General features: G+C 48.4%; 1 protein-coding gene across 1 annotated transcript; it reads left to right on the top strand.

The window, feature by feature from the left end:
- Positions 1-5,239: 5,239 nt before the first annotated feature.
- Positions 5,240-59,087, top strand: LOC144768111 (uncharacterized). The gene is made up of 3 exons (XM_078651523.1): positions 5,240-5,279; positions 18,268-19,925; positions 56,084-59,087. Exons 2-3 carry the CDS (start codon positions 18,299-18,301, stop codon positions 56,818-56,820), a joined length of 2,364 nt encoding a protein of 787 aa, XP_078507649.1. The 5' UTR covers positions 5,240-5,279; positions 18,268-18,298; the 3' UTR covers positions 56,821-59,087.
- Positions 59,088-144,179: the final 85,092 nt, after the last annotated feature.

Consider the following 144,179-nt stretch of genomic DNA (forward strand, 5'->3'; position numbering starts at 1 on the left):
GGTACTTCCTTATATGGCCACTCAGGCAATATAGGCTTACCTGGCAAGGCTAGCCTTATCTCCTTTCGTTTGGGGGTGGGGGGTTATGTAGGAAGGTAGATCCCTGACTATGGTTGCCCCCAACTTTTTGCCTGGTGTTTTGCTGGTTTTCTGACTTAGTTGACCTGGGACCCTGCTATTCAGGGCCCCAGGCCTACTGCTCTCTCTGTAAAATGGATTCCATGTACCTTAGGTACATATCTAATTGGATACTGAGTCACCTTATCAGTCCCTGTACAGTGTACCTTAGGTACCCAGGGCATAGGTGTACCCAGGGCCTACCAGGGGCTGCAGCATGTATTATGCCACCCCTGGCTGGCCATCCAAATCTGACACAACTGGCTGCACGACAGCTGGGGCAAGGTGGTGTAATCACCCTTTGCTTTAGATATAGTATACCTATATCTAAACCTAAATGGGCACACAGATCTCCTATCAGTCACTCCTATGGCAGGCCTTGACAATCCTGAAGGCAGAGTGCTTGGAATCGTGTGAGATGGTGCTCTGGCATGATCTGAGCCTGTCTGCGGCTTTCGGGATCTATCCCTTAGCCGTTTCCATGATATCGCATACCATATACTCTTAAGTGCATTATAATCCTCGCGGTTATATGCCAACTCTGGGATCGCTTTATCAAAACATGTCGAGTAAGGTGTCATACGAATTGGAATACTAACCCCTCGCCAATTCTGGCGACGGGGTTAGCATTCCACCCTTCTAGAGGGACACGACATGTATGTAGCCTATAACCCCGGTTAAAGTCAAACAGAGCCTTAGCTCCACAAAATGGATGCTGCCACCGAGACACAAGTCTGCCCTCCTGCTGCTGGGAGTCCTCCCAGAGCAGGAGGCAAGGACAAAGGGTTTCCTGCCAGGGGCGGTGCCAGCACCGTCCCAGACAGGGTTTTGTGTATTCTAGGTAGGCAGGGCTTTAGAGGAAGGTGACTGCAAGTGGCACCCCGGTGCTCACTGTGCATAGGCCGGCTTGAACCAGTTCCAGGGGCACACCAGACCCTGAGCTGGGGAAAGCCCGCCAAAGGAGAGGGGTGTAACCACCCCCCTCCTGGTCCCACCCATAGGGCAGGACTTAGTCGCATGCCAGCCCCCTTTTCCAAGATAAAGGTAGGAGCAGGCCCCCTTCCAAATTAGATCATCTTTGGAATCAAGACACGACTTTCTACGAAAGGACTTCAAGATTTCTTCTTTAAGATTCTCCCTTGTGACTAAGGAGTAGTCACCCTGCATCCGCAGGCACCATCTTAAGAACACTGCGGTCTGCAGCAAGTCCTTCCTCCGGAATCCGACTGCCCAGCTCGACGAGAACCGGCTCCCCTGGCACCTCTGACCTCTACCCACCTCTACAGCCAAGCTGAGAACCGTGGGTGCGACGAGACCTCGAGGGACCGGCCATCTTCACGACTGCACGACTTCTTTCCAGCACGACCGCCGAGGAATCCTCTGGTGAGTGCTTGGGGTCCGAGAAGCCCCGACCCTGAGCAGCCCCAGCACCGAAGTTCAGCCTCCCAGCATCTCCACGATCTGCGTGGGGCCCTTCTGCTTTTTGGCTGCTCACCGCGTTGTTTGGCTACTAGCCCGCTGGCTTGTGGCCTTCTTAACGATGCCCAACGACATCACTGCTGCTGGTCTGGTTGCTCCAGACTGGCCCTTGCTTCCCTCCATCGGAGAAGTACCCTGGACCCTCCTGGTCCACTCAAGACGCCATTTTAGGTCCACCGCGTGGTCCTTGCATTTGCCAAGACTTGTTGCCCCAATCCTGGGTCCAGCGACGTCGACAGCAAGAACCTTCGTGGGACAGCTCGCACCTCCATCCTGGTCGCCGACAATGCCTCCTGGTCCGAGAGACTGCAGAGCCCAGCAGCGCCCACTCACCTGACTGCGGTGACTTCGCCCGGTGCCATCCTGGTGCCCACTTAATCACTGGCTAGTGATTCAAGAACTTGGTCCCCTCTGCTTTCAGGTTTTCCTCTTCCCTGATCCAGGCTTGGATCTCTTCGAACTTTTCTTCACTGGCCGCCTGCCAGCAACTTCTTCTTCAGGCTCCTGGTTCGTCAACGAAGAATCCCGACGTCTTTTCAGACCTATGCAGCCGCAGCCCCTGGGCTAGGTAAACTCGGCATTTCGGTGCCTCAGCATAGCCTCACTATCCAAGGGTCCAGATCCACTTTCGTTTTTGACCTACCTAGTCGGGTTCGCCCGAGAACACTAACTTTGTGAATTCTAGCTTCCATAGGCTTTTTCCCGCCTTACGCGTGAGAGTTCCCACTCTGCACGTGGTGTCCCTAGGCCTCCTGCTCCTAACCTGAGTGTTCAGTATTGTAGGCCTAGCGTTTCTAAAGCCTCTGAGAATCGTTACTTACCTGCTAGTAATTCGCATTCCACTTTTGTAGTATATGGTTTTTCGTGCCCCTCGGGCATTTGTGTAAATTGTGCAACTTAAAGTATTTTCGTAAGAGTTTTGTTGTGTGCTTAGCTCCCTGTCTCATAAAGAGCCAGGGTAGTCTTGTTATAAATAAATACACTGTTTATTTTCATAACAACTTGTGTGGTGTCCTTTCACTGGGTGTTCAAGGGGTAATGTGATGGTAAAACAGCTGGCTTAACACGCCCTCTAGAGTCTTAGCCTTAGACTGCTCGTATCCATGCTACTAGGATAGCTGGTCTATAAGGTTGACTTACAACCAATCATCAATAAGGGTTGTTTGGACTGATATATAGTGATCACTAGAATAGTGAACACTGCACATCAGGCCAACTTCTCACAGAACAAACAAGGGAGTTTATTGTTATTAGGTCGGCTGCTGTTCGCTTTGACCTTGGTGACCTTTAACCTGTGAGTTCAGGGCCTCCATTTGTACAAACCATGCCGTCTATCACCGCAGGGCTTGGGAGGGTGCTGGGCTCAGAGCCCTCCACAGGTGCGTGCCGCTCAGGGCCACACATTCTTCGGTGATGGCCCCCACAAGCTATATCAGAGGTCTCCACAAAGCTGTCCTTTTTTTTTTTACACGCATTTATACTGCTGACAGGCTGGTCAGAGGTTGGCGTGTACACGGCTGTTTTCTGACATACGTCAGACCTGTCTCCGCGGGCGCACCGCGGAGGGCTCCAGAGGGGGCGCTGCACTTGTGAGTGATTTATGGCCGCTGTCGGGAAGGTTTGTTTCACGGAGCATGCGCTGTCTTTCCTACCGGTCCTAGACCGAGTCAACAGCCTCTGGGGAACCGACTTCCCTGGCTTTGTCATATACCAGATTTTCTACATTATGTTATCGTTCTAAATAATGGACCTATACCTCCCTACACACAGTCAGCCCACTGCCTCCTGGTTTAAAGTACATATTAAAGAGCAGAGACTCATGAAACAAGCGGCAGGGAAAGCGTTTGCTTACACTTCAGCTTGGAAAACAAAGAAGCCCGCGAGTGGTGTGTGCGCGCGCCACTGTGAGACGTGCTTTCAAATATCGCGCCCATGTCAGGGCATAATAATGGAAACCACATGGCCTATTGGTAAAAAGACGCACGCATAGGCCAATGGGGTAGCACAAAAGGAATCGTACACGCACGAGCGCGTGCAATTCCTAGGTCAGTGTTAAAAATCCCCGTTTTTCATGTCCACAATGTCTCGCGCTGCGTGAGCAAAGCTGCGCAGTGCAACGCTAGGCGCGAGACCTAAAAAAGTATTACAAACGTACTTTAGTGCAGGAATTCGGTGAGATGCACTACAATGTGTTACACTAACCCCTGATGCGTGGCACTTGGCACGGCTGATACTTGGAAAATGCCTCCGCCCAGGCAGAGCATCATGAAAACTCTTGCACCTAAATTCAGAATCAACAAAGAACAGCTTTCACCTAGTCTAAATACAGAAAGGCAGACTCTTTGATCCCTAGAAGATAAGTGGAAGAAGCCATCAGCACCCTCTCCCTGTAACGTACAGCAGCCTAGGAAAAAGAAACACCAGTAACATTAAATACAGAAGCTGTTTCCCCTCAAGATTAAATAAAAGCACCTAAAAGTGATTGAATTCAGCAAACTCCTCCTTTACTCAAGCATGTCCCTAAATTGCAGATTTGTAAAGTGCGACTCATCACCCCTAAGTGTATCCAGGCGCTGGGGCCGTCGGGGCGATGAAGTGAGCTGTTGCCCAGAGTCACATGATGCTGAGCTGCGGCCAATGCTGGGGCTCGAGCAGTGAGCCCTGTGCTCCAGAGTCAGCTGCTCTGGTGGCTACGCCACACCTGTCCCCAGAGCCTCTGCCCCGGGGTCAGCTGCTCTGGCCGCTGCGCCACACCTGTCCCCAGAGCCCTGTGCCCCGGAGTCAGCTGCTCTGGCCGCTGTGCCACACCTGTCCCCGGAGCCTTGTGCTCCGGAGTCAGCTGCTCTGGCTGCTATGCCACACCTGCCCCGGAGCCCTGTGCTCTGGAGTCAGCTGCTCTGGCCGCTGTGCCACACCTATCCCCAGAGCCCTGTGCTCTGGAGTCAGATGCTCTGGCCGCTGCGCCAAACCTGATCCTCAATACTGATGCTGACTTGGGAAACTGACGGGTTTATTAAGTGGATGGAAAGTTGGATCCCGTCTTAAAACTGTGGCTGTCACTCCTCATATTTACATTTATAAATGAACTGACTCTCTTTGGTTTCTCTTTCATATTTACATTTACATTTATAAATGAACTGACGCTCTTTAGTTTCTCTTTCATATTTACATTTATAAATGAACTGACGCTCTTTGGTTTCTCTTTCATATTTACATTTATAAATGAACTGCTGCTCTTTAGTTTCTCTTTCATATTTACATTTATAAATGAACTGACGCTCTTTAGTTTCTTTTGCTCTTTTTCTTGTCTGGGGTGAAATGTTTAAACATTTAATTCAAAGATACATTTATAAACCTCTGCTTTGGAGTCAGTGGAGGCTGGGCCTGGAAAGACTCACTGCTGGTGCTGACTCTGCCACCAATGACCCGGAGACTATTCACACTCACAGGAAGAGAAGAGCTCCGCAGCCTCCTCTGTTTGTTCTGACTCTGCCACCAATGACCCGGACGTTATTACCTACAAAGGCCCGGGAGAGGCTCAGTCTGCTGCTGCTGGCGCTAACCCGGAAGTGACTCTGACTCTACTATTATTACTCTCACAGGTCAGGGAAAAGCAGCACGTGCTGACCCGGAAGTGAAACAGTTCAGTTTATTACGGAAGAGAAAGAAGAGGAGGAGAGAGGGTGAGACTGAGAAGGGGCAGAGGAGGGAAGGAGGGAGGGAGGGAGGGGGCAGAGGAGGGAGGGAGGGTGAGACTGAGAAGGGGCAGAGGAGGGAGGGAGGGGGCAGAGGAGGGAGGGAGGGAGGGGGGCAGAGGAGGGAGGGAGGGAGGGGGGCAGAGGAGGGAGGGAGGGAGGGGGGCAGAGGAGGGAAGGAGGGAGGGAGGGAGGGGGGCAGAGGAGGGAGGGAGGGGGGCAGAGGAGGGAGGGAGGGAGGGGGGCAGAGGAGGGAGGGAGGAGGGGCAGAGGAGGGAGGGAGGAGGGCAGAGGAGGGAGGGAGGGGGGCAGAGGAGGGAGGGAGGAGGGGCAGAGGAGGGAGGAGGGCAGAGGAGGGAGGGAGGGGGGCAGAGGAGGGAGGGAGGAGGGGCAGAGGAGGGAGGGAGGAGGGCAGAGGAGTAGGGAGGGGGCAGAGGAGGGAGGGGGGGCAAAGGAGGGAGGGAGGGAAGGGGGCAGAGGAGGGAGGGAGGGGTGCGGAGGGAGGGGGCAGAGGGAGGGGGCAGAGGAGGAAGGGAGGGGGGCAGTGGGAGGGAGGGAGGGGGGCAGAGGGAGTGAGGAGGGGGCAGAGGGGGATGAGGGCCCGGGGCAGTTCTACATGGCCCCTGTTTTATATGACTCCCTTCAGTTAGCCATGGGTCATTAACAGCACATTGCATTATGATATTTTAGAATCCATACTAACAGTGCTTAAACCTAAACTACATGTCCCAGAATGCTATGTTTCCTTGTTGAAATGTAAGACTTCATGGTGCACTGTGCAATGGGGTCACTGTGTGACCTTGTTATAGTACATCAAAGATTCAATCTGGTCTCAGTGTGTGGGTTTAAACTCCTTTATATTGGGAAAGGGTCCAGAATGGGTCCATTTGGGGTTCTTACTCATTTTCACAAATACACCCTTGTTTTTTTTATTTGGTTAGATTAACACACTAATGGATTAACAGTTGTGCTAGAAGGAAACAAAAGCGTATTTTTACAGAGAAATATTAGTTTAATCTTTTTAATACATTTTAAGCGCTTTTGCTCACAGTTCTATACATTGAACTCTTTGAATCCTAACTTTGTTCCCTAAAGTATTGTGAGTGTTTTATTAACCCCTTGGCTGCGGGCCGATTCACCCTCTGTGCTGGGGGGAGGAGGGGGCGCCACAGCGCCCCGGTGCCCATGACGAGCTCTCGTCATGAGCCATGTTTCTCGTGTGTGACCACGCCCATTCCTTAGAATGCCCAGCACAGCAGGGGAATTATCCCCGTGTCTGAGCGTTCTAACGGTCATGACGAGCTCAGCTCGTCATGAGCACACGAGAACTGTGGCTCATGACGAGCTCAGCTCGTCACGAGCGTGGGAGCGGTTAAAGCAGATTTATAAAGTCCAGCTAATTACCCACCGAAGTATCCAGGCCCTGGTAGCCATGCTGCTTCGGTGAATCAGTTCAACAACAAGGTCTTGAGTCCCTCCCTGAAGGGAGGTTGAGGCTGGAGGGGGAGGGGGAGGCTGTTCCAGGACTTTGCTGCAAGGTAGGAGAAGGAGCGTCCTCTATTGTTGCTTTGGCGGATGCAGAACGGTGTGAAACAGGGAGGTGAAGCGCAGATGTCTGAAGCGTTGGTGGAACCTTAGGTGGTGGTTGACGCATGCTGGTCCTTGGTTATGCAGGGCTTTGTAGTTGTGGGTCAGCGTCCTGAATTGACACCTTTTGTGGACGAGGAACCAGTGGAGTTTCTTGAGGTGTGGGGTAATGTGGGTATGTCTGGGGAGGTCGACTCTGAGCTTGGCTGCTGGGTTCTGTATGGTCTGGAGTCTCTTCAGGGTGTGTGTGATAATTCCTGCATAGGGTGTTGCTGTAGTCCAGGCGGCTAGTAACGAGGGCTTGAGTGATGGTGCTTCTGGTGCTGATTGTGAGACATTTGAAGATCTCTCGGAGCGTGCAAAGAGTGACGTAGCAGGTGCTGGAGACTGCGTTGATGGGTTTTTTTTCAGTGAGTTTGTCCAGGAGGATGTAGAGGTTCCGGGCATGGCCTGTAGGAGTGAGTGAGGATCCTAGTTTGGCAAACCACCAAGAGTCGGTGTTCCCGAAGATCAGTTCTTCTGTTTTTTCTGTGTTGAGTTTGAGGCAGTTGTTTTGCATTCAGTTGGTGACGCTTGTTCAAACTAGCTTATAAAACTATAACTTACAGTTCATTGAGATATTAAGGGTTCGTAGAACCCAGAGCAACATATATTTGGAGCTCCCTATTTAGAATACATTGGAATGTATTACCACTTTTAGGCTCAATTGAAGTCCCTGTGATGCCAAAAAAAGACTGAATCATGTTAAACCTTCAGAACCCGGGCCGGCAAAATCATCTAAAGGTCCAAGCTGGCTATAGTCCACCAGCCAAGTACTATCAAAAGAAAATTGCAAAAACATTGATAAAGATATTTATTTTAGAGTTTGGGTCTAGATCTTTTACTTGCAAAAACATTTTATGTGGATATCCAGCCAGCTTGTTATACCTATTTCCTAGAAACCTGCTACGTTTAGTGGACTAGTGCATAATATTACAAGAAAAAGGCCTATGCATATAGCACATTAAATTGTAGCTTTAGTTGCTGAAAATTTGTTACCGTCAATATAGCCCCTTTCACCATTGGCATTCCTTCTATAGCAACGAAAAATCAAAGCACTGCTCTGAAGATTTTCATAACTCCCCTTTATTTCTCTTCTCCTGCCTTGTATGTCTTCACTTCTATATGTGTGTAAACCTCTCCAGCTAGGCAGTTACCTGTGACCCTGCTGAGTAAGATAATGGGACCGGCCAGGATACAGGAAATGCACTGAGACTTAAAGAGAACAGTAGAGCGAGAGACATTAAGAACAGGTGGAAGGGAGAGACCGAAATAATGTAGAAAGATATGAGAGGCGGAGAGAGGAAAAGTATATAGAAAAATGTGAGGTAGCCAGATGGAAAGATGAAGAGTCTTAGATAGAGGAAGATGTGAAAGAGAGGTAGAGAAATAGGTAGAGTTTATGGAGAAGGTAATGTAGAGAGGCAGAAGAGGACAGTTTTCCAAGGGGGAAGGTGAAGAGAGAGAGGCAATGTAGATAAAAGGTGAATTAGAGGGAGGTAAAAGCAGCAAGAAGTGGACGATGCACGATAGAGAGTGCAAAATGGGAAGAGGTAGAGCACAACATTTCAGGTAACGAGAGTACAGAGAGGTGAAGTGTAGAAAGAGGAATCCGATGAAGAGCGAAACAAGGTATTTGAAAACCTATATGAACTAGAGAAAGAGAGGTGATGTTAATATGGAGATATCAAGTTGTGGGAAAATTAAAGAGGAAGAGACAGTTAGGTAGCGCGATCCGTACAGATAAAGTTTGAGAGAGATAGTTGAGATGGAGGGGGTGAGGTGAAGTGGAGAAGGAGTTCCAGAGAATGATGTGTGTTTGAGTGAAAGAGCGAGTGAGACAGAAAGAAAGAGAGAACAGTTCATGGTTGAGGTAGAGCAATAGAGGTAGCCAGAAAGTAGTAATATATTTAGAGAGGTGAAGGAAAGAGAACAGAGGTAGAGGGTGAGAAAGAGAGGTGGAGAGATTAGGCAGTAAACTAATAATGAGTTAAATCTAAAATGTATGTAGTGAGTGAGGGGTTGGTGGGGCAGAGAGAGGTGAGGCAGAGAGAAATTAGCTAGAAAGGAGAGGAGAATGGTGAGGCACAGAAAGGGAGGAGAGAGATGGTGAGAGAGGTTAGGTAGAAGCACGTGAAGAGAGGATGGAGGTGAGGTACAGCTAGAGATGAGTTTGTGCGAGAAGTGAAATGGAAGAACGAGAGATACAGGGATGTAATAGAGAAACAAAATAAGTGTGGTACAGAGATAGGGATACGGTAGAGAGAGTTGAGTAAGAGAGCTGGGATTAAGAGTGATAGATAAAGGTGTAGGTACAGACACTGAAAGAGAGGCAAGGGCATGAGAGAGAGGTATAGAAAGGTGGAGCAGAGAGAGGTATATTGGATGAGAGGTGAGGTAGACAAAGTTGAGGTAAAGAGATCAGAGATAAAAGGAGGGTGGAGGTACATATAGAAGTAGTGATAGGTTAAGCGGGCTGTGAGGTGAAGTACTGAGAGAGTGATGAAACACACTAATTTCACTGTAATTGCCACCAGCTGACGGAGAATGTGAGGGTTAAGACTGGGCAGACCAAGCGTGCACAAGAGAATGTGAGGTTTAAAACTGGGCAGACCAAGCATGTACAAGAGAATGTGAGGGTTAATTCTGGGCACACCAAACATGCACAAGAGAATGTGAGGGTTAAGTCTGGGCAGACCACGCATGCACACTACGGAGCAGATTTATTATTTTTTAGTGCAACACAGTGCACCAATTAGTTGGAGCGCGTTGGTGTGCGAGGAGGAGAAAGAAGCGCTGAGCCCGATTTATGAAATCTCCAGATTACGTACAGATGGCTTGGAAAGGGGGCACATGCCTAGTTCCGAGGGCCACCAATCCGGCGACCAAAATTCCACAGCCCTTTCAAACAAGATAATTTCAGATTTACTACTATTTAATTGTAACTTGTTTGTACTCATCCATTTGTTGATTTGGACCATACAGCTCTTGAAGCGAGCTTGGGTGCCGATGTGGTCAGAGTCACAGGTGACCAACAATTGGGTATCGTCAGCATAGGACACGGTCTGAAAGCTGTGTGCTCTGATGATTCCAGCTAAAGGAGTAAGGTAAAGGTTAAACAACATAGGACTGAGTGTTGAACCCTGAGGAACCCCGACAGTTACCGGGTAACTACAGGAGGTCATTGAATCGGCAACCACGATGGTAGACCTGTCGGCCAAATAGCTCTCAAACCAGGCATAGGCTTTCCTCTGATACCCACCTCTCACTGCCGATGTTTCAGAATGCTGTGGGAGATGGTATCGATGGCGGCAGACAGTTCTAAGAGAACCAGGACAGCCGATTCCTTTTTCTCCAGGGTAAGCCTTTATATTGTCAACAATCTCGACAACAGTAGTCTCCGTACTATGGGAGGCCCGAAAGCCACATTGTGAGAGGTCAAGTAGACCGTGTTTCTCCAGATGGACAGTTAGCCGTTTATTTATAAGGTGGTCTAGCACCTTCCCAAAGTAAGGCAAGAGGGAGATTGGGCAATAGTTGGCCGGAAGGTTGGGGTCTGCTGAAGGTTTCTTAAGAATGGGTTTGATATGAGCTTATACCTGTATCAGAGGAACCTTAGCTTGCTGTAGCGACATGTTAAAGATTAGGGTTAGATCATTGGCAATTAGAGGCATGAGCTTTGTACAGGGTAGAGGGGGGAAAGGGTCTCCAGGGGATTTTTGTCAGGCCTTCTGTTACTTCGGAAGTGGTTATGGATTCAAATTTCTTAAGCACAGGGACATTTATTGTTTCCGAAGGTATGGCCAACATGGACAAGTCGTTGACTGAATAATGAGAATCTGTATCGTCAAGGCGGAAAGAAGAATAGATGGTTTTAATTTAATTATTGAAGAAAAATTAAATGGAGTCTACCCACACTTGGGATGGAGAGAAGGAGGACTGTTCCACAGAAGGAGAGGTGAATTCTTGTAGTATTTTATAAAGTTCCTTGCTTGAGTGAGCAGCATTATTTATTCTTTGCGTTAGGTAGGACTTTTTTGCTAATTTAATATTTTTTATGTAGTTACAGTGAAAATGCCTGTAGGTCTTCTGATTTTCCTCAGTTTTAGTTATTCTCCACTGGCGTTCAGCTGCTCTACTTAATTGTGATGGACGGAGCATCTGAACCAATCAAACACTCACACTCAGTCAACAGATCTGGGTTTAATCCATCACCGTTCTTTAGCCCACTCTGCCACCCCAGTTCAGACATGGCCATATGCAAATCAGTCTGACCCTGTGCCTCATGGGAACAGTCCAGCCCGAACTGCCAAGCCATGCTTTCCCTGGACCGGATTCAAGCTTCCTAGGACCGGTTTCTGGCATTACAGCCGTCTTTAGCCAGACTTGCTTGAATCCAGTGGCAAAGTGAGCAAGGGACTCACTTCTGAGCATACCCTGCCAACTTATGGCGAACAAAGTGGTACAAAAGGGGGTGGTGATGGACGGAGCATCTGAACCAATCAAACACTCACACCCAGTCCACAGATCTGGGTTTAATCCATCACCGTTCTTTAGCCCACTCTGCCACCCCAGTTCAGACATGGCCATATGCAAATCAGTCTGACCCTGTGCCTCATGGGAACAGTCCAGCTCGAACTGCCAAGCCATGCCTTCCCTATGCCTGCTCGGGTTTAAATGGCAGGAGGGGGAGGGGCCAATGTTGTGATACACTCTGCCCAGACCGAGTGAAAATTCCAGTCAGATGCAGCTGGCAGATCGCCTTAAGTCCCTCCGCTCAACCGGCACTTGCCGTGGCGGCCCGGTAAACACTTAAACACTCCAAAGGTTGTGTTAGTGGTGTGAAGTGCAGTGCACATGCAATGTGTGGAGTTTGAAGAAGTTACACCGTTTCTCCGTGTTATCAACTACTTCAATGGCTTTTTTGACATAAAATTAACATACCCACAGTACTCTCACAATTCGATATTGAAGCCTTGCACATTTTCCCATATTTCCACCTGTCGCTAATATATGAAGTATCGCGTGTCTGTGGTGGTGATAGAAAGGAGGAGTTTATTTCTTACAGAATGCTCCACCCACAGATCTGCTTCCTCCTCATATACTGACACCTTCCAACTCCCTCAACAGCATTCCACATTGGGCGTTGCCTCAGAGACTCTGGGATGTTACAGCTCTGTTGAAGAGGCTGCAAGAACTTTGTGTGAAGAGTGAGCCGTGATTATTTGGGGTGTTACATGTGATTGTGCAGATCTGTGCCCGCCCTGTGTGTTGGTCTCTGGGTGTAGGGGGTGGCTGTGAATGGCTTGGACGAAGCCTAACCTTTCAATACAAAATGTATGGAAGTGATTTGTGTGTGCGAGACAGTGTGTATGTGCTAGTTTGTGTTTGGGCCTCTCGGGTGGATTAAATCTATATTAGTGTGTAAGCGACTGATCTGTCTGATTACTTATTTCCAGTGTGTCGGTCTTTGTGCCTGGAGATGAATTGTGTTTCACTTGTGTGTGTGCACGACAGAGCACAATGCCTGTGTACATGTGCAGCATTGCAGTTGTGGTTAAGAGATATTTGTTACATTAATCCATTTATAAATGAGGTGTGAGAGTTGGAGTTTGTGTCACGTCTGTAAGTCTATAAGTAAATTGAGTTTTTAAAGAGCAATGTGTATTTGTGCGTATGTGCTGCAAACATTTTGCGTGTGTGTTGCAAGCAGTTTGCCAAAGACAATATTTCTCATATTCAGCATAAGATCTATTGTCTTTCAGGTACACAGATTTCAGTATCTCCCCCATGCTTATCTCAACTTTAGAAGCAAATGGCGTGCATGCCAGCCACACATATAGAGTAATCTGGTACTCAACAGCCCTCACTTTAGACCAACAAACAATAAGACTCTTCTACATCCTTAGATTGAGCAGTCGTTAAAAGCGGGTTTACTAAACCCACCCACCCTAGGCAAAGATAAGGTGGAAATACTCCAATTATTAGAATCTCCTAAGCCGGATATCCTGTTCTTAACTGAAACCTGGTTGTCTGAGGAATCTACTCCAGATCTCCAGAAGCCATACCCGAAGATAACCAAAAGAGAACACGCTCAGAGAAAGGAGTGAGATAGCAGCAATTATTCACCAGTGGATTCACACATCTCTGAAACAAATTACTCAAACTGAAGGGGTAGATCAACTTCTCTTTCTCAATTGTCGAATTGATGACTTTAACTCAGACCCTAAAGATAATGAATTTGCTGAGTTAATGGTGTTGAGTTTACACCAACGCATTACATGCTCAGCTCACATAAAACGAAATCCTTTAGATCTGGTCTTGGCGTATAATTCAAATTGACCTAATATAATTGTTGTAGAGTAGGGTCTGCAATCCTATGATCACCCAGATTTTTGCTTTTTGCTTCACTGGTTTACGACTTCCCTGGCTGTGGGCCTGCTAATCAGACCCACAGCCTAGCTGTTCTCTCTACTCCAAATTGTACCCAGGTACTGAATTGGCACTGGGCCCTCTCTGAGTCCCTGTACCCAGGGCTGAGGTGCACCCAGAAGTCTCCCAGGGGCTGCAGAATGTATTATGCCACCCCTGGGCTGACTAACTAAACAGACACAACTGGCTGCTTGACAGCTGGGGGCAAGGTGGTGTAATCACCCTTTGCTTTAGATATAGTATACCTATATCTAAACCTATATGGACACACAGATCTCCTATCAGTCACTCCTATGGCAGGCCTTAACAATCCTGAAGGCAGAGTGCTTGGAATCGTGTGAGATGGTGCTCTGGCATGAGCTGAGCCTGTCTGCGGCTTTCGGGATCTATCCCTTAGCCGTTTTCATGATAGCGTCAGACCATATACTCTTAAGTGCCTTATAATCCTCGCGGTTATGGTAACTTTGGTCTGACATTATCTAAACATGTCTTGTAAGGTGTCATACGCTTTGGAATACTACCCCCTCGCCAGTTCTGGCGACGGGGGTAGCATTCCACCCCTCTAGAGGGAGAAGACATGTTGGTAACCTGTAACCCCGGTTAAAGTCGAACATAGCCTCAGCTCCACAAGATGGATGCTGCCACTGAGACACAAGTCTGCCCTCCTGCTGCTGGGAGTCCTCCCAGCGCGGGAGGCAAGGACAAAGGGTTTCCTGCCAGGGGCGGTGCCAGCACCATCCCAGACAGGGTTTTGTGTATCCCAGGTAGGCAGGGCTATAGAGGAAGGTGACTGCAAGTGGCACCCCGGTGCTCACTGTGCATATGCCGGCTAGAACCAGTTCCAGGGGCACACCAGCCCCTGAGCTGGGGAAAGCCCGGCATGGGAGAGGGGTGTAACCACCCCCTTCCTAGTCCCACCCATAGGGCAGGACTTAGTCGCGTGCCAGCCCCCTTTTGCAGGATAAAGGTAGGAGCAGGCCCCCTTCCAAACTAGATCAATCTTTGAATCCTGAACCGACTTTCTACGAGAGGAACTCAAGACTCTTCCCAAGATTTCTCCCTTGTGACTAAGGAGTAGTCACCCTGCAGCAGCAGGCACCAACCAAGCATCGCGGTTTGCTGTAAGTCTCTCCTCCGGATCAAGACTGCCCAGCTCGACGAGAACCGGCTTCCCTGGCACCTCTGACCTCAACCTGCATCATCAGCCCAGCTGTGATCCGTGGGTGTGACGAGACCTCGAGGGACCGGCCATCTTCGGAACTGCACGACGCTTGTCCAGCACGACCACCGAGTGACCCTCGACTGAGTGCTTTGGGGTAAGAGAAGCCCCGACCCTGAGCAGCTCCAGCACCGAAGTACAGCCCCCTTGCATCCACGAGATCTGCGTGGGGCCCTTCTGCTCTTTGCTGCTCACCGCGTTGTCCAGGTCACTTGCCCGTTGGCTAGTGGCCCTCTTACGACGCTTCACGACGACAAACACCGCTGGTCTGGTTGCTCCAGACAGGCCCTTGCTCCCCTCCAACAGAGGAGCACCCCGGACCCTCCTGGTCCACTCCAGACTCCATTTTAAGTCTACCGCGTGGGCATGCGTTTGCCAAGACTTGTTGCCCCAATCCTGGGTCCAGCGACGTCGACAGCAGATACCTTCGTGGGACAGCTCGCACCTCCATCCTGGTCGCCGACAACGCCTCCTGGTCCGAGAGACTCCAGAGCCCAGCAGCGCCCACTCACCTGGTCGAGGTGACTTCGCCCAGTGCCACTCTGGTGCCCACTTAATCACTGGCTAGTGATTCAGAACTTGGTCCCCTCTGCTTACAGGTCTTCTTCTTCCCTGATCCAGGCTTGGATCTCCACGAACTTCTTCACTGGCCGCCTGCCAGCAACTTCTTTTCTTCAGGCTCCTGGTTCATCAACGAGGGTTTCCGACGAAACTTGAACCCTATGCAGCCGCAGCCCCTGGGCTAGGTAAACCGAGTACTCCGGTGCTCCAGCATAGTCCAACACCCTAAGTGTTCGGATCCACTCTTGTTTTCGACCCACCTAGTCGGGTTCGCCCGAGAACAGTAACTTTGTGATTGCTAGTATTCATAGACTTGTTCCCGCATTACGCGTGAGAGTTCCCACTCTGCACACGGCGTCCCTAGGCCTCCTGCTTACAATCCAAGGGTTCAACATTGTAGGCCTAGCGTTTCTACAGTCTAGAAAAGTATTACTTACCTGCTAGTAACTCCGCATTCCACTTCTTGTGTATATGGTTTTTCGTGCCCCTCGGGCATTTGTGTAAATTGTGCGACTTTCAGTATTTCTTTAAGAGTTTTGTTGTGTGCTTAGCTCCCTGTCTCATAAAGAGCCAGGGTAGTCTTGTTATAAATAAATATACTTTATTTTTGATAACAACTTGTGTGGGGTCCTTTCACTTGGTGTTCAAGGGGTAATGTGATGGTAAAACAGCTGGCTTAACACGCCCTCTAGAGTTTAGCCTTAGACTGCTCGTATCCATGCTACTAGGATAGCTGGTCTATAAGGTTGACTTACAACCAAACATCAATAAGGGTTGTTTGGACTGATACATAGTGATCACTAGAATAGTGAGCACTGCATATCAGGCCAACTTCCCACAATAATGATCCATCCTTGCATATGGTCCAATCATTATTTGATCAATGTTTTTGTTCCGGTAGATTTTTCTAACTTGATCCACAAGCAGGAAATTAAAACAATATGCACATAGTGACACACTAATACAGAGCCAGTGTTATCAACACTTTCAACCCCCCCTCTTCCCATCAATTGAAGACATTCTCTCAAAAGAAAAGTAATCCACTCTGTGGTTCAGACGTGCTAGTGGCCCACACCCCTCAAATCCAACAGCGTGTTATAAACCGCACCAGACCAGTGCCCTGGTACAAGCCAGAGTTAAAGGAGGCAAAACCTGCATTGCGTCGACACTGGCAGGAGAGGGATGATGAAGAGAGCAAAATCTAATTTAAAAGTGAACTTGCAGAATGTGAAGGCAAAACCGCACATGCAAAGCCCTTTTAATAGACAAATAATAAAAATAGTTTTGTGATATCCTGAATGATTAGTCACCCCAGATGAAATGAGAACTTCCCTGACTCCTATCGAGACATTCTGTGACAATCTAAATACTTAACAAAAACATTCTTTAAAGATAGTATAAACAAATACAGCAGCAGTAGTTCTGAAGTCGAGTCTCCTTATCCTTGTTTGAGGAAATAAACAGGCTTCATGAATTTATGATCAAGGTCAAATCCGGGTCTCCAACTGACCCTTGCCCTCCAGCAGCCATGGAATCTCTGAGCTCATCAATCAATCAATCAGCATTTATAAAGTGAACCCCCAAGGATATCTGGGCGCTGAGGGTGCTGCGTCTCTGTCGAAAAGCGAGGTCTTGAGCAATCCCCTGCAGAGCGTTTTCATCAATTCAGCAGCTCAAGCTGTTGCTCCAAGCGCGTTTCAAAAGGCTGTAGAGCTTAGGTCACTGAAAAACCAGGGAGAAGTCCCGGATATAACCAAGAATTATAGGGTAATACCTCTGCTCCCTTAACCTGCAAAAACTATTGGTCAGAGAACTGTCTTCAAGAGCTTCCAGGCTTTATAACTATACCTACTCTCAGTTGTTGATTTGTGTGGGCAGAATGTCCGCCTCACCACTCCAGTTTCAAAATATGATGCAATTTAATGATTACTTGATGAGGTTGAATCAGCTAAAACTGAATACTGACAAAACTGAGATTGTAATTTGAAAGAATAATACCAATCTTTGGAACCAACTTTACTCTCCAACAAAAATTAGATTGTTACCGGAGCCTAAATCCACAGCTAAAAGCCTCTGAGTGATAATCGATAGCAATCTTAGCAAGACCCAGCTGCTGAAGCAGTAGGATCTAAATACAGATTTGTGCTGAAACTGCTTGAGAAAATAACCCCCCTTCTCCCGCTTTAGACAAGAAAAGCAATAGTGGTGGCCGCAGTCCTATCTAGATCTCATCATGCCAACCGAGTATTTGTAAGAATGCCCAGTATCACCATTCATAGCCTACAAGTAATTCACAGCGACACAGATTGTTTACTACATCATCTTCAGAGGTCGGCACGCGCCACACCTATATTGAAATAACAAATCCACTCCGAGACCCTCTGCCTCACCTCTAAAGGGTCGAGAGGTCTAGCCCCTCACTTCATTACACGCTAGGTGGAAATGCACACACCCGTACAAAACCAGAGATCACCTCACTTGAATTTACTTTCTATTCCAAAATTACAGAGGATCAGATCAGGTGGACGCAGCTTTGTGGTACAAGCTCCTTCCATTCGGATCTCTCTCCCAGCGAAATCCATTTTGAATCTAACTTCAAGTGTTGTCCCAGAAATCTGACAGCCCACAAGCCTATTCATGCTAGATTCTTCCCTGGCCTGATTGGTTGTCTCCTCTTTTATGTATTTCTGATTCAGTGCCAAGAAACCCCCAGGTTGAACATGCTCTCTTTATATGCAATGACATGACAAGCATTTTGTAGATCCTGTAGAGGTTTAGTATGTTGGCGCGTGCTTCAGTCACTGAACTGAATATTGCAAAAGAGAGCTGTACAGTGCAAGTGAGGATGATAGCGCAGTCTTGTCTGCTAGGGTTTTATAAACCTTTCATTGCTGCAAGGCTGTTACAGTATTCATTTTTTTTCATAAAAGTGTGCAATTTGAGCAGACCAAGGAACAGACATAGTGTTGAAAATGCAATGTTATAGATATTGTTAAATTTTAATGATTGAATTTTTTTCTGGTTTTAGAAATTCGCAATTTCCTCTGATCACACTGTGTTGGTGAGACGGGAAGGAGTATTTTGACCTAGTTGTCCTGTGATAACGTGTTGTCTTTTCTCTTTTACTCTCCTCTGCAGACACTTGAGACTTGAAAATAAAAATACCGGAATGGGGAGAAGACGGGCTCCAGGAAAGAAAGTGACAGCGCAGTGTTCATGTGAATCCATAAGAGCCACAGTCCCGTCTTTACCTCTCCATGACGTCTCAACTTCAAGATCCCGAAATGATGCTCAAAGGGACCCGGACCTGGAACTGCTTTCGGAGAACCTGCCCCACATTATCCTTTTATCCATGCTGGAGGAGTTGGAAGCCAAACTGGAGAACCTGATGAATACTGTGAAGGACGTACCTTCTAGAGTCGCTGGGCTGATAAAGAAAATCTGGATAGAAAAGGATCAAGGTTCCCTCGATAATGCTGGAGTGACTTTGAAGGTGGTCTGTCCAGTGAGCATTAGAGATTGTGCTGTTAGCGGTTCTCCTGCGACACCTCAACTGGACGGGCCAGGGGAACCGAGCTTGTGTCTTCAGCCAGTGTTCTCTGACGGGCATACACCAAAGCAGGACTGTACGATCTCCTCGCCAACCTATCTTCAAGGGCGTCCAGAGGAGCCAAACCTTTATGTACAGCCAATGTTTCCATATCGATGTGACCCACAGCAGGACCAGTGCGTGCAACCTGGGTTTCCAGATGTACATAAGTCGCAGCAGGACGAGTACATGCATCCTGGGTTTCCAGATAAAAATGGAGTACAGCAGGATTGTACTTTATCCAGTTGCCCTCAGACAGATCCTCCAGGCAGATCATTGGAGGCAAAGCGGTGTCTTCACTCGGAATGTGTTGATGGCCAGGCACCAGAGCAAGACCAGAGCGTACGGTCAGCGTTCCCACAAAAGAGGGAACCAGATGGGCACCTGAAGCAAGAACCATCCCCATTGTCTGCTAATAGCTGGGACCAGCAACAAAACCTTTGCCCACACCCACTATTTCCTGAAGGACACGAACCACAGCAAAACCACCGTATACAACCCACGCTACCAGATGGGACCGGACCTGATGATCCCTTGGAGGAAGAATTGATGTGTTTTGATTTCCAAGATCCCCAGGAGAACCGCAGCCTACAACCCCTGTCACCTGATGGGATTTCACCAGACGAACACTTAGAGTCTGTTCTGTTGTCCTTTGATGATTTGGGGTCACAACAAACCCAGCGCCTACAGCAACACCTATGCTTAAAGCAGGAACTTCCTTATGCGCAGGATTCAAACGTGAACTACGAGCTAGAATCAATGCGTCCTGAAGCACAGGAATCAGATAAAAATGACAATCTAGAATCGGCCTTTACTGATGCACACGGTTCAGATCAGAAGTACAATCTAGAACCACTGCACACTGCAGCACAGGACCGAGAGCTAGAGTCAGTGCTTCCTGAAGCACAGGAACCAGATCAGAACAACACGGTGGAACCACTGCACCCTGAGGAGCAGGATTCAAATCGGAACTACAAGCTAGAAACTCCCTGTACTGATGCACAGGGCTCAGATCAGAACAACAAGTTACTGCACTCTGAATCACAGGATCAACATCAGAACTGCAAGCCAGAACGGCTCTGTCCAGAGGAGCGGGGTCAGTCTGTGCCTCCATCATTCCTAGAACTTGATACAAATACTGCAGATGAAGACTCATTGGAGAGAGGAAATACAAAATCACATTTATTGCCGTCCAAAGCCACCCCAGGTATGTGTTTCGCTATACATGGACACGCGGAGTGCACTAACACATGTAACCTCTTTAAAATGCATATGGGCAGATTTTAGAAAGTCTCCAAGGGGATCATTTTGGCTTGGATGGAACCCCCTGAGCGATACTGACCAGAGTACGAGTACACAGGGTGCAGATGTGTCCCTGCATTCTCCTCCTCTGGTTCCACACAGGATTACATCCTTCCTGTGCAGGAACAGGCCTGGTTATGGGACTCTGCATGAGACAAGTAGGCCAGTAGCTCTCGTCCTTCCTTGTCCGTCCCGGTTCCAGGCTGAGGAACTGGAAATAGCGCTATTCATGGGAGGAATTACTGGCCGGAATCACACTTAATAGTCAGATGCAAGTGATGTGGTGTTCATTGAGAATAGTTAAGTATCAACAAGAGAGAGAGGGCATGAGTAGGCACTCCTGTACCCCAGACAAAATTGCAAATAACAACAGAGGAGTGACTCAGTGCAAAGAAAGAAAAAAGTGCTACCTTAGCTCAAAAAGAGAAACTTGCTTGTTCACTCAGTACTGTCAATGCGGTCGTTACTCCCACAATCACACGTACATGGTGTCCAATCTCTGTCCCCCTGATAATACCCACCGAGGTACCTTACCAGGAAGTAACCATCGGGTACAACACTCACCTACACATAACATAAGAGCAAGAAAGAAAAGACTCTTCTCTTTAAGAAGGACCCTCACTCACCGCTAGTTGGTGACATGCTTCATCATCGGGTCCCCGCTAGGGTGACCGAATGTCACCCCAGCGTGCTACAACGCCTGGTTACAGCGGAGCGGGATGTGGTGAGTGTAACAGTGCCCAAATTAGGAGTGACTATAAGTGAGTGTGCCAGTGTGATTAAAAAATGCGAAGGTTGTAACCTTTACAAAAATCTTTAATAATGGCCAACCCGCATTGGATTAAAAACAAAGTGAACGGACTTCGCAAGGTTCTGAATTAGGGAACCGGAGTCCTATAAAGTATCAAAAATGGTCAACATGTTTCTGCTGTATTTAGTTGCAATTTGCTCAGCATTCGTCAGGACCTAGCAAAAAGTCCTCCGGTGGTATGTGCGCGCTAAGGCGCACCCTCCCGTGAGGCTCTATATGTGATTTTTTTTTTTTAAAAAAGGTGTGAAAATTCACACGACAGTATCCATTATTATTCGCTGCTATTTGCAGGAATAATCATTGAAACTGCGCAAGAGACGATGACACGCCCCTTCACGCGGTGACTATTTCAGCACTCTCGGCTCCCCGCAATCAACCTGCACTCTTGGCTGCTGCCTACCGTTCATTGAGAATAGCAGACATGCGCAGTCCAGAGAGGGAACTGTGTTTCCAGTTGCACAGTTACATTGGGTAAGATGCAGTCATCTCCAGTTCCTGATAGAAAAATCCTAGTCTGTATTCGGCCTCAACAGCAGGGCCGACCAGGGATGTTGTTGTCACTGCAGGGTTCTCCTGAAGTGCACACGGCCTCATGATAGACAGATACACAAACCAACCTCTAGCTCAGTAAAGAGTGTTCATTGTTTTATGGGCAGAAAAAAGTAGCCATGATCTCCCTACAGCAGCATCCTGCCTTTAGGAAACTCACTAACTGTGTAAAATGTCATCGGATCATCACACGTAACATACTGAGTTGGGGTTTGCACACCCGTAGTGTGACTGACGGATTGTGGTTCTAACCATAACTTGCACATGTCAGGAGTTTGTTCAGCTTTAAGTCTTAACCATATATACACTTTACCCTTGTTTGTAAGTGAATTTCTGATTTTTTTAAAGACCCATTAAGGTATTTCAACAAAGCCATCTACAACTTCACTTTAACCATATTCAGTGAAAATATATTAGGGATAAAGTACCCCCTGCCGCACCTTCTAAGATATTGCAAGTCAACAAGTTGTTCCATAACCATATAGAGGAACGAGGAAGGCAGAATTCCTTTATAAGGTTATGGAACTCTGAGGTGACTTGCAATAATCTTATAATATGCACCAGGTGATACTTTATCCCGTATAATACATGGTCACACCGTATAATACATGGTCACACAATCACCTTTCCCACAAAGCTTGGTGTGTAGCTCCTACATATGCACCAGCTAACATGTTTGCAAACATGAAGCATGAACATAAAACCTCTTGTGCAAAAGTAAACATTAAAAAACTGTTAGATATTTGTTGCAAAAAGATATTAGAAACAGTTCAATAAAAGTCCCTTTAAAAAAGCTGCACTAGCTTGGAACGTGTAGAAACATGCAGAAAGATTCCACCTTTCCTTCATCTAAGGAAACTGATAAACATATTCCCTCTGCTTCTCATAGTAAACTAGTAACATACAGCAGAAGTAATAAAAGCAAAGTTCTGTTTGTTGCTTTAAACAGTTGCTTCAATTATGCTTCGTGACTTGACCTTCTTTTCACATCAGCTGCTGGCGCTGGCAGCAGGCATTGTGCCCTCAGGACTCGACTGTAATAACTTATAAAAGCCGAGTTCTGACGTCTTTTCTTCATAATCACTGACTTGGTGCGTCACAAATTTCTGATTATATAAAGAAAATAGAGACTGCCATTTATACAGGGATTACAGAATCCTATGTAATATAATCAATCAATCAATCAAAGTGTATTATATGTGTAAATGTGTAAAAGTGTAATATAATTATATATACACATATAATAACTGGTGGTCCTCAAATTAAGCCACTAGTCCTTTAAGATAGAGCTAGCTGGACCTTTAGCCCATGAATGGTCCATGCATCTGGACTCGTGGACCCAAATGTAAAAATATATTGGATCCGATTGGTTGAGGGAGCTTTTTCGCCCATCTATTTTGGATACGTAAACCCAAAGTTAGGTCTGCGGACCTGAAGCTCCCTGATTGGCTGGCTATATCTTGAACTATTACATGATGAAGAGACTTGTTCCCCGCATCCTGTAAAAATACTAAAGAAACCGTAAAGAGCTGTGGTGCCATCCTGTCTCTCCCTGACTCAGGGGCTGCCTAATGTTAAAATGTAGAAAGAAATTTCTGATTCTGAGACAGAGGTTGGATTCCACATCATGACCCTGGAGGTCCGCAAACCTTAGGCAGGTGTCAGCGCAGGCACAGTAATTGGCCTTGTACCCTGGTGGACATTTGTGATGTTCATTTTCAAGGGTGCGAGAACCCCAGGAAAGTGTCCGGAAACCCTTAAAAATAAAAAATATAAAAACATAAGCCAGTCCCTTTAGGGAATCCCCTGCTGTGCCCAGGCACCGTTGAACACCTGTGCCTGCTTGGAGTTGGCTGAGGGAACTGTTGCGTGTGTATATGATAAAAGAAAGCCAGTGAAAATAAGCATTGTCAAAGCAAATAGGTGTCTCCTATCCGAAAGCTATTGACTTTGGCAATAAGTTTTAGCCATTATGTACAGCAGTGTGACTGCTGTTCGGCATGGCAAAAAGTTAGTGGCATGGGGTCAGGTGGGTAGATAGAAGGGGGATAGATTGGGGTAGAGTGGACTGCGGTAGATTGGAGTCAAGTGGGTTAGATTGAATTGGGATAGATTTGGGTGGAGTGGAGTAGATTGACGTGGAGTAGGATGGATTGGGGTGGATTTGAGTGGGATAGATTAGGAAAGAGTGGGGTGAAATGAGATTGGAGTATAGTGGGGAAGACTGGAGTGGAGTAGATTAGAGTGCAGAGTATTGGGGTAGTTTGGATTGCGGTACATTGGAATGGAGTAGAATGGAGTGGAGTTATATAGAGTGGTGTAGGTTAGATTTGGTTGGGGTGGGGTAGAGGGTGGTGGAATTTATTGGAGTAGATTTGAGTGGGGTAGATTGGGATACGTACGTTTGGGGTGGAGTGGGGTAGGGTAGATTGGAGTAGGGTGGAGTGGATTAGATTAGAATGGGGTAGGTTTCGGTAGAATGGGGTGCAGTGGAATTAGATAGATTGGAGTAGAGTGTTGTGGAATAGATTAGGGTGGAGTGGAATGGGATAGATTGGGTGGATTGTAGTGGGGTGGATTGGATGGAGTGGGTTGGAATGGATGGAGTGGAGAGGGATAGATTGGGTGGAATGGGGTAGATCGGGTGGATTGGATATAGTGTGGTAGATTCTCTCTCTTTCTCACCCTCTCTCTCTCTCTCTCCGCGCTCATCCTTCCTTCCCTCCCACGTTGTTTGTGGTTATAAGAGTTTCTCTTGAAAAGCAATTATGTCTTTGCTAATAACTTTTGACATATCTGCACAAACTTTTCAAAAATATGTTTTTTCTGGCTTCTCTTTATTATACCAAATGTGTTTATTTTTGTGGTTTTATATAGTACAATCTTGGCTGAAGGTCATTGAAGCACTTTTCTAAAGAAGACACACCAAAATGCAGATTAGATGTTCCATAAAATAACAGATAAGCAATAGACTAATCCCACAGATCACGTCAGGGGAGAAAGTTCAAACAGTTAATATCTGGATACATTGGAAAAGTGGATGCAGAAAAGCGATCACAGATTTATTATTCAAAGCGTCTCTCAAATAGGAGGATTTTGAGTTCCTTTTTAATTGTGGCAAGACTTGTGGTTGTTCAAGGTGGTTGTGGGAGGGAGTTCCAGATCCTTGTAACGCTGGCAGAGAAGGCGAGCTTTATTAAGCGTTCTTGCCTGAATGTCGCTTGTTCCAGCAGGAGGACTTTACGAATTCTCGATCCTTTTTCAGATCCAGGGATTTTGAGTTTTTCAACCACGTAGTAGGGTGTGGAGTTGTGGAGGGCTTTGTGGGTGATGCATTCAGTGTTACATTCGTCTGTTGCTTCAATTGGAAGCCATTGTAGGATGCGAAGTATAGAAGAAATGTGATTTAAACACTTTGTGACCTGTCACAAAGAGGATAACTGTATGAAGCATTTCTCTCAGTGATGCTAATTTTCTCGGGGAAGGCCAGACAGGAAAGAGTTTCAATAATCCAGTCTGAAAAGTACCAGCATATGGACTTCTAAGTTCGTCAGGCACTCTTGTGCTTTGATGAGACATGCTTCTGAAGGTAAATGTGTTGTTTGATGAGGGGGGTGACTTGGCAGAGTTTGAGGGAGGTTGGCATGGGGCTTCTCGAAAAGGAGGAGTTGATGATTTTGGTCCATGCAGGCGAGATATGATGTGACTGAGATTCTTGATACGCTCAGGAGGGAGTGGATCGGAAATGTGCGATGTTGGTTTAATGCAAGCGAATAATTTGAGCACTTCTTCTTAAAGGACATCGTCGAATTCAGTCCAACTGGCATAGGGTGAGTTTGCTGAGACGACCATTAGTTGGAGGTAGGGCCTTGGGTAGACCCTCTTTGCTAGGGGGGACATCTTTGGTGTAGGACGGAGATATGGGTGGGTCAAGAGAGATTTCAATGTTAGATATTTTTTCAGAGAAGAATGTTGCTAACTCTTTGCAGTGCATGGTTGAGTCATTTATTGAGTGTTGAGGGAAAGAGGAGGTTTGCTGTTTGATGATGTTGAGAAGGTCTTTAGGTCTGTTCCTAGAACGGTCAAGTTGTACTCAGAAGAAGGGGGATTTTTCTCTGAAGATATGTTTTTTGTATTTTATGCGTTTAGCTCCCGGTATCGCAAGATGTGTTAACAAGGGTTGTTGTCAGTTTCTTTCAGCCAATCGGAGTTGTTGCCTCTTTGTTAAGGTCGTTGTTAAACCAAGATCTGGAAGGAATACTTATGATTTCTTGAGTTTCAAAGGGGATTCTATGTCAAGTAGTTCTCCCATTTTTTAGGTCGAGGGATGTCTCTTCTCACTGCTAAGCAGTGAGGGGAGGAGTCCTGAAGAATTAATGTTTTGGAGTTAGGGGCTTTGAACCCGCCTCTCTTCTCCATTCTCCTCCATTGGCTGGCTTCCTAAACGGAGGCCAGCCATTGGAGGAGAATGGAGTCACTCCTATAAAGCCTCGTCTCTATCGGATTCGGGCGGGTTTTTTCGTTCTTTAGCCCTATGACGTCACCCATCACTCAGAACCCTTGCTGCTCGAGCAGCGTCAGACATATGGTAACTATCCCTTGTTCTTAATTTGCGCTGTACGTTCACACAAGGCCTAGCTGCCGCTCTAGGAAAATAAAAAGTGTTCTTAAGTGCGAAGTCTATTAAACACGGTTCCCACTGCATCAACAGTCTCAGCGACCATGGTCCACTCTCTGGGGTATTCGCCGCAGCCGGTCCTCGAGTGCATGCACAAAGCTGGGGCTGTGCCTTCCCCGCGTCGTCTGTACGGCTCCGCCTCTCATTCTCACCCCTCCGGCTGGCTGGTGAGTGGACCTCGGGCTTTCACTGGGATGGGGAAGGCGGGCGGGCGGGCTCTCCGGGAGCCGTCTTTGCCATGGTCCACTCTCTGGGGTATTCGCCGAAGCCGGTCCTCGAGTGCATGCACAAAGCTGGGGCTGTGCCTTCCCTCGCGTCGTCTGTGCGACTCCGCTTCTCATTCTCACCCCTCCGGCTGGCTGGTGAGTGGACCTCGGGCCTTCACCGGGATGGGGAAGGCGGGCGGGCTCTCCGGGAGCCGTCTTTGTTTCTGCGGTTGACGCGCCTTCCCCACCTCCATCGGAACGGGCTGAGAGAGCTTCTTCAGGGAATGGGGATTGGGGAGGGCTGTAGTCTTCGTGTCTGATGCCTTTCGTCAGCTCCCTACATACATACCCGCGAGCTGTGATACCAGAGATCATGCCTACCGGGATACCTATTTAGGATAGAGTTTAAGATTCGCCTTCTTAACGAACACTACAGCACAATGAAGAAAAAGTTCACTTTTCTCCAAGAACCAGCTAACTCTCCGATGACTCGTTGAACGTATTCCTGCCTTTGAACCTGTGCAGCGCTCAGCTGCCTTTTGGCTAAGCTCAATACCATATGCCTACTGTAGTTCTGATCTGTGCCTAACTGCCCCAGCTTGTGATACTGACCGTGAGCTGCACTGATAGGATCTGTGCACCTAATGCGCGTTGTCTGTTTTACTGTCACCTTTCTGGCATCAGCACTTTAGTAATTTGTGCAGATATTTCAAGGACTTTAGAAAACATTTGATTCTTAAAAGGGAGTCATTTTTAAAATGTATCTATTTACACTGGCATTGCTGCCTTGCTTTTACTCGGGATACTAAGTGTCATGCAAGCCATGCAAATGTGTCATTTGGCTCAGCCTCCGAGAACGCCTTACATCATCCTCCGCATGCACACATCGGACTGAAACGTTTATGCTTACTCTCCGATCCCCTGAGTTTATGCTTGCCACTTGATCGCTGTACACTCGCTTCACTCCGATTCAATTATTCCCGCGAGCGGCGCGCACTGGTGTCGTCACTGCAAAAGCGCCAGCCTGGCAGCTATGGCGGCTTCCTTGAGTGTACTGTGCTGTGGGCTGGGAGTGGTGGCTACAGCGGTGAGTAGTGAGATTGTATGCACAGGGATAAGGGGGTGCATAAGTGTTGGTAGCGTACGTTGTGTGGATAATGGTCTCCTGTGATCCTTACGTGTGGGGAGGCAGCGCTGCCTGCAGAGGGAAAACAGGAGAGTGACATTCAACTAAGAATAGGATTTTGTGACTGGGATTATGTCATAGAGGCAGCAGGATACGAGGTGATTCTGAAATTTGTAGTATATGGCATTTGTCATGTTTCCCGGTCCAGCATTCTTTTAGATGTCATCCGAAGCACAGTGGAGCATGCTTGCTCTGTAACGCCGTTGCTGCGCCTAGGTTTTGCCCATCAACTTTAGGGAAATGCTAATTTTGTCACATTCAGCAGCTGGGCCTGTGCAGTATTGCCTTTCTTCTCCTAGGGGTTAATTAGCCTTCTTTCATAGCGTGGCCTTCCAACTGCTTAATTAGCCAGAATAAAAAGGTCCTTTGTCAAACAAGCATCTGTTGCTTGTTTTTTCTTCTGCCTCGTGATTTTTAAATAGATTGGTCACCATTGTTTAGCGGAGTAAGGCCAGGATATTGTACAGGTGGCTATCCCTTGCCAGCTTTGTGAGTCGCGCACCCACTTTCCTGCAGACCAGTTCGTGGATTGTGAACACTGTGCACCATCGGAAGCGTTAGTACAAAAACTCAAGAGCAAGAAATATAACGTACACTGATCAGTGGCATGTTGTTTAAGGGTTAGTGTTAGGGAGGGATTCACCATAGAAAAAGGCAACAAAGGGAAGACTCTCAGTGGCCCAGCCCTTAAGTGCACTGTGGGTCCAATATGGCTTCCTTATGGATTCCCGGAAGGCCTCTCCTACCTACTATAGGGAGGAGGGGTATTTACTGTGGCACTGGGATGAAATACTAAGGTGCAATCCTCATACTGACGCGATAAGCTACTTGTCATCTGTACAAAACCCCAGGCGTGCACTGTCTCCTATAATAATTATTGTAATATGCTCAATCTAAGCATACTGTGTATGAAATCATGTGTTCATGTGCTTCTAATCACATTTAACACAATTACTCTGACTTTGGAAGGAAAAGCTTAACTGAGAGAGAAAAAATGTGAGAACATTGGAATTGTTGTGCCCATATACTTCATGTTTTTTGACTCTCAACAGATTATGGTAAGGGGTGTGCTTGCTGCATAAAAAAGCTTGGAATGAGTTTACTTCAACACAGATATCGAAATCATGGCATGTCTTGCCTATTTCTGCATACACAGGAACAATTATTTTGCAATTGCTAATGTTCTATGGTGAAAGTGCACCCATGCTGAAGAGTGGTGCAACTCCAGTGTGGTGCTGGGCATGAAAGCCACATATGGTTGAGGGTTAAATCTTGTTGATACTTGAGTGTGCACTTTACCTGTATAAAAGGCCCCCTATTAATGCTTCAGAATTAAGCAATGTCATCTCTCCCCACGAACCTTCAAACTTGAGTATGCTTGAGGCGTATGATAAACTTCGAGACTATTTGATTCTGAAATCCAGTTTTACTGAGAAGAGCAATTGCCTGGAAGTTTAAGTCCCTAAGAAGGTATGGTCATTTTTGAGATCCGTATAAGGCGATGTGCTTTATCCCACAGCCCAAGAAGACATGTTTGGGATTGCGACGATCCTTATTAATGAAAAAGGGCTACTTCGAAGTTAATCACACTGCCTAAAGAATTGTGACAGACAGCTAAACTGTCTTCACCCTACAGTGATTTTCAAATTGGTGGGGCTTGATTCGCTCTCGTGTTATGGAACCATTCTGGTGCTTGGTGAGTGTAGAGTGCAGATTCAGAGTGTAGAGTGCAGATTCAGAGTGTAGAGTGCAGATTGTGAGTGCAGAGTGCAGATTCAGAGTGTAGAGTGCAGATTGTGAGTGCAGAGTGCAGATTGTGAGTGAAGAGTGCAGATTGTGAGTGAAGAGTGCAGATTGTGAGTGCAGAGTGCAGATTGTGAGTGCAGAGTGCAGATTGTGAGTGTGTGTGTGGCTTTGTGTGTGTGGCTCTGTGTGGGTGTAAATGCAATAGGTCATTCATTTGCATGCGATTAAGCTATTGGCATTGTAAATGACAATGCCATTTATTTATGATTTTTTTTAAAAACAAAAAAAAATGTAATGAGCAATGCCAATAGCTCTACCTTTAATAATGCCAAGACCATTGCATTGTAAATGCTTGTCTGTTGTAGTGGGCGGTGAGATCATCACCTTGGAATTTTGGAACTGACTAACGCTTCTAACTCTGCCTGGGAGATTCAATGTATGTTCCTCGCTCAGTGCTTGTGCTGGGTATTTTGGGGAGGGGCCTTTGGTTGGATGGCATTGAGATTAAAAAGAATTAGGTGGTGGTGAGTCCAGTCAGTGGTTAGGATAGAACAGAGGGATAAGGTGTTCTGCTTAGAGATGATTGCATCAAGGGTAGAGTCCTTGATATGAGTTTGTTTATTGCAGTGTTGGGTGAGATCGTTTGCTTCCAGGAGGGTGGATAGGGCTTGTACTGTTGAATCATCGGCATTGTTCAAGTGCAGGTTCAGGTCTCCTAATAGAATGTCTGTTTTGCGTTAATAGGTTTATTTAGTCCTCAAAAATGTGTCATTTTTTACCAGGTGGGTGATAGATTACATACATTTTGATAGATTTGGACAAGAGTTGAACTCCTACATATTCAAAGGTAGGGTATTTCGTGTTGAAGAATGGAGGTAAGCACAGATAGTTTTTGTGTTTAATGGTTAATCCACCACCAATACGATCTTAGCTGTCCTCCGGATGATTGAGAAGCCCTGTGGGTTGAGGAAATTGATAAAATAGAATGAGTGGTCGTTCAGCTGGGTTTCAGTTGGAAAGCAGCAGTCAATTTTGTGTCCTAGGATGGTTTAGGCTATTTGAGTGGCAAGCTTGACTGCTGACTGACAGTTTAGTAGCATGCATAGGTAGTGATCTTGAACCAGGCTGACAGGGTTGGATGGTTGTTATTTGGGTAGGCTGCCTGGGAGGGTGAGTGGTGTTCAGGGTTCTAGTTGTGCCAAGGATGACTGGGATCTGGCGGCGACAGGGCTTGCTCGGGGCATTGTCATACATGTTGCTCAGCATTTCAGCTTCCCGTAGCGTGATTTCAGTCGTGGTGCATCTATGTTTGAGTTGGTGATGGATATAGGGGATAGTTTGTCTAGGGGTAAAGGATAGGGGATCAGAGTGTATGTTTGTGGCAGGATCAGTGTTCGCTATAGATGCGTTAAGCTGGGGCAGGAAGTAGGTAATCTTTGCGTTCTTACGAGATTTCATCCAGAATAGTGTTGATTGTGAGTTCAAGCTGGGCTGTTGTAGGGATCAGTTGAGTGGCGTTTGGGTCAGTGGTAGGAAGTGAAGTGTGATGGAGCTCGTCAGAGTTTGTGGCGGAGGCTAATGCAGGAGCGACCCGTGCAGGTAAGAGTGCTGAGGCTGGGTGGGGGGATTCAATAGATGACAACGAGGGGGAAATGATTTATTTAATTTTCCCTTGTCGTTGTCTGTCGCATTCCCCCGGACCCCCACTGCTCTTACCTGCACTGGCCGCTCCTGGGCTAATGTAGTATCCAGCCTGCTGTGGTTAGAGGACTGAGACGACTCCAGAGGGATAGATAAGTCAAGCTGGGCAGTGGAGGTGCGCCATGGAGAGGGGGTAAGTAGTTTTGGTATCGAAACAGAAACTTCAATGCGTCTGGGGATCAGAGAGGCTGTAGGGGGGTAGAGGTGGGGGCAGTGCGAGGGGGTTTGGTAGTAGAAGGTTCAGCTAGTAGAGTAGGGCGTGCATGGGAGAGGGTGGAGGAGTGGTGGTGGGAGCGAATGGCATGGCGGCACAGAGAGGCGGAAAGTGGAAAATAGATTATTTTTTTCAGTGGCTTGGATTAGGATGTTCCCATTTCTGTATATAGTTATGGACCGATCACCGCTAAAGTTCTGGGATAGGGATATAGTTTGTTTAGATCCATAAGGGACATTGGCAGCATTAGTTACATGAAGGTGTTGAATGACGTTTTCTCTCCTTTTGGTGGGTTTCGTAGTGTAGAAGATGAAGTCCATTTTAAGACTTCCGTGTGTTGGATTGTAGAAGATGTCTGTTATTAGTGTCGCTGGGTGTTCTTTAAGGATTTTGTGTTTGTACTTTTTAGCAGAATGTTTGGAGAGGTTTTGCAGAAATGAGTTGGGGCGTATCTTTCCACGCTCCCGAAGTTGAAGTGATACTCAGAAGTTGTTTCTGGGGATAACCAAAGTTAGACTTCAGGAGACTCATTCAGAGGTGTGCATAGTGGTCAAGAGGCAGCCTCCAACAGCTGAGATGACCGCCTGATTGTAACATTGGGGCCTTCAGTGGACGGTTGGTGGGCACTTCTTTGAAAGAGTGGGATGCGAGTGTCAGAGGCGTGTGAAAAAGGTCACCAAGGCGATCTGGTAGGATTCCTTTGAGGAAAAGGGGGCCTTGAATGCCGAAAAGCGCCAGAGGGCCTGTTGATGTCACTGGGTTCTTAGTGGCCATGGTATCTCGGAGCTGGAGGTTGTGATGGAGTTTATTGGTCAGTCTGCAGAAACGTCCTTTATATTCGAGAGCATATATACAAGTTATACACCTACATCATAGGTAGTATATCAATATCAGCATAGACTAGTAGACATCACAAAGGATGGGTCACTGCTATAGGCACATGATAGGATAGGAAGCAGCATCAACTTGAGATAACAGTATATGCACGAGATAATATTGGAAGAAGATGGGCAAAACAATCCCCATGTACGCTTAGAATAACCGCGTCGATATAAAGACACAGTTTACTCGCAAGAGAACATCTTGCACTTTAGCATTGTGGACCTTGGCTGAGAGTTCATTTTAATGGTGAGATATGTTAGGAGGGTCACTAGGTGTTATTGATGTAAATTGTCTCTGACATTATAATTTTGTGGGACTTTGTTGAGAGTTGTTTTTATTGGCATGAAGTATCAGAAGGGACAGTAGGTGGCACTGGGACCTCATTTATTCTTTTGCGGTCTGGAGTCCAATATTTATACCTGGCGCCCACTAGTAGGTGTTTCTAGAGGCTTCCACCTCCATAACGTGTCAGGCATCCGCTTCCTCCTTGCCCTGGGTCCAGCTTGTCTGGAGTCACAAAAGACCAGCGATAACTGGTGGAGAAGTGTGGCTCACTGGTTAAAGGAGGCAGACCCTGATGCAGAGGTCAGACCCGGGACCAGGGTTTAATTCCCGACGCGGCAGGGTCTTGAGCCCAAATGTCCACGGAGTCGATAATTCTCGCCTCCGTGCCTACTTGAATCATGGGTTCACACTCTGCAGCTCTGGGCAATAGCTTGCTTAATCTCCACTACGGCCCCCCCGCGGCGGGATGCCTGGTCTTCACCTTGGGGATGCCCAGTAGGGGTAATCTCGCAGGGAAAGCCAGGACGGGTTCCCAAAGCAAGCGCTAAGAGACCTGTCGGTGATTTGGCGCTATATAAATAGAAATTAAAATAACATAACATAACTCCTTTGTGAGAGTTCTCATGCAGAGCCTATGTGATGTGCAACTGTGATAAGTGACAGCTGCTCCCCCTCGTTAAGTCAAAGAGGCTTATCCTGCCAACACCTCGCTTCCAAATGAGCAGAGGAATACTGAAGCCCTCAGCGAAGTCCAATGGCTATGCCTTGTGGCCAGTAAAGAAGTACTGCAAGATCAGAGATGTTTGTTGTGATTTATTGTTGTCACAATTATTCACCTTTCTTGCGCCTGAGACGTAAAATCCATTACAGACAGGCAGACGTCACGTGTTTTGTCATAGAGACTTTTTCAAGGCTGCAAGAGGATATACAAAGTATCTCACACAATTGTAACAATGACATAGGGATAAGAAATGCAGCTGTTAAGTCACCACCACCAGATAGAACAAGAAGAACACCGTTGTGATCCTGAAGGATACCCTGTGAAGAGCCAAGTGCATCGGGTGAAATCCTAAAACAGATTGTGCCTGATAATCTGGCCATGCTAAGTTATTGCAACTTGCTGTAAAATCATACTACTCCCCGGATAAAGTCATTGTTCGCCAAAACAACAGTAATGAAATCTGTTAGCATTCCAGAATAATCAAGTAGAATGGTGTCTCCGATTTCCAAAAAATGCTGTAATCCCCCCAGATTTGGGGATACTAGGATATAATGCGCAGAAGTCCAAGGTAACCAGTATGTTGCTGTCAGTCTACTCACATTTTTTTCTTATTGCTTCATCAACCGTACCTCCCTTCTGCTGCATACACCAGAAGCAACACTACAAACAACACCCTCTCCTTTCGCCGCTTCAGCCGTGCCGTTTAAGGCTTATTTTGTAACTTTAAAGCTGAGTGCAGCGCTCGCTCTTCCCTAGACTCCGCCCACTTTTCATCTGTGTTGGACTTGGCCCTTTTTGCATGTTCACCCCTGAACTTTTTGCCTTAAGCTCTGACATGCTGGTAGTGATTTTAGACTCTGGGCACTTTAGCTCTGTTGCCCAGTGTAGAGTGTGTGCGCTGTCTGAGTGCCTGTGGTGAGATTGGCCTGCCCTCCCACAGGAATGCATGGGGGGATATGTGTGTCCATGGTAATTCCTTGTATGAGAGGAGTGCAGGGGCGAGTTTAGTATGTATGGACTTATGACAATAAATGCTGTGCAATGGTGTGCACAGATTTATAGTGAGTGGTAGAAAAATGCCACTATTAGAAGTTGGCATTGCTGTGTGTCTGCCTGCCTAATGTGAATTGAATGTCTGGCTTGTGAGTGACAGGGGCTGGATGGTGTGGGTGGCTCCAGGAGACAGGGTGAGTCAGCCCAGTGATGAATAGAGAGATCTGCATGCAGATGGAAGAGAGGAGTTGCACCTGGGACCTGAATAGGGCTGTGCCTTCCCTCCACAATGCTGGCTCCGCCCCCTGTGGTGCGTTTGATCACTGAGCCCCCACCTAACAATAGGGAAGAGGAGCCTGGTAAACCGAGTGCTCCAAAATCAATTGCATCAGGTTTCCCAAGCCCAATGCTGTAACACAAAGGAAATTGTCCTATAAATGTACGGGCTGTGACCCCATGAAAGTGTTGTGCTGTTCTTACTTTGGGCGGACACTCTGTCAGGAGGAACCGCCCTGCATGCTGGCCTTCCCGGCTGCACTTTGCTGGGGTCTCCCCAGCACCAAGGTCTCTCTTATTTCTGCCTTTTTGAGGACTTTTGTTGCCTAGCGTCTCGTGAGCGCTGTATTTGGGTCACCTAAGGGGAGAGGAGCAGGCCCTTCCTCAGCGTGAGGCTGCGAGGGAATCCCAGCATGTGGGATACCCCCTGAGCTCCTTATTGAAGCGGGAGCCCACCCCGCAATTGTGTGTGCTGCCGGCGGGTGCCCACCCCGCATTGCCGCTATTTCCACGTATTAGTACTTAAAAAAACAAAACAAAGTGTGAGCCCACCCCGCCGGTTCTGCCCCCCCGGCGTGAGGCTGCCACCGCCGAGAACACAGAGGTTCTACAGGAGGGGCCCCCACGCTGCCCGCGGCGACGCGGAAGCCAGGCAGAGCTGTAGGAGAGTAGGGTCTGCAATCCTATGGTCACCCCAGATTTTTGCTTTTTGCTTCACTGGTTTACGACTTTCCCTGGCTGTGGTCCTGGTAATCAGACCCACAGCCTAGCTGTTCTCTCTCTAAATTGACAACCATGTACTTTAGGTGCATTTACCAATTGGTACTGGGCCACCTTATCAGTCCCTGTACAGTGTACCTTAGGTACCCAGGGCATAGGTGTACCCAGGGCCTACCAGGGGCTGAAGCATGTATTATGCCACCCCTGGCTGGCCATCTAAACAGACACAACTGGCTGGTAAGACAGCTGGGGCAAGGTGGTGTAATCACCCTTTGCTGTAGATATAGTATACCTATATCTAACCCTAAAATGGACACATATACTCCTATCAGTCACTCCTATGGCAGGCCTTATCAATCCTGAAGGCAGAGTGCTTGGAATTATGTGAGATGGTGCTCTGGCATGAGCTGAGCCCGTCTGCAGCTTGCGGAACCAAGTCCTAATAGCTGTTCCATGATAACGCTATACCATATACTCTTAAGTGCATTATAATCCTCGCGGTTGAATGCTAACTTCGGTATAGCATTATCAAAACATGTCGAGTAAGGTGTTAAACGAATTGGAATACTACCCCCTCGCCAATACTGGCGACGGGGGTAGCATTCCACCCTTTTAGAGGGACATGACATGTATGTAACTGCGAACCCCGGTTAAAGTTAACTCAAGCCTTGGCATCACAAAATGGATGCTGCCACCACAGACACAAGTCTGACCTCCTGCTGCTGGGAGTCCTTCCAGCGAGGGAGGCTCGGACAAAGGGTTTCCTGCCTTGGGAGGTGCTAGCACCACCCAGACAGGATTTTGTGTATTGGGTAGGACAGGCCTGAAAGGAATGAGACATGCCTGGGGCACACAAGGTGTCCTGTACATACACCGGTTCAAACCAGTTGCTGGGGCATCCCTGCACCAGCTCTGGCGCGAAACCGGACAAAGGATAGGGGGTGTAACCACCCCCCTTCCTGGTCCCACCGATGGGAGGGACCTAGTCACAGTACAGCCCCCTTTAGGAGAATAAAGGTAGGAGCTGGTCCCATTCCAAATTAGATTATCCTGAACAACTTTACAAGAAGAAACTCTGGACTTCGACGTTCTGCTCCACAGAAGACTGAAGAATCTCCCTTGTGGGCAAGGAGTGTCCACCCTGCAACTGCAGGCACCATCAAGCGTCCATCGGCTTCACTTTGTCGTCTTCCCTCGAGGATCCAGACTTCAGAGCCCGACGAGACCCGGATTCCCAGACCTCTCCGACCTCAACTCACATCTGCAGCACAGCTGAGACCGTGGGTGCGACGAGACACGTGGGACCTGCCATCTTGAAGAAACTGTACTTCGCTTCCAGCACAACTTCAGAGGCATCCTCGAGTAAGTGCTTTGGGGATTGCGAAGCCCCAGCCCGAGCAGCTCCTGCACCGAAGACCAGCCCCCCAGCATCCACGAGATCTGCATGGGGACCTTTTGCTTGATTGCTGCTCGACGCGTTGTCTGGTCACTTGCGGGCTGGCTAGTGACCTCCTAGACGACGATCCTTGAAATCTTCACTGCTGGTCTGGTTGCTCCAGACTGGCCCTTGCTCCCTTCCAAAAGAGGTGCACCCCGGACCCTCCTGGTCCACTCCAGATGCCGTTTCCACTCACCGCGTGGGTTGCCTTTTCCAAGGCCTGTTGACTCCAAATCCGGATCCGACAGCGAGAGCCTGCGTGGGACAGCTCGTGCTTCCATCCTGTCGTCGAAGACACCTCCTGGTCCACGTGGCTGCAGAAACAAGCGTCCACTCTTCACCTGATCGCGACGACGACATCTGGTTCCTTCCTGGTTCCACTCCATTCACTGGCTTGTGACTTTGAACATTGTCCCCTCTGCTTTCAGGTCCTCTTCTTCCTCGATCCACCCGTGGATCGCACCGGACATCTTCCACCTGGTCGCCTGCAGCATCTTTTCTTCCAGGCTCCATAGACTTCAACGCGGAAACCCGACACGACTTCGCACCTATGCACCCGCAGCCCGTGGGTGAGGTAACAAGAGCATTTCGGTGCTCAAGGGTAGATTAACTCTCCTAGTGTCCAGATTCACAGTCGTTTTAGTCCTAACCAGTCAGGGTTTTTCTCGAACTGTACTGTCCATTGTCTTTGTTCCGCATCTCGCGTGTGAGTTCACACTCTGCACACGTGTCCCGTGGGCCTCCTATTACTTACCTGAGGTTAGGATAGTGTAGTCCCAGCGAACCTACAGCCTCTGGACAGCTCCATTCCTTCTATCGATTTCCTTATACCATTTACTTAGTATATGGTTTGTCGTGCCCCTAGGACACCATTGTGATTTTGTGCAACTTATCGTATTTTTCCTAAGAGATTGTCATGTGCTTAGCCCTCTGACCTCATAAAGAGTTCAGAGGTGTTTGTTATTAATAAATATACTGTTTATTTTCATAACGACCTGTGTGGTGTCCTTTCATCTGGTATTCAAGGGGTTATATGTGGTAAATCAGCTGGCTTCACATGCCAAAAGAGTTTAGCCTAAGACTGCTTTGTCCATGCTACCATTAGGATAGCTGGTCTATAAGGTTGACTTACAACCAATCACCATAAGGGTTGTTTGGACTGATACAAGGTGATCACTAGAACTAGTGAGCATCATATATCAGGCCAACTTCTCACATTGGTGGCAGCGGTGGGATTTGAGCTTGCTGTTGTTTTTACCAAATATAATCTTGAAATATCATATATCAGGCCAACTTCTCACTAGAGCGGCCTGGTTGTGGGCGGGGCGCTCTGCAAGAAGCCGGAAGCAGACGGGGGCCTACCCCGCGCTCCTGTGGAAAAAGGAGAAAGGAAGCGGGCGGGAGCCTACCCCGCGTTCCTTGGACCAAAAGAAGAGAGAGACCGCCCGACTAGGTGAGGAGGGTCCCAGGGTTGGGAGAGAGACGAGTCACGTTGTCGGTGCCTGCTCCCACCCACCGGAACCCAGAGAAATCTGCCAGTGCAGCCCCAGTGAGTGAGGGGGGCTGAATGCACCGCCGTGTTGGTGCCGTTCGAGGCACATTGTTGGTACTTGTGGCATTTTCTCATCTGCGCCGCAGAAGCGGGTAGCTGCAACGTTTTGGGCCCATCTCCAGTCTAATCTCCAACTAGAGGCCCCTGCTCTTCCCCGTGTTGGCCAGATTTCGTTACAGTTGCCCCGCGTGACAGTGGGCAACTGCAACATTTGGGGCAGAGTTTATTTTCAGAGTCCCAGGGCGGGACTCCCATGTGCACTTTGCCCGTCCTCATTGCTTGTGGGGCATTATTTTGGGCGCCAGAGGCACAGTGAGTGCCAGGACAGCCGGTGCATTCCCTCAGCTGCCCTGCGAAGCGCAGGCAAGCTGCAACGTTTGGGCCCATTTATTTTTTTAGAATCCCAGTGGGGGACAGAGGGTGCCAGTGCCCATCTTTTTAGGTTTAAAGTATTTTATTAGAGCACAAAAACACGGGGAGGGGAGCAGGAGGTCAAGCATACATACAATACAGGAAGCGGAACGTTGCAGCGAGTCAGAAGAAAAGTAGGGAGGCAGGAAGCCCCAGAGGGTAACTAAGCAAATACAAAAGGCAATAAGGCATTGTGAACAACCCCCCTGTTGACCCCCCACTCCCCAAGCAGGGCCAACCCGGTAGAGCACCCCGCAACACAGTAAAGGAGAAACATACCGCACCGCCAACCCCCCAACCCCAGAAAGGAAGAAGAAAGGAGAGTTAAGGAAGAAAAGAAAGAAAACAATACCCCAACATCCCCGTCCGAAAGGCAGCAATAGAAGCATATAACCCTTCTTCCCGCCCCCAACCCCGGACCCCAATCCGCACATTCACTCCGCCGCAGCCGCCGGCGGCGTCAGCCTAAGGAGGCGCAGATACCGTGGACACGTGAGCTCGTGGAATTCCGTGGACAATAATGCCAAAAAGGGGTGCCAGAGCTCCTCAAACTGGTCGACATTCCCAGCCACCGTTAGCGACATCCTCTCCATGCCCAGCACCTGCCAGAGTCTATGCAGCCAACCAGTGATAGGTGGGGCAGTAGGGGTGCGCCAGAGTACCAGTATGTTCTGAACGGCGGAACCTAGCGCAATCGCAATCTGCCTGCCCCTGCGGGATTTCAGCGGGTACATCAAATCATTGGGAAGGCCTAGCAAGACATACGCGGGGAAGCGCGGAAGCTCGATCTCAAAATGTCTATCCACCTCATCTAAGACTTCCTTCCAGTAGGCCGACAGCACCGGGCACTCCCAGAGGATGTGCGTGAGGGTGCCCACCTGTCCGCAGCCGCGCCAGCAATCTTTATCGCCCATTCTGCGCATCTCATAGAGCCGCTCCGGGGTGTAATACCAATAGGTGGACACTTTAGTGAAGGTTTCCGTCAGCCCAGTATGGTACGCAGAGTGCCTCGCCCGATACGCAATCCTGTCCCACTCCCTGTGACTCAGGGTCCTGCCCAGTTCCCTGTGCCAGCGCTCCCTCCCTGGGTTATGGTAGTGAAACGGTGGGGGTTGGAGAAATTTATACAAATCAGTGATGAGCTTGGCGTCCGAGGTCCGGGTTACCAACCATCGCTCGTAGGGTGTAACCGACCGGGCAGCGACGTCGCGCACTGGGGGTTGAAGAGCCCAGTGGCGGACCTGCATGTAACGCAGCCTGTCCCCCTCCGTCAGGCCAAACTCCTGGCGGAGCTGCTGGAAGGGGAGCACGCCCTCCGGCCCGTAGATCTGAAAAAGCGCCCTGCAGCCAGCGCTCACCCAGTGGGAAAAAGCTCCCGGCTCCAAGCCCGGGGTAAAGTCCGGATTGCCAGCGATGGGAGTGAACGGCGACGGAAAGGTCGTGAGCTCACGCTGCTCACACACCGCGTCCCACACTCTCAGCGGGACTCGGGTGATAAAAGAGGCGTAGAGATTAGGCGGGCGGTGAGCGCGCCGCAGGAACGGGACTTCCTGGAGGGTACGGCCTGCGACTGCCTGGTCCTGGAAGAGCCAGTGTTTATCCGAGTCCCACCGGCTCCACTCCACCAGATACCGAAGCTGTGCCGCCTGAAAGTATCTCCGGAGGTCCGGGACTCCGAGACCCCCCGCCTCGGGGGCCAGCATGGAGAGGACCCGCCTCATCCGAGGCTTACGGCCCTGCCACACAAAGCGGGATATGTCCGCCTGCGCCTGCCGAATCCAACCCACAGGGGGCTGGAGGGGCAGAGCGCGGAAGAGGTACAGGATCTGAGGCAGTATCGTCATCTTCACTGCCGCGATACGGCCCAACCACGAGAGTAGGCCCTTGTTCCATCGACCGAGTTCCTCTTTGATCTTTTTGCCCAGAGAGGAGTAGTTAGCTGTAACCATGGCAGGCAGGGAGGGGGCTAGCAAAACGCCTAAGTAAGGCACCGTGGAGGAGGACCACTGCAGAGGAAAGAGATTCTGAAGGTCTCGCCTGGTGGAAGCAGAGAGCGACACGTCCAGTGCAGCCGACTTAGTCATGTTCATCTTAAAACCCGACACACGGCCGAAGGCGTCCAGCTCCCGGACGCAGGCAGGGAGCGACCGCCTGGGGTCGTCCAGGGTCAACAAGACATCGTCCGCGTACAGGCTGACAGTGTGCGTGTATTGCCCCATCCTCACCCCCACAGCGTCCGGATTATCACGAATCCTCTGCGCAAACGGCTCCATGTAGAGGGCAAAGAGGAGCGGCGAGAGGGGGCAACCCTGTCTCGTGCCGCGCTCAATGGCGAAGCAATTGGAGCTGTGTCCATTGACACGCACTGACGCTGATGGTCTCCTGTAACAGTTAAAGACCATAGTGCGGAACTTCTCGCCGATCCCCAGTTTCCCAAGGACCAGCTCGAGATATGGCCAATGAACCCTATCAAAGGCCTTCTCCGCGTCTATCGATAGCAGCATCCGCTCCCCCGGAACGCGTGAGGCCTTTTCCAGCACGTGCGTCACCCTCTTTGTGTTGTCGACCGTTTGCCTACCGGGTACAAAACCGGCCTGGTCTGCTTCCACCAGACCTGGTAAATGTAAACCCAATCTGGCCGCCAAGATCCCGGTGTAAAGCTTGAGGTCCACATTTAGTAGCGAGATGGGCCGGTATGAGCCGCACAGGGTCCGGTCCTTCCCCGGCTTGGGGATAACCGACACCGTCGCTGAGAGAAGGTCCGGCGGGATAGCTCCCGGCTCGGAGAAGGAGTTGAACAAGCGAGCCAGTAGAGGCGCGACAGTGGGACAGAAGGTTTTGTAAAACAAGGCCGTATAACCATCCGGACCCGGGGCTTTGCCATGCTTTAGTCGTGCAATCGCGGAGATGACCTCCTCCACGTGAATGTCCCTCTCCAGGTGGTCCGCTTGGGAGGAGTCCAGGGCCGGGAGGGTCACGGACTCCAAATAGGCCTCAGCCTCTCCCGGTGGGGAAGGCTCAGCCGCGTAAAGTGCTTCGTAAAAGGAACGAAAGGTATCTGCCACCTCCGCGTCACCGGAAACCGGGACCCCGCTCATTCCCACCAGCTCCTTCACCACATTGCGCTGCTGCGCAGCCCTGAGCCTATGGGCCAGGAGTTTACCGCACCGGTCTCCGCCGGTGTAAAAGGCATGCCTCAGGCGCAGCGCTGCATACTCCGCCCGATCTAGATCCAACGCGGAGAGGAGTTTCCGAGCCGCCTTCAGCTGCCTCCAGACACGAGGAGCCCCCGTCCGGCGGTGAACCTGCTCGAGCTCCCGAACCTGCGCTGTCAGTTCTTCCCTCTTGCGATGACGTTCCCTGTTTTCCGCCGAGGAAATGGAGATAAACTCCCCTCTGACAACCGCTTTCAAAGCCGCCCACTGCGTCGCCAGGGACGTGGCAGAGTTGTTATTGTGGGTCAGGTAGTCCCGAATGACCTCCTCCACTCGCTTTACGACCGATTTCTTATGGAGAAGCGTGTCCCGGAGCCGCCACATCCCCCTAGAGGGGGGGGCCGCCGGCCAAGCAAAGACTCCGGAGACCGGTGCGTGGTCGGACAAGGACAAAACCCCGATGTCCGCTGCCGTGGCGGCCGAGCGAAGCGGTCCACTCACCAAGAGGTAGTCCAACCGTGAATACGTGCGGTGCGCGTGGGAGAAATAGGAGTAGTCCCTATCGGTGGGGTGCAGGACGCGCCAGAGGTCATGCAGATCCATTTCCGCAAGCTGGTCCTGCACCGCCCCAGAAAGCTCCCCCGTCTGCGGAAAGCGTTGGGCAGACCTATCCAGGGCGGAGTTGAACACCATATTCAGGTCTCCCCCCAAGATGATATGGCGGTCGGGCGAGGCAGTAACGTCCACTAACACCGATTCCAGGAAGCGATCCTGGTGGTCATTCGGGCTGTACACTGAACCAACCGTAAAGGTAACACCTCCCAAACGCATGCGATACACCAGAAGCCTCCCCTTCTGCTCAGCATGTTTATGCAGCACCTCCCCCCTGAAAGAGCTGGCTAACAGAATGGCCACCCCAGCAGTCTTAGTCGCAGCAGAGGAAAAGAGCTGCGTAGGGAACTTGGCAGAGCGCAACCTATGGCAATCTTTGGAAAGCAAGTGGGTCTCCTGCAGGAGGCAGATATCCGCCTGCGACCCCTCCAACAGGGAAAGGATCGCCCTACGCTTCACGGGGTTATTCAGACCCTTAACATTAAGGGTCACCACCTTCAGGGGCGGCATCGCCTCCAGGGAAACAACGCGCCATGCAGTGGCCAAGGGATCAGCGGAGGTGGCGCGCGGGGCAGGGGCGCAGGGAAGGCCAGAGGCAACATCGCACATGTTCGGACCACTTCGGACGGGACCCCCCCCACACCAAACCAACAGTAAAACCCCCCCAGAACCAACCCATGGCAACCAACCAAAGTAAGAAAGAACAAAGAACAACACCCCATAGTCTCAGTCTGGCCCAAATGGGCGAGTCTGTAGAAAAAAAGTCAAGTGGACGTCCAGCCACACACCCCCCCCCCTCCCCCCCAGCCCCAGCTCAGAACCGGTAGGCTAAGAATCTCTCCCCCCGGAGAAAAGTTAGGCCGTTAGGGCCACACCAGTAGCTCCAGGCAAGTCCCTGGCCGCACTCCTCAGGGCCTCCGCCATTTCCGCCCGGATGGTGGGCGAGTCCGGACGACTCGCCGGCGCTGACGACGGGCGCCTCCTCGATCTCCGTCGGCCCCGCCGCTCGGGGCGCCGCCATGCAGGTGTAGCCCCCTCTTCCTCTGTAGCAGTAAGGCCCAAAACTCCACAGACATCCTGCAAAGAGCGCAGCTGATGCAGCACCCCATTCCATCGAAAGATAAGACGGAAGGGGTGGCCCCAGGAATAGGGTGTCTCATGCTCTCGCAGAAAGTCCGTCGCGATGCGGAAAGACCTGCGCTTCTGCAGTGTGATGGCGGACAGGTCCTGGTAGAGCGCCACAGGCCTGTCACGAAAGGTCAGCGGCTGCTTCCTGCGGGCCTCCGTCATGATGCGCTCTTTCAGGGGGAAATCCGGCAGGAAAGCTAGGATATCAGGCGGGGGAGCCGATGACTGGCGCTGGCGGCCCACCCTATGCGCTCTGTCAATGCGGATTGGGAAGTCCGCTCCTTCCACCAAGATGTCGCGGAACAAGTCCTGCAGATAGGCCACCAGGTCCCCCCCTTCATCCGCGGACGGAACACCGCGCACCCGAATGTTGTTCCGCCTGGACCTGTTCTCGAGGTCTTCCGAATGGGCCTGGAGCTCAACACATTGCTCCCGGAGGCGGAGGACGTCCTGCTGGAGATGAGTTATCTCTTCATCGCGACGCTGGGCTGTCGTCTCCACAGCATCGACCCTCTCGCCCAGGCCCTCGACCTCCCTGCGCACCTCCCGGACCTCTCCAGCCACCTCGGTCTTAAGAGTCTGAAATTCCTCCTTGAGGGAGCTGAATAAGTCCTCCATGAAGGACCTCGTGACTGGTGGCTCGCCCACGGCCGCGTCCGTTGACGTCCGGGAGGTCCCCGGGGACGGCTGTGTCCTGTCGCGCAGCTGCTGGGACCTGCCGAGCATTTCCGGCAAAGTGCGATCTCCTCGCACCGCGCCACGTTTCCCAGCCATCCTGGCCCCCGTTGAAGCCCAGGGTCAGTCGCTGTAGACGAGCGCCGCCGCTCGCGAGCACCAAATGGGAGGCCCTCGGAGGGGACAAGGGCAGCGCGGCACAGGCGACAAAATGGCGGCCCGGTCCTGGGCAAGACGACCCCCGGGCCAGCAGGGCAGGCAGCAGCGTCCAAAGTGGAGGCCTCCAGCCTCGTGTTCCCAGAGAGGGCAGTAGATGAGTCGGTGCCAGGGCAAATCGAGGCTCTCGCAGAAGAAGGGCGCAGGCGAGGACCACTGGGCACAGCCACACAAAGACAAGATGGCGGGAGGGCGGGACCCAAGGAGGCAGCCCGGGCCAGCAAGTCTATGGGCGTCCCACAAACAGCAACGGGTCCGGGAGGGGCAAAACCGGCAGCTCCCCTCGCCACTGGTGAATTCGCCCGGCACAGGCACAGCTCGAACTCCGCCACCCAACGACTCCGGGCGCGGAGCTCGCAAGGCGTCACCCCTCGAAGACCAAGGCGGGGGGAGGGCCGCCGGCGCAGGGTTAAGGTCCGTCGCCCGTCAACGGTGTCCGCCACTAGGGCACCACGAGGGAGCTCCGGCACTCCGCTAAGTCCGTCTATCCCGCTCCCTCGGGAGCTCCGGCATGCAGCTGTTCAACACTCGGCCCAGCCGAGGCAAGCGGACAGCGCCGTCGTATGCCCCGCCTCCAGGCTCTTCTCCTCGGGACGACCCAGGCTCCGCTCCTCGGAGCGATCTTCGGATAAACTTTTCGGGGACTTCCCCCGGGGCCACGAAAGTCAAAGTGGCATCAAAGTGTGCCCCAGGAATTCCGGCACAGTCCTCTCGCCCGCAGTGCAGCCGCGGGGGGAGAGAAGCGCGGCGAACAGGGCTCGGGCTGAGCCGGGCCGGGGGAGCTACGGGAAGAAGCGTCCGCTCACCCCGCCATCTTGGCCACGCCCCCGTGCCCATCTTTTTAGATTGCACAGCTGCCCAGCACGTAGTGAGCAGCTGCCATGTTTAGGCCAGCATTCCTTTGGGGGCTTCTCTGAATGAGGTAGGAGTGAGATGCACTCCTTTGCCCAGCACAATTGCGCACTGCGAATTCCGCTGCATTGGCAGCAGCCCTGACATTTGGGACATAGGGCATTAGAGCCCCTGAGAAGGCCAGTTGGCCAGGGGGACTAATAGGTCGGCCTACCACCAAAGCTGCGGCCTAAGGGGCTCAGAACAACTCCTTAGACAGCCATAACATACGGAGCTCCGATGGAGAGCCAGGACGAGATCCAAGCTCCAAAAGCCATTAAGGCTGACCCCGAAGCCAGCACATCACGAGGTGCTAGAAAAGCTCTGTCTGATCAAGTTCCACGGGAAGTGCCTGAGAGAGCACTACTGTCCTCCAATGTATACACGGCTGGTGCATTCTTAAAACTGCCAACTGCGTGTGATATTGCAAAAAAAGAGAATATTGGCGATCGATGGATGGATAGAGACTTTTGAAGAGTTCTTAGATGCAATAGATGAAAAAGAGTATAAAGTATCTTGAGAAACATGACCGGTGAAGGAGTGAAAGAAGCCATGAACAAGAATTTGCAAGAAGGTGAAAAGACATATGATCAAATGGAAAAGGCCTTTAGTGTCAAGTTTAAGCCAGTGACAAATGTGAATTATAAAAGATACATATTCAGCCAAGAATGCCAAGGACCAGGTACGACCATTGATGAGTTTGTTCAAAGACTGGATGTTTGGTAAAGCACTGTAAATTAAATTAATTTATGATGAGGAGGCAACCCTCCTCGGAGTAATCCATGGATGTCTGTCGTATGCATTTCAACGACGAATGCTGATGGAAACTGAGCTTGTATCAAGTCCTCAAGGCTGCTTGCGCTGACAAGAGTGCTTATTGCCAAGTGACTGACATGGAGGCCGTAGGCGCCCAAAGTGCGTCGGTCATGAGCACGAAAAGTAAGACAAGGTTCAAGGCCGAGGGGCACAATGTCCTGTCTCCACAGAAAAAGAAAACGTGTTACAGACATGGACTGTCATTTCCACACGAAGGTAAATATCCTGCAATTGGACAGATATGCATAGACTGTGGTAAAGTGAATCATTTTGTGATGACTTGCAATGTGAAGATAAAAGTAAGTGTGTTGCAGCGTGAAGACAAAATGTCCGACCAAACGCTACATCAGGGACATTCGATGTATTCCCACAGATTCAGACAATATATTATTTTTAAATTTTTATAACTCTCAAGACACAGATAAAAATTTTGACATGTTAGAGGAGTTATTATCATTATACAGTAGCAGGTCAATTTCCTTTGAAGTAATCCGAATGGGGGACCTAAATATTCATCCGTGCGAAAATAAGTGTGGGAGTAAGATGTATGAAGGTCCACAGTTTTCAGCACATTCTCACTTTGAGCACACCAAACAGGGGGAGTACCTGGAACTTTTTTTAGCTAACCGGAATCTCTATGAATCGGGGTGTGTTGAGGAGGAACGTGGGATCCCCACATTTAAAGGGAGGGATAGAGACACGGGCACAGTCATTGATTATATTTTTTAACTTCTTTTTTGTTAGGTTTAGTCCTTAGGTATTTTACAGAGGTCTCAACCTTTAGTGATCACAATCCCGTGATAATTGAACTATCAGCAGTGGGAGCACTGTCTTTAAGATCTGATCCCAAAAGGAAGGCAAGAGAGGTTATACCAACGGACCAAGGAAGGAAACTAAAATGAGGAAAAGTGGTCCCTGAGACTTTTATATCAGAAATCTTACTGAATTCAGGGGCTGAGATAAACACTTGCCTAGATGAAACGGGACAAGGTCCAAATGTAATAAATGCATTTAACATTATTTGTGCACATGTAAATCAAAAGTTGACAGTCAAGAATAAACGCAAATCCAATTTGGAGAATAGATGGTTCGATAAAAAGTGCTCATCTGCTCACGCAGCACTCCTTAAATCCCTCAAGACCATCCCAAGGGATAGGGGGTTGGTAGCCCAAAATAGAGTAGCCTATAAACAAGCCGTATGCGTTAGAAAACGGGAATTACGAGATGAGGCATGGACTGATCTGCTGTCACCAGAAGTTTTGAAAAACAGCTCTAGATTTTGGGAAATAATAAATCAGCCACTGTTTGCAAACAATGTTAATACTGTGTTAGATTGTAACATCACTGATGAGGCCTGGATCGCCCACTTTGAGCAGATATACAGCTTTCCTCAAAGTGGAGATAATATCATGAACCAAGCAGTGAATCATGTCGCACATTCGTTAAGGTTTGAGACTGCAGAAATTGAAAGGTTGATAGGGGAAATGACTAAAAATAAGGCCCCCGGCCCGGGTGGGGTCCCTGCGGACCTGTTCAGAGCCGCACCCAAGCTGTGGGCAAAAGTCCTAACAAATGTTTTTAACTCAATAGGGCATGATAGCATCCCCTCTACATGGGCCACATCAATAATCGTGCCAATCTTTAAGAAGGGTTCTAGACAGGACCCCACTTGTTATAGACCCATTTCGCTGATCGACTCATCTGTAAAAATCCTGGGTCGGGTTCTGTTGCATAGACTAAACGATAGCTTGGCTGATAGAGGTGTCCTGTCGAAAGCTCAGTATGGTTTTAAATCAAAACATAGTACTATAGATCAATGTTTGAATTTACACCTTTTAATTAACAAGTACACTGTGGCCAGGGAGGGGTCCATGTACATGGGGTTCATGGACCTCTCCTCGGCATTTGACTTTGTAAATAGATCCAAACTTTGGAACATCCTGCTCGAAATGGGGGTAGACGCACCCTTAGTGCACTTCATAGCAGATCTGCACTCAAACCTTACGGCCAAAATCAGAGTGAATACAGACGGAAGGTGTACTAAGCAGTTCAGGTCGGATAGGGGCGTTAGGCAGGGGTGCATTTTGGCACCCTTGCTGTTTACACTCTATACAAACGCCCTAGAACAAACCCTGGGGGAGGTCCCCGCAGACAGTCCGCGTGTGGGGGAAATGGTTATACCAGTTCCCCTATACGCGGATGACGCCGTTCTCTTATCGCAAACCGGGGTAGGCTTACAAAGACTGCTGAATGTTTTTGGTTCCTTCATGCAAAACCTGGACCTGAAAGTAAATGCCAAGAAATCCCAGGTTCTCATTACAGGAAGAAGTATCTCAAATAACAAAGTAAAAACCTTCTTCTGTAATGGTGAATTGGTTTGTAGGGTCCCTACATTTCCCTATTTGGGGGTGGTCTTCGATCAGAAGGGCACTTGGCGGGCACAAAATCATAGCCGCTCGCTGGCATTTATGAGGACAGTTTCAGGGCTTATGGGGTTTAGTAAAAAACTGGGAGCTAAACCAACCAATGCAATCTTAAAAGTATATGAATCCAAGTGTCTGTCAGTTGCAACTTACGGGTGTGAAATATGGGGTTACACAAGCGAAGAGAAACTACAACTCGCAGCGCAGCGCCTCGCCTCGACAACGCCGGAATCCAGGGGAAGGCACTGGAATGGATCATCTCCTTCCTCGACGGAAGAACACAGAGAGTCCGCCTACCACCGTACAAGTCAGAGGCCACCGAAGTCATCTGCGGCGTCCCCCAAGGATCCTCTCTGAGCCCCACCCTCTTCAACGTCTACATGAGCCCCCTCGCGGCCATCGTACGCAAACACAACCTCAGCATAATCTCCTACGCCGACGACACCCAGCTGATCCTCTCCCTGACCAACAACCCCGCCGCCGCCAGAGCCAACCTGCACGAAGGGATGAAAGAGGTAGCCGAGTGGATGACGACCAGCCGCCTGAAACTGAACTCGGACAAGACGGAGGTCCTCATCCTGGGCTCCTCGCCCTCCGCCTGGGACGACTCCTGGTGGCCCCCCGCCCTGGGCACCGCACCCAAACCGACGGACCACGCACGCAACCTGGGCTTCATCCTGGACTCCTCCCTCTCCATGACCAGGCAAGTCAACAACGTCTCCTCGGCGTGCTTCAACATCCTACGCATGCTACGGAAGATCTTCTGGTGGATCCCCACCGAGACCAGGAAGACCGTCACCCAGGCCCTCGTCACCAGCCGGCTGGACTACGGCAACGCCCTCTACGCCGGGACCACCGCCAAGCTCCAGAAGAGACTCCAGCGGATCCAGAACGCCTCAGCCAGACTCATCCTCGACCTCCCACGAACCAGCCACATCTCCGGACATCTGAGAGACCTTCACTGGCTCCCCGTCAACAAAAGAATCACGTTCCGCCTCCTCACCCACGCACACAAAGCCCTACACGACCAAGGCCCGAGCTACCTCAACAGCCGAGTCAACTTCTACGCTCCCAAACGCCACCTCCGATCAGCCAACCACGCCCTCGCCGCCGTCCCCCGCATCCGAAGAGCGACATCAGGAGGAAGGTCCTTCTCCTACCTGGCCGCCAAGACCTGGAACTCCCTCCCGACCGACCTGCGCCTGACCCAAGACCACCTCTCCTTCAGGAAGAAGCTGAAGACCTGGCTGTTCGAGCAGTAGCGGCACCCCCCCCCCCCCCCCCCCAGCGCCTTGAGACCCTTCGGGTAGGTAGCGCGCTTTATAAGTGTCACTGATTGATTGACAACTAGTAGAGAACAAGTTCTTAAGAAGTGTACTCTCAGTTCCTCAATCAACCCCTACTTTCTCAACTCACACAGAGTTGGGACTTAGGTATATATCTGATCGGATCAAAATCGCACCTTTGATTTATTGGTTAAGAATATGGTTGAATGGTGAGATCACCTTAAACCATTCAATAATTAGGGATTGCCAGAGATTGGACAAAGTAAATAAAATTTCCTGGCTGGCATACATAAGAGCTGGGTTCCAGAGAATAGGGCGTATTGGTTTATTTACTTCCCCGGAAACAATAACCAATAAAGATATTGCTTTAACAAAAAAAGCCCTCTTGGGCCTTTTTTCCCTAGAGCGAGAGGAAACAGAGATGGGAAAACCCAGGGTAAGGGAAAACTATGCATTGGTCACCTGCATAGGACCGGAACCATACTTGGTCATAGTAAACAATCCCTACCATCGGTTCCTCTTGACCAGATTTCGGTTAAATCTAATTCACTTTACTCTGGGTGCTTATGACAAATGGTGTAGCCCAGAACAGGCAGATCCTTGCTCATGTGACGATTTCTCCGCTCAAAACACCGTACATTTTTTTTATGTTTTGTGATTATTTTAACGAGTGTAGGAGGAAATATTTATTACCAATTCTCAGAGAAGCAGGATTTGTACAAGTCAGGCCGGCACTCGTGTATTTAAAACAACTTAGCACACCTAAAATAATGTTTCATGTTGCTAGTTTTTTAATTGCGGCCAACCGAATCAGGAAAAAGAATGCCACATCTCCACCGCTCTTAAACATTTGTGAATAGTAGACCCCATGTTTAGAAAAAATACCATTAAGGGCAGGCCGACACCATGATACTCGTACATAAATGTGGTTTTTAGGAATATTTTTAAATAAAAAATGTGATACAAATTTAAAATGTACATTTTTATATCATATGGAATGAATTTTAGGAAAAACATTGTTCTATTTTTAGAAATTTTGTAATCCATTTTATATCTATTGTAATTGATTGTATATTTTCTATGACTGTTTTCTTGTCTTTATATGATATTAATTTATCGAAAATAAAGGAATTGACTGACTGACTGGCATAGACTGTGGTAAAGCAAATAATTTCGTGATGACTTGCAACGTGAAGATAAAAGTAAGTGTGTTGCAGCGAGAAGACAAAATGTCCGACTAAACGTGTTACAGACATGGACTGTCATTTCCAAATGAAGGTAAATGTCTCGCAATTGGACAGATATGCATAGACTGTGGTAAAGCGAATCATTTTGTGATGACTTGCAACGTGAAGATAAAAGTAAGTGTGTTGCATCGTGAAGACAAAATGTCCGACCAAACGCTACATCAGTGACATTCGATGTATTCCCACAAGGCTAGGCGGTCACACCAATTGAGGCAAATCGACACAAGATGAAGTTGATAATCATCTAAATCATCGAGAAAGAATTCCTCTGTGTCTGTTTACAATGAAAGGGACAATGATAATTGTGCAATATTGATGTTTACTTCAAAAAGGCATGTACATATGGGGCTAGTCGAATGTGAGAAAAATCCAAAGTGAAGACAATTCAACATGAAGACAGCTGTGCGTCGATAAATATTATGCCGCTGGAGATGTATCGCAAATTATCTCCGGTACCACAACTTACGAACTCAAAGACTAAAGTATACTCATGGGCTGCCTCAACGCCCTTCAAAAGTCAAATAAAAATTTTGTAGCCACGATGAAACAGAAGAAAACTGTGGTGAATGTGCCTATTCATGTACTTCAAGGAACAGCTTCAAGTGTTTGCTAAATTTCCATAGTGCTGCTGATATGGGACTGATATCAGTGAACTACACTATGAATGCTCATCATCAAGTTGTAAGTCGATTTCTTTCATTATTTTATTGGTCGGGAAAAGTCAAACAATGAAAGTAAGATTACACATAAATGAGAATTTTCATCAAAGACAGAGACGAGTTGTGTTTCACTTGCAAGAAGCTGTTGAAAAGGAACTTCATTTTTTACTTATATATGGCATCATTGAACGCTCCATTGGTCCGACACCATGGCTTTCTCCCATTGTAACAGTGCCTAAAAGAGACAGTGAAGGACCTGTACGCATAAGTGTTGACATGCGTCAGGCCAATAAGGCAACTGAGCGAGAAAAAACTCACAATCCGCACATTGCTGATATAATACCTCAATTGAATAGCGCAGAGTTCTTCTCTCGACTCAACCTAAATAAAGGATCTTACCAATTGGACCTTGAAGAAAAATCCAGATACATTGCAACCTTTTCTAGGCATATTGGTTTGTTTTGCTAAAAGCGATTGAGTTTTGGTATTTCCTCTGCTGCAGAACTTTTCCAAGACGTCATTTGACATATCATATAGCCTGTAGTCAATGTATTTAACTATAGTGATATATTGTTATTGTGGGGCTGCACAGAAAGAGCATTGCACAACTCTCATGCAAGTATGTCGTTTGCTGAATGATGCAGCCCTTAACTCTGAATGCTGACAAATGTGAATTCCACAAGAAAAGCTTGACATTCTTCAGCCATGTCTTTTGTGATGGAGGTATGAAACCTGATCCATCTAGAGTACAAGCATTGTCTACTGCCAATCCCCCACAAAGCATTTCTGTCTTACGATTATTTCTTGGAACGGTCAATTACTGTTCTAGATCCATGCAAGACTTTGCTATGCTCATTGCACCAGAACTAACCAAAAAGTATGTATCTTTTCATTGGTCAGATGAGTGTGAGAAGAATGAATGAATGAATTTAAGTTTATATAGCGCGTAGCTCCCCTGAGGCCTCCTAGCGCTTATGGACCGAGCGGCAGAGGAACAGCAATGTTAGAGCGATCCCTTGAAGAGATGGGTTTTCAGGAGCTTGCGGAAGGCCAACAGAGCGTCCAAAAAATCAAGCAAGCCTTTGAGAATGCCATTGAAATACCCGACTTTGATCCCAAACTCCATACAGAGGTTGCAGTTGATTCTAGCCCTGTAGGGTTAGGTGCAATCCTTGCACAGCACAAGGGACCGTCAAATTCCCGAGACATATTGTGGTACATGCCAATAAGAGCCTGCAACAAACTGAACATGCATACTGGCACCCTGAGAAAGAAATTTTGGCACTGGTTTGGGCTTGTGAATAATTTCCACGTGTTTGTGTATGGAAAGCTCTTCACATTAGTGGCTGATCACCAATCATTGTTGATGGTATTTGGCAATCCCACAGCAAAAATGCCTCCTCGAATTGAGCGTTGGGGTTTGAGGTCACAAGAATACAACTTCACGATTCTTCATCGTCCAGTGAAAGATCAGAAACTGGCTGATTATGCCCTGGTACCCCATCTAAGACAGTGGAGGATTACATCAAATTTATTGTGAAATGGAGTACACCAACTGCCTTGGCTTTAGAGCAAATATTCACTGCCACGAGATAAGGTAGTGGCATGTCAAGATTAAAAGTTGTGGAACCAGTATTCTAGACCTCTCACTAATGACAGCGAGTATATGAAGTTCAGAAATGTAAGAGATGAACTTTCAGTAATGCAGGAAGGCCTCATTCTGCGAGGTACATGGATTGTTATTCATCAAAATCTCTGACAACAAGTAGTCGAATTTGCCCAAGAAGGAGATCGAGGAATAGTTGCCACTAAGAGAGCTCTCCGTGATCGAGTCTGGTTTCCGTATTTTGACCAAATGGTCAAAAAATAATTGAAGACTTGTCACATATGAAACTGTCTTTCATCAACCTTTGATTGTGTCAGAATTGCCCCATCATGCTTGGGAGAGAATTGCTATTGATTTTTTTATGGCCCTCTGGATAATGGACATTATCTTCTAGTTATTGTTGATCAATACTCCCATTTTCCATTGGTAGAAGACATTTCATCCACTACATATGAGCAGGGTTATTCAAAACCTAGATGGCATCTTTGCGACATGACTTGTACCTGCAATCTTAAAATCTGATAACGACCCACCTTTTAATAGTCGAGAATTCAAAAACTTTCTAAATCATCTCAATATAAAGCATCAAAAAAAGCACTCCCCTTTGACCCCAGGCCAATGGTCTGGTAGAACGCCTCATGAGTACTCTAAAGAAATCTGTTCAGCATTCTGCATTGGGGAAGCTCGACCTCGAAGGTGTTTTGAACACTATTCTTTGAGGTTACCGTTTGACCCCCTCACTCAACCACAGAGGAAACTCCTGCAACTATCCTGTTTGGAAGAGCCATGACAACAAAGCTTTTCCAATGGGAGGGGCTGGGTGTGACAGGGAATTCATCTGCATTCATCTGCATGCTGATAGTCTTCTTGGGCTGGGAGAGAGGTGATTCACACTTTCATTTGAGTAAGTTGTGTTCTGCCCTCACTCAAAGGGCTGATTTACCCCCTACTGATCGTCTGGAGCCAGGAATGGGCTGCAAGGGACTGTTGCACACTTCTGAGGGTTCATTTGAAGTCACCCGTTCATCAAATACATTTTTGAGTATATGTACTGGAGCTCTAATCCCATGTTTTTAGACGCTGCTTGGGACTTGAAGCCAAACACTGTTGGCTCTACAAACTGCTCATTGCCATGAGAACTACTGTGCTGCCAGGAGCAACCACCATTTCGACTAACTGCCTTGTTGTGTTGACCTGCTGCTGCTGGGCTGCAGGAGGGACTGCCAATCTGCAACCTAACTGTATGTGCTGTCTGCTGCCTGCCACCTCCTTTTGTGCCCTGACTGAAGTGCTCTCCAAGGGTTTGTTTGACTGCCCCCTGTTCTCTTGAGATCTCAGGGCCATCAAAGAACGTGTTGCCTCTTTTCTCCAAGACTTCTGCTGGGTGAGCCCATTATACAAGGGCTAGCATGTCGCCAGTGCACCCTTCTGCACCAAGGTAAAACTTTGTGCATTACAGGAGAGTGCACCATGGGCCTGCAGTGCAGCCCTCTGACCATCATGGGCCTGCAGTGCAGCGCTCTGACCAGGGGAGTGCCTTTTTGCCTTCTAGGGAAGTGCTCCATGTTTTACAAACCAGCATGTGGTGAGCGTTTTTCTCCTGGAGGCATTACCATAGAAACAAACACGTCCTTGAGCCAGCGTGCTCACTGCAGCTGAATTGTATTGTGAACCTCGCCCCGGAGTCTGGCAAGATATCACCACTGTCAGATGCCACCAAGAACAAACTAGTGTGTCCCCTCTGGTCATGAGACTCGAGGAACAGCCCCCTGAAGACTTTCTCTGAGGTGATACAGTGCTGCGTCCAAGGCTGCAGAGCTACAGGAGCTGCACACAGCCTTCAAGGCAGGCCTTTCGATTACACGTTGTTCCGTAACATGCGGCGGTCAGCATTCTGAGGCTCATTCCAGCCAGCCTTGTCCTCTGGTTTTAACGTGTATACTGCACGAAGCTCTCAACATCGGGTCCCACTCCCGAGACATGACAACATTGTTAGCAAGTTACAGATGCCCTGATGACAGTGACCCTGCACCCACAAAGGTACTGTGAGGCGGGTTGCGTCGAGCAGAGTGGTAAAGCCGCCCTGCTCTCCTTCACGGGTGGCTTGGTTTCCCTTGGGCAAAGAGACCCGATTCAAGTGGCTCCGGTGGGCTCCAAATTCGCAAGAGCGCGAGGGGCATTTCTTGTTCAGCATTGTCTCTGCTCTGGAGATGACCTCAAGAATGGCGCAGGACCGTCCATACAGGAGAACTGCTGGAAGACTCAATCTCAATTACTGTTTGGTGTTTAGTAGGTGCTCCTGCGCTGTACGTTTGGTTTCTAAATGCAATCACTTCAACCACGTTCACTACAGTTACCATATGAAGTGTAATAGGAGCGCAGGTGCGCTGTTACCTATGTTTTCATAGTAATTTATGTGTTTTTCTCTATCAAACCTGCATTATTTGCACTAACGGTGTGATTTAAGTCATGTTGGTCTTGTTGGATGTACAATATAGAATGTATTTTTACTTAATCCTGCGTGGATTCCCTTTTGTGATTTACTCACTGTGTTGCTGCACTAGTGTGTTGCACAAATGCTTTGCACATTGCCTCTTTAAACTAGCCTGACTGCTCTGCGCCAAGCTACCAGAGGGTGAGCGCAGGTTATCTCAGGTGTGTATCTGGCTCACCCTGACTAGAGTGGTAGATTCTGCCTGGCTTAGGTGCCTACCCTAGCCAACCAGAAACCCCATGTCTAACAGTGGTTCCTGTGAATCACTTGATTTCCCAGCATGCTCCTGCTGCAGGACTAGGTCAATGCACTTTATGTAGGAGGACTAGCCACCATTTGTGTCTCAAAGGGAACTGTGACTCTTTTTCTTAGAACATAATTTTTTTTCCCTGAATTGTAACTGTTCACTTCTCCATATTATAACAATGCAGCTTTTTCAATAAATATTTTCCATGTGTAATTTTCAATGTTTTTTCTATTTTGCAGAACAACAATCACATCTAGAAAGTATGAATGTGAAAGAAAGTCATAAAGGTTCCGGAGGAAAGATGAATTTTACTAAAAATATCTACTTAAAAAAACGGCGCAGAATGCACATGAGCGAGAGACGCTTTGCTTGTAATGTGTGTGACAAAGGATTTATCAATGAGACACTTCTTGTGAGGCACAAAAAAGGACACACCAGCCTCAGGCCATATCCATGCGAAACGTGTAAAAAGTGTTTCACTCAAAAGGCAACTTTTTTACAGCATCAAAGAACACACACTGGAGAGAAGCCGCATCACTGCACAGTGTGTTCCAAGCGCTTTGCTTATAAGAAAGGCCTTGTACAGCATCAACACATACACACAGGAGAAAAGCCTTTTCACTGCACCATGTGTGAGAAGAGCTTCAATCAAAAGGCAACTCTACTAAAGCACCAACTTATACACACCGGAGCGCGACCTCATCACTGCACTGTGTGTTCAAAGCGCTTTTCTCAAAAGGGAGACCTCGTACGGCATCAAAGTGTACACACAGGAGAGAGACTTCATCATTGCACTGTGTGTGAGAAGCGCTTTTCTCGTAAGTCGACCCTTGTACTGCATCAAAGAACACACACCGGAGAGCGACCTCATCACTGCACTGTGTGTTCAAAGCGCTTTTCTCAAAAGGGAGACCTCGTACGGCATCTAAGTGTACACACAGCAGAGAGACCTCATGTGTTCCAAAACCTTTTCTGAGAAGGCAACCCTTGTACTGCATCAAATCGTACACACAGGAAAGAAGCTTTATCACTGCACTGAGTGTTCCAAGCGCTTTGCTTATAAGGGAGGCCTTGTACATCATCAAAAAACACACACAGGAGAAAAGCCTTTTCGCTGCACTGTGTGCGAGAAGAGCTTCAATCAAAAGGCAAATCTACAAACGCACCAACTAATACACACTGGAGAGAGACCTTATCATTGCTCTGTGTGTTCAAAGCGCTTTTCCCAGAACGGAAGCCTTGTACGGCATCAAAGCGTACACACATGAGAGAAGCCTTTTTACTGCACTGTGTGCGAGAAGAGCTAAAATCAAAAGTCAAGTCTCGTAACACCAAACACACAGGAGAGAAACCTTATCACTGCAAAGTGTCTTCCAAGCGCTTTTCTCAGAAAGAAAGGCGATGTATGGCATCAAAGTGCACATACAGGAAAGAGGCCTTATCACTGCACTGTGTGTGAGAAGAGCTTTACTGGTAAGGCACATCTTCTACGGCTCCGAAGTTTACACTCCAGTGAGAGGCCTCAACGCTGCACTGGGTGTGAGAAGAGCTTTACTCGAAAGGCACATATGCTACGGCATCAAATAATACACACTAAACTGAACCCTATCACTGCATAGTTTATGCCAGGAACTTCACTCAAAACGAAAGTTTCTACAGCACCAGTTAATACAAACAAGATAGATCCATTTTCACTGTAACAATCTTATGTCCTGCTTACCCCAAAGTAAGTTTTACTGGAATGTTGTAATTTAGCGAGGGCTTATAGTCAAAAATGCCTAATGGCCAGTGTTCCCTGTAGGGAGTGTGCATATAGTGTAATAACCACGAGTGCGCAAACTCCGTTGCGAAGCGCATACACTTCACACATCACTGAGGCACAATTTGCAGCTTTTGCTTTTCAAAAGCGAGCAGCGTGGAAAAAAAGATCTCTTGCGTGAAGGAGCACAGAGAGCAGATCTTGGGCCTAGCAACATACCACAGCGGAAGAGGGGAGAACGTTGCAGCGTGTCTCTTAAACGGCAGGAATCGGGTTGCCGAGGTTCACAAGTTGTGCAGCATCTTTCTTCTTCGCATGCCGTTTGCTGCACTAGTTTCTGAGAGAGGCTGCAGGACTTTACAGGCAGCTGTGGCTCTCCGGGGGTGATCCGTCCCTTTCAGATTCATTTATTTTAAAAGGCCATGCACTAATTAGCATTGTTCGGTATTTAAGGGCATGATGTGCGGCATACTGATGTTTAAGTCCCAGCTAAAAGTGTTCAAAAAGCAAGCACTCAGTGCATAATGGTATGCCTGTGCTAAACGTATTTAGAGAACTAATTTCTGACCCGGCCGCAAGCATGCTTAGTCATATGTGCCCGCAGTGAGGCAGCATCATTCAGATGAGTCATTTTCCCAGCTCCGTAATTGCAGCTCTGGTCACCTGTGAAGCGTGATTGCGAGCAGCCATACAAGAATGTAAGGAGATATGATCGGTAACCAATCACACCCTTGTGTTATTTCTTTATAAATGTCCAGATCGTTTCTCACTGCTAGTTGAGTCTATTGCACCAACCAAATATAGGATTCATTTACTACTCACGCCGTTACATGAGGGCACAGCCGCAACACTCTCTCGCCATCTTACAAATCACACACTAAACTACTACTTACACGTCACAACAACTTTGAGCTCACAGCTAGGGCTCTCAGCACAGCCCCCTATTTGCAGATGCCAATGTGCTAACAAATCGAAGCCCGATGCCCCTCTGCAGCGCACAGAGGTACTCGCCTCGCGGAACAGACTTGCTTCCGTCTTCAGCCCAGGTGCTGCTCACTCTTTTTGGTGCTTGATTACCGTTGGAGCTGCAGAAAGAAACAGGGGCTCTTTTCCCTTCCCTTCATACCTTTTACCACATATGTTTAAGAGTTAGTAGTTGAACTGTGGTTATTGCAGATGTATGTAGACCTATTTTCCTAAATAAATCCTGCTGTATCTTGCATTTCAATGGGTTCGAGTCAGCATTCTGTGCATTTAAGATCCCCTCCTATAGGGCGCACATTTATTTTTGTGTCGCTCTGTAAGCTCTACAGCACTCAGGCTTCGGTAGTGAAGAGTGCGGCCACAACCAAATGGAAAGCAGCTAACCCACTGAGCAGCCCTGTATCTATGAGTGCCGCCAGGTATAACTTGATTTACCTCCTGTAAGGAGTAAGTACTGTGTCCAGACTGATTTTTTAGTTTCTGTTTTTCAGCCCAGCCCTTTTTTGCTTTCCTCAATAGAAGAATGCAAAATACACCAAGTCTTAGGGCAGGATGAACTAGCATCAGGAATACCGATTTCTTATTTGCGATACTCTATGAGTCGCAATTTGGAAATCGGGATTCGTAATGTATGAAACTCTTTTGAGTTTCGTTAGCGATTGCTAGCGAGTGCCAAATAGACCTGCCTCATGCATATTAGTGAGGTAGGTCGCAATTTGAGACCCATTTGGAATCAAAACCATCACAGAGATGGAGCCTACTGAGGTCAGCAGACCACCATGTCTATGATTTGGTTTTTAAAAAAGCAGTCTGTTTTTTTTTAATGCAGCCTATTTTACTTAAAGGATAATGGGATGCATTTAAAATGATAAAAAAATAAGCAGTCTGTTTTTTTTTTATGCAGCCCATTTTCCTTAAAGGATAATGTGATTCATTTAAAAAGAAAAAAAATGAGCTTTTTCGTTTAATTTTTTAAGAGTAGACAGTGGGTTCCGTAGGACAGCTGCCTGCTCTTAAAAATATTTGTTATCCATTCTTCAAAGGACCCCTACCTATTTGCAAATGGGTTACCACCTACTTCAGGGAGTCAGTAAAATTTGACCTTGATTCAGTCGCAAAACATTCATACAGCCCCTGCAGATTCAGTAAGTGGAAGAAATGCCGTAAACACGCCCCTTTTAAATACTAAATCACACACACTAATTGCAAGTAGGTAGCATGTTACCGAATCACAATTTGTATTTGGTACATTTGTAAAAGCATTTTTGTGGTTGGATGTTTCCGACTGCAAAAATGCTTTGTACAAGTGGCCCCTAATGATTTACTCCCCCAGCAGGAGAACTAGCCAATAGGGCACTAAACTAATGGTGCAGCGCCAGCTTTGCATGTGTGCAGCAACAGCGGTGGCATGAGTACTGGCACATTTTTTTTTTTAAACAAATGAATCACTGCAAGCATTCATTTATTTGTGCTCCTCATGATTGAAGATATCTCTTGCAGCCTTAGGCTTGGAGATATTTTGTTTGAAGTCCATGTTAGTGTTTTCCCAGTGGATGGCAGATGCTCCTGCTGTTCTTGGTCCATTCATCACACACTCCTGCTGGTGCTTGCTGACTCTATATGCTTCTGTGCACTTTACTAACGGTGCAGCAGGTGCAGTGGCACGGGGCCCAAGACTGTGAGGGGCCTGTTTACCCTGTAAATTACTGTATATTAGCAGCCCAACAACAGTCAAATTGGTGATTTCTTTTGATTGCACCTGAGCTTATGACATCCTGGTCTTTTTTTAAAAAGATTTTTTATTAATTTCATTCAGCAATCAGTTGTGAATTGAGCATGGTACATAGCATAATGGTTTATACAGTCAATACACAAATAATAACAATATATTTGCAGAGAGCACTTGGCATAACGTAACATGATCAAATCCAATCATATCCATTTTGAAATAGGAGCCCAAACTTTTTGACCAAATGTCTTCCTTTTTAAACCTTTAGATCTATAAATCGCCATTTCTAGTTGATATATCGATAACAATTTTAATTGCCAATGATTAAAAGCTGGAGGCTCAGGATCTAACCAGCGAGAAGTAATACAAAAACGAAAAACTGACATACAGATAAATAAAAAGCCTTCTTCAGCGGCTGATCTTATTCTTATATGATCCGTTTGGAGACCAAAAATAATCATTTCGGCAGTTAATCTTATAGTAATCCCCAAACTATTATTTAAGAAAAATTCGACATCTAAGATAAATTGAGAAAGTTTCGGGTAGTTAAAAAACATGTATAGAATCAGCAGCTACTGCATCACATCGTTTACATTGATCCCCATTACTGACTTTCCATTTAGCCAATTTAGCCGGAGAGTAATATAAATCATAAATTGACATGAAATGCTGGCTTTGAAGTGAGCCATTAAATAACATCCTAATCGATAGTTCAATAGATCTACGTATATCAACTTTTTCAATTTCAAGTTTCCTCTGCCATTTACTCTCAATCAAACTCAAGTCGTCATCCAATTGATTTACAGTCATCTGATAAACAAAACCTATTTTCTTTACTTTTCTACTGATTTCTAGAATATTATTTTTACTCATACATTTATGGTCAAGAAGACCCTTAGATTCCAGAAAGCTCCGTACCTGGAGGTATTTGAAAAAATAATTTCTAGACAGTTTATATTCTAGTTGTAGAGAATTTGAGTGCCTTGATAGAAGTCCCCCAATAAACGAATCCCAGCTAGATGCCATCTTTTCATAATTTGGTCATTAAAAATCTCAGGTAACATACGATTATTCAAAACTGGAGAGAAATAGTTTAGATCACCACACCGAATAATTTTCTTTTTTATCTGCCTCCAGATTACCGAGGCTGCTATTAAAGTTTTGAACTTAGTCTTTTTATAGTAGCTGGGCTCTACAATTCTTACTAAACATTGAGAGACTTCCACACCTAATAGCATTTCATAAATTGAAGGGTGGATCGGTTCTTCCGTGATAACGTCTGGAAAGATTAATATCCCCATTTATCTTAATGAGATAAGCCAATAATATAGCCTGAAATTGGAGATCCCCCAGCCACCCTTCATTCTCGGAAGAGAGCACCATTTCAGGGCCCGTCTGGTTCGATGATAACCCCAAAGGAACCTGGATGCCATTCTATCAATTTTAATAAAATAAAAAGACGAAAACAAAAGAGGTGTTGTTCGAAATAAATACAAACATTTTGGAAAAATTAACATTTTTAATATATTAGCACGGCCATAGAGTGAGAAATGTAAATTATTTAGCCTTTCCAAAATGTTATTTGAAGATTTTAACTTTTTAATATATTAGCACTGCCATAGAGTGAGAAATGTAAATTATTTAGCCTTTCCAAAATGTTCATGGCATCCTGGTCTTTCCACAAATATGCATAAACCCAAGCTGGGCGTCACTGATAGCACTGATGGAGAGGGGGGCTGTACATTTTGGAAGGAGAGTAGATCTCTCAGGACCATGCTCAGATAAAATGATCATTATTACGAGTGACTGCAGTGCCGACGCCTGAGCAGCAGGAACCCTTCGTCTACCTCTTCTTGGTTCATGCGGGACTTCATTCTACCTAAAATAAGTTTCCCGTATGTTTCATTTAACAACACAGTTTGCTTCCTAAATGCAACTGCAAAGTTAGATTTTAGTGGGATGAACATCACATAGGATTATACCTGCAAGCGTTTTGGAAATACAAAACAGACACACATACGCATCAACACTTTTAAAAATATCCACACCTTATGTCCATTATACTCCACTCCACGTGTTGTATAGCATTCCCCATCATAGGGAGGGGACGCCTTCACAAAAGAAGGGTCAAGGATGTGTTGCATCTTAAAAGGCTTCAAGCCTGTGCTCTGCGTGCTGCAGATGTCCGCAGTGGATGCGTTAACCATCTGCGCTACATTACATGCTTACTACGACACAGGAACAACGGTATATGTGTGTAAATTGTAACTGAGGATCAACAAACTTTTTGGTTTAGAGGATCGCCTAAACCTGTTTGTTTAGTAGCTACAAGCACTTTCTTTCTTTAGGACTTTTCATTTCATGTTCACTGTGCTTCGGCTAACCATTACCAGTCCACCGAAAACAAAATGCAATTGAGAATTGGTTGCCAGTTGCAGGCTCCACTCATCCTCCACCGTTCCACGCGTGAGTAGTTCGGAGCTTTCATTTATTTAAGGCAATTCCTGAAATATCAGAAATGGCTGTATAGTCCAGAAACATCTTTCACACTCTCTGGGGCTTCCTTTCTTTTCTTGCCCAACTCCCTTGCTGCAGTTTTTTTTAAAATTCTTTTTTATTAACATTTTAAAGATCACACATGCTTATTTGACCACCTCTTAGTTCCACTTTACAACATAGTTCTTGTATGATACAGAAAGTAGCACAAAGGATTCAGTGGTAAGTGGCGCTCTTCGGTATACCTTTCTGCTGCTGACAATCATTCGATAGACCCCTCCCCACACATCTGCCCCACAGGACCTGCCGTCTGTACATTCTTCAACTGCATACATTCGTTCGTCCTTTGCAGGGGTCTGGTGTTACCACAGCCCCATTCCAAAGCCCACCACCCTGCAGCCTGCAATCCTCTTTTAGTATCCTGTGTCCAGCATCACCCCTCTGCATGCCCTTCCTCATCGGCATTTTCGCTTTTATCCACTAAGTATGCCTTATAAAGGGACCAGTAGTCCCTAGGGCAGTTCTGCACAGACGGAAGCTCGTTAAAAGTGTCTAACTACTCATTACAGTGTGCCATGTCCGAGTGCCAATCCCCCAATTTTGGGGTAGGGCCCCTTGCCCAGCGCATTGCTATTCTGCGCTTAGCTAATAGTAGTCCAATAGCGAGTAGCTTTCTTTTTTTTTGTGTTGAAATGGTTTATTAGCATTTAATAAATATAATACAATAAAAGCAATAAAATACAGAAATGTGCAGTATGATAACATAAATTACATTTGAAGTAATGCATTAATGTAATGTAATGTGTAATGTGTATACTTGTAAAGCGCACTGTTGCCAGCCGGCGTCCTGGCGCTGTATACCGCTGGGGAACCCGTCCTGGCTTTCCCTGTGGGATGGTCCCTGCTGGGAATCCCCAAGGTGGAGCCAGGCATCCCCGGCGTTGATGGGGCCGTTGTGGAGATTAGGCAAGCTAATGCCCAGAGTTGCCGAGTGGGACCCCTGGTTAGAGTAGGCACCGAGGCAAGAATTGTCGAGTCCGCTGACCCTGGTCCACGACCCTGCCACGTCGGGAATCGAACCCTGGTCCGGGGCCGACTTCTGCTTTCAGGTCTGCCGCCTCTAACCAGTGAGCCACACCACTCCACATTAAGGTAAATATATATGAATTCATGAGGATGAAGACTATCTTATTTTAATACATGTAATACAATATTAAGATGAAAGGAGGATAAAAGAATTGAGTTGTGAATAAAACAATAAGCTATTTGATTGAAAAACTCTAATGACTTATGGTGAGATAAAAAGTAATTTTTAAGCAAATGTGAGTAGAGAGAAAATGAATAATAATAAAGCAAAGGTATCAATGCAGAAAATTGTAAAAGAATAGAGCGTATAGTATAGAAAATTATACAGGGAAATTAACCAAAGATAAAAAGGAAGAAATTGGAGGAAATAAGATGAGAGCATTGGTTCCATCTGTATAGCGAGGCTGTTATAGCCGTCAATACCTGGGAAACTCCCTCCTAGAATTGAAGTATCGCTGGACAGTACCAAGCAGCATGTATAACCCCTGCTTCCTGCTCATTGCATCGCAGGCAGTTTGTAGATTCCCGTAGGCCAGTGTTTCCCAAACTGGGGTCCACTGACCCCCAGGGGTCTGTGACACATTCCCAGGGGGCCCACAGTCTGCAGTTTTAGAAGCTCTGCAAAGTTCCTTGTATAATTAGCAGTTTTTGGGCAACAATAAAAGTGTCAAGAGAACGCCAGTGATTAATGTACCTGCTGGAGAGAGATTAGAGTTTTGTCCAGTAGCAGCTTTGAGTTATCTAAGGTAGCACAGAGGGTTAATATGCCTACTGCAAAGAACGTCTACCATGCAGTTTAAAACACTATTTTATTTGCATAGCTCAGTGAGTTACTGCTTTTCTCACTGATATTCTTTTGTTACTGCACAGTTCATAAGTTACTATCGTAATCTAACACAGTGATCTGTAAACTGTTAAAGAGCTGCTTGGAAACTGCATGGTACAAGGTAGTAACTTATGTTTTTCCCAGTCTTTCATTATCCTCATGCTGCTAAAAAGGTTTATTCGTGTAGAAATATTTTTTTATTTTATTAAAGTCCATGCTAACCAATTTATGTTCTGCATCCTAGGGTTTTGGTTCTCAAGAACAAGCACTCTTTCAAAATGCCTACCAATATGGATGGCGTGTGAATCCTACACCTTGTAGTCTCCTTTGCCTTATGTAACATTTTCTAAACATTGATTTACACATAGGATTCATTGTCTCTATATGTGTGACATGTAAAGTGCTCTGACATCCCACACTGGTATAAGAGGTGCTATAAAACAAATGAAATACATGTGAGAGAGGGGCTAAGGAGAGATGAGAGGCGCTGTTGGAGGGTGATAGTGAGGGAATCATTGAAGAACCCCAATAAAGATTGTCGTATCCTGGTGCACAGTAAGGCCATCATTTACGATTCTTTAAAAGCTAAGACAATTCAATATATAATGATGAATGTGTTTTAGAATGCCCTATTGTTCCCTACATTTTTTGGGGGTGGAGCCTCCCAAAGTCCCCTTTGTTGTGGCCAGGCTCACTCACTGCACCTGCTGTGCGCCGTATGTGGACTGCTCTGAAAACATTTGCCAGGGCTGCTTTGGGTTTCCAGTCCGCCCCTGGCAGGAGCCTCTTACTGTGAAATAAAACCAACCATTTAAAAGTCAGTCGGGGAGACGCAGCACCAACCTTCCTATTAAAACATATCACTGTTTGCAATTCTTTCAATATAAAATACTAAAATCCTTAGTAATTCCAGTATTTGTTTAGTGTGCACATGTGTTTATTTTTCTCAAGTTACTGTTTTCATTAAATTTGAATCATACAAATTGCTTGGGGGTTCTCGGCTTCCAGGGGTGACTCAATGGGGGTCCTCAGGAGTCACATGTTTGGGAACCACTGCTGTAGGGCATATCGGTACAAACTTTCCAGCGTGTAATACACACGGTTTATGTACTTAAAGTGTATCAACTGGTGTCTCCAATTTACAGCCATACCTTATCTTCTATGGCCCTACCCAAGTCTCTCTGCGAGTCCGATCTTGCTTCAATCGCACTGGGTCTGCGGGCTTCCTGCACATCAGCATAGAGCACTCTTACTAACTTGTCAGGGGCTTCTTCTGTATCACGGCAGAACGTGACATGTCTGGTGGCTCTTGCAAGACTTGTCCTAATAGTTCTCTCAATTCATACCGGACTCTACGGCGGTGATATCGAGTCAGGGCTGATGGCGGGAGCCTTGCTCAGGGATATTCCTCCAATTCCCAACCTTTACTGTATGAAAAAGATCTCCCATCTTTGTTACCCCTTGCGTTTACAGGGCAGTTCTCATATTTGTTTCCAGTACTAACGAGAGCTAGGTGCACCGCTCCAGTTTAACATGTGGGAATACAAGAGTGTGCCCCTTGTTTATCTCACAAGTTCCACCATGCATTGGCAGCACTGTGAGAAACCTGTCGAGCCTTCAGTCTCCGGGCTCTCAATCGTGCCCATCATAAACACCCAACCACAGTCTGAGCTCACCCAGACCTGAGGGTGACGGCTTTACCATTTGTAATACATTAGAGTAATATGCTGTATGACAATAAAGACACAGAAACACATCATCATTTGCCACAAATTTTGCGATGTTTGGCCGGGCATTCCCTGCCCTCATGCCGTGGTTGTTCTTGTGTGGCGCACCAGTCTACTCCGTTGCGCCATTTGACTATGTTTGGCGGGACGGGATTCTTCCATGCCATTGCAATGTCTTGTTTGGCCACCACTAGGGCAGTGCTTATGAATAATTTGTCTGCTCTAGAGCCGTCCAGTCCATCTGTCACTCCCAGTAGTATGTTCAAGGGGTTGTGAGGGCCCTCCCATCCCAGCACCTCCGTAAGTTCCGCTACCAGTGACTCCCAATAGAAAGCTATGAGGGGGCAAGACCATACCATATGGAAAAAACCTTCGGGTTCTGCCCCACAGCGTGCACAGGATGGGTGTTGCATTAGGCCTGCCCTATGTAGGCGATCAGGGGTAAGATAGGAGGTATGAAGGTAGTATAGCTGTACCAGGCAGAGCCAGGCTGAGACAGTGATGGTCTTGCGAGCCATCAAGGTGTCTCTCCAGTCGACGTCCTCCAGAGCACCTAGCCAGGACTCCCAACTAGTCCTCAGCGGGTCGAGGGAGGTGGGGCCATTGTTAGTTAAGGAACTATAAATGTGTGATACCCCCACCCCCTCCCAAAGTCCCCCACTGTGATTTGTGCTACTAAGGGGCTGTGTTCTAGCAGCGACGTGCCTGTTACTATGTGCACGCTGAGGGCGTGGCCGAGTTGTAAGTACCTAATAAACTGTGACGGGTGGAGTGAGTGTCTGACTTGAGGGTCCCAGAAGGAACGTACATGGTAACCGATCCAAACGTCACCGAGTTGCAAAATACCAATAAGATCCCAGCCCTGGAAACCCTCTGGGTTCCCCACTTCTCAAAGCCATGTGCCTTGCCAGAGGGGTGTTTGCTGGGTCAGCCTATTCCCCCAGCTGGGATGGCGTAGGGAGTCACACCAGGCCAGCAAACCTGCACGGGATACTGTGGGTAAGGTCCTGGGAATGGGTTCCCCGTACATTATAGTCTGGATTAGAAAGAGTCCGAGGTCTTTCAACTCGGTCCTGCAGGCAGGGTCGGACCAGCCACCATTACACCAGTCGTGCAATATTAGGAGGCGGGTTGCTAGGTAATATAGGTACAAGTTTGTCGTACCCATGCCTCCATAGAAGAGTGGAATTTGGAAGCGAGAGAGGGCCATGCGTGGACGAGAACCATTCCAGAGGAACCGCACGGTCAAGCTGTCTAAACCCCTGAACCAGGCCGGGAAATATGGAATGGGGTGTTATGAATGATGTAGAGGAATCGGGGTAATTTTAAAAAGTGCCACCCTGCCTAGTGGATTAAGCGATAGGGCTTGCCACTTCTGGTGGTCTTTTTTGACCAGTGGGGTGATGTTAAGTGCCCAAGCCAGTTCAGGGAGCAGAGTGACCCAGATTCTTAAGTATTTCAATGATTGCCGTCTGATGGGGATGGTAGACTGCCAATCAAAGCATTCTCTAGATAGATGTAGGGGCACCAGGGTTGATTTTGCAGAGTTCAAGCGTAAGCCAGAGACTTGTTCGAAGATACGGAGTATCTGCTGGCATCTGGGGCCGGGTTGGGCCGGCTCTGCATGGAAGAGGCAGACGTCGTCTGTGTATAATGCGATTTTGTCCTCATGAAATCTCTAACAAACAGATGAGGACGCCATATCCAGGCCACACGGGCACGAACGCTGCTACCGACATCGTATAGCTCCGGTTACCACCCAGAAGTACTCATCTGGTCTCTGACTTGATAATTTATATACCGTACTGAACCCAACTGTCGGCAAAGCCCATTACAATCTCCGTGGGCAGCACTTGTTGTCAACCTACCGGCAGGTCCATTTAAATTTCAAGCTCCACAACAACCATCGACCATAAACGTCCGACTAGCACTACTTATTTGGCATTTAACCATGCAGACGTAGTACGACAATACCAGCGCCCTTTAAAGACCGAGAAGTAAGGCAGCGAATAATCCTTCGTTCTGTGTATGGTGTACCTCCATACATTTTAAAAGGAACATCATCACTGTGGCCACAATTCTCGCCATATCTTAACAGCATTTGATGGTACAGTCCTGATGAAGACACAGTCCACGTGTCGAAACGCGTCGACAGGAAACCATCCTTTTTCATATTTTTATATTGTTTAAAAACCAAAGCTTTTTTAATTGTTAAATCATGTATGAAGGTTGTATTAACCGCCCATATTAAACAAACTGTTTTACCAAAGTATATCCCTTGGAAAACCTTTTGAGATATTAAAACCTATTTTTTACTCAGAAATATTTGCATAATGATTTTGTAGACACTATGTCTTGCATGTGAGAAACGCTAGTTATTGCTGTGTATGCCTGGGTAATTTTAGTTCACATATAGACTGCCAATCAAAGCATTCTCTAGATAGATGTAGGGGCACCAGGGTTGATTTTGCAGAGTTCAAGCGTAAGCCAGAGACTCGTTCGAAGATACGGAGTATCTGCTGGCATCTGGGGCCGGGTTGGGCCGGCTCTGCATGGAAGAGGCAGACGTCGTCTGTGTATAATGCGATTTTTGTCCTCATGAGAGCCACCAGCCCTGGACCCGGTCATCAGCACGAATAAGCCTGGCCAGGGGTTCCATTGGCAGGGTGAAAAGGAGGGACGAGAGAGGACATCCCTGCCTCATCCCCCTCCTGATTGTGAATGCATCCAAGAGTGCTCCATTGACAAGCATTCTTGCGGTCGGTTTGGAGTACAGGACCTGAACCATCGTCCATATATCTCCAGTTGACTGAGTCAAAAGCTTTCTCAAAGACGACTAGGAGAAGAGCCAGATAAGTGGTTAGCGACTGTCGGTTGGCCAAGGCCAGATGGAGGCGCCTAAGACAGTGTCTGATACTCTGTGTCGGCATGAAGCCGAACTGGTCGGGGTGGATGAGTTTGTTGAGGTATGGTCTGAGACGTTGTGCCAGGACGGTGACATCAATTTCGACCTCTGTATTGAATGAAATGAAATGAAAAGAACATTTATATAGCGCGGTAGCTACCCTCGCGCTAGCGCTGAGACGTCACACCTGGTTAACAGCGGTCAGAGCTAGTCAGATTTATTGAACAGCCAGGTTTTCAAAAGTTTGCAGAAAACGAGTAATTTGGGTTCCAATCTGAGTTGGAGGGGAAGGGAGTTCCAGAGCCCGGCCGCATTGTAAGAAAAGGAGCGACCTCCGCATCTGGACCTCTTTATCTTTGGTATTAGGGCCAGAAAGGCCGTGCTTGATCTGAGCTGTCTTGTTGGGTGGTAGGTGGTTATCAGGGGTTGATTGATAGTGGCACCTGTCCCCCAAAAGGATCGATGCGCAATACACGTTGCTTTGAACTGGATCCTTTCCCTGACTGGGAGCCAGTGTAGGTCCCTGAGTCTGGTTTTGACAGAGGAGCGACGGGGAATTTGAAGGAGGGTTCTTGCGGCACAGTTTTGAATTATTTATAATTTGTTATGGGGTAGACTGGGGTGCACCTAGGTACAGGGCGTTTCCAAAATTAAGGCGGGACAGAATTAGGCCCTGGACCATAGTCCGTCTTGAGTCATAAGGTAGGAGGGGGAGGGTTTTACGCAGGAGCCTTAATAGGCCGAAACAGGTTGGCCACCTGACAGTTAAAATTTAGGGGCTTGTCAAGCCAAATTCCTAGGCTTTTCATTTTATCCTTCGGTATGGGGGCAGCTCCTAGGCATGGGGGCCATAGTGAGTCGATGGTGTTATTCGTGTGGGTACCCAGGAGCATCAGCTCTGTTTTTTTTCACCGTTCAATTTAAGGCAGGAGGAGGTCATCCAGCTTTGGACTGCTTCCAGACATTCCTTGAGTTTATTCTGTACGCCCTGGGAGGGATTGAGAGCCACCACTAGCTGAGTATCATCTGCGTAGGTGATGATTTTCACGCCAAAAGGGCGGACGATCTCAGCTAGGGGGCTCATGTAAATATTAAACAATGTAGGGCTCAAGGAGGAGCCCTGCGGTACGCCACATCCAAGGGTTTTGCTGGGTGAAGTGTTATTGCCCTCAAAAACCCGGAAAGATCGATTGGACAGGAAGGATTTGAGCCAGGTTAATGCCAGGCCCGTTATTCCTCTGCTGCTGAGTCTGTGCAATAAGATGTTATGGTTCACTGTGTCGAAGGCGGCACTTAAGTCCAGGAGGATAGTGGTGGCAGAGCCTCCATTATCTAAGATCTTCCTAGCCTCCTCTGTTACGGCGACCAGGGCAGTTTCGGTCCCATGCAAGGGACGGAAGCCGGTCTGAGTTAAGTTCAGAATGTTGTTAGTCTCCAGGTAATTTGTTACCACAGTGTTTATATGTTTTTCAAGGATTTTGCTTATCCATGGCAGCAGGGAGATTGGACGATAGTTTGCTGGGATGTCTTGGTCCAAATTAGTTTTTTTTAAGAGGGCCTTTACCATGGCTTGCTTCCATGGAAGTGGGACAATGCCTGAGGACAGGGAATTATTCAATAATTCCAAGATGGTGGGAATGATGTGGGTATCAGCTGAGAGTAGGACACGAGGAGGCGCTGGATCGTTGGGGGAGCCAGATTTCACCTGGTGCATAATAAGTTCTAGAGTATTCGCATCCAGGGGGGGGAGTGGTCAAGTGTGGTAAGGGGTTGGGGCTCGGTTTGTGGCTGGGTTTTGGTGTCGTTCGGAGGCTGGTGAAAGGATGTATAGATTTTTCCTATTTTTTGATCGAAATAGTCAGCCAGGTTGTCACAGTGGGTTTGGGCATTTGGGGGGTCCTGTTTTTCTGATAGATGTAGTAAGGTTTTTGCGATGCAGTATATTTCTTTTGGCTTGCACACGGCATCAGCGATTTTGCCCTCAAAGAAGGTTGCCTGTGTGCGTTTAATACTGGCTTTGTAAATTTTAATTGCTGCTCTATATTCGTTTTTTCTGGAGGGGGAATAATCGAGGCGCCATTTCCTTTCTAATTTTTTACAGATGCGTTTCTGGTCTCTGAGTTCAGGGGAGTACCAGGACGCTGTCCTACTGCTACGTTTATGTATGATGGGTTCGATAGGGAGCACAGAGTCGAGTGATGCCGAGATCCAATTATTAAATCTCTCATTGGCCAGCAGGGCGTCGGAGACGCTGGAAGGTCTAGTGGATTCAAGGCCTATCCTCCAATCCGCTAAGGGGAGTTTTGACCAGTTGCGCCGTCTGCGAGCTTCTGGAGGAGTGAGGGGGTGTGGTTCGGGAGTGCACCAGGATATTGGGATGAGAAAGTGGTCTGTCCATCGTAAAGGGAGGGGTGTTTCTGATGGGCTGAAGGCCTGATTTGCAATAATTGGTGGAAGGGCACTAGGGGAACTATCCTAGCGGACCTGGTGGGCGGTAGATGAGAATCCCCTAGAAAGTGCTGGTGTGTGAAAGCTCTATGGTGAAAGCAAGGCTCTCGCAATCCGGGATTGAGAGAGGGGACCCCCGGCATTTAATCCCATTTTTATAGATGACTGCTTGTCCCCCTCCCCTTTCCCCTTTGCGGTCACTACGGAGAATTTGGAAGCCCTGGGGAAGTGTTTGGAGAACGTCAGGTTCCGACTGACCATGCAGCCATGTCTCTGTTAAAAATAGAATGTCGGGCTTAAGTTCTTCCAGCAACATTGAGATTTCTATAGAATGTATAGGGAGGGACCTACAGTTCAGCAGATACATGTTGTATTGTATCGCCTTAGGTGGGACTGTAGGGCGGGGGCAGAAGCCGCATTTGGGGCAACTGATGGGGTCTTGGGCTGCTAGGTCCCAGGAGCAATGGCATGAGGCGAGGGAGCTTCTTCTCAGTTGGTGTAAATGCCTGGGGCTATATCTCCTCGTGATGGTGCGCGGGCGGGCAGGGGTTGCGGCCCCTGGCCCCGGCCGGTCGCGGACGGGCGCAGACAGGCTTGCCTTTGGCGGCCGCCGGTGCGCCCGCTGCGTGCGTCTGCTCCACACGGAGAGAGACATGTGTCATTTGTAGGTGGTGCAGGGGGCGGTGCCCGTGGGGTCAGCCAATAGCGCTGCACCCTCCTCCCCTCTAACCCGGAGATCAATTACCGTTCCGCGCCTCCCTCCACAACAATCTAGAAGAATCCCGTGGTGGACCGGGGAGGTGCGGGTAGCCGAGCGTCAAAGGGTGCAGGAGTGCAGGTAGGTGCTGTCAGGCTTGTGATTTAAAAATGCGACGAAATACAATTTTTATCAAACAAGATTTAAAATGCTTCTGAGGAGCGGAGAACTGCTGTGCTCCGGCGCGCGTCAGCTGCGCGAGTGAGGAGCCTCTGGATTTAGTGGCGGTGCCCGTGGGGTCAGCCAATAGCACTGTGCCATCCTCCCCTCCAACCCGGAGATCAATTACTGTTCCACGCCTCCCTCCACAACAATCGGGAAGAATCCCATGGTGGACCGGGGAGGTGCTGGTAGCCGAGCGTCAAAGGGTGCAAGAGTGCAGGTAGGTGCTGTCAGGCTTGTGATTTAAAAATGCGGTAAAAAGACAATTTTTGCCAAACAAGCTTTAAAATGCTTCTGAGGAGCGGAGATCTACTGTGCTCCGGCGCGCGTATTAATTAAGGATATGGGGCGGCAGTCAGTGCGGGGTGATGAGGGTGGTTGGGTTTTGGGAATGATGACTATTGTGACCACATCTGTCTCCAGAGGGAAGGAGTCAGTTTCTAAGGCCTCTGAATATAGGGCAGCAAGGTGTGGGACCAGTATGTCTCGATAGGCAGAGTAGTAGTAGTAGTAGTAGTCTAGTCGACTTCGAGAAAGCTTTTGACTCAGTCTGGACGATGTCCTGGCCTCTATGGGCATGGGCTTGGACTTCCGCCGTTTGACTCAGGTCCTGTACTTCAAACGACCGCAAGAGTGCTTGTCAATGGAGCACTCTCTGACGCATTCCCAATCAGGAGGGGGACGAGGCAGGGATGTCCTCTCTCACCGGTCCTCTTTGCCCTGGCGATGGAGCCCCAGGCCAGGCTTATTAGTGCTGATGACCGGGTCCAGGGCTGGTGGCTCTCATGAGGACAAAATCGCTTAATACGCAGTCGACTTCCTACTCTTCCTCGCAGAGCCGGCCCAATCTGGCCCCAGATTCCTGCAGATACTCTGTATCTTTGAAAGAATCTCTGGATTAGTGTATTTGGTCCAAAAAGGGGAAAACATTATAGCAGAAGGACCATGTTTAGTATACATGGTGTGACGAGGTTCTTGCTAATATGCTCCTGTATCCTCAGAGTTCATCCCGTACATTGCAGCGCCTCTTGTTTTTACTTTATAGATTTCCTAAAGTGGTCCTATAGGTTTATGGAAGGAGTTCCTGAATATCTTCATCAACCCTCCTGTGTTCTGCACTAGCTTCAGACTTCTTTTATCGATTAGGGACCCCCCAGTACATTGTTTCCGTTAAAGTGACCCCAAGTTACTCAAATACAGAGACCCCATCCAGTGGGATACCGTGCAAGCTGAGATTAGGGCAAATTGAGCTAGTGGGATTAAAGACCATATATTTGGTCTTTTGGCAGTTAATCACAAGACCTCACCTGTCACAGAAAGCCTTGAAGTTGTCGAGGAATCTGTATACCCATCGGTGACTTTGAGAGCAGGAGAGTGGCGTCGGCAAACACCATGGAAGGCACTTTGTAGTTCGCTATCTTGGGTGCATCATTATCCTTCCCATCATTCAATATATCTACAAGTGCATTTATAATTAGACAAAAAGGACCTGAAACTACTGCTCCTCAACCAATACTTCTCTGACCAATTTAACCAACCTAGGCATTAACAGACTAATGGTCTCCCCTCTCACTCAGACCTTCAAGGAGGGGGGTTATCTGACTGTTTCAACCACCTGCATTTTTCACTCCTTCAATATATATTCAAGTGTGATGTCTTTGCTTATATATGTTATGCATCCTCATGTCCTACGATGTAGTGCAACTTTTTCTTTTCCTTTGTGCATGTAAAGCACTCTGATACCCCCGGGTCTAGCTAGCGCTATATAAAACTTTCTAAATAAATAAATAAAGGGTGGGCGCTAGCACACATCCCTGTCTCACCCCTCCATCTATAGCTATGGGAGTGGAAAGTTCACCATGTTTGCTGAACCTGACTTGGGCCTGCCTTCGTGCAAACACCTAAACATATAACAAAGGTAGGACGCCACTCACAGATCCCTTAAGACAGCCCACAGTCTTGGTACCAGATCGAATGCGGATTTTAGATCCACAAAGATCAGATAGAGGCCTGTATGGTCATTGTTTTCCAGGACAAGAGTTAGAGCCTGAATATTTGGTCTATAGTGGACGTGTTTTTCCTAAAGCCAGCTTGGAATGGGCTCAATCTTTTAAATTCGTCCATCCAGGTCTGGGGACGATTCAACAGTACCTGGGCAAAGATTTTCTGGCTAACATCAATAGAACAAATGGGTCTGTAGTTGGAGGGGAAAAGTGGAGAACCCATCTTGTGAACTGGCAAAATTACCACACCAGTCTACGTTGCTGTGATTGCCATTCCCTGCAGTACGGTGTTAAACAAGGTCCACAAATAGGGGCCCCAGATAGCAGGCTCGGTGCGAAAAAGTTCTCGTGGGATCTTGTCAAGATCTGGAGCTTTGGAAAGGGCAATTTTGCTTATGGCATTGATATCTTCTGTAAGCGTTATCGAAGGGGCCTCGGAGCAGATGTCCTGTGGGGGAGAAAAATCTTTACTAGTGCCCTCATCCACCAACCTAAGATACAGGGCCTCAAAATGTTGTTTCCAGACATCGGCTGCAATGTTTGGTTTGATGGCCTGCTTCCCTTTACCTTCTACCTGTATTAACTATACACCTGAAAGCCTTCATGTCACGGGTGGATAGGGCCTGTTTCATAGTATCCCACTTGATCAGCTCCCACAGTTTTTCATTTTTGGTGATGCTAGCTCTGTACAGCACCGTCTTTTCTCTGATTAGGGGTCTATCTCTTGTTTTGATTGCCTATATTAATGCTAACTTGGCCATCCGACAACTGTCCTTAAACCAGGGGTGTTTGGTCTTTTTACTAGCCCCTGCAGACTTTAGCTTGGCCCCCGTGGGGCCGGGGCAGATGCTCAGAAGCAGTGTCTCACTTCCCTGCTGTGCTGTTAAACTGAGGCGCCTGGCTGGGAGCAGGTTATGCGGATGGTGGGCCATTATCACCTCAGCTCCCTGGAGCAGCAGCAGCTGTGTACTTTACTTCACCCCTCCCTGCTATGTCATCGCCCTGAGGCTATACTTGGCTGGGGAGTGTGAAGGGTAAGTGAAGGGCACCACTGGGGGCCTATTGTTGGCACCTTAGTGCCAGAGTGTTACAGGTCTTGGTAGACGGACGGGTCTATGTTTGGATAGGCCTCACTGTGAGGCATCTTCAGCGAGAAAAATTAAGAGGATGTAATGTTAGGGTCAGCGCTGCTGAATTTGGAAATAGGTTCCAGTCCGAGCCTCAACGCAACATGCTGTGATTCTGGGCAAATAACCTAATTGCTTAAGGTCTAAAATAGACATTAATTTGATCTTTTTTAATGCGACTGGTGCTCATATAATCACTGCCCTCGGGCTGCGTTTACTCTAAAATTACAATAAGAAGTAATCTTCTGTTTGCCAAGTTTTAAGAGTGCATCAGGAGTTCTGGCGTTTCTGCCACTTTATTTCACCTCACTCTACCAGCCATAAGGTAGTGCTTCGAGCTTTCACCAATGTGTCTGGCTCTATAAGCTTTAAAATATGTAATTTATCAAACATTTCCTGAAAATTAGCCCAATGAGACTAGCCAAATGCTGTTTTATAAAAGGGTGGAAATCCGCGAATGTGGGCCACTTTTTTAAGAGGTGCCCGGGCCGAATTGTGATCCCAATCCGACCCTGGGTGGGAGTATGGCTACCTGGCATGAGTGAGTGATGTGGGCAAGGTCACACGGCACGAAAGGAGGTGCAGGAGGAATGGCGATATGGATGACGCCAAGCAAAAAATAAATAAATAAGGAAAGGACTAAATAAAGCTGCTTCGTCATCACAATAAGAAGATAGTGACACTCCTAAACTGTCTAGTCATCAAAAGTGAAGTAGGAGTGCCGAATCTGTATTCAGAAACATAAATAAAATATTTGCCCCAGAATTGAACACAGTCTGCTTCTAATCTAATACCAGAATCAGCATTATGATTAAGTACAGACTGCTGCTGGCTAATTGTAGCCGGTACACAGCTCTAAAGTATCCTTTTGCTGTGTCACATCATAGGTTTAACTACCCCTCATCCACTCTGGGTAATTCCTCCTTATTAGCTGACTTTGTTTCGACAGCCATCATTAGCCGCCCGAGGCTTAATAACCCCTAGAACCAGTCAGAAACACAACAACGTCCAGATTCCCAGGCTCTGCATCGAGAACTATAAACATCTTGTGTTTACATCCAAGGGTTGACTACAGGCCCATCCTCAGATACCTTCCTTATCCTGCTACAAGCATCACTCATCGGCTTCAAGGTCTTAACCATTTTACAACAACAAAGCCCCCCTGACGACAAGTCACCCACATTCAAATACCTCTCCAACCCAAGCACCACATCCTACCATACCATCTCACTTCAAACGATCCCGTATACCGTCCAACATTAGATCTTCTAACGCGCACCGTGGGTATACAGCAGACCCCGTCATTACACGTCACCTTGTTATCCTCTATATCACTGAAATGTGGTTGAATGAGTTCTTAAATCCCATGATGGATTCCTTAGTGCCACCAAATTGTGAGACAAAAAAACAAAGGGGTTTGGCTAAAGCGCAGCAAGGCCACGCCGCTAATGGATTCAACAAAACAATGTGCCAGCATTGTGTGATGGTTTCAGAAATTGCACAAAACAATGAATAAAACAATTGTTCTGTAAAGACCACTGATTCTCTTTTGAATGTCTTGTACATATTCCTTTTCTAATATAAGGACATAATCTGTAAATAGACTGTCTGTCTATTTTGCTCTAATATTCAAAAAATTATTTTTGAAAAAATTGCTAAAAATAAAATAATCCAATTCTAAGATTTATGCAGACGGAATCAGTGGTCTTTACAGAACAATTGTTTTATTCATTGTTTTGTGAAATTTCTGAAACCATCACGTAGTACTAGCACATTGTTTTGTTGAAACCAAATTGTGAGATCATTTACAAAGATAGACTCTTCAAACATGGGGGAAACCTACACAAAAAGCCCTTCGATTGTACTCAGGTGCCAAGACCTGACTCATTTACCTTCAAATACTTCAAAGTTGCATCCTCACTCTCTCATTACCTCCACATAATCACCCATCCAGCTAATCTTAAAATGGGTTTTCCAGCAAACAGAAGACTATACTGCAGAAGAACAGATACTATCTCTGAACAACACATTCCTTGGAGATCTCAGTTCAGATAATAAACTTTATTCGGTGAAAAGGAAAGTACAACCATAAAAGTGCATAGTTAAAAACACATACAAATATCTAAACACAAACAACAAAAATCCGCTATCCATCATTATTATTATTATTATTAAATTAGTTTTGTAATGCACGCAGCTACCCAAAAAGGCTTTCCCGGCGCCTAGCACACAAATTGCTAGAGAAAGAGCAGTCAAGAACCATTTGCTAATAAAAAAGTCAAGTTTTAAGATTTCTTCGAAAGCTGAGAAAGGACGGGTCATTCATCAGGGACACCGGAAGAGAATTCCAGATTTTGGGGCCAAGACAAGAAAAGGAACGGCCTCCCATTCTTGCAAGTTTAAATATGGGAATCACGAAGTCTCCGTGGGCTGTAGAGCGCAGGGGACGAGAAGGAATGTAAGGATGGATGAGCTCTTGCAGACACGCTGGTGCCACTCCTTGTTTGATTTTTAAGATGTAACACAGGGTTTTAAATTTAATTCTTTGTTCAATTCGAAGCCTGTGAAGGTCACGTAAATACGGCGAGATGGAAGCCTGTCTAGGAACTTGACAAAGAAGGCGTACTGCAGAGTTCTGGACTACCTGTAGCTTTCTCAATATCGTTTGGCAGCTACCGAGATAGAGAACATTGCCGTAATCGAGGTGAGAGGAGATGAGTGCCTGTACTACCGTGCGTTGGGTTGAGGCAGGAAGCATCCAAATGATCTTACGAAGCCATCTCAAGATCGGGAAACAGATGGCAGCAACACTCGCCACCTGTTGTCTCATAGAGAGACTATCATCAATAATGATGCCCAGATTACGGACATGGGTGACAGGTAGAGGAAAGGAACCCATTTCCTGAGGCCATTGGTGAGGGCCCCATGGGTCCTTGCGCTTCCCCAGGATAAGGACCTCAGTCTTATCCCCATTTAACTTCAAAAAGTTAAGTCACATCCACTTGTCACTTGCCAGAGGCCGCACTGAAGGGCAGATGTCGTAGCGTCTTTAGTGGTGGAAAGCGAAAATACAATCTGCGTATCATCCGCATACGGATATAGGGAAAGACCCGCCTCTTCCACAATCTCTGCCAGAGGTCTGACATAATTGTTGAAGAGCAGGGGGCTTAAAATGGATCCCTGTGGGACTCCATATGCTGATACACAGATCTTAGATGGTGCCTTAGCAGAAAAGACTTGAAAAGTGTGACTATCAAGGAATGAAGCAAACCAGGATAAGGCAGTGCCGTCCATCCAAATCTCCAGATTATTTGAAAAGTATATATACAATTGATCTGAAAATTCTAGGTACGGATCAATAATTTGAATAGATTTAAAAAGTCAGGTAGATCAAAGAGCAATAAGAATGTATAATACTTAATTCCTTAGCTATTGCGACATCCTTTCCTTATTTTAATTAAAGTAGAAAAATGGTTCTGTCATGGTTTCTAATTGCTTTGAGCAAGTAGCTACAGCTTACTTATAACAAATATCCACGATTTGTGAAAGAAGAGAGAATAATATAACACACTCCAAAATTAGAATTCAATAGTCTATTCAGAAAACATATCAAATAATTATGGCTGTTGCAATTTACAATTTCAATTGCAATATGGAATACGTGACTGTGGTGAAAAAGTGACATGTGGTGGTTGGTGATAAAGACAGTACACTATATACAAAAACAAATAAGCGTGCAGTAAAAAGAGGGGAGACATGGCTCGTGTCCTAAATGGTTCCTTCTGATTGGTTGTAGGCTTGTTAGTCCCCCCCTTATAATAATAATAATAATAATAAAAGAGCTTATAAAGTGCCCAGTAACGCCATCTCGGCGTGTCCCCGCGCTAAGAGCTCCTAACGATCACCAGTATGGAGAAGTGTGGCGAAGTGTGGCTCAGGGGTTAGAGGCAGCAGACCCGAAAGCTGAGATCGGTCCTGGACCAGGGTTCAATTCCCCGCCTCGGCGGGGTCTTGGGCTAAAAATTCCACGGACTCGATAATTCTTGCCCCGGTGCCTCCTCGACTCACGGGTTCACACTCTGTGACTCTGGGCAATAGCTTGCTTAATCTCCACAACGGCCCCTCGCGGCGGGATGCCTGACTTTCACCTTGTGGATACCCTGCTATCTCACAGGGGAATACCAGGAAGGGTTCCCTAAGCAAGCGCCGGGACACCCACTGCGGGTAGCTGTGCGCTATATAAGCTCAACTACATTTACATTTACATTTACATTTGTCCCTACTCAGTGTAAAGTTGTGTTTTTAGCTTTGCCCTGAACACCGCTTCACTGCTCTCCAGTCTCAGAGCAGGAGGGAGTTTGTTCCAATGCTGAGCTGCTTGGAAAGCAAAAGATCGTCCACCCATTCTGGCCTTCCTTATCCTAGGAATTGTCAGCAGCCCGGTACCCACCGACCGGAGGGTCCTTGTTGGTTCGTAGCGGCTGACTAAGTCCCTAAGGTAGGCGGGCGACCTGCCCCTTATGATGGACATGTCTTCATTTGTGTCCTTCCACATCTATTGGCCCCTTTACTGCACAGATTACTTTCTTCAGATGCCTCCTTACACCCCCATACAATTGCATTGCCAATGCTTGTTTTATTTGTCTCTCCGCACTCCCACGCCCACTCCCTGCATTGCCAGAGTGGGCGCTGTGGCTGATTGATGCGGTTTTATGTTAAATAGCCAATATGCCGGATCACATCAGTCAAGGGCTCAGGCTGGCCCACAGCTTGCAATGCCCTGAACCCCATCTTCTTATTAACAGCAGCAGTGGCGGCCCAGATTTATATCGTTCCATGTTTATTGGGATAAAATGTATAGCCAGTTTATTGAGAGCCTTATTTAGGATTGGGGTGGTAGACGCGACAGTATACCCTGTCTATCAAACTTCCTAGGTCACCGGCTCTATATAAAGTCCGGTGAATGGTGATGCTTCCGCCGGCGCAGCTTCCACTGGTCCCACTTGTGGACCTCTTTCATCCACGGCTCGACTCGTATTGAGCCACAGGTTAAAGTAAGTCACTCAATTTGTTCGATTTAAGGGGAACCTTCAGGTGCACCTATTTCTGTTTTGGACGGCAAGCAAAAGACTGACAGTCTCAAAGAAGAAACTAATAATTGAATCAACACTCTGGTAAAAAAAAAACTCTTTCTCGGGAGGAGCCAAGCTCGCGAGCGTAATGGTCGCCTTGTAGCTCGGCTCCGTCAGCCCTCTGGCCTGACTCGCATATCCTGCTGCATATCCTGCCCAGAGACGACATATTTTCGAAGAAATAGAAACGCAACATTTCGTTCTTACTCACCGTTTGAACTGGGGGCTCCGGCGTGCTGCGGTTCCGAAGTTGTGCCCCCCGAAGGGACCCGGCCTTCGTGGTGCTGAGACCGGGGCCTCGCCTATTGGATCCGGCCTGGCGTTGTGGTGACCGTCGGCCCCGGCCGAGAGAGACTGAGCCACTGGCGAGAGCCGTTGTGTGAACATCCCGGTGACCCTGATCCGGGCCTGCCTTGGCGGCCGTGAGGCTGGTGCGGGGCGCGGTGCTCCGTGGATTGATCGTGTGAAGGGGTCCCCCCGCCGCTGCTCCGTCCATCGACCCTGGACCCTCGCGCTCGGGCTCTGTCTGTGAGGAGCGCCAGCGATAATACAGGCGACCCCCCGCCTTGGGTGGCTCTCCTTTCTGCACCAAGGCAGCCATTGCTGGGACCCCCTGGATATCTGTAAAGGCCTGCATCTGTGAACTGTCCCGGGAGTCGCGGAGGGGGGTGAAGAGGCTGAACTTACAAAATGGCTGCCGACGACTTGGGCTGTGGATTTTCTCGTGATGGCGGTCTTGGGTTGCTGGACTGCACGGGGACATGGACATGTGTGCACGAGCCTACGATTGGAGACGTTCTTGATGCCCTGCGATCCTGGCACGCGGCCTTGGCCCCCGGTGCTCCTGGAGACTCGTTGCGGTCCGCCGCCATCTTGGGTGGACGCTTCTTCATGGTCCCCTCTTGTCTCAGTGATGCCACTGCCTCACCCCCCTCGGTCGCTACGAGGGGTGCTGCCGCTGTTCATCGACGGGTCTGCAGGCCGGTGGCTTTGGAACCTCCTGCTCTTCGATGTTTGGAGTTTGGGGACTTGGATGTCGTGCGGGGGCCCGATCCTCCCCGGGTGCCTGAGAAAAATGGTGAACTGCAGCGTGTTCTTGCCTTGGTGAGGTCGTGTTTCTATTTTGCTGGGAAACCCCCGCTTCTTTGAACGGCAAGACTGAACTCCTGTCTTTTACTGCCCTTGTTGCTATTGCTGAGACATTTGAACTGCCTATTTGAACTTTTGTTCACTTGCCTGCCGATTGACCTCCCTGGCCTACGTCTTTATCGTAACTACTTTCATTTGTGTGCTTGCCTCGCATCGTGTTGCTCACTTCACACTGTCATGTGGTGGGTGGTAATTGTGGTTAGGAAAGGACTGGGGTGAGATGCACGGCTCCCGGTGGATTACTGGTGTACGGATTCGTGGCGCAGTTGCTCATATTCATAGTGCTGTGGGAGACCCCCCTGTAAGTTCTATGGCGCTCGAAGTCGTGTCGTTCTGGTTCACACGTAATATGATTGTATGGTTGGGCGGAGAGCTGTGGCCGACCGTATTTGTTTCTGCCCTCTTGCTCCTCCCTCCCATTTATTACTTTTGTTTTCATGTTCTTCTTTTTGTCTCTTTATTCCTCTTCTCTCTTGTCTCTACTACATTTCGGGTTCCGGTTTAGGGCGACAGGCACGCTGTTGGGAGGGTAGGCCGTAGCCTTCTGCAGGGGTGCTGGGTGGGATGGGTGGGTTGGGTCTTCTTTGATGTTTTATTTTCCTCAGTTCTATGGCCCTTTTGTGTCTCTTTATTGGAGTGCCGCGTCTGTCCTTGCCTTCCGTGGTATTGTTGGGGTGGGGTCTGTAACGTCGCTGTTCTTCTTTTTGTAGTTCTGCTGCTTTCCATTGCGACTCCCAGGCCCTCCTCGTTGCTCATATTCCTGCTCTTTTATGTGTTCCTCGCTACGGGGCGCTTGTTTCGGCGAGGCATTCTTCTCTTTCAGTCTGTGTTTTCCTTTCCCTCTCTTCTTTCTTCTCCCCTCCCCCCCCTTTTTTTTCCCTTCTCTCCTAAGGTTAGTATGACGGGTCAGTCTTGGTGATGTCGCTATTCCGGCCCCTTTGTTCTGTTTCCAATGTGCTACTGGGTGGTGGGTGTGCAAAGTTGTTAGTAATTGCATATTGATTTGTGTTCACCGCACCTGTTTTTATACCGATGTCTACAGTGCTGATACTCCTGCATTGCTGCCCTTTAGCTTTTCTGTTGCCAATGATTTGTTTTGGGAATCCGGATTCCTCTATGTTGTCGCTGAGCCTGTCATACTCCTTATTGTTACGTTATAAAATTAACCTTCTTTGCTCCTGTTTGCTGGCCGTCTAGATCCTCTTTCCTCCCCCTTTTTAAGATTGTATTGAACGCGCTCCTTTACGATTGATTCTGTACCTTTTATCCTGGATTTCTTGAATGCTTTCTCGTATCGTGGCCGGCCAGTTTGGTTGTAGGCCCAGCTTTGTATATCCTTTCTATACAAATAAAGGTTTATAAAAAAATAAAATAAAAAAAAAACTCTTTCTCAAACAAGCTGTATCCCAGTCAGTTTCTGTCAACTCTCTCACTTGAAAAGGTCTGGTTTAATTGACCCTGGAGGGGGCGGGGCTGCACCCCCCTCCCCATCTTACCCGAGTACTGGTGCATATGATGATGCACGGATAGAAGGGGTCTCGTGCACACATCTCTAGGGGAGCTTTGCAGAAGCCACTGTTGTCTTTCCATACCATGCAGTCCGCAGAAAGGTGCATTCATTGACCGCCTCTCCGGGCACCACTCTCAGAGGTCCCTCTGTGGTTAGGCTAACAGTATCAATCTCCATCCAGACACAGCATCTCTCGCCCTGTGGGAACTCTTGTGAGAACAGTCTGCTTGCAACAAATGTCTTTGAAAACCTCAGCCGGGATCAATCCATGTGACCCGTTGGCAAATAAAGGATAAATAAAGCAGGGAGCCTCGAGGGCTGCTTCTGAGCGCTTGTAAATGCACTTCTGAGCACTTGTAAATGCACTTCTGAACACTTGTGAATGCACTTCTGAGCGCTTGTGAATGCACTTCTGGGCGCTTGTGAATGCACTTCTGAGCGCTTGTGAAAGCACTTCTGAGAGCTTGTAAATGCACTTCTGAGCGCTTGGGAATGCACTTCTGAGCGCTTGTGAATGCACTTCTGAGCGCTTGTGAATGCACTTGTTTGCGCTTGTGAATGCACTTCTGAGCGCTTGTGAATGCACTTGTTTGCGCTTGTGAATTCACTTCTGAGCGCTTGTGAATGCACTTCTGAGCGCTTGTGAATGCACTTCTGAGCGCTTTTGAATGCACTACTGAGCGCTTGTGAATGCACTTCTGAGCGTTTGTGAATGCACTTATTTGCGCTTGTGAATGCACTTCTGAGCGCTTGTGAATGCACTTCTGAGCGCTTGTAAATGCACTTCTGAGCGCTTGTGAATGCACTTCTGAGCGCTTGTGAATGCACTTCTGAGCGCTTGTGAATGCACTTCTGAACACTTGTGAATGCACTTGTTTGCGCTTGTAAATGCACTTCTGAGCGCTTGTGAATGCACTTCTGAGCGCTTGTGAAAGCACTTGTTTGCGCTTGTGAATGCACTTGTTTGCGCTTGTGAATGCACTTATGAGCGCTTGTGAATGCACTTCTGAGTGCTTGTGAAAGCACTTATGAGTGCTTGTGAATGCTCTTCTGCACACTTGTGAATGCACTTGTTTGCGCTTGTGAATGCACTTCTGAGTGCTTGTGAATGCACTTGTTTGCGCTTGTGAATGCACTTATGAGCGTTTCTAAATGCACCTCTGAGCGTTTGTGAATGCACTTCTGAGAATTTCTGAATGCACTTCTGAGCGCTTGTGAATGCACTTCTGAGCGCTTGTGAAAGCATATTGTTCAAATTGGAGATATTCCCTAGAGAAGCAGGAGTCCGGCAGCCACATCATGTAGATACACAGGTCGTAGGTTTATTGTAGAAGCGAATTTACAAGCAGGGCGACTGGAGGTATGTGGCAAAGGACGACCCCATCATGCAGCAGGTTGGTTACACAGCAGGAAAAGGCAAATATGAGGAGGAATGTTTGCGCTTGTGAATGCACTTCTGAGCGCTTGTGAATGCACTTCTGAGCGCTTGTGAATGCACTTGTTTGCGCTTGTGAATGCACTTCTGAGCGCTTGTGAATGCACTTCTGAGCGCTTGTGAATGCACTTCTGAGCGCTTTTGAATGCACTTCTGAGCGCTTGTGAATGCACTTCTGAGCGTTTGTGAATAAACTTGTTTGCACTTGTGAATGCACTTCTGAGCGCTTGTGAATGCACTTCTGAGCGCTTGTGAAAGCACTTCTGAGCGCTTGTGAATGCACTTCTGAACACTTGTGAATGCACTTGTTTGCGCTTGTGAATGCACTTCTGAGCGCTTGTGAATGCACTTGTTTGCGCTTGTGAATGCACTTCTGAGCGCTTGTAAATGCACCTCTGAGCGTTTGTGAATGCACTTCTGAGAATTTCTGAATGCACTTCTGAGCGCTTGTGAATGCACTTCTGAGCGCTTGTGAAAGCATATTGTTCAAATTGGAGATATTCCCTTGAGAAGCAGGAGTCAGGCAGCCACATCATGTAGATACACAGGTCGTAGGTTTATTGTAGAAGCGAATTTACAAGCAGGGCCACTGGAGGTATGTGGCAAAGGACGACCCCATCATGCAGCAGGTTGGTTACACAGCAGGAAAAGGCAAATATGAGGAGGAATGTGGCAAATTCCATAGTAGCATCATTTATCTATTTTATCATTTTAATGCATATTATTATTTTCAAAGTAAAGGTTTCACAGCAGTAGAACCTCTCTGGCTATTAAATATGATGATCAGCTTCGGAAAAAAACGAGGGTCTAAGTGTTCTCGTTTATTTGGAAACTTTTCATCTGTGAGAGCTAAAATTCGTTTTTGTTGACATTTTCAAGTTAGTAAATGTAGGGTGTAGTGTCCTGCTGGACACGGTCTAGTTGTTTTAAATAATGTAACCCACACTTTACACCCACCCACCACTGGTGTCACGAGTCACGTGATCCAGTCAATAAAGAGGGCGGAGCGCACGTGCTCGGGGCCCATTCACTAGCCAACCATCCTGGTGTCTGTGTCTCACTTATTTAGCATAATGCGGGCCTAGCGCCCGACATTACATTGGTGACGAGGACGGAGCTGTGCCCAGCGTGCCACAGCTGAAAAATCAGGGGAAAAGGTGAGAGAGCTGCAGGGCGACATCGCGTCCTCTCTCCCCCGTAGGATCGGCGCCGCCCGCCGAGAGGCCCGCAGGGCATGTGCCGAGTCCCGTGCCTGCATGTCAATGAGACGGTGACCGGGAGCCTACCCCGCACCTCTCAAGCTTGTGTGAAAGAGGCCCAGCGGCCCACGAGGCATGCCAAGAGCCCTGGGGTGAAGATACGGCGACCGGGTGCCCACCCCGTTAATGCCTGCCGCCCTGTCTGCCAGGCGAAGCCCCGGAAAAAGGAGGAACCTCTGTGTGTGGCCGGACTGCTAATTTGCCGGCCACCGCCACCGCCTTCAGAGAAGCAGTTTGACGTCGCGGCCAAGCGGAGCCCACCCGCGTTGGCCGCAACCAAGTGACCCCACCGTGGAAGCGACCGACCGGAGCCCACCCGAGTTGGCCGCAACGGAGCCCTGGAATGCTGAGGACCACGCGGAGCCCACCCGCGTGGTCGAACAGGCCCGCCGGACAGAGGTGAGCCCGGAGAGAAGACGGGGGGGGGGGACTGCGCGATAGAAGGTACATGCCCCGAGTGCAAGAGGGTCAGCGGAGCCCACCCGCAGCCTGCCTGCAGCATCCACTGTCCCCCATCGCGCAGCGTGTGTGATGTGAGGCTGCGGCGGCGGGGTGAATAAACTCAGGAGCGAAGCGCCCGCAGCGTGTGGAGAGCTGCCGGGCGGGAAATGCATTGCAAGCAGAGCCCACCCGCTGTGGCCGGAGGAGAAGTTATGACGGCTGCCAGCTAGCACCGCCAAGAAATGCACAGTAAGCGGAGCCCACCCGCATTGAAGCGCCAGACTGCCGAGAGCCAGCGGGAGCTCACCCCGCTGCTTCCAGCCCTGAGGGGAGGCGCGAAGTGCTTGACAACGCAAGGCCAGCGAGAGCCCACCTCGCTGCACCCAGTGGAAGCATGCGCTGACTCCCCCGCTGCGCAGAGCGTGTGATTGGAGCTGCTGCGGCGGTGGGGGTGAAAGATCCTCAAGGATGGGCCCGCAGCATGTGGGGAGCTGCAGGGCATTAACAGAGCAAAGAGGAGCCCACCCACTAGAAGAGCCCAAGGTATATGCACACACACACGCCCCCACGCAGCGCAGGTGCTGGGAGGCTGCTGCGGGCCAGGACAAGGTGAAGGCCCTACAAATGAAGAGACACTCACCGGCACTCAAGAGGAGTCTCCGGCGGTGCCTAAGTGCGTGTGCCCCATGGATCGCCCTGCAGGTGTGCAGAGTGACAGGCATCCGTGGAGAGGGCCCATTCAGGAGAGCCGTGAACACAAGACCTGCCTCATTGCAATACCGGAGTTTTGAACGAGCTCCTAAGAAACACTGCCACCCAGTGGGTGTCCTCCTGAACTGCAGAAAAGGGAATAAACAAGCCTTTAACAAATCAAGGAAAAGAAACGACAGTGTAAAACAAGCCTGGGATGAGACAAGGTAGCGCAATGGCAGTACCGAGCAGGCTGCACACAGCACACGCGTAGGAGCGACAGAATCCCCTGAGGAACAAGTTGCGAACAGTGGTAAGGTGTGCCAGGTCACCATTGAATTTTGCCACCAAAGAGACACTGCACAGTGACGTAAGACAGCATAACAGCAAGAGCGACAAACCCCAGGAGGAAAGCCTGCGACCAGGTGCCACCATAAGCAGAGACTGCCAGGATGTACAGTGGCTGCAGAGGCAGCTCCATCTGGTTGTTTGTGTGGAGACACAAACACGCAGCCCCGGAGGATGGTGTGACAAGGTGCAGAAGTGCGCCAGGAGTGATGGAACTCCACACACCATGACAGCGCTGCACCGCACAGGACGCAAGGAGTGATGGTACTCCACGCACCAAGGAGGACGACGGAGCAGTAGCACAGACCACCGGACGCACTGAGCCAAACGGAGACCTACCAACGAAGGCAGAGCGGCACCTGATGGCCACAGGTTGTCATTGCACCGCAGGAAGAGAAAGGAGCACCACCACGCGAAGAGACAGTGGTCCCGAGACTCCCCACCAGGCAAGTGCGACACAATGAGAAAGCGCGACAACCGCCGACACTGCTCCAGGGTCCCAGAAAGAAAGCAAGCACACCCCGTGGGGTAACGGGGAGCGAGCTGAACACGAAGAAGGTCCAAGGAGCGGTGACGTAACCCTCCTGAGACAGCGAGCGCAGGAAGAGTGCGTGAGAACATTGCCACGCCTGAGGGGCGCAAAATCGCTACACTGCCTTTAAGGAAATAGAGACGACGCAAGAACGCACCAGGAGTGAAGCAACTCCACACAGAACACATAAGAGGACGCGCAGCGAGTGCGACCGAGAAAGCAAGAAGCACAGCCATCAGCGTACAAAAAGAAAGACCAGACACAAAGGTCAACGGAGCGGTAACGCAACCCTCCTGAAGCACTACACTGACACCAAAGCCAGTACACCACACGGGAACACCAGCGAAGGTCACAGGAGCGGTGGCGCAACCCTCCGGACACAGTGAAGCACCCGAAAGCGCGGACAAAAGCGCGCCAACGCAAAAGCACTGCAACGGAAACAAGCGGCGATCCCAAGGGTCACGTACAGCATGAAGACTCACCAGGAGAAGCCGGCCACCCAGCCTGGTCGCAACGACAAGAAAGCTGGCCACCCTGCCTGGTCGCAAAGAGAGGAAAGCCGGCCACCCAGCCTGGTCACAAGGAGAAGAAAGCCGGCCGCCCGGTCTGGTCGCCAGGGAGAAGAATCCGACCACCCAGCCTGGTCACAAAGGAAAGGAAGCCGACCACCCAGTCTGGTCGCAAGGAAGGTAAAACAGACCACCCACCCTGGTCACAAGGAGGGCGAAGTCGCAAAGGAGAAGATAAAGCCAACCCCTGTCTGGTCGCCAACGAAGATGAAGTTGCAAGGAAAAAGGGTGTCCACCCAGCCTGGTCACAAGGAAGACGAAGCCAGAGAATCGCCTAGAAAGAAAAGTGGAACGACCAGTCAGATGGTCGCCAGCGCAGAGAGCCCTGGCAGGAGGTCTGCTCAGAAGACAGAAGACGTCCGTGAACCACATGCCCAAGAGAGTGTCCGGAAGAGGACTCGAAGGGACGGACGCAACACCCACAAGAACCAGAAGTAACAGGAAGCAAGAAAGATCGCAACGACCGGTCCAGTCACAGAAGAGAAGAAGACAGTGTCCAAAAGCCAGGACAAGACCAGAGGGAAACAGGCAGAGTGCATGCTGCCTGGAGAAGCCTAGTCAGGAAGATAAGGACAGCGAGATGACCAGACCGTTTCGCGAAAAGGAAAAGGGGAAGAAGAAAGGAGTCAACTGGCACGACGCCATCAAGAACAATAACATCCAGAAAGGTGAGGAGAGGTGTGACAAGTCTACACACCCACCAGAAGAAGAGGTGACACGCACCACAACACAGCGTACAGTGACCCACATGTCCAGGAGAACATTGATGGCACTAAGAACAGAACATGCATCTATATACAAGTCCCCCCTTTACGACTGGGGAGTACAGACTGGACCATTGGTGACACTTACCTTTGGGATTGAGTGGAAGATTGGATGCGGAGAGCGCTCAGACGTCCGGCAGAAGGAGAACTGACCACTCCACACCAGCCCGTGGATATCCAAGGGGCAAAGGCCTCAGGGACACCGGTGGCAGAGGGTCCTGACAAGAGAGATGGATCCACCGCCGTCTATCCTGCACGTCCTGGGAAGAAGAGGAACTTGTGCGCAAAGGCAGGAGTCAACAGCCACCCTCCAGGTGGAGCCACGGACTGCGAGGTAGTAATCTCATCGCCTCCTCCGTTCACACCCAGACTGTGGAGTTGGAGCAACCCTGCAGAGAACACCCAGCCCAGCGGAAACCTGAAGAAGAGGGCCTCTGGGACATCTCGTGGCAGGAGAACACCCGCGAGTGGGGCGTCCCAGTGAGAGGGATGTCCTTCATCCACTCCGTCCTTTGCAATGTGAAGCCAAGCTGCCTACAAGGAAGAAACCCGACGGACTAGTAGAAGACAACCTCCATCAAGTCTACCATCTGGTCATCCTGTTCGGTGTCACCCCAAAAGCAAGATCTCAATGGACTGAAGAACACACTGCCATGGCGCAAGTCCAGACGAGCACGCCCACCGAGAACCAGGAAGCGGGCCCGAGAAGACTAATTTTTCAGCGTCAAGTTCCACCGGCGTCCTCTAGCAAGCAGCTGAAGAGACTCCTTCTAAAGTTATGAGATTGCATATTTTGTGTTTTTCCTCCCACAGGTTCGGACTTTGTTTTGTCTCAACTTTTATTAAAGTTGGGGAGGAATGTAGTGTCCTGCTGGACACGGTCTAGTTGTTTTAAATATTGTAACCCACACTTTACACCCACCCACCACTAGTGTCACGAGTCACGTGACCCAGTCAATAAAGAGGGCGGAGCGCACGTGCTCGGGGCCCATTCACTAGCCAATCATCCTGGTGTCTGTGTCTCACTTATTTAGCATAATGCGGGCCTAGCGCCCGACATTACAGAGGGTTATGTGTCAATGTGGTAAATCCATTATCCATAATTATGCGGAAAATGCTGCATTTACAAAATGATATAATTCAAGTGGCGCTGGTTGTAACGTACTTGTTTTTGGCTTTTCTTGCCGCGTAATTTAGTCAACCCTGATGCACGCTTTGTTGCTCATAATGAAGGCAAAAGTAGGATGTCCCGCCTGGAGCAGCGTTCGCCCTATGCAGCTCATTAACACTACATGCCAACCCAGCTACACAGTGGCACACCAACATCCCAACGGAGTTATTTACAGTGGCTTTGCATGCGTGCTCTCATGGCGCAAAGCGACAAAAAGCATTTAGTCGATTTACTGACCATTAAAGAGGCCTAAAAATGCAGCGTTAGTTGTGTATCAGCGCACAAGTGCTTGCGCAATCCTAGTAAAACTAGGCGCATGGCCTAAGAAGCTTGGCCGAGCAGAACAAGAAAGGCATGGGAGAGACAGGTGATTATACTGCACCGACTCACCTGTGAATGGACAGCTTTGCAATTAGGAATGCAAACCTGTTTGCTATATGGTAGTAAGTCATCACAGCTTCAGTCTTATAACGTGACTGATGACCGACTGTTCTTTCATAGCACCATTTTGTTTGTTTAAGGCTTTCAATGGTCTTAAGCTCATAGCTACGTGTGACGTTATGTCAGCACTGTGGACGTCAGTGTAAAAACCTAATGTTGAATGTTCAGCAGTGGCATAGCAAAGGGTCAATGGGCCCTCCTGCAAACAGTGAACATGCTCCCTCCACCCACCCGCTCCGCACAGTTTGTAGTAACACAGCCCTAGTTGGGGTCGATAGCCAACATTCCGGGTCTCCGGTGCCACTGCACCTGCTGCACTGTTCGTAGATGCGCCCCAGATTCTTGGCTCAATCAAGGTAATAATGGTCAAAGGGAAGTTAAGCCGGACATTTCAAGCACAAAAATTGGATCAAATTAGTGGGTGAGGATCAAAACCCATCCCTGTCACTATGCTGCATAGTTAAATACATATAAGATCCTAATGGCGAGACCGATTGGCATTGCCAATGCTTGTTTTTTAAGGGCATGCAATATTTTTACATGCATTTGCAACCTTTCCATTTGCGATTACATTGTAATTTGCGAGTGTTTTGTGACCGCAATTGCAGTTGCAAAATATTCATACATGCCTCATGAGTCGCTATTAGGAAGGGAACGCCCTTCCCTAATAGCAAGTCAGAAAACCTATTTTGCAACTCGCAAAATAAGTTTTGTAAATATGCGCATGGTTTTTAGTGTGTGCAAACGGGTCTAAAACCTTTTTGCACACGCTAAAAACCATTGTACATCTGCCCCCATATCCCTTAGGCGAGAATGTCAAAGACAAGAACAGAAATGGCGTACTAACCTCTGCCCGGTGAAAAAGGAAAGCAGAGATCAAGTAGGCTGACAATTCCATTAGTATGCTGTTTAAAGTCATGAAGGAGATATCTGAGACACCGAGTACATAGTTGCTGAACCCCTCCCAAGAATTCGGGGATAAGATGCGGTCTATTTTCAGGACAAGGTCCTTGAGATTGTTCAAGACCTCGTCCCCTCTGGAGGGAAGGAACCGGCCGTTGTGGACTTAACTCAGGGTTCTAGGAAGAATCTCTTCACCACCTCTCCACAGATCATGGTTCAGAAAACGAAGGAACATTGGCTGAGCCTAAAATCGGGCACTCCATCTGACCCTTGTACGCCCTCCATACTCAAATTGGCTCCAGATCCAGTGACCAATTTCCTGTGCAACGTGTTTAACAACACACTTTAATGTGATAGTTATCTGGCCATCAGTAAGGAAGCCATTGTTTCACCGCTTCTCAAAAAAACCTAATGCTCTGTGCCAAGCAAATGGTACCCCGGCCGTACGCCCACTATTCGAGGTCCAGTTAGGTCCATATATACGACACCAGAAGGTGTTGCGGGGGAGTTCGCGAGGCACTTCACATCCCTATATGCCCGGAAGGAGCAGATCTCTGCCAAAATCCTTGCGGAATTTCTAGTGGACATTCCTCCTCGACGGCTCCCCCACTCCGTCCAGGAACGACTAGAGACCCCAATCACATTGGAGGAATTGACTGGCACCATTAATGCACAACACCCTGGTTGAGCCCCGGGTCCAAATGGGTTCCCCATGGAGTTCCTCCGATCACACATGTCTCTTCTGGGGCCTCATTTACTGGAGACCATTGCGGAAGCCGAAGACCTGGCAAGTTTGCCACGGGACTGGCGACACGCGGAGATTGTGGTCTTTCTCAAACCTCGTCGACCCCCAGAGGACCCCTCTTCGTATCGCCCCATCTCCCTTATTCATTTTGAACCCGAACTGCTAGGGAAAGTCCTGGCTGATCGCCTTCGGGGATGTATTACGGACCTGATACACTCTGACCAGTCCGGCTTTATGCCTCAGAGAGCCACTAGGCACAATATCAGGCGAGCCCCTAACTTGGGCCGACCCGCTGCTCAGTTGTAAGCTGATATTGACAAAGCTTTTGAATCGCTGAGCTGGGTCTACCTCTTCCAACTGCTCGAGGCGATCAATTTTGGGCCTCGCTTCCTGACATATATACGCCTGTTATACACAGATTGAACTGCATCAGTACGGATTGCAGGGCACCGCTCACACTCTTTCCAGATCCAGAGGGGTACCCGTCAGGGCTGCCCACTCTCTCCATTTCTGTTCGCCCTCGCAGTCGAACCTCTAGAGGCCTGGGTTAGAAGCAACACAGTGCTCAGGGGGTTTGACTGGTCCTGGTTGCGATCAGATCGTATAGCATTTTATGCTGATGATGTTCTCTTTTTTATGTTGGACCCTTGGTATTCTGGGCCCTGTATACTGGAAATTCATAGGGTATCTTATTCCCTGTGTGTGGACATCAGGGTCGCGACTCATGGGCCACACAGCTCTCCAGGGCTACAGATGGGTTCAAATATTTAGGGATCTAGATTCCCCATTCCCCAAGATTCCCTGGGCACATAATATTACCCCATTGTTAACTAGCCTTAAAAATGAAAAAATGCTATGGTCCGCTCTCCCCCTCTCCCTCTACGGGCGCTCAGCCATCTTTAAGATGGTTTCTTTGCCTCAGATCCTATACCTCCTCCAAAATGTTCCTTACCCTCTCCCTCACGCGTGGATTGTGCAGGTAAACGTTATACAAAAAATTTTCTCTGGGGAGGTGGAGCAGTTTGTGTGGCACTCCGCACTTGTGCACAGTCCACCTACTGTGGGGGGATAGCGGCAGCCGATATTTACTCCCACTATGTCGCGTCTCACATCCTCGTAATCAACAAATGGTGGTGTAATTTCCCTGCAGATTCGGCATATGCTATTGAGCATACAGCAATGGAACAAGCCCCCCTTCTTCACTTATTGTATAGCTCCACAGGGTTAGACCACTTACCGCCGGCTGTCAGGGTGGTCATACAGTTGTGAAGGGCCAAGACCAGACACATTGGGTGGAAAGGGAAACTCACTAAACAAACTCCCCTGTGGCACAGCACATACTTCCAAACAGCAACCACACTATGCGGGTTTCGGGTTGGGTCCTGGTGGGGATCTCGACCCTTGGGGATATTTTATGGGGCACTACCCTAAAATCATTCCAACAACTGCAGACAGACTTTGGCCTCCAAAAATCACAATTTTATACATTTCTACAGCTCCGCCACGTACTCTCCCCTCAGATCCATAATATAGCGGCTCTCCCCGAGTTCCAGCCCTTGGAGGGCCGTCTGCTTATGGGGGACCTCGGTCTGCACAAAATCAGACAAATATATCAAACATTGACAACACACACTTCTACCACCCTCGACAAAACCCGACTGGCCCGGCCAGCAGACATTCCTGAATTAACAGGTGATGACTAGGCTGAAGCGATTACCAGCCCGAGGGGCGCAGCGGTCTCTACACGCTACCGGCTCATCCTTTTCAAATACTTACATATAGTATGTTACACAAGGGTACGCCTGGCGCATGGAGATTATTCAGTCCCCAGTGTGTTTGAGGTGTGGCTGGGAAGATGGATCCTTCCTACATACGGTTTGGAGCTGCATGGCCTTACAGCCCTTCTGGAACAGGGTTCGGTCATGTCTAAATGAGGTGCTGGGGTGGGTGCTCCCACTGGACCCCCAACTGTTTCTATTACACTCCACAGACAACATCGGGGGGAACCGCTATACACAACATCTGTTATTTCTTGCCCTTACTATCCCCAAAATGGATATTGCACAAGGGTGGAAGGCATCATCTCCCCCGACTATAGGCGAATGGAAGAACGAATTGGATAAATGTATGGGGGCTGAGATTGCCGTCTTTGAGGCCCGGGGTTGTTCCAGAAAACATCGCAAGATCTGGACACGGTGGGCATCATATCGTGAAATCAACCTGCCCCCCTGCCCGAGGAGGATCCATGAGTGGCACCCACTGATCCCTGACTTTTATCACCCTATGGTATATCATTTGGTCATATTACTACTCTGCCATGATGTATATTTCGTATCTGATGAATCATGTACTGTATTACGGAGATTGACAACTTTTTGCATATTGGTTGTATTATTGTTTTACCTGCATGTTCGGCAGGAATTGTTCATTATCATCGCAAGGGTTACCGATGCGATTATTATCCTTATGCTCACACAGGTCATAGGAGGGCCTACGCTCATTATATTGCAAAATACCCATATAAAATGTGTTTAAAATAAACTAATGCTGACCCTCCCCTGGATGTGAAAATCTTTGGCCAATTTCTCTTCTCTCCACCCCTGCTAAAATCCTGGAGAAATTCATCAATAAAGAACTGAAGAAAAACATTGAATCCCAGGAGATCTTGGATCTGTCTTAGAACGGGTTCCACGCTGGTCACAGCACTGAGTCCGCCCTCATTGTGGCTACTGGCTGCATCCACGCCAAGGTTGATCAGGGAGGGGCGGTGGTTTTGATAATGCTCGACCTATCGGCGGCATTCAACACAGTTTCCCCGGTGCGTATAGTTCAGTGCATGTGTCAAGCGGGAAAAACGCTGGGAATGTCTTGCAGCTTCTCCATTCTTTTACGTCAAATAAGGCCCATCTCGTCAGCTGTGGAGGCTTTAGAGCCGAGGCCTTTAGTCTTGCTTGTGGGGTGCCCCAAGGCTAGTCTTTGATTTGATTTGATTTGATTGGGGTTTTATATAGCGCTCTATCGCTCCGAGGAGCATCTTGGCGCTAGAGGTGATTTGTGTGGATCAAAGGAGGGGTAAGAGATATAATAACCCCTAGAGACGTTTCAGAATTAAACCAGGGCTTTGCAGGTGGTGGCTGTTTGGTTGTAGATCCAGGTTTTGATGGCTTTCCTGAATCTTCTTTCGCATGAGATTTCCCGGATTTGAGGAGGGAGTTTGTTCCATGCTCTTGGTCCTTTGACCGTCAGAGACTTTCCCCCTCTAGTGGACAGCCGGAACTTTGGAATGATCATTAGGTTGGCTGTGGCAGATCTTAGGTGACGTCCGGGGTGGTAGCGGTTGAATTTGTTGTGAAGATAGGTTGGACCTGTTTTGTGGAATGCCCTGAAAGAAATTATCAGTAGTTTGAATAGTATTCTCTTTTGAATGGGAAGCCAGTGGAGTATATCTAGTGCTGCTGATGCCGAGGACTTTTTCGATGTTTTTAGCACTAATCTTGCTGCAGTGTTTTGTACCATTTGCAGCTTATGTAGTAAGGCTTTGTTGGCCCCTACATATAGACCATTACAATAGTCTAACCTGGATGTAATTAATGCAACCGCTACTGTTTTCTTGGCTGATAAGGGAAGGAAATCAAAGAATTTCCGAAGGCTCTTGATGACATTAAAGCATGAGCCAGCCACTTCAATGGTCTGTTGCTTGAAAGATAATGCTTCATCAAATTTGATGCCTAGATTACGGGCACTTTTTATAGTTCTTGGCGGGGCTTCGGCATTGGGTGGCCAGCAGGTTTGGGGGGAGAACAAGTTGTTTTTCCCGAAGGGTAGAATTTCGGTCTTTGCGGTGTTACATCTCAGGTGATTTGTGTTCATCCACTTAAAGGTGGCCTCTAGACAGTCCCTAAGGGAGCGTTCGGCAATTGCCGCGTCCTCATCTAGAATTAAAACTAGTTGAGTGTCGTCGGCGTATGCTATTGAGCTGATAGCAAAGGAGGAGATGAGTTTCATTAATGGGACCATATACAAGTTGAACAATACAGGGCTCAAACTAGAGCCCTGAGGTACCCCAGATTGAACTTCTCTTGCATCAGAGTGATATGGCCCTAAGATGATGGTTTGTTTTCTTTGTCTGAGAAAATTGGTGAACCATTTCAACACGGTGCCCCCTATGCCTGCGCTACTCAGGCGATTAAGTAGAATATCGTGGGACACCGTGTCGAACGCTGCGGATAAATCAAGTAGGATCAGGACAGCTCTTTTGCCCTGATCCAATGCAGTCCTAATTGTTTCCGTTGAGAAGATGAGGGCAGATTCAGTGGAATGGTGGGAACGGAAGCCCGCTTGGTTAGGGTGAAGAAGGTTACTGTTCTCCAGGTATGCGGTGAGCTGTTTGTTTACGCATGTTTCTGTAAGTTTACATAGTGCTGGGAGAAGTGATATGGGTCGAAGGTTTGATAATGTTGTGGGGTCTTGGATAGATTTTTTTTGGAGAGGTTTAACTACTGCGACTTTCCAACGACTTTGAGCCCCACCCTTTTTAATCTTTATGTGACTCCTTTAGTCGACCTGGTGCGGTCCTTTGGCTTCCAGGTGCTATCCCATGTGGATGATACGCAGATTATCGTCTCCATCTCGAATGACCTGCAATCCGTTTTGGAGAGTTTCAATCAGTGGATGTCCAGCATTATCTGCTGGATGAAGGACAATTCACTGAGGATCATCGCAGACAGGACTGAAGTGCTGGTATTTGGCTCGCAGATTTCCATCTGGTCAAACTCTTGGTGGCTGGCAGTTTGTGGTCCCTCCCAGTCCCGGTTTAGGGCAGCAAAAAATATGGGGGTCATCTTTGAAGATGGTCTCAGCTTTGACGCACAGGTGAGCAGCACAGTTAGCACTTGCTCTTATATTCTGAGGATTCTTAGAAAGATTTTGCCTTTTATTCTGTCCGAACTCCAACAGTTAATCATCATCACTCCAATCACCTCTCGGCTGGACTATTGCAACGCTCTGTACCGGAACATCAATGTGTTCTCCCTTAACGAGCTCCAGGTGGCACAGAACGCAGCGGCGTGGCTGAGTCTTAAAATTCCCAAGTGCCAGTCAGCCAGAAATGGGATTCGTTCCCTGCATTGGCCCCCATCAGGAAGCAGCGTATCTGCCTTAAGGCTCTGAGCATGGTATTCAAGGTCATGCAGAGTAACGGCACGCCACATCTACAGAAACTCTTTTTCAATGGGACACCCCACGGAGGCTCCTGAGATCCCCCTCACAGAAAAAACTTGTGACTCTCAGATTTTGCAGGACCAGATGGGGTGGTCGCTTCTTTTCGGTAGCGGCCGCCAAGCTATTGAATTCCCTACCCACCATTACCTCCAGCGTGGACTCTTATCTGGTTTTTAAAAAACATCTGAAAACCTGGCTTATCTCATCTAAGGTTGCTACAGGTGTACTTCTTTCATTTCTCCTCATTTGTCTGCTCTAGCGCCTTGACACCTCTGGGTATAAGTGCGCTCCTTAAATAATATCCAATCCTATCAAGCCGCACCACCTGTTGATTTAGCTATGAGGTCTGTAGGAGAGTAGGGTCTGCTATCCTATGGTCACCCCATTTTTTTGCTTTTTGCTTCACTGGTTTTCGACTTAATGTGGCTGTGGGCCTGCTAATCAGACCCACAGCCCTGCTGTTCTCTCCCTAAATTCACACCATGTACTTTAGGTACATCACCAATTGGGATTTGGGTCACTCTTATGAGTCCCTGTACAGTGTACTATAGGTACCCAGGACATAGGTGCACTCAAGGCCTACCAGGGGCTGCAGCATATATTTTGCCACCCCTAGCTGGCCTTCCAAACTGACACAACTGGCTGATCACTCAGCTGGGGCACGGTCGTGTAATCACCCCTTGCTTAGGTATAGTATTCCTATATCTAACCTTATAATCTAGACACATATGCACCTATAAGTCACTCCTATGGCAGGCCTTAACAATCCTGGAGGCAGAGTGCTTGGTTTTATGTGAGATGGTGCTCTAGCATGAGCTGAGCCTGTCTGCAGCTTTCGGAACCATGTCCTTATAGCTGTTCTAGGATATTGCCATACCATATACTCTTAAGTGCATTATAATCCTCGCGGTTATTGCTAACTTTGGTTTGGCCTTATCAAAACATGTCGTGTAAGGTGTCATACGCTTTGGAATACTACCCCCTCGCCAGTTCTGGCGACGGGGGTAGCATTCCACCCTTCTAGAGGGAGAAGACATGTTAGTTCCATTAATCCCGGTTAAAGTTAACCAGAGCCTCAGCATCACAAAATGGATGCTGCTGCCACAGACACAAGTCTGACCTCCTGCTGCTGGGAGCCCTTCCAGCGAGGGAGGCTTGGACAATAGGTTTCCTGTCACAGGGAGGTGCTAGCACCACCCCAGACAGGAGATAGTGGATTGGGGCTGGGAGGGCTGAATGAAACGAGACACTGCCTGGGGCACACAAGTTGTCCCATGCATAGTCCAGTTCAAACCGGTGCTGGGGCACTCCAGCCCCAGCTCTGGCGCGAAACTGGACAAAGGGAAAGGGGTGTAACCACCCCCTTCCTGGGTCCCACCCATAGGAGGGACCTAGAAGGTAATCCAGCCCCTTGATTTGGAATAAAGGTAGGAGCTGTGTCCTTAGACTTTAGATCATCCTGACTGAAACTTTGATATGAAACTCTGGACCCTTCAACATCCTACTCGACGTAGAAGACTGAAGAATCTCCCTTGTGGTCAAGGAGTGACCACCCTGTGCAAGCAGGCACCACCACCGCTGAGAGTGTGGTCCCGGGGAGCCGAAGCCTCCACAGCGGCCATCTTGGGGGTGACGAAGCGCTCTGGTGCGCTCTAGTTGCAGATAAAAAGGGCCTCGTTGCTCTCGGCGCCTTAGTAAGCTGCACTTTTGTTTACCGTCCTGAGGCGGAAGCCGGGAGGTCCTCCCTCACTTGTCTTTAATTCGCTAGTCCCCTGAGCTTTGCCACTGTCTATTCGCTTGATATAATAAGCGTTTTTTAATATTTACTGTGTGTTGTCACTGCGCTTGATTAAAAAGCGTTTTACTCGCCAGAAATTTTAGCTCCATCTCACTGCTGCCTGGGCCCACTCCCAGCTGAGCATTGACGCTGAGAGTGTGGTCCCGGAGTGCCGAAGCCTCCACAGCGGCCATCTTGGGGGTGACGAAGCGCTCTGGTGCGCTCTAGTTGCAGATAAAAAGGGCTTCCTCGCCCTCGGTGCCTTAGTAAGCTGCACTTTCGTTCACCCTCCTGAGGCGGAAGCCGGGAGGTCCTCCCTCACTTGTCTTTAATTCGCTAGTCTCCTAAGCTTTGCCACTGTCTATTCGCTTGATATAATAAGCGTTTTTTAATATTTTACTGTGTGTTGTCACTGCGCTTGATTAAAAAGCGTTTTACTCGCCAGACATTTTAGCTTCATCTCACTGCTGCCTGGGCCCACTCCCAGCTGAGCATTGACGCTGAGAGTGTGGTCCTGGGGAGCCGAAGCCTCCACAGCGGCCTACTTGGGGGTGACGAAGCGCTCTGGTGCGCTCTAGTTGCAGATAAAAAGGGCCTCCTTGCTCTCGGCGCCTTAGTAAGCTGCACTTTTGTTCACCCTCCTGAGGCGGAAGCCGGGAGGTCCTCCCTCACTTGTCTTTAATTCGCTAGTCTCCTAAGCTTTGCCACTGTCTATTCGCTTGATATAATACGCGTTTTTTAATCTTTTACTGTGTGTTGTCACTGCGCTTGATTAAAAAGCGTTTTACTCGCCAGACATTTTAGCTTCATCTCACTGCTGCCTGGGCCCACTCCCAGCTGAGCATTGACGCTGAGAGTGTGGTCCTGGGGAGCGGATGCCTCCACAGCGGCCATCTTGGGGGTGACGAAGTGCTCTGGTGCGCTCTAGTTGCAGATAAAAAGGGCCTCCTCGCTCTCGGCGCCTTAGTAAGCTGCACTTTTGTTCACCCTCCTGAGGCGGAAGCCGGGAGGTCCTCCCTCACTTGTCTTTAATTCGCTAGTCTCCTAAGCTTTACCACTGTCTATTCGCTTGATATAATAAGCGTTTTTTAATATTTTACTGTGTGTTGTCACTGCGCTTGATTAAAAAGCGTTTTACTCGCCAGACATTTTAGCTTCATCTCACTGCTGCCTGGGCCCACTCCCAGCTGAGCATTGACGCTGAGAGTGTGGTCCTGGGGAGCCGAAGCCTCCACAGCGGCCTACTTGGGGGTGACGAAGCGCTCTGGTGCGCTCTAGTTGCAGATAAAAAGGGCCTCCTTGCTCTCGGCGCCTTAGTAAGCTGCACTTTTGTTCACCCTCCTGAGGCGGAAGCCGGGAGGTCCTCCCTCACTTGTCTTTAATTCGCTAGTCTCCTAAGCTTTGCCACTGTCTATTCGCTTGATATAATACGCGTTTTTTAATCTTTTACTGTGTGTTGTCACTGCGCTTGATTAAAAAGCGTTTTACTCGCCAGACATTTTAGCTCCATCTCACTGCTGCCTGGGCCCACTCCCAGCTGAGCATTGACGCTGAGAGTGTGGTCCCGGGGAGCCGAAGCCACCACAGCAGCCATCTTGGGGGTGACGAAGCGCTCTGGTGCGCTCTAGTTGCAGATAAAAAAGGACAGTCCCCCTCCGCGTAGCGGACGCGATTTGCGGACGCGCTGGACTCACGCCAGAGTCATGCCAGAGTCCTGCCCGTCTGCCCCGTCCGCGCCAGGACCGGCCCAGGGATTAACCCCCCTGCTATTTCCACACTTGTTCCACTTACATATTCGCGTTCCTCTCTTCTGCAACTACGAGATACTACTACCTCTCCGAACACCTTATGTAAACACTCGTTAAACCCCTCACATAATCATTATCAATGCCGACACTGTTTCTTCCAATTGATTAAGCCGGCGGAGATCAAAGAGAAACAGGAGCATAAGCTTAATATGGCATTGCTGAATTGCCGTTCCCTGCCCAAACATGCTCTAGAGATCTCACTCCTGTTACAGGATTCGGCACTGGATGTACTGTTTCTTACTGAAACTTGGTTAAGGCCCAGCTCAGTCCCAGACATGGTCCAGGCTCTGACTCCGGGCTATCTAATCCAGCACATTGACCGAACAGGGAGTGTAGGAGGAGGGATCGCCATCCTCTATAAGGAACATCTAGTTTGTCGTCTATTAGGCAGCCCATTTCTTGATTGTGAAAATGCTAATTTCTTGATTACCCTGTCTCCTTCAGCCTCTTTCACAGGGCTCCTAGTATACCGCCCACCAGGATCCTTAGGACAATTCCATAAGACACTGTTAGAAACGGTTGTAAACCTTGCCAGTTCTGTCTCTAATTTTACCATATTGGGAGATCTGAACCTCCATTTTGACGATCCGCAAGACACAATAGCCATGGATCTAGCTCAAGATCTTGAGACTTGTGAAATGGAGCAAAAAATTCAAAAAGCCACCCATATACAAGGACACCTGCTTGATACTATCTTTTCAAATATCATAGACCTAACCATCACCGATCCAAGCCCCGTTCCGTGGTCAGACCATTTCACCATACCTTTCTCTTGGAGCGTCCTGCCCCCAGCGCAGACCAGCACTTTTTGCAGAGTGCAGACAAGACATTGGTCTAAACTAAATGAATGGTCAGAAGTTCTCAGGACCACTTTACCCCCCACTAATTCTGATATCAATACAGCAAATCTAGAGTTTAACCAGTGGATAGAGCACTCACTGGACATCAGTCTCCCTAGGAAACCCGCAATCCAAAAAAGAGGATCAATCAATCATCCATGATTTAGCCCAGAGCTCCGAAAACTCAAACAGGGATGTAAAAAAGAGGAGAGACAACGGAGAAAAGACTTTGATGCAGATACAAAAACCAAATACAGGGCCTCCATCAAAGCTTACAAATCTGCTTTAAAGGCAGCCAAAATAGCTTTCTATGCAGAGAAAATCATTGCATCTCCTAATTCAACTAAAGAAATCTTCGGAATCGTCAAGACTCTGCTGAAACCCCCTGACCCCCCTCTTGCCCCTAACACCTCAGGGTCCCGTTGTGAAGAACTTGCACTTTTCTTCCACACGAAAATTCAAAAATTTCTTCTAGGTCTCCCACCTACTACCATCCCCGATTCATCATCGTTAACTAACCCCCCTCTCAAGCCGCTACCCCTGAACTCTCCTCTTTCACTCCGCTCACCGAGGAACTGCTACTCCCCCTTATCAACTCAGTAAAAAGTGGCTCGCAGCTTGACCCCGCTCCAATTAACATCTTGAAATTAGCCCTGCCCACCATCGCCACCCCAGTCACCAACCTGATTAACTCCTCGATCGAAGCAGGCACAGTTCCACGGGACTGGAAAATGGCCATGGTCAAACCCTTGATGAAAAAAGCTAACCTGGACCCGGGAGATCTATCCAACTTTCGTCCCATCTCCCTCCTCCCGGGCATCAGTAAACTGGCAGAAACATTTGTAAACCGCCAACTGTCCTCATTTCTGGAAACCTCTAAACTACTTAATCCTTCCCAAACAGGCTTTCGTCCCGGACAAGGGACGGAGACAGCACTTCTTAAGGTGGTTGAAGAGTCGAGGAGGATCCTGGACACAGGTGGCAATGTGGCCATCATCCTCCTCGACCTCAGTGCCGCATTTGATACGGTAAACCACCGTATCCTCTTGGCCCGTCTAAATAAAATCGGTGTCTCGGGAAAAGCCCTTTCATGGCTTGAATCCTTCCTCCTGGAAAGGTATTTTAAAGTATTTGAAGGGGATTGCCTGTCATCTCCGATACCCTTGCAGTGTGGGGTTCCTCAGGGCTCCTCCCTGAGCCCCACACTTTTCAATGTGTACATGTCCCCTTTGGCCGAGATAGTGGCTCCCTATGGAATTGAATTAATCAGCTATGCTGATGACACTCAGCTTGTGGTCTCTCTGAATCAGGCAGATCTGTCCCACTCAAGTCTGAGTGATTGTCTTGAGGAGGTAGCAAATTGGATGGGCCAGTCCCAGCTCAAACTCAACAACGAAAAGACTGAACTGATGCTACTGTGCAGGAAGGCCTCATTCAACTCCCCTACGTTATGGCCCTCTTCTATGGGCACTGCCCCAACCCCAAAATGTGCGATCAAGAGTTTAGGATTCTGGCTAGATGAGGACCTGTCATTTAAAGCACAGGCCAGGAAAACTGCGGCCACCTGCTTCGGCCTGTTCAAATCTATACGCAAAATCCTGCCTCAACTGCCTGACAGAGCCAAAAAGATCCTGGTACAAGCTATAATTTTGTCCAGACTGGACTACGGCAATGCGCTCTATCTGGGAGCCCCGGCCTCGGTGATCTGCAAACTCCAGGTAGTCCAAAACTCCGCAGCTAGACTGCTGACGAGCACCAACCATCGCTCCTCAGCCAAGCCAGCGTTAAGATCACTTCATTGGCTACCGGTAAAAGAACGGGTACACTTTAAGGCCCTCTGTATTGCCCATAAAAGTCTGCAAGGCAAAGGCTCCCCTATCCTTACTAACTTGATCAAACCATACAAAACGTCCAAAAGTCTCCGTTCTAATGATCTCAACCTGGCAGAAGTCAACAGAATCCATAAGGCTCGTTCTGGGGGATGCCTTTTCTCCCATAACACGCCAAAACTATGGAATTCTATACCACTCTCCCTTCGTCAGGAACCCAATCATCTTACATTCCGTAAGAAAATAAAGACATGGCTCTTTCCTGGTTCTTCTCCGGAAACCAAACTGCTAACTGTATTCCATCTTTCACCTTCAGACCTGTGTTGTAGCTGAAGCGCTGGGATGCCTCCGGGTAGCCATGCGCTATAAAAGACTCATTTAATTTAATCAATTGATCAACGGTTTGCTTTGTTGGATCTCCTGCCGGAGCTCAAACAACAGAGACCGACAAGAAACAGACTTTCAGACATCCAACAGCCGGTCCACAGCCACAGCAAAGCTGAGACCCATGGAGGCGACGAGAGACGTGGGACCAGCCATCTTGAAAAGCCAGCAAAGTGCTTTCTGTGCAGCTCCTTAGGCACCCTCGAAGCTGTGCACTGGGGATTGAGAAGCCCCAGCCCTGAGCATCCTTTGCACCGAAGATCACCTCTCCACACTCACCGAGTGCTGCGTGGGGCCCTTTTGCATTTTCCTGCTGGACGCATCTGTCCGGTAACTTGCCCGTTGGCTAGTGGCCTCTGTGACGAGGAACCTTTGATTTTCCAACACTGGTCTGGTTGCTCCAGACTGGCCCTTGCTCCCCTGAAAAGGAGCAGCCCATCAGACCTTGCTGGTCTGATCCAGAAGCCATCTTTGATTCCTGCGTGGGTTGCATTTGCCAAGGCCTGTTGATTCTAAATCGAGATCCGACACCGCATCAGCGAGAACCTTCGTGGGACAGTCCGTGCCCAGCTCCTGGTCGTCGTCGACACCTCCTGGTCCACGTGGCAGCAGAGACAAGCTTCACGACATCACCTGATTGCAACCCGACATCGCCTGGCTACTTCCTGGTTCCTTCCTGGTCACTGGCTAGTGACCCAGACTCTGTCCCCTCTGCTTTCAGGTACTCTACATCTTCGATCCACCCTTGGATCAAACCGGACTCTTCTCTCCTGGTCGCCTGCAGCATCTTTTCTCCAAGGCTCCATAGAACTCCACGACGAACCGCGACACACTTTGACACCTATACACCCGCTTCCTATGGGTGAGGTAACGCGAGTACTGCGGTGCTCCTGTAGAGATTTACATCCCTAGTGTCCTAGTTTTAAGTGGTTAAGTTCTAGTCCAGTCGGAAGACTTCCAAATCTGCAACTTTCTAACTTTACGCACCCATTGACTTCTATTGGTGCACACGTGTGCATTTAGACACTGCACCCGCATCCTGTGGGCCTCATGCTTCCTAACTGCTGTTAGTCCAGTGTAGCCCCAGCGATTCCCAAGGCCCTAGGCCTTACCATTGTTTGTGACGTGGTACTTATACCACTATTTTAGTACATGGTTTAACGGGCCACCAGGGCCTATCCATATTTGTGCAACTTTTGTATGTTATATTAAGTTACTTGTTATACACTTGTGCTCCCGTGCTCATAAAGAGTTAAGGGGATCTATTTAGAAATAAATACATATATATTTTGAATATATAATCTGTGTGGTGTCCTTTCATTTGATATTAAAAGGTTTGCATATGGTAAAACAGTTGGCTTCACATGCCCTCTTGAGTTTAGCCTAAGACTGCTTTTGTCCATGCTACCACTAGGATAGCTGGTCTATAAGGTTGACTTTACAACCATCACCATAAGGGTTGTTTGGACTGGTGCAAGGTGCTCACTAGAATAGTGAACATCATATACCAGGCCAACTTCTCACATTGGTGTGCAGCAGTTGGGATTTGAGCTTGCTGTTGTTTTACCATTGTAATCTTTTATATCATTTGAAAAATTACATTAGGTACCATAGGTACATATAACAAAGCTTAAAATACTTAAGTTCTACTGAACTTAGTTGTTGTAGAGGAAAGGGCCTAGCACACACTGACTACAACTCCTAGAGAGGTTCTAGTAGGTAAACACTCAGTGTAGGTAGATGCACACACCACACCTCACTAGACATGTCTGGCACAGGTGAACCTAGTTCTCTACCTGTGGAAAGTGACCTTCCCAAGGCACCCTCCAGATATGATATGCTCAACGTTCGAGAGATGAGGTCATTGTGTACCTCAAGGAGGTTGAAACAGGGTTCCAACCCTACCATCCAACACCTGATAGAAGTCCTAGAGGCAGGTGATCTTGTGAAGGCCTCTAAACCAGGTCCCTCAGAGCCAACAGGTGATGGTGTTCCCTCCACAGAAGATGACCCCTTAACCCCAGAAGTAGAGGAGGAAGAGGAGGAAGAATCTGATGGAGATGATAGCCAGGCCCAAGTCAGGAGGTTTAGCCAGGCTGACCTAAGCTTACATGAGAATGGAGAAGGGTTTCACCCCTCCAAAACCAATAGTAGGCTTCTCCCTGGCAATAGAAGGGAAAGATCTCCTTCCAGGGAGTCTCTCCTCTCTAATGCCTCAAGGGGTTCTCAAAGGGGAATGATTTCCCCTCAGAGAAGAGAACATGAGGCTAGTATGAGAGCTGTCCAACTTCAGATAGAAAAGGAGGAAACAGCCCTGGCCCAAGCTAAACTTGCTTTAGCAAGGGAGCAAAAGTTAAGTGGATTGGATTCCACTGGTGGCAGCAAAATCCCCAAGGATAAAGACAGGTCCTATGATCATAGAAACCTGAGTAAGATTGTGCCCCCCTACAAAGATGGGGATGATATCCACAAGTGGATAACTGCTTTGGAGAGGGCCTGCATGGTACAGCAGGTTCCCCAGAGTCAGTGGGCAGCAATCTTGTGGCTCTCCGTTTCAGAAAAAGGAAGAGACAAACTCATCAGTGTTAGTCATGAGGATGCTAAGAACTACACTGTCCTGAAGAGTGTTCTGATTGATGGGTTTGGCTTAACCACTGAACAGTACAGATTAATGTTCAGAGATACCCAGAAGACACAGACTCAGGACTGGACTGACTTTGTTGATTGTGCCACTAAGGCTCTTGAAGGTTGGTTACTGGGAAGTAAAGTTAAGGACTATACAGGATTGTATAATTTGATCATGAGAGAATTCAGGATTCAGACCGACCATAAGCCCCTCTTGTGGCTAAATCAGATGAAGGGTGAAAATCCCAAACTGCTCAGGTGGTCCATTTCCCTACAGGGGATGGACTTTACAGTGGAGCACAGACCAGGGACTGACCATGGCAATGCAGATGGTCTCTCCAGGTATTTCCACTTAGAACATGAAGACTTATCTGGTCAAGGTTAAGTTTAATGTCCCTGCGTTTGGGGGGAGGGGGGTTATGTAGGAGAGTAGGGTCTGCTATCCTATGGTCACCCCATTTTTTTGCTTTATGCTTCACTGGTTTTCAACATAATGTGGATGTGGGCCTGCTAATCAGACCCACAGCCCTGCTGTTCTCTCTATAAATTCACACCATGTACTTTAGGTACATCACCAATTGGGATGTGGGTCACTCTTATGAGTCCCTGTACAGTGTACTACAGGTACCCAGGGGATAGGTGCTCTCAAGGCCTACCAGGGGCTGCAGCATATCTTTTGCCACCCCTGGCTGGCCATCCAAACTGACACAACTGGCTGATCACTCAGCTGGGGCAAGGTTGTGTAATCACCCTTTGCTTAGGTATAGTATTCCTATATCTAACCTTATAATCTAGACACATATGCACCTATAAGTCACTCCTATGGCAGGCCTTAACAATCCTGGAGGCAGAGTGCTTGGTTTTATGTGAGATTGTGCTCTAGCATGAGCTGAGCTTGTCTGCAGCTTTCGGAACCATGTCCTTATAGCTGTTCTAGGATATTGCCATACCATATACTCTTAAGTGCATTATAATCTTCGCGGTTATTCCTAACTTTGGTTTGGCCTTATCAAAACATGTTGTGTAAGGTGTCATACGCTTTGGAATACTACCCCCTTGCCAGTTCTGGCGACGGGGGTAGCATTCCACCCTTCTAGAGGGAGAAGACATGTTAGTTCCATTAATCCCGGTTAAAGTTAACAGAGCCTCAGCATCACAAAATGGATGCTGCTGCCACAGACACAAGTCTGACCTCCTGCTGCTGGGAGCCCTTCCAGCGAGGGAGGCTTGGAAAATAAGTTTCCTGTCACAGGGAGGTGCTAGCACCACCCCAGACAGGAGATAGTGGATTGGGGCAGGGAGGGCTGAATGAAAGTAGACACTGCCTGGGGCACACAAGGTGTCCCATGCATAGGCCAGTTCAAACCGGTGCTGGGGCACTCCAGCCCCAGCTCTGGCGTGAAACTGGACAAAGGAAACGGGGTGTAACCACCCCCTTCCTGGGTCCCACCCATAGTAGGGACCTAGCCGGTGATCCAGCCCCTTGATTTGGAATAAAGGTAGGAGTGTTGCCCTTAGACTTTAGATCATCCTGACTGAAACTTTGATACGAAACTCTGGACCCTTCGACACCCTACTCGACGTAGAAGACTGAAGAATCTCCCTTGTGGTCAAGGAGTGACCACCCTGTGCAAGCAGGCACCATCAAGCGCTCAACGGTTTGCTTTGTTGTTGCTCCCGCCGGAGCTCGAACGACAGAGACCGACAAGAACTAGACTTCCAGACATCCAACAGCGCAATCCACAGCCACAGCAAAGCTGAGACCCGTGGAGGTGACGAGAGACGTGGGACCGGCCATCTTGGAAAGCCAATAAAGTGCTTTCTGTGCAGCTCCTGAGGCACCCTCGAAGTTGTGCATAGGAGATTGAGAAGCCCCAGCCCCGAGCATCCTTTGCACCGAAGATCACCTCTCCACACTAACCGAGTGCTGCGTGGGGCCCTTTTGCATTTTTCTGCTCGAAGCGTCTGTCCGGTCACTTGCCCGTTGGCTAGTGGCCTCTGTGACGAGGAACCTTTGATTTTCCTATGCTGGTCTGGTTGCTCCAGACTGGCCCTTGCTCCCCTGAAAAGGAGCAGCCCATCAGACCTTGCTGGTCTGATCCAGAAGCCATCTTCGATTCCTGTGTGGGTTGCATTTGGCAAGGCCTGTTTATTCCAAATCGAGATCCGACACCGCCATCAGCGAGAACCTTTGTGGGACAGTCCGTGCCCAGCTCCTGGTCATCGTCAACACCTCCTGGTCCACGTGACAGCAGAGACAAGCTTCACGACATCACCTGATTGCAACCCGACATCGCCTGGTTCCTTCCTGGTCACTGGCTAGTGACCCAGTCTCTGTCCCCTCTGCTTTCAGGTACTCTACATCTTCGATCCACCCTTGGATCCAACCGGACTCTTCTCTCCTGGTCGCCTGCAGCATCTTTTCTCCAAGGCTCCATAGAACTCCACGACGAAACCCGACACATTTTGACACCTATGCACCCGCTTCCTGTGGGTGAGGTAACGCGAGTGCTGCGGTGCTCCTGTAGAGATTTACATCCTTAGTGTCCTAGTTTTAAGTGGTTAAGTTCTAGTCCAGTCGGAAGACTTCCAAATCTACAACTTTTTAACTTTACGCACCCATTGACTTCTATTGGTGCACGCATGTGCATTTAGACACTGCACCCGCATCCCATGGGCCTCCTGCTTCCTAACTGCTGTTAGTCTAGTGTAGCCCCAGCGATTCCCAAGGCCCTAGGCCTTACCATTGTTCGTGACGTGGTACTTATACCAGTATTTTGGTATATGGTTTAACGGGCCACCAGGGCCTATCCATATTTGTGCAACTTTTGTATGTTATATTAAGTTACTTTTTTTTTTTTTTTGCAGAGTTTTATATAGCGCGAACTAGACCCGAACCGAATCAGGTATCAGAGCGCTTTACATATTTTTCCAGTTACGTTACATTTTTATGTTTCCAGTTACTTGCATTTTTAGGCACGGGGAGATTAAGTGATTTGCCCAGAATCACAGGAGGTTTTGGCGTCCTTACCGAGACTCAAACCCAGGTCCCCAGGTCCGAGGTCGAGCGCCCTAGCCGTTAGGCCAACTCCTCTCCCCACTTGTTATATGCTTGTGCTCCTGTGCTCATAAAGAGTTAAGGGGATCTATTTAGAAATAAATACATATATATTTTGAATATATAACCTGTGTGGTGTCCTTTCATTTGGTATTAAAAGATTTGCCTATGGTAAAACAGCTGGCTTCACATGCCCTCTTGAGTTTAGCCTAAGACTGCTTTTGTCCATGCTACCCCTAGGATAGCTGGTCTATAAGGTTGACTTTACAACCATCACCATAAGGGTTGTTTGGACTAGTGCAAGGTGCTCACTAGAATAGTGAACATCATATACCAGGCCAACTTCTCACAAGGTCAATATGGAATATTGAAACATTTTACCTGATCGTTTATCGCAGTATTCAAGGAGAAGGGTCTGCTCTGGGAGTGAACTAGCGCTTGGCTGCAGTTCCTGTTTAGGATTGTGAATAGGAGTATCCTAGAATGAATCAATCAGAAATCTGCACCTTTGTGGCTGGAATGTTTTAGGTTCTCAAGCCGCAAAACTGCAACTCAAAGCAAAAAACAAATAGGAGGCTTCTGGTAAAGAAAAGGCTGCACTGGAAACTAAGAAGCAGCAGGCTAAACACAAAAGAAAGACTGACTCTCTTCCACTGCAGGAGTCCATTAAGGGTGGATCATGATGAGTGTTCTGCAAGAGGACAAGTATATCAGCCTGGAAGCACGCCCTAATTCTGCCGCTGTTAAAAAAAACAACATCAGATCCCCTTGTTCACGCGAATTATAGACCAATCTCCCTTCTTCCATCCATGGCTAAGGTGATTGAGAAACACGTGCACCTCTCTATTGCCAGCTTCATAGAGAACAACAACGTGTTACACGACTCTCAATCAGGTTTCCGTGCGAATTACAGCACGGAGACAGCCCTGTTAGAGATAACTGATGCCATTCGAGAGACTCTGGATGAAGGAGGGAAAGCCATCTTGGTCATGTTGGACTTGTCGGCGGCGTTCGACACCGTCCCCCATGTCGGTCTCCTTTCAAGACTATGGGAGATCGGTTTGCGGGGGACGGTGTGGAAATGGTTTAAGTCATTTCTTACCAACCGCCGACAAGTGGTCTGGGCACCCCCGTTTTCCGCTGAAATGCCTCCGCTGGAGGTAGGGGTTCCGCAAGGGTCCATTCTGAGCCCCACCCTTTTTAATATCTATATGGCTCCTCTGGCGGAGGTAGCGGAATCTTTTGGTGCCCAGATCATATCCTATGCTGATGACACCCAGCTACTTTTCACGTGTAACAAGGGTGAATATCTTGACAGCAATCAGATTAGGGAGTGTCTGGAAGCCGTGTTTGATGGTTTCAGAGACATAGTCTAAAATGTAACTCTGATAAGTCGGAGCTGCTCTTCTTTGGAAGTTCCCCTAATCCCGAGTGGAAGTCCTGGTGGCCACGGGATATGGCACCGCCTGGGGACACCTCGCAAAAAGCCAAAAATCTGGGCATCTTATGCGATGTAGATCTTTCTTTTAGACCCCCAGGTTATAGGGCTGACTGGAAAGTGCTTTGGCATTTTGAAGATGCTGCGGAAATTCCTCCCACTAATATCCTTCCAACACAAAAAAATCATAGTTCAGGCCTTGATAGGCTCACGGCTTGATTACGCAAATGCCCTCTACCTAGGCCTCCCCAAATACCTTTTAGCTCGTTTGCAGGTCGTGCAAAACACGGCCGCTAGAGCTATCTTTGGACTGCCGCGAAGGGCTCGCGCGTCAGAGTTGCTAGAGAAACTCCACTGGCTTCCAATTGCCAAGAGAGTCACTTTTAACATCTTGACTCTGGCCAACAAAGCTCTCCATCACACCGGCCGTAAGTACCTCCAGAAACGGATGGCTTTCTATGTTCCAAAGAGGGCCTTGAGGTCCGCACGACTAGCCAAGGCTATTGTTCCCATAATTAAGCGTGCTCGTACTGAAGGCCGCTCTTTTCGGTATCTGGCCCCTTGTTGGTGGAATGAGCTCCCTATTGCCCTGAGAACTATGTCTAACCTGCTTGCCTTTCGAAAGGACCTGAAGACGTGGCTGTTCGCCCAGTAAATTCTTTGCTGCCCGTGGAGAGCACTGTGTTATGTACTTTCTTTTGACTTTTCTCTTTGCCAAAGCGCCGGGACACTCTCTGGAGTAGCCGTGCGCTATAGAAGAGCTTTCATAACAAAACATAACATAACATAACATCAGACAGAAAAGTGAACGTGAACTGGACTCTTGATACAGTCTAGGGAGCACCCCCTGCCCCCCCCCCCCCCCCCCTCCAGAGGTGTTGGGACCGGATTTATAACTCCCTAGAACAAGCACTCAGTGTGATGCACCAAAAAATGAGTCAAAATCCGACTGGTTTTTGATTCAAACACTGCGCAGGCAATGTTTTTTGGTAACTACCAGCCCCACTAGATGAGATGAGTAACACGGTACAACTCCCAAAACTCTTTTCATACATGAATAACACACTTAAAAAAAATAGCATTACGAAATGGGATGTATAACTCAAAATGCATATTTTAAAATCTTATTCCAGTGTATAAAATACAAGCAGTAACCATAAACAATGAAAAAAAAATGCACCAAGGCATATAATGGTCAGAGAGAACAAAAGGAACTTTCTGACATGATGAGCAAGTTTCTAACATTTAAGACGCTAAAGATGTATCTAAACTGTGCTAAGTTTTGGCTAACGCATTCAACAGCAAGCCTATTTCTTGAGGTTCTTAAGTTGGATTGCATGGTAGATCTTGTGTAACAAATTGGTTTGTTGGTTGAGGGGGTGAAACTCTATTCGATCAACAGCCACAATCCTTCTCAGGGTGAACCACACACAGTCCCTAAATGAACCTGTGCTTAGCCTCCAGGGAGCTTCGCACAAAAGCAGTCAGGCTTTATGTACAGGCAAAGTGAAAAGTATTTGTGCAGCATGTTAGAAAGGGTGTTCTGGTTGGCCAGGCAGACTCCATCACTGTAGTCAGGGCAAGGGAGTTACACACTGAAGATAACCCCGGCTCTCCCCTTGGTAGCTTGGCAGAGCAGTCAGACTTATCCCAGAGGCAATGTGTAAAGTGTTTGTGCAACACACACACAGCAGCAACACACTAGGTACACCACAAAAGAAACTCCACACAAGGTTATATAAAAATATTCTTTGTATTATCCATAAAAACACATTAGATCACAATCACATATATTACTGTGCCACCAGGCACTTGTCATGACTTCACAGGAATTACATCAATCCTTTGGCCAGTCAGGCACCATCATAAACATTACAGTTAGGATACCCAGTAACTACTGGCAGGATTGCGCTTCTCGTAAAGCATTAGGTATAAACATCAACAGCAGTGCACTATAGCGGCCACTTGTACAGTGCACTTATCATAACCACGTCATGCCCTCCTTCGGCATACCACCATTGCTGCAGATCGCCAACCTTGTACTGTACGTAGGGTGCAACCCTGACAATGGGTTACCACAACTAAGAGCGGCACCTGCGCTTCTGCTACCTGTACTGCAGCATTGCATTTCCCTGCATTGTATCTTGGGCTACCTACCCACCTAGCACAGGGAATGCGGTAATGTCATACTCGGGGCCTTCCTTCGCCGGTGACCTGGGGCCTTTGTCCAGGGCTCTCACCGTAAGGTTAACACCAGGACAAGTGCCGCCCTCAAGCGATATGTCACCAAGAGCCCGGAGGGGGCACACCCACTTTCCACTGCTGCGGGGGGATGTCACTCGTCCCCCACTCATGGGAAATGCCCAGGAGCAGCTGCCTCCAACACACGAAGCTGCTACAAAAACAAAACAGGAACCCAATGCAGCAATGATGGGTGCCCCCATAGCAGCCTCCTCAGGTCCAGACAAGAAATGTGGCGCGTCACCCACAAGCCCGCCTCGAGTCATGCAGGCTCCTTCCGGGTGGCATTTCAAGAATTGTGTTTTATAATCTGACTTTACCACTACAGAGGGTTTTAAAATACAATTATTCACACACCAAACATTTCCAACTATTTAAATACACTGCGCCCTGCCCTATGTTCTGTTCATGATTAGTTTGGCAAGATACTGCTGTATTGAGGTATTCCAATGGAATTAAGAAGTAATTGTATTGCATCCCATATCAGCATTGCAAAAGAGTTAGCGTTAGATAGTTAGTGAACGAGTTATCGTTAGATAGTGTAAGATTTAACATTAGATAGTTAGTGGAAGAGTTAGGGCTAGATAGTGAAAGAGTTAGGGTTAGTTAGTTAGTGTAAGAGTTAGGGTTAGACAGTTATTGTAAGTCGTTAGATAGTGTAAGTGTTAGCGTTAGATAGTTAGTGTAAGAGTTAGGATTAGATAGTTAGTGTAAGAGTTAGGGTTAGATAGATAGCGTAAGTTAGTGGTAAATAGTTAGTGTAAGAGTTAGGGTTAGATAGTTAGTGTAAGAGTTAGGGTTAGATAGTTAGTGTAAGAATTAGGGTTAGATGGTGTAAGAGTTAGGGTTAGATAGTTAGTGTAAGATTTAGGGTTAGTTAGTGTAGGAGTTAGGGTCAGATAGTTAGTGTAAGAGGTAGGGTTAGATAGTGTAATAGTTTACGTTAGATACATAGTTTAAGAGTTACCATTAGATAGTTAGTGTAAGAATGTACGTTAGATAGTTACTGTAAAAGTTAGCGTTAGATAGTTAGTGTAAGAGTTAGGAGTAGATAGTTAGTGTAAGAGTTAGGGTTAGATAGTTAGCGTAAGTTAGTGTTAGATAGTTAGTGTAAGAGTTAGGGTTAGATAGTTAGTGTAAGAGATAGGGTTAGATAGTTAGTGTAAGAAATAGGGTTGGATGGTTAGCGTAAGTTAGTGTTAGATAGTTAGTGTAAGAGTTAGGGTTAGATAGTTAGTGTAAGAGTTAGGGTTAGACAGTTATTGTAAGTCGTTAGATAGTGTAAGTGTTAGCGTTAGATAGTTAGTGTAAGAATTAGGATTAGATAGTTAGTGTAAGAGTTAGGGTTAGATAGTTAGCGTAAGTTAGTGTTAGATAGTTAGGGTTAAATAGTTAGTGTAAGAGTTAGGGTTAGATAGTTGGTGTAAGAATTAGGGTTAGATGGTGTAAGAGTTAGGGTTAGATAGTTAGTGTAATATTGAGGGTTAGTTAGTGTAGGAGTTAGGGTCAGATAGTTAATGTAAGAGGTAGGGTTAGATAGTGTAATAGTTTACGTTAGATACATAGTCTAAGAGTTACCATTAGATAGTTAGTATAAGAATTTACGTAAGATAGTTACTGTAAGTGTTAGCGTTAGATAATTAGTGTAAGTTTGCATTAGATAGTTAGTGTAAGAGTTAGGGTTGGATAGTTAGTGTAAAATATAATGTTAGATACTTAGTATAAGGGTTAAGGTTAGATAGTTAGTGTAAGTTAGCATTAATCAATTAATCAGGGTTTAGTAAATTGTGCTACTCACCCGCGAGGGTCTCAAGGTGCAGGGAGGGGGGTGCAGTTCCAGATGAGTCAAAATGCCAGGTCTTGAGGCTCTTCCTGAAAGTGTGCAGAGTAGGGACCATCTGATGTTGACTCGGAGCTCGTTCCAGGTCATTGCAGCGACCTAGGAGAAAGCTCTTCTACCATCTCGAGTTCTGCGGATGCGTGGGGTCACTGTTAGGGCAAGGTCATCGGAGCGGAGGTTCCTTCTGGGTACATGCAAGTTGGCTCTCTCGTTGAGGTATTTTGTCCGATGTTGTGGAGGGATTTGTAAGCGTGGGTGAGTAGTTTAAAGGTTACTCTCTTCTTCCCACAGAGCCAGTAGAGGTCTTGTTGGTGCTGGGTCATGTGCTCTTGTCGAGGGGTTCTGAGGACGAGTCTGGCTGCGGTGTTTTGGATGGTTTGGAGCCTGTGAAGCCGGTTTCCGTTTATTCCAGCGTAGAGGGCATTGGTGTAGCTCAGTCTGCTGGTTACAAGTGTATTGGTGATGGTCTTTCTGCATTCGGGGGGATTCACTTGAAGGTCTTGCGGAGTACGCAGAGGGAGTTGAAGCAGGTGGAGGTGACGGCGTTGATCTGTTGGGTCATGGAGAGGGAGGAGTCTAGAATGATGCATAGGTTACAGGCATAGTCTGATGGAGTGGGTGCGGTTCCAAGGGCAGGAGGCCACCAGGTGTTGTCCCAGGTAGTGGAGGAGGGTGTAAAATGTGAGTCCAGCAACTCACCTGAAGAGCAGGTCCGTCTGCAAGGGCGATGACTATTCCTCAACCCACCCTGAGCACCTCTCAGTGCTGCTGATGAAAACAGAATCCCTGGCAGGTGCCCAAAGAGGGAAGGGGATTTGGCATGTGAGACAAAGAGAGAGAGAATGCTATGCTTTGTGCTTCACCAAAGGGAGGATGTGCTGTCTGGGCCAGCTAGGTTCTGGAAGGTATTCGGCAAGCTACTTGCGATATATACTAAAAATACACAAAGCGCATAAGCATTGCATTAGCCAATTTCGTTGGGCTACATGTAAAACATACACATGGGTTAGTGTTCACATTACCTTTCTTTGTGTGATGCCTTGTCAACTAGTTTGTCTCTCAGTAAAGACTATAGTATATGCAGTTTGCTTCTATAACATAAACAGGCATTGTATTAGGCTGAGTAATCTAGATCATTACATGAGATTGTATGCAATAGATTTATTTCACCCTATGATCTCACACTAATGTATGCAAGAAGTTAGTTAATGTCAATCATGTAATGCTTTGGCCAAAGTGTCCTTAAGACGCTGCCAGGATTCTCCAACAACTTGGGGATGGCGCACCTTTAGAGGGAGTGTAACCTTATGGTATTACAAGGAGGGAAGGAGCCAAGAGGTTGTTAGTGATGTAACCAAGGTTTATTTGAAGTTTAACACTATGTGGTTTAACTGAGTCCTGGTCGGGAAGTGTTCTTCCAGCTATGTCTTCGGGAGTCTTTCAAGGCTTGGCCGGCTCTCTCATTCGTCACCGTCTCACCCGTGGAACAAAAGAAAAGGAGAGGTGGCAGTTAGCTCACTGCTCTAGGTATACACTGGTTATGGGGCAGGGTGTGCGGGTAACGTCCGTGAGGAAGAAGAAACCGTCACCAATTGACAAACCAAATTACACTAACCCGAGTGGTGTCGTGAATAGTGCTCAAAGTAACCGGTTGCCCCGAAATGACGACCCCTCCCTCACCCTCCGTTACCCGGTTCCCCCCCTTTTGAAACATAGGAGATCTTTAAATCGGCGCCCCGTACCTTGCTTAGCCACGCGTCTCCAAGAGCGTGGCTGGGCGAAGCGTGTGGACGGTGGCCTCCTGGCTTCTCCTTCAGTGGCTCCTCCGGGATTTCCTCTTGTTCGGTGATTCCGTGGTCTGCTCTGCTTGTCCTGGCTTCACCAGGACTCTCTTCCCGCGCGACGTCTTCGGTTCTTTTCTCCTCCGGTCGGCTTCCTCTCCTCAGCGCAGTGTTGCTTCAGAACGCCAACAGCTCCGTGTCTTCCGTGTCCGCCTTTTTTTCAGTGGACCCCAGCGATGATAGGCTGAAAAATTCTGACGTCAGGGGGGGGGGTTCTATGTCCGGGAAGTCCAGGCTTCCCTTAAAGGGCCCGGACAGTCCTGTAGAGGAGACTGAGAGTCAGTCGCGGTGATATTATAGATGTCTCCATGACCCCGTGACAAATCTCCCCCCTAGATTTCCCGTTCAGGGGAAAGTGGATAGCGGGACAGGAAATCAGCATTAGTTAGTTCTGTCCCCTTTCTATGACGTACTTCAAAGTCATAAGGCTGGAGTGAAAGAAACCAGCGTAATATACGATCATTTCGACCTTTGTTCTGTTGCAGCCAGGTCAAAGGGGCATGGTCAGTAAACAGAGTAAAATGACGACCCTCTAGGTAGTAACGGAGTTTGTCAATACTCCACTTAACCGCCAGGCATTCTTTTTCAATTGTTGGGTACGGTACTTCTCTAGGGAATAACTTCCTACTTAGATACAGGATGGGTTTTTCCCTGCCCTCTTTGTCCAGTTGTTATAGTACAGCCCCTAAGCCTACACCTGAGGCATCGGTTTGCAAGAAGAATGGCTTCTCGAAGTCTGGGGCCATTAGGACGGGGGCGGAGGATAGAATGTCCTTAAGTGTTTGAAAAGCTGTGTAAGCCTGAGGGGAGGGTTTCTTAAAGTGTAGGGATGTTGCTGTTTTCTGTAGCATGTTAGTTAGTGGAGCAGAGATTGTAGCAAAGTGGGGAATGAAATGACGGTAATAGCCCACCAGTCCTGGGAATGCCCTAAGATCCTTTCTATTGGCCGGAAAGATCTGTGACTGGATGGCTTTTACTTTTCTTGCTGGGGAAATAGATGACCTTCTCCCAAGACATAACCCAGATATTTGACCTGGGTAAATGCAATTCGTGATTTGTTTGCATTTATACGTAATCCCGCCTTTTGTAAAGCTCCTAGTATTTGTTCCAGGTGGTGAAGGTGGGCTTCCTAGGTGGGACTGTGGACGACAATGTAGTCAAAGTAGGCGGCTGCGAATTATGTGTAGGGGGCTAGGAGGGTATCCATGAGACGTTGAAACGTCGCCGGAGCCCCGTGCAGGCCGAAGTGAAGAACCGTAAAATGGAATAGACCTTCAGGTGTCGAAAAGGCGGTGTTCTCCTGATCTCGGTGTAGAAGGGGCACTTGCCAATACCCCTTGGTGAGGTCAATAGTTGTTATATATTGAGCCTCCCCAAGGCGCTCTATAAGTTCGTCCACTCTTGGTAATGGGTACCCATCTTGTTTGGAAACCTCATTGACAGCACGGAAGTCTATACAAAACCTAGTACTCCTGTCCGGTTTTGGTACTAAGACTACTGGGGATGACCAATTGCTTTTAGAGGGCACTATGATGCCTGCTTCCAGCATTTTCTCTATTTCTGTTTTTAACAACATCCTTTGAGCCTCTGGGACGCGATAGGGCTTTTGTTTTATGGTTACCCCGTCAGGGGTGGGGATAGAATGTACTGCTAACGTCGTCCTACCGGGTTGATCTGAAAAAACTGGGGTGATGTTTCAGAAGTACGTCTAGTACTTCATTCTTCATGCCTTCAGTAAGATCAGGGTTTAGCACCGCTTGGTCAACTATATGTGGGATTGCGGTGGCTGTAGACACTGACTGAGATGACTGTGGAGGTGGACCCAACCATTTTTTCAAGATGTTAATGTGGTATATTTGGGTTTTTGAGGGTGAAAGCCTTAGTACATAGGTACATTTTCCTATTTTCAGGAGTACTGGGAAGGGTCCCTGCCACTCCTTACGGAGTTTGTGAGTGGATGTAGGTAAGAGAACAAGTGCCCAGTCATCTATGGCCAGTTCTCCCCACTTTTAGGTCTCGCGACCTATCGATGCGCGCATGCGCATCGAGCGGAGCGAGAATTCATGTCGGCACAATCCTCTTCAAACTAAGGGCTTTCAGCCCGGCGTTTTCTTGCAGTTCACGTGAACATGCACGAGCATTCACGGCCAGGGCTTCTCCTCCCTAGCAGCACTCCTCCCACACCAGCAACTCCCCCCTCCCACACCAGCACCTCCCCTCTCTCTCCCCGCAAACACAGCCTTGCCGTAGCAGCACTCCTCCCACACCAGCACCTCCCCCCTCCCACACCAGCACCTCCCCTCTCTCTCCCCGCAAACACAGCCTTTCCTTTCATTTCTCCTCCCCCTCCCTAGCCCGTAGCAGTTGCCGTAGCAGCACTCCTCCCACACCAGCACCTCCCACACCAGCACCTCCCCTCTCTCTCCCCGCAAACACAGCCTTTCCTTTCATTTCTCCTCCCCCTCCCCAGCCCGTAGCAGCACTCCTCCTGGACATTGAGATAAGAGTATACACCAGGCATTCCGCAGATAGACCTACATCTCACGCCACTGCTGGTCTTACACCCTGCATATTGTCCCACATTTCACCCGACATATCAGCCTCTCTCATACTACCTCACCCCGCTGCTGCCCCAGTGACTGTGGGATCTTACACCAGCACATCAAGCCAGTCTCACCTCACAGATCCAATACCCCACCTCACCGCACAGCACACCCGTCAAACCTGCAGCTCACCCGTCAAACCTGTAGCTCACCCGTCAAACCTACAGCTCACTCGTCAAACCTACAGCTCACCCGTCAAACCTGCAGCTCACCCGTCAAACCTGCAGCTCACCCGTCAAAGTTACAGCTCACCCGTCAAACCTACAGCTCACACGTCAAACCTGTAGCTCACCTTACACTTCAAAACCCAGAGACCAATCTGTGCTCTCTCACCTATGAGCTGCCGAACTCGCCGATCACATCTAACCCACAGCTCACTCACCCGTAGCCCACCCCACACATCATCTCGAAACACAACTCACCCACCCGACCTAGACACAGCTCATTCCGCACCACGTCTCTCACACTTAACCCACAGGCCTCATACACTACGCAAGTCACCTTAAAAGCCACATATAATCCCTCTCTCCGCGTAGGGGCGTAGTTATTATCCGTGCACAAGGTGCAGTGGCACCATGGCCTTAGGACGGGGAAAGGCCGATGCATGGCCGCACATCTCAAGTCACGCACTGCGCTCTGCGCATTTCCCGCCAGAGCACGGCGTCACGCACGCGGTGCCTGGATGCTCTGTCACTTCCCGCAGTAACATTAAAGCACAGATGCTGGTAAGCGTCAGTAGGGGAGACCCCGGCCTGCGAGGACCCAGGAGCAAAGGCGCGTTAATATCAGGCGCCGTTTGTTTATCTTGAGCAGACAATTGGCGGCGTTTCATTTCTGGAGGTCCCTTTCTAATAAAGATAAGCAGCAGATGGGGCATACATCAGCCCCGTCACTGGGATGCGCAGTTTACAGCCTCTACCGGGCACTATAATTACCGCCGCTCCTTTCCCACCAGGAGCAGACGTGCACATTATGTATGCCAGGGTTTAAACTGAGTCCCCTGTGTCCTTCCATGCCCTTCAGTGCTCTGTGGGGGTGGGGTGGCCATACAAACGGCCCTAATATGTTCAGCCCATTGCCAGTGTTGTCCAATGGTTGTTGCAAATGCTGGCATCTCTTCATATTGTTTCATTTGCCATTCATTCTTAATTCAATTCACAAACTACCGCTCCAATGATAGGGGCTTATTTATAAGTCGCTTGCGCCGCCGGTATGTCACACGGGGCTTGTGAATAAGCCCCATAGTACGGAGAGCGAGCCGAAGAGAGGTTATGGCCTTCCAGCCAGAGATGCCGACTTTGGATCGGCGGAACCAGGTTCGAGCCTGTCCTTGGTCAGCTTTCAGTCAGTGATTCTGGGCATATCGCTTAATATCCCCGTGCCTGCTTAGAAATGAATGTGTCCTTGTGTAAGGTAACTTAGTGCGTATGTAAAGCGCTCCAATACGTTCGCCCTATATAAATCTGCAGAAAAAAATCAATTAAAAAAAAATTGTGACATCTGCTATTTACTGTGCCTAGAAACAGTAGACGTGTTTTATGAGGTATTCAATGAAGAAAAAAAAGGTTCGCGATAGCCACGATGCTTTCCTGAAGTCTATCTCTTGCTGCGTTTTCAATGTTGACAGATTACACCTATTGCCAAAAAAAGCCACGGCTGGGGTGAAGCACATGAAAAACAAGCATTGGCATAGCCAATAGGTCTCGCTTGTGGGACCTTAAAAGTATTTAGTTACAAGGATATTGTGCTGCAAAACAAAATACTTATAAGGTCCCACAAGCGAGACCTATTGGCTATGCCTATGCTTGTTTCCTTTGTCATAGAATGTTTTCTGTTTAACTTGAGCCTTCTCAAGGGTTTCATCTTCATTGCTCCCTAGACCGTACCCCTCGCCCGCTTCCGGACGATTTTTGGCCTACATCTATTCCAGGTACGGTAGAGGCTGCTGAGTCGGCCCGTAATTTGGGAGTTCTGTTTGAACCCAACCTGCAGCTTGATGCCTCTGTGAATAGAACTATAGCGGGCTGTATGGGCTTACTTCGCGCCCTACGTAAGATCTTACCGCTTCTCCCCAAGGAGGCAAGGGCAGAGGTAGTTCGCAGCTCTATTCTTAGTCAATTAGATTACTGCAACGCACTACTTCTGGGAGCCCCAAATACTTTGATTTTAAAGCTGCAGAGGATCCAAAATATGGCGGCTAAATTGGCTCTTTCCCGTCCTCGCTCCGCCTCTTCCTCCGGCGCATTGGCTGATCTTCATTGGTTACCTGTCCAACAGAGAATTTCCTTCAAGGCGTTATGCCTTGTCTTTAAGGCTTTGCATGGACAGGGGCCGATACCGCTCCAAAATCTCTTTTCCTGGTACTGCCCTGCCAGACCTTTAAGATCCTCCTCCGCGTTTCTAGTGATGGTCCCTAGGATCAATAGAGTGAGGATGGGTGGCCGTGCTTTTAGTTTCACGGCCGCTACTCTTTGGAACACCCTCCTGTTGACGCTGAGGTGTAGACAAGAATTTACCTCATTTAAAAAGGACCTCAAGACCTTTCTGTTCCCCAGAGCAATGTAATGGTAGTCTGCCCGCAGGATAGACACAGTCTCAGCGATAGGATACCCTTTGGGTGGCAGTCGCGCTTAAGAAGTAAATAAATAAAAAATAAAAAAAATTCTCAAGGGTTTCATATGAGAGGGTTCTTAACTTATATAACCAAGCTTTGAGTTGTTGTGAATACTCCAATAGTTCTTGGGCATCCTGAGCCCCCTCCCTTTCCCAGCTATCTCGGGTAATCTCTTTTTTTTTATCTCAAAGAGTTTTATTGAAGACATTTTATAATACAGTACAGTGGTAATGCGAGGGGCCATACAGGTGAGATACAAGCGCCTTTGTGGCTACAATAGGCATCACCGCAGGATTGGATGATCTTGGTAGTTGACGTATCTGTAGGCCCCAGGAGAAGGGAAAGAGAGGAGTGGAGAGAGAGTGGGTAGAAGAGGATAGGGGGAAGGGGGGGGACCTATCAACAACAGGGTGGTTTCCCTCTAGCCTCCAGTCTGGTAATAGCAACGGGAGTTGGGTGATTATCTACAGGGGTTTATGAGTCTCTAAGTGTGCGTCCAGGGCGGCCCACATCTCACTTCTTGCTATGTGACTGGTTGAACTCCTTGCCGTGATGTTGTCCGCCCCCCTGAGGAAGGTTACCCGGTTGATCCAGCTCCTAAAGGTCGCCTTGCCTGTGTCCTTCCAGTTCACTAATACTGTTTTTCCTGCCGCTGTGAGTAGGAGGTCAACCAGTTCCCTGTCTTCCTTGGATTCTAGATCTGGGGCTATGAATGCGGTGGCTAGCCCTTCGAGTCCCTGCTGTATGTCCCTCCCTACTAATGTATTGATGAGGTCATTCACTTTGCTCCAAAAAGACCTGACTTTCGAGCACTCGTAGATGAGGTGGGCAAGATCACCTTTTGCTTTGTGGCAATTCCAGCATGTGTCGCTCTCTCTTATACCGACTTCAGCTAGGCGAGCCGGCGTCCAGACCGCTCTGTGCAGTAGCCAGTATTTTGTTTGCGCTAGTTGGGGGGAGACTTTGTTCTTGGAGGCTGAGACCCAGAGGCGGGATTTCTCTTCCTCGCTAAAGTGTCTGTTGTGCAGTGTTTCCCAGAACTCTATTGTTTTAGTATTAAGTGTTCACGTGTGTGGGCTTAGGAGTTTGTACAGGTGGGCAGTCTGGTGTCCGGTCTTGTTCAGGTTTCGCACAGAGTGCGAGGCTTTCAAAGGAGTTCAAAGGGGGAGGCCCCCAGACTACTCTGGAATTGGCTTCTTAAGACAAATAGGGCTAAAGGAAGCAGCTGGTCCCAGTGTTTCCCGTCTCCTGTTAATAGTTTTTTTAAGGTGACTTTCAGAAGGCCATTGTAACGTTCAACTAAACCGTCGGTTTGTGGGTGGTAAGCCGAGGTGCGAAGGTGTTTAATTTTCAAAAGGGCGCATACCTGTTTCATTAGACGGGAAACAAAAGGAGTTTCCTGGTCTGTTACCAATTCCTTAGGGAACCCCATTCTTGCAAATAGTTCTACCAGTCTTTGGGAAATGGATGTCGTGGTGGCTGCCCTTAATGGAAACGCTTCTGGGTAACGGGTAGCATAATCTACCACTGCCATAACATATTGGTAGCCTCGTGTTGACTTGGGGAGAGGTCCAACTATATCAACTCCAATCCTGTCAAATGGCTTCCCTATGATAGGTAAGGGGACCAAAGGAACTTTTGGAGGGACGTAGGTATTGCATTTCTGGCAAATGGAATACTCTTGACAATACCTTTTTACCTGTGCATACACCCCGGGCCAGAAGAAATGTTGAACGATTGAGTTAGTGTTTTTTTTCTGCCCCGGAATATCCCGCCAAAAGGTGGGCATGAGCATAAAACATGACTTGGTCACGAAAGTCGCTGGGCACAATTAATTGGGGAGTCGCTTGATCGTTTCCTAATGTATATAAGAGGCCTTTCTTTTCTACAAAACAGAGGTAGATAAGCTGTCCCCGATTTTTAGTCTCCTGGACGTTCTGCCAGGCCTGAGCCAAAGAGGCGTCATTTAGTTGGGCAGTTCGAAAGTTATAATCTGTTGCCCAAGGTTCTGAAACTAATAGACCAGACTTACTCTTTTGCAAAGCTTCGGTCATTAAAGTGGAAAAACATGTATTGTCAGTACCTATAATAAGGGGTTCAGGTAGTTCAGGGAGTACCCCTAACTCGCACTGTACTTGTGTACCTTCCTCAGTAGTGATGGTTACCTTGGCTAAAGGATAAGTTCGGACATCCCCATGGACACACTTTATTCTAACTGTGCGACCTAACAGAAGATGAGAGGCTGGTATTAAACTTTTCCGTACTACTGAATGGCGGCACCCTGAGTCTAATAAGGCTTGGGTTTTCTGTTGATTGAGCAACACACTTACGTAAAAGGTGGGGCCTGTTTCCTGAGCATACATGATGGCGTGGGGCAGGTATCCTACTTCCATTGGTTCTTCTTCTTTCTCTTTCTTTTTTCGGCAATACCTGGCTATATGCCCCCATTCTCCGCACTCATAACATTGTGGGCCGGTCATGAAAGGAGATTCAAGCTTATTGGGGCGGATTTTGAAAGGAGATTCTGTCGTGGGTTTGGTTGTTTTCTTTCCGATTTTCACCGGGGTTTTATTATTGCTGTTTTTTTCCGCATCTCAGAAGGTAGGACGGTTTTGAACACAGGCATAAGAATTGGCCATTTCTATAGCCTGTTCTAACGTCAGTCCTGCATGCTGCCTACGCCATCGCTGAGTTCCATATGGTAGGGCCTCGAGAAATTGTTCAAGGTATATCTTGCTCATAACTTCATCCATATTAGAGTCCTGTGGTTTCAACCACCTACCCGCAGCGTCCTTTAATTTGTAAAACAATGTTTTAGGGGTGTCGCTTGGATGTCCTCGCTCTTGTCGGAACCTTAATCTATGGCTCTCATCGTCGACCCCGAGTCTGTCTAGAACAAATTGTTTCACATGTCCATAGGATGCTGTTCCATCTTTGTTGGCCAGCTGATACGCTGCCTTGGCCTCCCCGGATAGAAGGGGGGCGAGGTAGAAAGGCCATCGTTCTCCTGGCCAGGCACTGGCCCTAGCCGCCCTTTCGAAGTTCAGGAAGAACGAAATGGGATCATCTCCCGCAACATACTTCTGAAGAGGTACCACGGCTCCTGGAGGAGCGGCAACGCGGGTTTGCCCTAGGGTGGCTAAGAGCTGTGTTTGTCCTTCAGCTAGTTTTGTCAAATTCTCCACCTGTTGTTGTATGGCGGCTGTGAACTCCCTGTCGCTGTCGGCTTGATCGGTGGACTGTCCCATAGCCCATTCCAATTTGGCTTGTCCTTCCCTCATTTAATTTATTAGGGCCTCAATCTTAGTAGACGGAAGACTCCTATCTGGCTCGCCACTTGAATCCTTATGGTATTACAAGGAGGCAAGGAGCCAAGAGGTTGTTAGTGATGTAACCAAGGTTTATTTGAAGTTTAACACAATGTGGTTTAACTGAGTCCTGGTCGGGAAGTGTTCTTCCAGCTTTGTCTTCGGGAGTCTTTCAAGGCTTGGCCGGCTCTCTCATTCGTCACCGTCTCGCCCGTGAAACAAAAGAAAAGGAGAGGTGGCAGTTAGCTCACTGCTCTAGCTATACACTGGTTATGGGGCAGGGCGTGCGGGTAACGTCCGTGAGGAAGAAGAAACCGTCACCAATTGACAAACCAAATTACACTAACCCGAGTGGTGTCATGAATAGTGCTCAAAGTAAACGGTTGCCCCAAAATGACGACCCCTCCCTTACCCTCCGTTGCCCGTTCCCCCCCTTTTAAAACGTAGGAGATCTTTAAATCGGCCCCGTACCTTGCTTAGCCACGCGTCTCCAAGAGCGTGGCTGGGTGAAGCATGTGGACGGTGGCCTCCTGGCTTCTCCTTCGGTGGCTCCTCCGGGATATCCTATTGTTCGGTGATTCCGTGGTCTGCTCTGCTTGTCCCGGCTTCTCCTGGACTCTCTTCCCGCTCGACGTCTTCGGTTCTTTTCTCCTCCGGTCGGCTTTCTCTCCTCAGCACGGTGTTGCTTCGGAACGTCAACAGCTTCGCGTCTTCCGTGTCCGCCTTTTTTTTCAGTGGACGCCAGCGATGATAGGCCGACAAACTCTGACGTCAGGGGTTGTGTTCTATGTCCGGGAAGTCCAGGCTTCCCTTAAAGGGCCCGGACCAGTCCTGTAGAGGAGACTGAGAGTCAGTCGCGGGGGATATCATAGATGTCTCCGTGAACCCGTGACAGGGAGTTACTTGCGCCTTTAAATAAAGTCACTTTTAAAACATACAAAAAACATGTATGCCTAAATCAGGTGGCCTGTACAAGATCTGTTCTCTGCTCCCACACTGCCATATACGAGTACAAACAGGGTTACACACTTTACAAGAAAAAGAATAATGATTGCCTATTCTCAGCCCAGTAACATGTGCTTTTACGGCAATAGTCATACAAACAAAATAATTATTGTCCTCATAAAGGATAGTATTAACAAGATCAATATTGTCTCAAAATGTCTACTCATCAAAAATACATGTAAAGTCCCAAGCAATTAACACAGAGATAACTGAAGCACTTGCCTGGTTGTGGAGGAGCTGCCGGATAGGATTGCTGTTTGTTGCCGTCTCCCCAGGGGCCTGCCGACTGCTCGCCGGACCCGCTCCGCGGGTCCCGCTTCACAGTGAGGGGAGGAGACACTGCCTGCTTTGAGTGTGGAGCGTGAGGGGCGAGGATTCGTCCTGCAGCGGGGCTGCGAGCTGTGTAGCAGGGACTTCGTATCCCAGGAGTCCCTGCACGAACCAACTACCACACCTGGTCCGCTCTCCCTGCTGCTTGCCATGCCCCCCGAACTTGAGCAGTGATAAGCGGTGTCATCAGAGGCCAACGCGGGATACTTTAAAAAAATCTTGCACTTGCCTGGTTGTGGAGGAGCTGACGGATAGGATTGCTGTTTGTTGCCGTCTCCCCAGGGGCCTGCCGACTGCTCGCCGGACGCGCTCTGCGGGTCCCGCTTCGCAGTGAGGGGAGGAGACACTGCCTGCTTTGAGTGTGGAGCGTGAGGGGCGAGGATTCGTCCTGCAGCGGGGCTGCGAGCTGTGTAGCAGGGACTCCGTATCCCAGTAGTCCCTGCACGAACCAACTACCACACCTGGTCCGCTCTCCCTGCTGCTTGCTACGCCCCCTGAACTTCCTCTACCCTACAAAACAGGAATAGTACGCCGCTGCGCGGGAGCGCGCGGGAGCGTCCCGGGAGAAGCCCGGGACAAGGGCGGGGCCGTCTGTGGCCGTCCGTGGTCGGACAAGGTTGGGTTGGGTCACCCCCCTTTGATACGCAGGGAAGCTAGGTTTGGTAGATTGGGTGATGTGCAGACATTGGGTCTTGGGTATTTTTATCCCCATCGAGCTTGTAAGTTTCCCCCTGACCACAGGATTCCAAAAAGACCTATTAGGAGATACCAAGCGGATAGAATTCCCTCCACCCCGTACTATCCCATATTGTTCAACTGCTATGAATCCCTTTCTGGTCTAGAGGGTATCGACTGACTCCATCCTGTTGTGGGAAGTGGGAATGACCCCGGCAATTATGTAGGTGGGGCTGAAGTAGCCTGTAATACGACACTGAGTCTGGGAGGAGGTAACCTGGCGATAGAGAATGGGATAGTCCCAATGTATAATATGGACGCAAATCTGGAGGGGGGCCCTCAACCCAATATGTGTGAGACTTTGGGAGTGGCACATTGTGTTCAGAACGCTACGGTAACTTCCGGTCAGGCGGTGTCGCTTAAATTAGCATCATGGAACATAGCGGGGTTAAAGGGGCACTTGGGCTCAGAGGATTGGGTAGAGTTTATTGATACCTATGACATCTTATTGTTTCAAGAGAGCTGGGCCCTTGGCCCGATCCACAGGGGAAGTTTTTAAATGTTTTCAAACCAGCAGTGAAGGGTCAAAAGGGTAGAGCCTCAGGGGGCCTAGTTATCTGGGTCAAACAGTCCACTGGCTATAGGCCAGTGGAAATTGTCGTAGATAACCCGGATCTCCTGGGAATTAAATTATGCAAGGATAAGTGTCAGGATGTTGTAATTATCAAAATCTACGCCCGAGGCCGACCTGGAGGGCGTTGCCCAGCTATACTAAATGCATTAGATTCTTACCTCAAAGGGATCGGGAGAGATAAGTTACTCATTCTAGCAGGGGACCTCAACTGCACCTTTGAACCCTGGCTTAGTGCGGGGGAGGACCTGGGGATGGAGGATGACACTGTGTGGAACATCCCATTGTTGTCCTTGAATAATATTAAAAGGGCCACAGAAGCGGCACTACACTGGGCGGGCTTGTGTCTGGATTGGGGATTGAGAGCCGCCAATGGTCGTACAGCCTCTGAGAAGGCCGGTAAATTCACTTTCGACAACGGGGTCAGTAAAAGCAGAATAGACTATATCCTGTTAAAAATGGAATATTGGTCATTGCTGGACGACATGGAAGTCATAGTTCGTCCCGAAAGTGATCACAACCCATTGTCACTTAGCTTAAGACTTCCTGGTGTCCCCAGTAGGCTTACTTCTGCTGCATATATAACAGGTGAGGCCATCCTGACTAATGATAGAATAAGGCTTAAATGGTCAAGGGTTGTGGAGAATCCCTCCCTCTTAGACGGTATAACGGAGGTAGTATTATCGACTCTGAGTGATATTTTGAATTTATCGCCCTCTGCAGCTGCTATCGACCAGATCTGTGATTTCCACAAACTATGCATTGACAAACTTAAGGCCCATCTAACCCTCCCATTAACACGTGGAAAGGCGAAGGTACAGGGTTGTCAGGAAAAATGGTACAACAAAAATTGTAGGGTCGCGCACAGTGACTTAATCAAAGCTGTTAAATCTAGGATCACTAGCGACATTAAAGAGGCACGCTTAAGGTACAAAAAAGCACAGTGGGAGGCGAAAAAAGAGTGGGATGAACGCCATTGGTTAGACCTCTTAGAGGCCTGTAGCTCCCCTAACCAGGTTACATTTTGGGAAATAATGAAGTGGGGTAGAAACCCGACTCACAAATCCCTGCTAATCATGTGCCTGTGGAAGCATGGGTTGAATTTTATTCCAGCCAGTTTTTGGATCCCGATTTGGAATCCAGTACAGGACAAGTCATGTGGGAAACTTCCTCCCACACTCACAACCAATTGTTAACATTCACGTTTTTAGAAACTGAGTCTGCAATCCGCTTGGCTCAGCGTGGGAAAGCACCAGGGATGGATTCCATCCCGGCTGACTTATTTAAACTTAATCTCCAACTCTGGGTTCCTTATATTACTTCAGTAGCGAATGCTATTGCTAAGGGGGGACGGATCCCAGATTCTCGGAACAGGGCGGAAATCCTTCCCATCTTTAAAAAAAGGGGACCGTTCGGTCCCGGGTAACTATCGCCCCATAAGCCTAATAGACTCCCTTCAAAAAATCATTGCTAGGATGGTCTTAGCTAGAGTCCAGGGCTGGATGGAGATGGAAAATATTCTCTCTCCCATGCAGGCCGGCTTTAGATCAGGTACCTGCACCATCGACCAGGTGTTTAGATTCACTCTGATATACTGGAAGGTGGTGCTGCTGGGCGGCGGATCCATCTATGCCGCCTTTGTAGATCTAAAGTCGGCCTTCGATCTAGTGCCAAGGGTTAAACTGTGGGCTGTCCTGAAAAACCTGGGACTGCCGCCGGAATTGCTTGACCTGGTAGTAAGATTACATGAGGGCAACTTCGCTAGGGTGGGTGGGGAGGTCAAGGGCAGGTGACGGACTGCTTCCCCGTAACTCGAGGCGTCCGCCAGGGGTGTGTACTGGCACCCACGCTATTTTTGCTGTTTATCGATCAAGTGGTCAAGTTTTTTGCCAATACCCCCACTGATGCTCCTTCACTGGATGGGACGAAGTTCCCCATGCTCATCTTTGCAGATGACACTCTGCTCCTCTCAAAGACCCGTAGTGGTTTGCAAGCTGCATTAAATAAATTTGAGGAGTTTTGTTTGGTCAACGACTTGAAAGTTAACGTGAGCAAGACTAAATTCATGGTCTTAACTAAAAGCCGCCCCATTAAAAGTTTTGTGAGCATGAATGGAGTGAGTCTCGAACAAGTAGAGGTTATGACCTACTTAGGCGTAACCCTGGACCATCGTCTTAGTTGGAAACCACAGGTTGACACACTATATCTAAGATTTGCACGCCTTACTGGTTGTCTTCTACAGGAGCAAAAAAGATCTCTAACCAAACGGGTTAATCCTACTCCTGAGGCACAGCCGGGAGCGCTATCTCTTTTAAAAACTTGTATACTTGTGATTTTAATACTTGTGTACTATATTGTGATAAGCAGAACGGCTTGTGAGCTCTGATTAGACCCTACTCCTGAGGCACAGCCGGGAGCGCTATCTCTTTTAAAAACTTGTATACTTGTGATTTTAATACTTGTGTGCTATATTGTGTCACTTTCACCCCTTTTCTCACCTGATTGACCCTCAGTGAGACCACGTTCGTCTCCCCTTCGCCCTACGCAGCAGAGCTAACGCTGCAAAGGGAACGCCCTGTTCATTGCCGCCAGCAGCCAGTGAGCCGGACTTTGGCCACGCCCACTCGCTCGAGGCCACGCCCCCTTCACCTTCATAAACATGTGCATTCTACGGACGCGCAGCGGACGGGCGCAGCGGGCGCGCCGTCGGCGCGCCGAAGGCGCGCCAAAGGCAAGCCCGTCTGGGCCCGTCCGGGCCCGAACGGACCCAGGCTCAGGGACTCTGTTGGATGCTCCCCCTGACCGCTTGGTGTACTCAGGAGACATGCTCCGTGCTCTCCAACCGGAACAAAACCTGGCCTGTCACCACACGCACACTGAAGGTAAACGTTTCTCTAACTGTAGGCGCTGTAATCCAACCGTCCAGAACTCAGCCAAACCCGGACTCAAGATAGGTCTTCTTAACTGCCGCTCCCTTCCCAAGCATGCACACGAAACCAACCTGTTAATACAAGATCTTGGTCTAGATGCGCTGTTTCTCACTGAAACGTGGCTATCTGACAGTTCTGATTCAGACATCGTCATTGCCCTCCCCCCAGGCTATCTTTGTCAAGCCTTACATAGACCTAGAGGGAGAGGAGGGGGGTTAGCCTTAATCTACAGAGATCAGCTTATCTGTAGAACCTCCAACGCTCACATTGAAGACTGTGAAAGTTGCCAATTTTCCATTCAAACCTCCCCGGCCCACACCCTATCGGGACTACTGATCTATCGCCCGCCAGGTGCTCCTGGGAAATTCCTTAATCCTGTTACCGAATCGGTTTCACAATTAGCTTCTTCTGCTCCTAACTTCCTCATCGTAGGTGATCTGAATCTACACTTCATGGACCCCACTGATCGGATCGCCTTCGATCTTCTTCAGGACCTGTTGTCATTCAATATCCGACTGGTCAACAATGAGCCCACCCATGAGAAGGGACACTTACTAGATCCTGTCCTCACCAATGTCGCCAACATCACCACCGGTCCCCCTCTGACTTTGCCATGGACTGACCATTTTCTAGTCCCTATTTCTTGGGCTACTCCCACTATGACCCCTCAAACTATGAAAATCCAGGTCACTGACAGACGGTGGCACAAACTTGCACCTGCGGAATGGGCCACCACTCTCTCAACTTCCATTCCTGAGCTCTCTACCGAGCCTGGTACGGCTGATAAACAGTTTAATTCTTGGATTACATCTTCGCTAGACAAATTAATTCCTAAAACAGCCACTCTTAAACATAGTAAAAGAGTGCCCTCTGCTCCATGGTGTACCCCAGAGCTCAAAGCCCTGCGCCAGGAGTGCAAGAGAACGGAACGGTCCTGGAGGAATGATAAGTCTAATGCAAATAAAGGTGCTTATTCCACCTCCCTTTTAACTTACAAAACATCCATCCGTAAGACTAAAAGTGCATTCTTCCAGGACAGAATAGAAAAAGCAGTATGCTCGAGTAAAGAATCCTTCGTCATTTTAAAAGAACTTCTGAAGACCCCAGACCATGGACCAAGAATTCCCCCAGACCCCAAGGCTGATCAGGAAAAATGCCATCAGTTGGCTAACTTCTTTCAAGAAAAGATACAAAAAATCCTTGACTCAATTCCCCCTTCTAGCCCGTGCCAGGAAAACGATCCCTCAAATATTCTGATACCTATTTGCCTCTCCTCCTGGGGTCAAGTAACTACTGAGGAAGTGGGAAATACTCTAAACTCCATTAAAAGCGGATCTCCTAGGGACCCCGCCCCGCTTCGGACCCTTAAGGAAGTAGCTCCCGTCATTGTTCCTCCCCTTACCCATCTGATCAACGCCTCATTCCAACAGGGAGTCGTGCCCCCGAGCTGGAAGGCGGCAGTTGTTAAAGCATTACTGAAGAAACCTTCCCTTGATCCTGAAAACCTGGCCAATTTTAGGCCAATTTCTCTTCTTCCAGGGATCAGCAAGATTGCTGAAAAACTGGCCAACAAGAAACTTTCACAGTTCCTGGAGGACAACAACAGATTAAAAACCTCACAAACAGGTTTTTGTCCAGGGCAGGGCACGGACATTGCCCTCCTGGCAGCGGTAGAGGAAGCTAGAGCACTCTTAGACGAAGGAGGATCAGTGGCAGTGATCCTCCTCGACCTGAGTGCGGCCTTCGATACCGTCAACCACCAACTTCTCATTAAACGGCTCAAGAGAGTTGGTGTGGTAGGCTCTGCCCTATCCTGGCTGTCATCCTTTCTGGCCCAGCGCACCTTTCAGGTCTGGGAAAACAACACCTGCTCCTCCGAAATTCCCCTCCAATGTGGCGTGCCTCAGGGCTCCTCCCTGAGCCCCACATTATTCAATATCTATATGTCCCCATTGGAGGAGGTAATCACCCCGTTCGGAGTGAGCGTCGTCAGCTATGCTGATGACACTCAATTAGTGGTGTCATTATCCCACCCCAACCAACAACCGGCAGATTTATTTAACTGCCTTATGGAGGTTCAACGCTGGATGAACAGCTCAGCCTTAAAACTAAACGGAGCAAAGACTGACGTTCTCCTCCTTGGCCAGAAAGGTCTCACCCTCCCCCCGAACATCTGGCCAGGATGCCTGGGTCCCCCCCCTGACCCAAAACAAGAAGTAAAAAGCTTGAGCGTGTGGCTCGATACAGACCTCTCGTTCACCACGCAAGCAAAAAAAGTTGCCGGGACATGCTTCGGGCTCTTAAAATCATTGAGGAAGATCCTGCCCCTCCTGCCCCCCAACTCTCAAAAATTGCTAATTCAAGGCCTGATACTCTCTAGGCTTGACTATAGCAATGTGATCTACCTGGGCGCCCCCGAAGCCACGATGAACAAGCTCCAGAGAATTCAAAACGTCGCCGCCCGGATTCTTACTAATACTCCTGCCAGAGCCTCGGCTAAACCAGCACTAAAACTTCTTCACTGGCTCCCAATAAGGGAGCGGGTCAAATTTAAGGCCCTGTGCCCAGCCCACAAACTGCTACAAAATCAAGGCCCCCTTATTCTCAGAAAATTTATCAAACCCTATAAATCCTCTAGATCCCTCCGCTCGGACAAGGAGAATTTCATTATAACTCCCAGATTTAAGAAAGCACGCTCAGGTGGAAGACTTTTTTCAGTTCACACCGCACGCCTCTGGAATGCACTCCCCCGCGACCTGAGGACTGAACCACTTTATCTACGCTTTAGGAAGCGGCTGAAAACCCACCTTTTCCCCTAAAATAAATAAATAAATAAATAAATGAAACTTGCTTCCCCGGAACCTCGAATTCTAGTCCCCCCCCCCTCCCCTTACCCCTCCTTCTTTTCTGGCCCACTGACCTATGGAGGTAGGGTTCTTAGCGCTGGGATACCTCTGGGTGACTACGCGCTCTATAAATGTTTTTAATAATAATAATAATAATAATAATAATAATAATCCCGCCCTTAGGATTTATGAAACTAAGATCAGATCCGCAATTTTTTACGGGGCGGATCTTTGGGGGTTTATGGACCTATCAGCTTTGGTAGGGGTTCAAAACAAATTCTTGCATAAGTTGGTAGGACTTCCCCAATCCACCCCGACAAAACCACTTTGTTTGGATATGGGGTGTAGATCAATCAACAAGATGGCTCGATATAGGTTAGTAGCTCTGTGGAGACGTATCTGGACATCACCAGATTTATGCCTCTTTGCTAGGGAATTAGAGGAAGTAAGATCAGCTTGGAGGTCTAGTAACATACCTTGGCTGCGCGAAGTGAAACTAATCTTAGTAGATATGGGCTGTAACCAGCTGTGGGTTTCTCCGCAATCCACCACCTTTCCCTCTAAGCAAGATTACAAAGCGTTATATTGGGCCTCTGTTCGACAGGCGTCTGTTATCAGCTCAGATGCCACTAGCTTAACTGGTAGATTCCACTCCCACAAATTGGACCCTTTCTTTGAGAATTATTGGGACCTTATAACCAAGACATCAGATAAAAAGCTGTATCATCAGTTTCGAGTTGGGTCCCTGCCTTTAAGGTCTTTTACTAAGAAATGGTCAGCCCTCTTAATTGATTGTTGTCCAGCCTACTACGCACCAAGAAACAAATGGATTAGGCCCATTTGCTATCTTCTTAAAGTACGAGGGTGTGCTGAGGCCTTGTGGGCACTACGTACTACCTCCTCTGAGGTGGTGGTCGTAGGCGTTGCCAAATTCTTGGGGTGGGCATGGGTTATTAGAGCAAGATACTTACAGACATCCTGATTTCTAATTTTCAATGGGTTTTTGCATATATATGAGGTCTTTATATCACTGTTTAATTCGTTTTTAAATGACGATTTGTTTAATGTAACTATGTTGATTTTATGTCTAGCATTTTATGTATGTTCTATTTTTTTAAAGGGTCTTTTATGATGTAAAAATCGCAATAAAGACTTTAAAACCTGAAACCTGACAACATGCATGTTGGCAAATAACACATAGCTAGCCAAGGATAGTGTGACAGGATTTCCTGTTAGCGGGTCCAAGGACGGGGACCTCTGTCTTCTCCGAGTTGAGCTTCAAGCAGCTGTTGTTCATCCAGGCTGCGACGTCCTTCATTCCTTCCTGGAAGCAGAGTCTGGTGTCTTAGAGGTTTTTCATGAGGGAGAGGATGAGCTGGGTGTCGTCGGCGTAAGATACTATGCTAAGTCCATGCTGTCTGACAATGGTGGTGTGGGGGGCCATATAGATGTTGAAGTGCGTATGGCTGAGCGAGGATCCTTGGGGTACTCTGCAGCTGACCTCTGTGGGTTCGGTGAGGAAGGGTGAGAGTTTGATCCTTCGGGTTTTGCCAGAGAGAAAGGAGCAGATCCACTCGAGGGAGGTTCTTTGTATACCAGCGTCGTGGAGTCTGGTTGCGAGAGTGCAGTGAGAGACGGTGTCGAAGGCTGCAGGAAGGTCTAGTAGGATGAGGGGCGCAGTGTGGCCTTGGTCGTGTACAAAGCAGATGTTGCCGGTGGCGCTAAAGAGGGCGGTCTCGTGCTGTGGTTGCTGCAGATTCCAGACTGGGAGGGGTCGAGGCTGGCGTTCTCTTCGATGAAGGTGGTCAGCTGGGCATTGATGGATCACTCTGTGATTTTGGCTGCGAAGGGAAGGAGAGAGATAAGCCAGTAGTTCTTTAGGTCCGTCGGGTCGTCCAAGGGTTTCTTGAGGAGGGGCTTGTCCTTTGCCCGCTTCCAGATGTTGGGTAAGATGCCGTATTTGAAGTAGGCATTAATGGTCCGGCCTAGCTCGGGTGCCATGGTGGCGGCTGCTCTGTGGCAGATATGCGGTGGGTAGGGGTCTGTGGGGCTTCTGAGTGAGTGTTCTTCATGGTCATGGCGGTGTCTTCGGTGGTGACAGGTTTCCAGGTGGTGATGGTGGGCTGGTTGTTGGTCGTGGGGAGGGGGGTGGTGTCTAGAGTCTGTTCGCTGATGTTGTCATAGAGGGTCTTGATTTTAAGGTGGAATTAGGAGATGAGCGTGTTGCAGAGGTCCTGGGATGGTGAGACGTCCGTGGCTTTGCAGGGGGTTTGGTAAACTGCTATATAACGTTGAAGAGTTCTTTTGCGTTACTTGCGTTGGTGTGGATTTTGTTCTTGATAAAGGTCCACTTGGTGGCTTTATACGCTGGTGGTATTCAGTCATGGCATTCCTGTAGGTTTTCTGATCTTTGGTGGTTTTCCTGTTCCTCCAGAGTTTCTCGAGGCATCTGCAGGAGCGCCTGGCTTCTTGGTGGTCAGAGGTGAACCAGGTGGCCTTCAGCTGGCATTCTTTGACAGGGTGGCGGTGGGGTGCAAGCTTGTCTGTGCAGCTGGAGATCCAACGGTGTAGTTATTTGACTGCGGAGTTGGCGTTGGTTGTGGCGAGGGGGGTCGTGGAGGGGGTTGGTGCTGAGGTGTTCCGCTGTGATCTTACTCCAGTTCCTGCGTGGCAGGCACAGGGCGCGTTTGGGTACGGTGGTGGTGGTGGCGTTGAAGGTTAAGTGTATACAGTGGTGGTCTGCCCGGAGGGGCTGTGTGGCGTGGCCGAAGTGGATGTTTGTCCCTCCTGCGAAGATGGGGTTGAGGATGTGTCCGGCTCTGTGGGTGGGCGTGTTGACCAGCTGTTTCAGTCCGAGGTTGGCGAGGTTGTCAAGGAGGGTGGTGGAATCAGGGTCGCTGTGGTTGTCGACATGGAAGTTCAGGTCTCCGATGAGCATGTAGTCCAAGTAGGCGATGGTGCGGGGTGCAACGAAGTCAGCAATGGTGGTGGCAGAGGAGGCATGAGGCCCGGGCGGTCTGTAGTGAGGGTCCCATGCAACATGGTTCTGGGGCTGTTCTGGATCTCTTGTGTGCGATGGCGAGTCCTCCGTCTGAGCGGTGGGGGAGGTCCTTTCTCTGATTCTTGAATCCGTCAGGGATGTCGGTGGAGATGTCAGGGGCAGAGGAGGCATTGGTCAGTGTTTCTGTGAAGAAGGCGACTTCTGGCGAGAGGGTGGTGAGCAGGTCCCAGATCTCTATGGTGTGTCTGTATATAGAGCACAGTTAGTGTAAGAGTTAGGGTTAGATAGTTAGTGTAAGAGTTGGGGTTAGATAGTTAGTGTAAGTTAGTGTTAGATAGTGTAAGAGTTAGGGTCAGATAGTTAGTGTAAGAGTTAGTGTTTGAAGTGTTCTAAAATGATAATTTGAAACCTGAGAGCAATAATGTGAGGCCCGGGGCTCAGATTATGCTTCTTTTTTTTACTGAATTTTCACAGCTGCCAATCATAAAGGAGTAACCTCAAAAACAAGATTTATATACTATATATCAGTAACCACTGCCTACCAATCACTGCCCTTTATTCTTCTCAAATATGGTCGGCATCATCTTGACTACCTCTTTTTTTGCTGCTCAGCCAAAGCCAACCTCCAAAGGGGAATGAAGGCCATAGCCGACTGGATGAAGGACAGCAGACTGAAGCTGAACTCATACAAGACGGAGGTCCTCATTCTCGGAACCACCCCATCACTCCTGGTGGCCCACATCGCTAGGCGCAGCCCCGGAACCCACAGACCACGCACGCAACCTGGGGGTCATCCACGACTCCACCCTCTCCATGACCAGGCAAGTCAACGCCGTCTCCGCGTCCTGCTTCAACACCCTCTGAATGCTCCGCAGAATCTTCAAATGGATCCCTACCGACACTAGAAAAACCGCCACCCAGGCCCTCATCACCAGCAGACTAGACTACGGGAACGCCCTCTACTCAGGAACCACAAACAAGCTCCTAAGTCGACTACAACGAATCCAGAACGCCTCGGCTCAACTGATCCTCGACGTCCCCCGCCGCAGCCACATCACTCCCCACCTGAAAGGCCTGCACTGGCTCCCCGTCAACAAGAGGATCACCCTCAAACTCCTCATCCACGCACACAAAGCACTACACAACACCGGACCCACCTACCTCAACAACCGACTCAGCTTCTACACCCCCACACGAAGCCTCCGCTCAGCCAACCTCGCCCTCGCCACAGTCCCCCAGATCCGGAAAACCACAGCCGGTGGAAAATCCTTGTTGGACCTGGCCCTCTCATCAGGGTCATCCCTGAACTTTTTGCCTTCTTCCAATATTCTCTCTGACCTGTTTTTGTTGGTTTAATGAGTCTGGGCACTTTACCACTGCTGACCAGTGCTAAAGTGCATATGCTCTTCCCAATGTAAAGTGTATCCGTAATTGATTTCCATGATTGGCCTATTTGGTTTACTGTCAGTCCCCAGTAACGTGCACTAGGAGTGCCGGCCTTGCAGTGCTGGTTGCGCCTCCCACAGAAGCGGCCTCGTAAGATGTGTCTAGGGTCCGCCATTGCAGACCCTGCGTACAGTGGCACTGTCACGCTGACTGCGCAAGTGCACCCACTTGCCAGTCCCTAAACCTTCCCTTAACTTCATATCAGTCACCCCTATGGTAGGCCTACGGGCAGGGTGCATTGTAAGCATAAGGTAGGACAAGCCTGGTGTGTGGCATGTCCTAATAGTGAATTACCGCCCTTTTCGTTCTTCACTATTGAAGGGCTACCTGTTCTCTTAGACAAAGATGGGCTGCCGGAACTATTACACGCTATAGACCCGGCAGGCTCAGGGAACACGGTGGTACGTCAAGTTTAGTATGCCTGAACTCAGAATAATAAAATACTTCCTTTAGTAAGGTTTATTTTAATATCCTGTGTTTGCAAATGCTACTTTTAGAAAGTTAGCCTTTGCTCGCCTGACTATTTCAGCCCGCCTCTGCCAGGATGTGTATCTGCTGTCTGGGTTTGAGTGAGTGACAGGGCTGGGGAATTCCTGGGGACAGTCTGGGCTACCAGGTGGTGAATAGGGTGCTTACACCAGGATGGGTGGGAGGAGTAGTCCTTGACTCCACCAGCACAATGCTGGCTCCACCTCCTGCGGAGCGTCTGATGTACCTGCCCTGCACCCTGAAAGAAGATGGCAGCTTCCTGTCAACAGAGTGCTCCAAAACCGGGTTGAACCAGGCTCAGGCCCCCTGGCCTGCAAAGACAAAAGAAACTGTGTATAAAAGTAGGAGCCCTGCTCCTAGCAAATCAGATCCTGTTTTGACCACGACGAACTGACTAGAAGGACCAAGAGAAGCTGAAGGAAGGAAACCGGTCTCTGCCCTGAAGGACTGGCCTGCAGTGGTGCCTTGCTGAGAACGGAAAGGAAAAGACCAGAGAGGACTTTGAAGACTTGTGCCTGAAACAATCTCCAAGGGCTTGATCTCGAGCTTGCCCCCTGAACGGAACCCCGGGACCATTGGGTTCTATTCTGCCTGTGCCCGTCTGCTGTTGGGCCTTAAGTTATTTTCCCTCGCCGGAGTTGTGACTCGGGTGCCTTCGCCCCTCCTAAGGTCGTGACAGCTCGGAGCCTGGTCGCCCCGCCGCAGAGAGCCCCGCTCAAGCTTGAGTCGCTCTCCACTTCAGTGCCGGGCCGCCCGCTCTCCTGTCACCTCGCCTGCTACGGAGCGTGTTGTGCGCCTCTCATCTTCTCCCGCTGGAATCTGCACGGAGCGCATCTGATAGCCTCGGACGGTCCGTACGCCGATACGTACCCAACTGTCTCGCTTCGCCCTCCTGCATACCAAGGCTCGTGCCGCACCTCAAGAAAGGCCTTCCGTACGTTGGTACCGGAGGCTCGGTGCTGCACCTGTCTGCCCGAGAACGCGAAGCCCCACACAGATCCACAGGTACGACCTAGCGTGCTAAGAAGTAGTACGCCCCGCAGGCCTGAACAGCGCCTCGCCCCGTGAGCTGCATCAGACCCCGGATCACCGCAACCCTCCACACCGTCCCGCTCACCAGCCTCGCACCTCGAGGGGGCTTTGAGCTGGATAGATCCTTTGGAGAACCGTCGGCCTCGTCCCGGGTCCGCCCTCACCAGTAGCCGCGCCTGAAACGCGTCGGACACTCAACGCAAGGTACACTTGAACTCTATCCCGAGTTCACATCGGATCCAGGGTCCGTAACGTTTGTTTTCCCTGTCGTCCGTCATTCCTCAAGGGGTCGCTTCTCCAGCGCGAAGCGCGCATCGACCCCCCAGCGTACCTTGCTGACCAAGAACACTTAAGACTTGTTGCCTATTTAAATCTGGTGGCCTCATTCGCTAAACGTTATATGGTCTTGTGATAATCCTGTATATGAAGTATATCTTTTACATAAAGTCTACGTATTTTTGATACAACCTTACGACTGGTGTCCGTCTGTGGTGGGTCAGTGGGTTTACTGTATGTGATCATAAATGCTTAACTAACTATCGCCCTGAGGATCAGCCTTGTCTGCTCGCGCCACGCAACCTCGAGGGTGAGCAGGGGTTATTCTTACAGAGTAGTTCCCTTGCCCTGACTAGAGGAGAAGGTCCCTGCTTGTCACAAGTGCATACCTGTGCCAACCAGAGACCTCCGATTCTAACAATCCTTCTCCTACCTCGCCGTCAAGACCTGGAACACTCTCCCAACCAACCTACGACAGACTCAGGACCTGCTGGCCTCCAGAAGACTCCTCAAGACCTGGCTCTTCGATCAGTAGCGCCCGCCCCTCCCCCCTCCCCCCCAGCGCCTTGAGACCCTCACAGGTATGTAGCGCGCTTTATAAATGTAATGATTGATTGAAAATAAATGCGGAAGTATTTGAGAGCAGAAGTAATTGAAGGAATGTGCCCCTTTTTGACATGGTCATGCTTACTTTATCTAGTATTTGATGCGATTTTAACTGGAAGTGCATTGGGTTCCTGCTAACCAGGTTCCCACTGCCAGATCTCTTTCCCAAAACTGTTACATTGTTTCCACAAATGGCAATACCTTTAGCACCTTCTGTAAGTCCTTAGTAAATGGTACCCAGGTACCTAGGGCAAGGAGGCTAAAGAGGGTACCTAAGGGCTGCAGCATATATTGTGCCACCCTAAGGGACCCCTCAGCAAAAACATACGCACTGCCACTGCAGGCTGCATGTCTTGGTGTAGACAAAAGTCCATCGCTCACCTCCCTGTGTGCCATGCCAGCATACCCTGCAAGCAGTGTAGGTAAGTCACCCCTACAGCAGGACTTACAGTCCAGCCCTAAGGCAGGGAGCACTATGCTACATGTGTGGACATATCTGCATGAGTAGATATGGCGCTGTGTTGGTCAGTTCCATTACCGCCCGTAAAAGTGAATAGGGAAGCCGTTTTAAGTGCATGTGCAGAACACTGGTGAAAACGAGTTCCCCAAATACATTATAGTATCAAACATCTCGTATTAATTCGCCCACGCTGATTCCTGTGGTGATTTATTAATACATGCACCCAAAGGGCACCTTAGAAAACCTACCAACTACCAGTGTGCTATGCTGACTGGTTCCAGCCAGCCTGCCAACACAGAACAGGCATTGTGTGGCGAGATACGATGTTTGCTGGCATCGGGAAGTGAGACAGAACACGCATTGTGTGATCCGTGTTTCGTCATGTGGGTACATAGAGGACTGAGCATTCTCTAAAAACACGGTGCTCATTAACTCATGTTTGTTTTGTCATCGTTCCCCTTTCTAGTTAGCGGTGGGATAACCATTTCACTGCGTCTATTCCTCAGAAAAAGAAAAAACAACAGGATAATATTTTTGGGAACAACTGTATGATGGCTGCCTATTATGTTCCACATGGGTTTATATTTAAATATAAACGGACAAAAGGAAGGACATAAAACAAAACAAATGGAAGGGGTCTTGTATTTCGGCAGTGGTTGGCCTGGCCCCATATCGAGGCAAATAGGGTGCATAATGGGACACTTAGAACAGGTCTTGTAATATACTTTTCCACATTCCCACAAGACACGTTCAATATCACCTCATACACTGATCGGGGAACACTGAGGGCCTCATTTACCAAGAATTGGCATACAGCAGCATTGCAAGTCTTTTTTGGTGCACTGCTCTGCGCCAATCGAAAGAGCAGGAATGCACCGTACAGGACACAGTGCATTACTGGCCTTTCAGGCGCACATTTTGCAGCCGAGCGCAAACGCAGACACCCTTGCACCATGGTGCAATGGGGTCTATGTCTGCTGAAGAACGTGGTACACATGGAAAGAGGTATAAAAGAGGAGAAATGAAAACATTTCTCCTTGTTATGCCTGCTTTGGGGAGGTGTAAGGTTTTACCGCTGCCCCAGGTTTACGTGAGTGTCTAAATCTTGGGCGGTGTCAAAATAAATGGGTGTTTCGTGGGAGAACCCACATCAACACCCATGGAACACCTCCTTGATGCAGAGTAAGCCAACTCAGCGCTTTGCGCTGCCTAGCCTTACTCCATATCTATGGAGCATTTTGCGTCGCCTTGTAGATATGATTCAGAGGCCTGCACCACACGAGCTTTAAAAAAAAGTGACGCTCCAGCTGGGCAGGCCTCTTGTAAATGAGGCCCTGAGTTTGCTCCAGCAAGATCAAAACTATTTGTCTACAGAGAGTAGCGGACAAGTACTAGAGTACTCAGCCCCTGATGCCCTTACCACTGAGAAGGACTACAATAATTCAATTAAGGGGGGACCACCCGGAGCGAGACATCCCACCATGCTTATTTTTTGGGGTATTGATCATTCCAAGTCAAGCATTTGGGGGGAAAGTAGAGTGAGATTTTTCTTTAACAACTGGGACATGTTGTCTCAAGTCACCTGGATACCAGACAAGGTAACAGACTTCAAGTTGGAGTTTTACTGCATCCAGCTTCAAGCTACCAGACCTCACCCTCTCGGGTTTTCACAAGCGGAGCAGAATTTTAGAGATGCAGGAATTCTGCATCTTTTGGGAAAAGATATCTCAGTCTCGCCAACACGCCAGATGGTTTTGTAGTTCCATTTTCCTGATGAAAAAGAAGGGTCAGATTATTGTTTAGTCTTGAACTTTTGGGAGTTCAATTATTTCATGTTCTACAGGCACTTCAAAATGGAAGGGATACACTTGTTGCGAGATTGCCTTCAGGACGGTAATTTGATGGTCGGAGTGGATTTAAAAGATGCATATCGGATTATTCCAGTCTTCATCCCACACCATCGTTTTCTTCAGTTTTAATGGGGATCATTGGTGTTTCACAAAAAACCAAGGCTTTGTTTAACTTTGTTGAACGTCTGGGGATACACAGAGTGTGTATTATTGTATATCGAGATGACACTTTATC

This window comes from Lissotriton helveticus, chromosome 1_1, assembly GCF_964261635.1.
Source record: "Lissotriton helveticus chromosome 1_1, aLisHel1.1, whole genome shotgun sequence".
Classification (NCBI taxonomy): domain Eukaryota; kingdom Metazoa; phylum Chordata; class Amphibia; order Caudata; family Salamandridae; genus Lissotriton; species Lissotriton helveticus.

What these genes read in the sequence shown, in the direction of transcription:
- LOC144768111 (XM_078651523.1), top strand. Translation starts at nt 18,299, where the DNA reads ATGGGGAGAAGACGGGCTCCAGGAAAGAAAGTGACAGCGCAGTGTTCA. An exon ending in GCCGTCCAAAGCCACCCCAG is followed by an intron (nt 19,926 to 56,083) that starts GTATGTGTTTCG and finishes TCTATTTTGCAG; the next exon opens with AACAACAATCACATCTAGAA.